This window comes from Heloderma suspectum, chromosome 3 (assembly GCF_057233095.1).
Source record: "Heloderma suspectum isolate Gila_16-S chromosome 3, 16-S_ref, whole genome shotgun sequence".
Lineage (NCBI taxonomy): Eukaryota > Metazoa > Chordata > Lepidosauria > Squamata > Helodermatidae > Heloderma > Heloderma suspectum.
Window position 1 is genome coordinate 322,721,665 of NC_139460.1, and position 123,972 is coordinate 322,845,636.

A 123,972-nucleotide genomic window follows, 5' to 3' on the forward strand; every position below is an offset into this window, starting at 1 on the left:
CAAAAAGGCTTTCTTCAACTACGTGCATAGTAAAAGACAGAAGAAAGAAATGGTGGTTCAGCGATTAAATAAGGATGGCAAAATGATAAGAGGTGACAAAGAAAAGGCAGAGGTGCTCAATTCCTACTTTGGCTCAGTCTTCTCCCAAAAGAGGATCTATGACCCCCCTGGCAAAGACGAAGTACAGGCTGAAGGGGCAGGATTGCAGCTTGAGATTGATAGGCATATGGTCAAGGAACCTCTAATTACTTTGAATGAGTTCAAATCTCCAGGGCCAGATGAACTGCATCCTAGAGTAATAAAGGAATATGGCAGAAGAACTCTCAGAACCACTGTCTATTGTCATTGAGAAATCATGGAGGAGGGTGAAGTGCCAGATGACTGGAGGAGGGCTAATATTGTCCCTATCTTCAAAAAGGGCAAAAAGGTGGAACCTGGGAACTACAGACCTGGAGCAGATGATAAAGCAATCCATCTGTAAGCATCTTGAAAACAATGCAGTGATTACTCGAAGCCAACATGGATTTATCAAGAACAAATCCTGCCAGATGAATCTGATCTCATTTTTTCATGAGGTCACCTCCTTTGTGGACTGTGGGAATGCTGTGGACATAATATACCTCGACTTCAGCTAAGCTTTTGACAAAGTGCCTCATGATATCCTGATTACCAAACTAGCTCAAAGTGGGCTATTTGTCCAAGGAGGACAAATCAGTCCATCCTAAAGGAAATCAACCCTGACTGCTCATTGGAAGGACAGATACTGAAGCTGAAGCTCAAATATTTTGGCCACCTAATGCGAAGAGAAAACTCCCTGGAAAAGGCCCTGACGCTGGGAATGGTTGAAGGCAAAAGGAGAAGGGGATGGCAGAGGATGAGATGACTAGACAGCATCACCAATGCAATGAATATGAACTTGAGCACACTTTGGGAGAGAGCGGAGGACAGGAAGGCCTGGCGTGCTATGGTCCGTGGGGTCACGAAGAGTTGGACACAACATAACGACTGAACAACAACAACATGGTAATAGATAAAGGGTTGGCCTAGGACTTATGTGTATAAAAGAAAATTTTACTTGATGGTTGAGGTTCCTGCCTTCTATCTCAACTCTAAAAGAACTTCTTCTTTATAACACTACACTGAGAGCCAGCGTGGTGTAGTGGTTAGAGTGTTGGACCGGGAGTTGGGAGATCTGGGTTCTAGACCCCGCTCGGCTATGGAAGCTCACTGGGTGACTTTCAGCCAGTCACAGACTCTCAGTCCAACCTACCTCACAGGGTTGTTGTTGTGAAGCTAAAATGGAGAGGAAGAGGATTATGCATGCCACCTTAGGTTGCTTGGAGGAAAAAAAGGCGGGATATAAATATAATAAAAAAATAATTAAAAACTACTGTATTTCACTCTAACTGGTTGTATGTGTAAATATATTTGTACATGAATCTCAGCGCTTTATTGTTTCAATACAGTCATATCTTCTGGCTCAAGTCAAATTCTAGATGACAGAAAGTAAAATCATGTCCAATTTCTTTCAAGTCATTCCCACAGTTCCATGAATAGGATGTCTACAACAGGGAACATGCAGCATTTAATCCTGAAAGCGAAAGAACCTGCTTTTTTAACTTGTGCATTTGTGCTTTTCCATTATATCACAGTGCTACCTAGTGGTTATGTAGTGGAGAAGCAGGAAAGGGTCCGACCTCTTCATGCCGAGCTCAGAGCTCTATTCTGCAATGAAACTGAAAGATACAAGGCCAATCCTATGCATGTTTACAAAAGTCCTACAACTCCCAGCATTCCCCAGCCAGCATTCCAACTTGAAACAGCCTGTCTAGATTGGAAGCTGTGTTGTCTGTTCAACTGATTCAGGCTTTAATTTGGGTGAAAGCTGGGTTCCCCTTAAGGAGATTAATTCACTGTGCCCAAATGCAACACAGAAGCAGCAGCAGAAGTGCCGGCATGCCTGCAGCAGGAAGGAGAGGCCATGCTAATACCCAACATGGCTTGTCTGTCCTGGACTGGGGTGGGGGGAAAGCCTAAGGATACTTATTTGGAAATGAGATCCAGGTTGTGCATGGATCTACTTTGGCAGCTGAAACCTAGGCGGAATGTTCCAATTTGGCCACATCCTCAAAAACAGGCAGCAGCCAGCGCGGCTGCACTATGACATCCCAAGGGCCCCTCTTCCTTCGAGGCCTGCCTGACGAGTGAAGTTTCCTGCAATAGCATGACCAAAAACACCTATGATTTTACAAATTCCAGAAGGTAAAAAATGGTGCATAATGCCGTTGAGCAAGTGTTCAACAAAAAGCACACCAAACAAAACATTTGTGTATGTTCCCATGGAAAAGAAGTGATGGAAAACGTGGGTGGCTGCTGCAAGAAGAGAAAGGTTTCTCAGTGAGAAATCTGTGTTGTTTGTGTGTCAAGAGGACCATTTCCATGTTAGTACAAATAAGATATACAATGATTATCCTCCAATATTGTTATTTTATGCATATCTTTATTTTATTATCATTGGGCCTGGAAATAGCTGAGAAGGGCTGGTGAAATCAAATTTGCTGATAAAACTCAAAGCCAGCATTTTCACATCAAAGCATCCTTTTGAAGTATTTTTGTTAGGGAGGTACGAAAGTGACTTACCTGTTCACAGATTATGTTGATGGGGGGGTAGGCGTTCTGTCCCTCCCCCCGGAATCCTCACTGGGGGGGGAGGCGCTCCGTTCCTCCCCCCGGAATCCTCGAATGGCAGGCTGTGCTCTGCGGCAGCTCCGCAGAGCAGCTGGCCAGGCCTGGTCAGAGCCGTCCGCAGCCGGATTTCCGGCCGCGGAGGGCTCTGGGTTAAAAAAAAACAACAACCGCGTACGCAAATGGCGGCGGCTATGGCCACCGCCATTTGCGTTCCTTCTTTTTGGCCGTCTTAATCTACGTAAATATTTACGTAGACTACGACAGCGAAAATAAAGGGGAATGCAAATAGCGTAGCGGGCGCTATTTGCGTCCCTTTTTCATTCACCGTTTTAGCCTACGTAAATCTTTACGTAGGCTAAAACGGCGAATCAAAAGGGGACGCAAATCACGCCCGCTACGCTATTTGCGTTCCCCTTTATTTTTGCTGTCATAGTCTACGTAAATATTTATGTAGATTAAGACGGTAAAAGGAAGGAACGCAAATGGCGGCGGCCGTAGCCGCCGCCATTTGCGTACATGGTGTGTGTTTTTTTTAAAACCACCCAACCATGATAGGCTACATAAAGATTTACGTAGCCTATCACGTCGTTTTTTGGGGGTTTTTTTTAACGTAGCCATGATAGGCTACGTAAATCTTTATGCAGCCTATCACGTCTTTTTTTTTTTACACAAGCCTGGAAATGGTGGCGGCGATGGCAGCCAGTCGGAAGACCGGCTGCCGCCACAGCCGAAGCCGCTGCCGAAGCCGCTGCCGGAGCTGCCGCCACCCAAAAGATCCGCCCCAGGTGAGTCTCATCCCGGGGGGGATCCGCGGGGGGGCGGGGGGGCAGGCATTCAGCCTCACCAAGATCCGTGGCAGAATTCTCTGACATCCCTAATTTTTGTCAAAGTATGTGACTGGGAAACTGGTCAGGACTGAGGGCCAGATGGATGGAGCGAAATACAGGGCAATTCTACAGGAAAACCTGTTTCAGTCTACAAGGGCACTGAGACTGGGGCGGAGGTTCACCCTCCAGCAGGACAATGACCCTAAACACACAGCCAAAGTCACACTGGAGTGGTTTAAAAACAAGAACCGGTATATCTTAGAGTGACCCAGTCAAAGCCCAGATTTCAATCCGATTGAGAATCTGTGGCAAGACTTGAACTTTGCTGTTCACCAATGGTCCCCATCCAACCAGACAGAGCTTGAGCACTTTTGCCAAGAAGAATGGGCAAAATTTGCAGGATCCAGATACGCAAAGCTGGAGGAGACTTACCCCCAAAGACTCACAGCTGTAATTGCTGCCACAGGTGCTTCTACCAAGAGTTTTATTTTTTTATTTCATTTCTATACCGCCCCAAAGCGGAAGTTCTCTGAAGTGTTGATTCAAGGGGGTGAGTACTTATGCAACCAACAAATGCCAGTTTGTTTTTGTTTAATTAACTTTGGTGCCACAATAAAAATATTTTGCACCTTCGAAGTCTTAAGTATGTTGTGTAAATCAAATGGTAAAAATGCCAATTAAATCAATTTTAATTCCACCACAAAATGTGGAAAAGTCAAAGGGGGGTGAATACTTATGCAAGGCACTCTAAGTCTCATAGTTATTTTCGTTATCGCTGGAAATAATAATGGGCACAACCGCAAAACTGAGCAGTTAAACTTATTTCTTGTGATTTGAATAATAACAATAACAAGGGGACGCGATCTGTAGTATTTATTTTATTATTTTTTATTTTTATTTTATTTATTTCATTTCTATACCGCCCAATAGCCGAAGCTCTCTGGGCGGTTCACAAAAACTAAAACCAAACAACACACAATAAAATAATTTAAAATATATAGAACATTAAAACCACAATATAACAATACAACCACAATAAAACCTAGCAGCAGTACAGGAGTTTAAAATACAGATTTAAAACAGCAAAGATAAAAATTTAGAAAGCTAAAATGCCTGGGAAAATAAAAAGGTCTTCACCTGGCGCCGAAAGGAGTACAATGTAGGTGCCAGGCGAACCTCACTAGGGAGCTCATTCCAGAGCCGGGGTGCCACAACAGAAAAAGCCCTCCTCCTAGTAGCCACCCGCCTCACTTCCTTTGGCAGGGGCTCATGGAGAAGGGCCGCTGAGGATGATCTTAAGGTCCGGGCAGGCACATATGGGAGGAGGCGATCCTTCAGGTAACCTGGCCCCAAGCCGTTAAGGGCTTTGAATGTTAACACCAGCACTTTGAATCGGGGCCGGAAATGGACTGGCAGCCAGTGCAGCTGGAAAAGTACTGGCGTAATATGAGCTTGCAGGCCAGTCCCTGTTAACAATCTTGCTGCCCTATTTTGGACCAGCTGAAGTTTCCGGACCGTTTTCAAAGGCAGCCCCACGTATAACGCATTGCAGTAATCCAGACGAGAAGTTATCAGAGCATGGATAACTGTAGCTAGGCTATCTCTGTCCAGATAAGGGCGTAGTTGGTATACCAGCCTAAGCTGATAAAAAGTGCTCCGTGCCTCTGAGTTCACCTGTGCCTCAAGTGACAGTTCTGGATCCAAGAGCACCCCCAAACTACGAACCTGATCCTTTAGGGGGAGTGCAACCCCCTCCAGAACAGGTTGATTATCACCTAGCCGGGCAGACGAACCACCCACTAACAGTACCTCCGTCTTGTCTGGATTGAGTTTCAGTTTATTAGCCCTCATCCAGTCCATTACCGAGCCCAGGCACTGGTTCAGAACAGCCACTGCCTCACCTGGTTTTGATGAGAAAGAGAGGTAGAGCTGGGTGTCATCCGCATATTGATGGCACCTCAGCCCACACCTCCGGATAACCTCCCCCAGCGGTTTCATGTAGATGTTAAACAGCATGGGGGATAGAATAGAGCCCTGTGGAACCCCATGGCACAATTGCCATGGCACAGAGCAATAATCCCCCAGCACCACCTTCTGGAATCGGCCATCCAAGTAGGAGCGGAACCACTGTAGTGCAGTGCCTCCAACTCCCAACCCAGACAACCTATCCAGAAGGATACCATGGTCGATGGTATCGAAAGCCGCTGAGAGGTCCAGGAGAATCAACAGGGTCGCACTCCCCCTGTCCCTCTCCCGGCAGAGGTCATCCCACAGGGCGACCAAGGCAGTTTCCGTTCCAAAACCAGGCCTGAAGCCCGATTGAAATGGATCTAGATAATCCGTTTCATTCAAGAGTGCCTGGAGCTGTCCTACAACCACCCGCTCAAGCACCTTGCCCAGGAAGGGGATGTTGGCCACTGGCCTATAATTGTTAACATCCTCTGGGTAGTTTCAAAACTCAAGCTACATGTAAATGTGTGTTACTCTCCTAAGTTTCTTCCCTCAATAAATAATAAAAAGGATTTAAACAATCTACAAGCACAGTACCAGTGATTTGCTCCTGAAAGAAACCTGCTGCTATGTCTACTTGAATACAAGAGACCTCAACAATCCATTGTCAAGCTGCAACCCTGGAGAATACAGTGATATCCTTTCAACTGATTTTGTTGACTTGCAGGAAGTTCAAGTAAATAGTCAACAGCTTCTTTAGGGTCCCAAGTCTTTTCCACAGAGGAGTCTGGAGAGAAGGTATTGCATACCCAGCTGGTGGACATCGTGAAGGAGATCTTTGCTGACCTCATTAACTTGCTTCAGCTTTAAAGACTCTCTCCAGGTCTGGATGGATGGATTCCACCATTCAGGAGACCAGACATGGGACTTTAATATCAGCTACCTAAATACACCCCTTCATGGATCACTGCCTTGTTGTGGCGAAGGGGCTTGCGTAACTCAGTGAAGCCATAAGCTATGCCGTGCAGGGACACCCAAGACGGACAGGTCATGGCAGAGAGTTCTGACAAAATGTGGTCCACTGGAGAAGGAAATGGCAACCCACTCCAGTATTCTTGCCAAGAAAACCCCATGGAACGTATCACAAGGCTAAAAGGGATGACGCCGGAAGATGAGCCCCTCAGGTCGGAAGGTGTCCAATATGCTACTGGGGAAGAGCAGAGGGTATTTCCAAGTAGTGCCAGAAAGAGTGAAGCGGCTGGGCCAAACCCGAAAGGACACTCAGCTGTGGATGTGTCTGGCGGTGAAAAGAAAATCCGATGCTGTAAAGAACAATATTGTTTAGGAACCTGGAATGTCAGATCAATGAATCAAGGTAAGCTGGAGGTGGTCAAACATGAGATGGCAAGATTGAACATGGACATCTTGGGAATCAGCGAACTCAAATGGACAGGCATGGGCGAATTTAATTCAGGTGACCATCATATCTACTATTGTGGGCAAGGATCCCTTAGAAGAAATGGAGTAGCACTCATAGTCAACAAAAGGGTAGGAAAAGCAGTACTGGGGTACAATCTTAAAAATGATAGAATGATCTCAGTACGAATCCAAGGCAAACCATTCAACATCACAGTAATTCAAGTCTATGCCCCAACCACTGAGGCCGAAGAAGCTGAGGTTGATCGGTTCTATGAAGACCTACAACACCTTCTAGAACTAACACCAAAAAAAGATGTCCTCTTCATCATAGGGGATTGGAATGCTAAAGTAGGAAGTCAAGAAATCACCGGGATAACAGGCAGGCATGGCCTTGGTGTACAAAATGAAGCAGGACAAAAGCTAATAGAGTTTTGCCAAGAGAACATGCTGATCATAGCAAACACTCTTTTCCAACAGCACAAGAGGCGACTCTACACATGGACCTCACCAGATGGTCAGTATCGAAATCAGATTGATTATGTCCTTTGCAGCCAAAGATGGAGACGCTCTATACAGTCAGTCAAAACAAGACCTGGAGCTGACTGTGGCTCAGATCATGAGCTGCTTCTTGCAAAATTTCAGCTTAAATTGAAGAACGTCGGGAAAACCACTAAACCGTTCAGGTATGACCTAAATCATATCCCTGATGAATATACAGTGGAGGTGAGGAATAGATTTCAGGGATTAGACCTGATAGACAGAGTGCCTGAGGAACTATGGACGGAGGTCCGTAACATTGTTCAGGAGGCAGCAACGAAATCCGTCCCAAAGAAAAAGAAATGCAAGAAAGCCAAGTGGCTGTCTGATGAGGCTTTACAAGTAGCTGAGGAAATCAACCCTAAACCCTAAAGGAAATCAACCCTGAGTGCTCATTGGAAGGACAGATAATGAAGCTGAAGCTCCAATATTTTGGCCACCTAATGCGAAGAGAAAACTCTCTGGAAAAGACCCTGATGCTGGGAAAGACTGAAGGCAAAAGGAGAAGGGGACGGCAGAGGATGAGATGGCTAGATAGCATCACGGATGCAATGAATATGAACTTGAGCACGCTCCGGGAGAGAGCGCAGGACAGGAAGGCCTGGCGTGCTATGGTCCATGGGGTCACGAAGAGTCGGACACGACTGAACGACTGAACAACAACAACAACCTAAATACAGGTACCTAGCACCAGGAGAACAGCCATGGGATTTTAATACCAGGTACCTGTATACCAGATACCTTCTAGAAGGATTGGATTATTATTTCATAATTTTTATCTTTATAAATTTTAAATCTACCTCACAAGGTAAGAATATTTTGTCCTCCTTTGTTTTGATCGTTGACAGAATTGTGTTACGCTGCCATCTAGTGATGTTCGTTGGAAGATATACCAGACAGAACTTAGAAAATTTAGCTGTTTACAAAGTTATTTCTTTGGGGAATATTGCAACGTCATCTGCAAGTTACAGGAAGGGTGCAGTGTTGCGGTTAGCTAGTTAATGCATGGGAATTTTCAGCATAACTAGCCTTAGGATCTCTATTGCCTCCAGTGTGTGGTTTCCTCCTTCTTTCTCCCCCTGCCCCGCCCTGCCCCATCTCTGCCTTCCTCCATTGCTGGAGCCTGGGACACATGGCTTGCTTCCTCACTCCTGCCTGTGTAAACAAACACAAAATGGATTGAACAAAATCCTTTTGAAACTCTACACTGTACCTGCATCTTTATGCAATAATACTTGTGAGTAAAACAGTTTTGTTTCCTTCACTAAAGAAAGATGACTATTTTTAGCCTTTGGGGATCTCTACACCTCAAGTTTATTGCGTGTTCATGGTTGCTCACTCACTGAATTGTGCGGGTCCATTACATGACGTTGTCGTTGTCCAGTCATTATTCCACTATTTCCTCCCACCTATCCTGTGTTTTCCTCAAACGGAAAAAAATGGGTATTTTTTCCAGCCCACGGAACAGGAGCGGCATAACCTTCATGTGAAATCCTTCCGTAGCGGAAGAAACCGCTCTGTCTGCCTCCTGTGGGTGTTTGTTTTCGGTTGTTGGGGGTGCGGTCAGGATGAGAAAGGAAGGCACAAGGGCAAGAATCGCCTGCCGATTGGGGCTTACTCGAGGGTTGCAGACTTACAGGGCAATCTTATGTCTACTCAGAAGTAAGTCCCATTGAGTTCAATGTGGCTTACTCCCAAGTAAGTGCCCAGGATTGGGGCTGAGAGAAAATAGTTCAGCTACAAAAACAAGATTCCCCCCCCCTTTGCACACATGCCAGGGAGGGAGGGAGGCGCTCCCTCAGTTCAAACCACGCGGCTGCCCTGTAAAGAAGCTTTTCCTTATCCTGCAAAGAAACCAAAAGCGGGGGGGGGGGGCATGTGTAAAGGTAGGCAGTCGTGATCCTGCCTTTAAAACGGAAGCAGAAAGCCCTGTTTTAAATGCAGGATTTTAGGCTGGTGTAGAGATGCCCTTTGTGTGCATGCAGGATTGCTAAACACTCATTCTGTTCTCCCTTTTGTTTTTCTCTCCTAGCTGCCTTCTTTAATGGGAGGTAGCAATACCAAATAATCCCATCAGGTTTTGGCCCCAGACACACAGAGCAGGTTTTACCAGACTGTCTATTTTTCCCCCCTTCACGCACATAGAGAAGGCGGGTTCTTAGATTATTATTTTTTGGGCTGCTGAGCATTTAGAAGAATGGCCTCCAGCACTAATGGAGGCTTCTTTGGAAGATTACCAACACTGAGTAGCCAGAACTTTAGGCAATGGAAAACAATTCTAAAATTCTTGTTTTACAAGCAAATAAGGTGTCAGAGAACATTACAAAAGATAAACCAGGAGATACAGGAGATGTACAAAGAGAGAGATGCAGTAGCGAGGCTGGAGAGAGATGCAGTAGTGAGACTTTTTATTTATGATGCATTAGATGATGATCAGCTAATTCATGTAAAAGACTCTAAAATATGCAAAGAAATATTAGACGGCCTCCAGGCTGCAATTGGATTTACAAGTTCTAAGAGTTCTAAGAACGCCAAGCTTCAAAGGAAGAGTACAGGCAGGGAATTGCAGGGATGGCGTCAGGAAGGCTAAAGCTGAGAACGAGCTGAGGTTAGCGAGGGATGCTAAAAGCAACAAAAAGGCTCTCTTCAGAGTCTTCTCCCAAAAGAGGGTCTATGACCCCCCTGGCAAAGGCGAAGTACAGGCTGAAGGGGCAGGATTGCAGCTTGAGATCGATAGGCATATGGTCAAGGAACACCTAATTACTTTGAATGAGTTCAACTCTCCAGGGTCAGATGAACTGCATCCTAGAGTAATAAAGGAACAGGCAGAAGAACTCTCGGAACCACTGTCTATTATCTTTGAGAAATCATGGAGGACAGGGGAAGTGCCAGATGACTGGAGGAGGGCTAATGTTGTCCCTATCTTCAAAAAGGGCAAAAAGGAGGAACTACAGACCAGTCAGCCTGAGACATCAATCCCTGGGACAATTCTGGAGCAGATGATAAAGCAATCCATCTGTAAGCACCTTGAAAACAATGCAGTGATTATTCAAAGCCAACATGGATTTGTCAAGAACAAATCCTGCCAGGCAAATCTGATCTCATTTTTGGATCAAGTAACCTCCCTTGTGGACTGTGGGAATGCTGTGGACATCATATACCTCAACTTCAGCAAAGTTTACGACAAAGTGCCCCTTGATATCCTGATTAGCAAACTGGCTAAAAGTGGGCTAAATTAAAACAACTATTGGGTGGATCCACCGTTGGCTACAGAATCGGACTCAAAGAGAGCTTATCAATGGGACCTTCTCAAACTGGGGAGAGGTAACGAGCGGGGTATGCAGGGCTCAGTCCTGGGCCCAGTGCTCTTCAACATTTTTATTAATGACTTGGAGGGGGAGGTGCAGGGAATGCTGATCAGATTTGCAGATGACACAAAAGACAAAATTGGGTGGGATAGCTAATACTTTGGAAGACAGAAACAAAATTCAAAATTCAAAGTGATCTTGATAGACTGGAACGCTGGGCAGAAAACAACAGAATTAAATTTAATAGGGATAAATGCCAAGTCTTGTACCTAGGAAAAAGAAACCAAATGCACAGTTATAAGATGGGGGATATGTGGCTCAACAACACTACAAGCGAGAAGGATCTTGGAATAGTTGTAGATCACAAGCCAAATATGAGCCAACAATGTGATGTGGCTTCAAAAAAGGCAAATGCTATTTTGGGCTGCATTAATAGAAGCATAGCTTCCAACTCCCGGGAAGTACTAGTTCCCCTCTACTCAGCTCTGGTTAGGCCTCATCTGGAGTCCTGTGTCCAGTTTTGGGCACTGCACCTTAAGAAGGATGCAGACAAGCTGGAGAGGGTTCAGAGGAGGGCAACAAAGATGATCAGGGGACTGGAAACAAAGCCCTATGAAGAGAGACTGAAAGAACTGGGCATGTTTAGCCTGGAGAAGAGAAGACTGATCTCGATCATCCCAGAGTGCAGGACACGAAATAACAGGCTCAAGTTCCAGGAAGCCAGATTCCAGCTGAACATCAAGAAAAACGTTCTGGCTGTTAGAGCAATATGACAATGGAATCAATTACCTGGGGAGGTGGTGGGCTCTCCCACACTGGACTCATTCAAGACGAGGCTGGTCAGCCATCTGTCAGGGATGCTCTGACTTGGATTCCTGCATTGAGCAGGCGGTTGGACTCGATGGCCTTGTAGGCCCCTCCCAACCCTACTATTCTATGATTCTATTAGAAGAGCCATGTTGGATCAGACCAAGGGTCCATCTAGTCCAGCATTCTGTTGACTCAGTGACCAACCAGCTGCCTGTGGGAAACCCACAAGCAGGGCATGATTCTGGTATAAACTTCTATACCAGAGCAAAAGAGGCAGAAGTTAGATGCCAAAGCCATCAAGACAGCAACCTATCTCCAGAACCGATTGCCAAGCAAGGGCACCACACAAAGGCACCATTTCAACTATAGCACAATAGAGCCCCAAACCTGGAACACATTCGATTATTTGGCAGCAAAGCCTATGCTTATATACCAAAAGCAAAAGAGGTAGAAGTCACATGCAAAAGCTGAAGAGACTGTGTTAATTGGCTATGCTGCAGGAACCAAAGCATACAGAGTGATGAATTAAAAACAGGTGAAGGCATGTGGCCTATTTTGATGAACAAAATAGAGATGACAAGAGTGGAACAGTACAGAGCTCAAGACAGCCCAGGGAAGCTGATACAAGTCCAACACTAGCGTAGTGGAGTACAGAAATGAGACAATAGAACCCTCACTACCAGAAACACATCCTGAATCAGATATGGAGCAGGAAGATGAGATAGATGATTCAAGATGCAAACCAGAGCTCAAGGCCAATACAGGCAAAAAAGGGGATGGAAATGGATATGTCGAGACAGATGTGCTGGAAGATACTGCAACAGCAGATCAGATTCCAGAACCAGCTCTCAGAAGCTCATCACAACCCAACAAAGGCATACAGCTCGATCTTTGTCTTACCTCACATGGTAACATGTCTCACATGTCTTACCAGCCAATGAACCATCAACTTGGGAGGAAATTGAATAAATGCTGAAGGCTGAGGCCAGCTGATAGAAGGAACCAGCCTAAGAGGAAATAGAAGCCCTGCACAACAACAAGATGTGGATCCTAACGAAACAACCACCAGGCAAGAAAGCCATAGGATGCAAATGGGCCCTCAAGATAAAGCAAGGTGCAGAAGGTGAAGTGGAACACTACAAGGTTAGACTAGTGGCCAAAGGTTTTCTACAGAAGTGTAGAGAAGACTTCGATGAAACCTTCACCCTTGTTGTGAAATACAGCACTATCAGAATACTCCTGCATCGAGCAGCCGCCAGAAAGACGCAAGTAAGTCCCCTAGACATGAAGACTGCTTTTCCACATGGAGAGATAACAGAGGAACTGTATGTGGAATAACCTCCAGGTTTCACAAACCCCAGGCAAACAAATCTTGTGTGCAAACTCAATAAAGGACTTTATGGATTTAAATAGGCAGCAAGAGCCTGGAATGAGAAATTAAATAAAAAGCTCACAGAGCAAGCCTTCAAACAAGGTGAGAGAGATCCATGTCTGTATACCAGAAACAGAAAAGGACATTTAACTTTGATTCTTGCATGTGCAGATGATCTCATCATGACAACACAAAGGGATGAGGACTATGCACCTATATGCCACCTATAACAAGGAATTGGAAATAAAAGAATTAGGAAATTCAACTTACTATTTAGGCATTCAGACTGAAAGAGAAGAAGACAGTTCCTATCTTCTCAGTCAACGGCAAAAGATTACTGAACTTTTACAGACATTAGGACTCAAAGATGCCAGCACCATGGCAACACCTATGGAAACAGACTTCCTCAAGAAGGAAGATGAAAGTGAACTTTTGCCAAACATAGCAAGTACAGCAAGTACAGAAGAGCAATAGATAAACCCCTGTACTTAACCACTTCTACCAGACCATACACAGCAACTGCTATAAGCATCCTAAGCAGAAGGAGTAGCTCACCTACTGAAAGAGACTGGGTCGCTGTTAAAAGAGTGGCTAGATACTTAAAAGGGACTATGGAGTTTACACTAAAATTGCCAGTTAGTAGCAATCCAGAACTGGTAGGCTACACTAATGCAGACTGGGCTGGGGATAGTCCGACCACAAAGCCACCAGTTCATGTATGGGAATGGGCCAGTCTCTCGGGCCAGCCAAAAACAGAAAGCAGTCGCTCTGTCGTCCACAGAATCTGAGTACATAGCGGCAGCAGAAGCACGCAGAGAATTAATGTGGTTGAAACAGGTGCTGATGGACCGTAGAACAGACGAACAGAAACCGATTCAATCACACTGCTCTCACTAAAAATATTATTAATAATAATAATGTTTAAAGTTCTGAGAACAAAAGGGTATTTTATACCGTTAATAAATAAAATAAATTATTTTTAAAATATTATTTCATCTTTATCTCATCCTTCTTTAATTTCTATTTTTTGTGTAAGTTTTATAATGTACATAATATATTAGTACAGTAGTACACTTATATAATTTATAAATATATATACATATATTGGGGGTGCGTGCTCAATTTTACTGATGGGGGTGCACGATCAAAAATGTTTGGAGACCAGTGAGCTAGTTAATGCATGGGAATTTGGGGCATACCTAGCCTTAGGATCTCTCTCTATAGCTTACACTGTGTGGTTTCCTCCTTCCTGCTCCTCCTCCCTCCAACACCTTCCGACCTTCCTCCATTGCTGGGAACACATGGCTTGCTGTCTCGCTCCTGCATGTGTAAAGGAACAAAAACCTCTTTGAAATTCTGTGCTGTACCTGCATCTTTATGCAAGAATACTTGTGAGTAAAGCTGTTTTCTTTCCTTCACTAAAAAAAAGGTATGAAGCTGTTTTCTTTCCTTCACTAAAGAAAGGGAGGCAGCAATATGAAATAATCCCATCAATTCTAATGTGTTGTGTTTGAAATACTACAATGTAAAACAATAAACCAGTTGTCAAGGGGGTGTGTGACAAAGTATGAATGTAACATGTACTGTTGACAACAATTCACTGTATTTCTAGGAATATTTACTTCATTGTAGTCTTATGTCCTATTCATTTCAATGGGTTTACTTTAGGTGGGACTTATGTCAGATTTTACCTACAGGTTAGAAAAGACACTATTTTATGCACACCATGTTCTATGATGCCCTTCAGTGAAGCACTTGTGCAAAAATTCTTCTCTTATGTTAACACCATGTCTGCTTTGGATACTATATCAATAAAAATCTGAAGGCATGTCCACACTACAAAACACATTTGAAATTTATACCATTTTCATGGCTGTGGCTTCCTACAAAGACTTGTGGGAAGCAGTGTAATCTGTTGAGGGTATTGCGAATTTTCTGTTTTTGTTCCGTAGCTTCACCTCTCTCCCTATCCTACACAACTTCATTCCCCTGAGGAGAAGTAATTTCTATTAAACAAATTCAGGTCTATAGCATAGGTGTTCCTATTTCCCACAGTTCCTTCAATTAATGCCCACAGTGAGGTTTTCATTCCTGAATATTACCTGTAAGTAACATTTCTGGTTGCGCTGTCTCAAAAAAGATGCCCTCTCCTGGCACCACCTTTTTGAACACCAGGTAATGGCTTTTTATTCTCCAGGGCTTTTCAATTATGAACTTTTCAGTCCAATGAATTTTAGATTCAGTGATTTTGAAACTGACTGTTTAAGACCAGAGTTAGGGCTTTCTCCTGTTGGGTCAAGCTCCACAAAGCCAGGAAATTGGAAGAAAAGACTGATGCCTTAACTTGACGTGCCCTGTGATCACAGTGATGTTGTGCAATGTCACAAATTGGGCTTGCTCACAACATGACCTCCATGCACCCATGCTTTTCCTTGGCCTTTGACAACCAAATCCAGATGGAGAGGATGGAGCTCCTGGGACCAGCAAAGATGCCCCGTGTTGTCCTGAGGGGGATCTTCGGACAATGGAATGAGAAGCACATTGGAGTATTATCCCGATTTTCATGGAATTGGCTTTGGTCTGTCAGGGATGCACGAAGCAAGATAAGCCATATCTTCTCTTCTCTTCTCTTCTCTTCTCTTCTCTTCTCTTCTCTTCTCTTCTCTTCTCTTCTCTTCTCTTATCTACCATACTTTTAAAATCCAGTTTTCAGGGGTCACACAGCACTTGAAAAGAACATGCTTCTGGGGAGAGTGGGGGCAGTAGAACTGAACGTCGTCAAACTGGCAGGGGCTTCTTAACCAATGAGAGAGGTGAGTTTCCTGGGCCATGTCCAGGGTCCCCCCGCTTCTACATTATTATGAATAGAGAGCAACAAATTTTTCCCCATGTGTTCAGATTTCCCAGAAGAAGCTAAAATCCCCAATTATCCAGTGCAGCATCTGAAGGCTCCCTATGAGAGCATCCCACCCCCACCCCCAATTTCGCCCCATTCCAGCAAACTGTCGCATAGTTATTCCTTTCTCCTGTTTCCCAATGTGCTCACTTTTGCCTTGAGAAGCCAAAATCCCTGGTTCTTGAGTGCAGCATCTGAAGGCTCACCCTGAGAGCAGCCCCACCACCAACACATTTCGCCCCATTCAGCAAACTGTCACAAAGATATTGCTTCCACCCCCTTTCTTCTTCTCTGGGCACTTTCTCCCTGTTTGCAATGACCGGCTCCTGAGACTTCGCCAGATCGGAGAAGCAACTTCACATAATATCAAAGAAGCGACTTTACACAATATCAGAGGCGTGATTTAACACAACAATGGAGAAGCAAAGTAATGCAAACATCAGAGAAGTGCATCATCACGGAGACTAATTACTCTCACTGGCGAAATGGGAGTACAGAGCCTTACCATGGCTTTTGCTTCTGTTTTCTTCACAGTATCAGGATGGGCTCATTAGATAGCAAGCAGATGATTAGGAATTGAAAAATTCCCTTCTCAGCAATGCTCTATAGTGTTAATGAAACAGTGTCATCTAGTGGCTGCCGATATTTCAGGTTAAATTTTATTTCGTCTTATATCTGATCTTTTTAAAAGTGGGATTAAGCTCAAAAAGCGCAGGCGAAGTTCTAGAGGTTGATGACAATATGTAAAGGACCCACAAAGTTCTTTGAGTAGCCAGTCACAAATGTGCAATAAAAGCCATGTGGAGAAATGCTCTTGTAAGCTGCCCAGAGCACACTGTCTTTGGGTGGCATAAAAATGCTGTAAATAAATACATGAAGGAATAAATAATTAGGATTCAGTGATTAGGGCACCTTCCCTACAAGGAAAGGCTAAAGTGTTAAGAGTTTAGGGGCGGAAGGGGCAACTAAGGGGGTATTTAATAAAATAGGCATGATGTGGAGAAAGTGAATAGAGTGTTTGTTAGATGGGATTGGCCCATAGAGGGAGTCCAAATATAAAGCATGTCCACTGTCAAGTAACACAGACTCCATATTTTAACTGAAATGAATAAACAGGTTTGTTGATAAATAATAATCATATAGTAAATATTACCTTCACACAGAGAATAACATTATAAACTTGAAGAAAGACACAGCAACATAACTATTTAGAAAGTAATATAAATGAAATGGTTTAAGAATGGCATAGGAATTGCACTGACAAAGCAATCAAAACAATTTGAATAGGAATCCCAGACCCTCTTCTCCTTCCTAAAACCCTTTACAGCTCATGTCATGTAAGCTAGCTTAGTTATGTATTTTAGACTATTCTGCAATGATAGACAAAGTTTATATCTATAAATCCAGTGCAGCAGGCCATGCATCCTTACATCTCCATCAGAGCTGGAACGAAAGGAAAGGAGGAAGGAAGCACAGACTCCAACTAAAAATCACCCTGAATACCATTTTTATATTGCTAGAGATGGGACCATATCATTTCTCATCATTTAAGTCAATTTGATAATGGAACACATAGCTGGACATGTGGGTCATTCCCCCTTACATGGCCCATAACCTTTCTAGGGGCAAAGTCATCAATACTTCTTTCATTGGCTTGGATTGTCTTTCTATTGCTTGGTACACACATTCCATATCCACAGCTTGTCCCCAAACACGCCATGTATTTCATTCCTGCAGTGATGCCTGTTGCTGCTCCTTTGGCATCTTGGTAGGTACTATGTTTTCTTTGTTGCTATCAGCCAAGACACAAAGGTTTCACATTGGCTGTCACTGTGATTCAGCAACTCCTTCATGGATCACTGCCTTGTTGTGGCGAAGGGGCTTGCGTAACTCAGTGAAGCCATAAGCTATGCCATGCAGGGACACCCAAGACGGACAGGTCATGGTGGAGAGTTCTGACAAAATGTGGTCCACTGGAGAAGGAAATGGCAACCCACGCCAGTATTCTTGCCAAGAAAACCCCATGGAACGTATCACAAGGCTAAAAGAGATGGCGCCGGAAGATGAGCCCCTCAGGTCGGAAGGTGTCTAATATACTACTGGGGAACAGCAGAGGGAATTTCCAAGTAGTGCCAGAAAGAGTGAAGCAGCTGGGCCAAAGCCGAAAAGACACCCAGCTGTGGATTTGTCTGGTGGTGAAAAGAAAGTCCGATGCTGTAAAGAACAATATTGTTTAGGAACCTGGAATGTCAGATCAATGAATCAAGGTAAGCTGCAGGTGGTCAAGCATGAGATGGCAAGATTGAACATCGACATCTTGGGAATCAGCGAACTCAAATGGACAAACATGGGTGAATTTAATTCAGGTGACGATCATATCTACTACTGTGGGCAAGAATCCCTTAGAAGAAATGGAGTAGCACTCATAGTCAACAAAAGGGTGGGAAAAGCAGTACTAGGGTACAATCTCAAAAACAATAGAATGATCTCAGTACGAATCCAAGGCAAACCATTCAACATCACAGTAATTCAAGTCTATGCCCCAACCACTGAGGCCGAAGAAGCTGAGGTTGATCGGTTCGATGAAGACCTACAACACCTTCTAGAACTAACACCAAAAAAAGATGTCCTCTTCATCATAGGGGATTGGAATGCTAAAGTAGGCAAGCATGGCCTTGGTGTACAAAATGAAGCAGGACAAAGGCTAATAGAGTTTTGCCAAGAGAACACGCTGATCATAGCAAACACTCTTTTCCAACAGCACAAGAGGCGACTCTACACATGGACATCACCAGATGGTCAATATCGAAATCAGATTGATTATGTCCTTTGCAGCCAAAGATGGAGAAGCTCCATACAGTCAGTAAAAACAAGACCTGGAGCTGACTGTGGCTCAGATCATGAGCTGCTTGTTGCAAAATTTCGGCTTAAATTGAAGAACGTAGGGAAAACCACGAAACCATTCAGGAATGACCTAAATCATATCCCTTATGAATATACAGTGGAGGTGAGGAATAGATTTCAGGGATTAGACCTGATAGACAGAGTGCCTGAGGAACTATGGACAGAGGTCTGTAACATTGTTCAGGAGGCAGCAACTCAATCCATCCCAAAGAAAAAGAAATGCAAGAAAGCCAAGGGGCTATCTGATGAGGCTTTACAAGTAGCTGAAGAAAGAAGGGAAGCGAAAAGCAAGGGAGAAAGCGGAAGATATATCCAACTGAATGCAGAGTTCCAGAGAATAGCAAGGAGAGACCAGAAGGCCTTCTTAAATGAACAATGCAAAGAAATCGAAGAAAACAATAGAATGGGAAAGACTAGAGTTCTCTTCAAGAAAATCGGAGATCTCAAGGGAACGTTTTGTGCAAAGACGGGCATGATAAGGGACAAAGAAGGCAGGGACCTAACAGAAGCAGATGAGATTAAGAAGAGGTGGAAAGAATACACAGAAGAACTATACAGGAAAGATCTTAATGTCCCTGATAGCCATGATAGTGCGGTCACTGAACTTGAGCTGGACATCCTCGAGAGTGAAGTCAAGTGGGCCTTAGGAAGCATTACTAACAACAAAGCTAGCAGAGATGACAGTATTCCAGCTGAGCTATTTAAGATCCTAAAAGATGATGCTGTTAAAGTGCTGCATTCAATATGCCAACAAATTTGGAACACTCAACAATGGCCACAAGACTGGAAAAGGTCAGTTTACATTCCAATTCCAAAGAAGGGCAAGGCCAAAGAGTGTTCAAACTACCGTACAATTGTGCTCATTTCACATGCCAGCAAGGTTATGCTCAAAATCCTACAAGCTAGGCTTCAGCAGTATGTGAACCAAGAACTACCAGAAGTACAAGCTGGGTTTTGAAGAGGCAGAGGAATTAGAGATCAAATCGCCAACATTTGCTGGATCATGGAGAAAGCAAGAGAATTCCAGAAAAACGTCTACTGCTGTTTCATTGTCTATGCCAGTGGTTCTCAACCTTCCTAATGCCGCGACCCTTTAATACAGTTCCTCATGTTGTGGTGACCCCCAACCATAAAATTATTTTCATTGCTACTTCATAACTGTAATTTTGCTACTGTTATGAATCGTAATGTAAATATCTGATATGCAGGATGTATTTTCATTGTTACAAATTGAACATAATTAAAGCATAGTGATTAATCACAAAAACAATATGTAATTATATATTGTGAAATATTTCTAATTACAAATAAATGAAATTTTGTCTTGAAGCATGGTGTAGCATGGGTAACAGTCTTAATATAACAACGGCTGATAGAACTTCACAACAAATAACACATTGCGGTTTCTCAATTCCTGCTGTAATTATTGAGGTAAAACCATACTGTAAAAAATCCTCACTATATTTTCTTTTCTTAACGTTCTTCTCTACACGATCCATTGTCATGGGATGATTTGCTAATGAAAATAATATATAACAATAGCTTTAATAATACAAAAGATGATACATGGCATAGTTCAGTCAATACAGTTCATTAAAGTTTCCTATGATTTACCATTCTCTGTGTTGTTGTTTTTACATACCTGTTACTATCACAAGGGGGCAGTATTCACATCAACCACAGCTGAATATAAAAAGACCCATCAGCATCCAGATTAAGTTCCCATGGTACAGATTTATTTATTTTTTTGCAGTAGTTGATGATTTTACAGTACATGATTTTACATTTATCCAGTAATTATAATTCATGAAGTATCATTTTACCTCCAATACTGCTGCTTTCAACACAGTAGCTGCTTTTAACAGAGTAGCTGCTTTCAACACAGCAGCTGCTTTCTACACAGCAGCTGCTCTCTACACATGTGTGACTGGTCCGCATAAGTACATTATGGCGCCAAACCTGTCACATACACCTGTATTTGTACGGGGTGTATGTGATGGGGTTGGCGCGATAATGTCATCACACCAGGTACTCATATGTGGGCGTATCTGCACGTGGGCGGACCCGCCTGGAGACGGATAGAGGAGCAGTGTCTCGGTTCCTAAGACCATCGGAAATATGTGTTTTCCGATGGTCTTAGGAGACCCCTGTGAAAGGGTCGTTCGACCCCCAAAGGTGTCACGACCCACAGGTTGAGAACTGGTCTAGCTGGTCTATGCTAAAGCCTTTGATTGTGTAGATCACAACAAACTCTGGAAAATTCTTAAAGAGATTGGAGTACCAGACCACCTTACCTGTCTCCTGAGAAACCTGTACGAGAGTCAAGAAGCAACAGTAAGAACCGGACATGGAACAACCGATTTGTTCGAAATTGGGAAAGGAGTACGACAAGGCTGCATATTGTCACCCTACTTATTTAACTTATATGCAGAGTACATCATGAGAAACGCCGGGTTGGATGTATCACAGGTCGGAATTAAGATTGCCGGGAGAATTATCAACAACCTCAGATACGCAGACGATACCACCCTAATAGCAGAAAGTGAAGAGGATCTAAAGAGCCTCTTGTTGAGGGTGAAAGAGGAGAGTGCAAAAGCTGGTTTGAAACTCAACATTAAAAAAACTAAGATCATGGTATCTGGCCCCATCACGTCCTGGCATATAGAAGGGGAAGAAATGGAAGCAGTGATAGATTTTATTTTCTTGGGCTCCAAGATCACCGCAGACGGTGACTGTAGCCATGAAATTAAAAGACGCTTGCTCCTTGGGAGGAAAGCTATGGCAAACCTAGACAGCATAGTAAGAAGCAGAGACATCACCTTGCCGACAAAGGTCCATCTAATCAAAGCTATGGTTTTCCCAGTAGCAACGTATGGCTGTGAGAGCTGAACTATAAGGAAGGCTGAGCGCCGAAGAATCGATGCTTTCAAACTGTGGTGCTGGAGAAGACTCTTACGAGTCCCCTGGACTGCAAGGAGGTCAAATCAGTCCATCCTAAAGGAAATCAACCCTGAGCGCTCATTGGAAGGACAGATACTGAAGCTGAAGCTCCAATATTTTGGCCACCTAATGCGAAGAAAAAACTCCCTGGAAAAGCCCCTGATGCTGGGAAAGATTGAAGGCAAAAGGAGAAGGGGACGGCAGAGGATGAGATGGCTAGATAGCATCACCGATGTAATGACTATGAACTTGAGCACACTCCGGGAGACAGCGGAGGACAGGAAGGCCTGGCGTGCTATGGTCTATGGGGTCACGAAGAGTCGGACACGACTGAACGACTGAACGACTGAACAACAACAACATGATTCAGCAAAATACCTAGGCAGAGCTGCCCAGAGCTGAACTTTGCCACAATTGTGGCAATTTAACATGTTCGAGACCTGAGTGCTGCATGACGGAGTGAGCTCCTGTCTTCAGTCCCAGCTCCTGCCAACCTAGCAGTTTGAAAGCAAGAAATTGCAAGTAGATAAATAGGTACCACTTCGGCGGGAAAGGTAACAGCGTTCCGTGCACCTCAGTGTACAGTCATGCCGGCCACATGACCACGGAAGCGTCTTTGGACAGCGCTGGCTCTTCGGCTTAGAAATGGAGATGAGCACCACACCCTAGAGTCGGACACGACTGGTTGGGGACACCTTTACCTTTTTTAAACAATAGTACAATTCCAGCTTCTTGAGTACCTCTCCAAGAGGGCACACTGCACACAAACAAGCAGGATGTGAGTGTGTAAGCAACCAGAGCAACAAAGAAAGAGGGGGGGAAATCCCAGAAGTTGCTTTAAGAGTTCTCCGTCATCCATTTTAGTCCATCATGGCTGCTCCAGAGCTTCCAGGACTGGGTGGTTCTATGGGCCTAGCAGGAGCAGGCTGACACAGAGAAGAGTTTTTCTTCTCATCTCCTAATACTAGAAGTCAGGGTCATCCAATGAAGTTGATTGGTAGTAGATTCAAGATGGACTAAAGGAAAGAGCTTCTTTACACAATACATACTTAATTTATGGCGGCCTTCCCCAACCTAGTGCCCTTCCAGTGTTTTGGACCTCAGTGTCCATCAGCTCCAGCCAGCATGGCCAATGGTCAGGAATGCTGGGAGTTGTAGTCTAAAAGATCTGGAGGGCACCAGGTTGGGGATGACTGCTTTATGGCATCCACTGGCACAAGATGTGGTAGTAATAGCCGTTAGCTTTGAAATTCCTGAAAGAGGACCCGTCTATCAACAGCTAATAGTCATAATGACTATATGAAACCTTCTAGTTCAGAGGCAGTATACCTCTGAATACAAGATGGCTGGGGAGGAACAGCAGGAGAGAGCTATTGCGGCCTGGATTACCCCCTTATAGGCGTCTGGCACAATCCAGATAATGCAGGAGTCAGTAAGTGATGCATTTAAAGCATGGAGATAAGTATTCTTGCCTAGTCCTCCCTGTAAATCAAGCTGCTCTTAAAGGCCTAGGAAAATAACCAAAGCATTAGCACTTGCGTCTGGAGCGTTTATTAGGTGGCTGTGCCCAGAAGGGTAACCATTAACCACACAAAGACAGTGTTGGGTTATAAATTTGGCCACAACTTTATTGATTACAATGCAGAGTTTGGGGCTGGATCCCCTCATCAGCCAGCCTGCCTGTTGACCAATTCACATCCCAGTCTGAGTGCTGGGTGGCCCCAAAGGTGCCCTTCACATGTTTCCCTCATGCTCGCTGGGAGTAGTACCAGCATGCCAGCCCCCAAGCTGTGCTGGAACCCTGGAGCCCCACCCGCAGGTGTAACCCTGCTAACTGGCTAACACAAGTCACAGATTCGTTCAAATATTTTACCCTGCGTGGCTCTAAAATCAAAAAGTTGCTTCAAGGAAAACAAAACCAAACAGATCAAATATTTAAACGGATATTTTATCACAAATTTGTAAAACAAGTTAACTTGCAACATGTTGCAAGTTAACTTGTTTTACAATAGTACAATTCCAGCTTCTTGAGTACCTCTCCAAGAGGGCACACTGCACACAAACAAGAAGGATGTGAGTGTGTAAGCAACCAGGGCAACAAAGAAAGGGGGGGGGGACCCCAGAAGTTGCTTTAAGAGTTCTCCGTCCAATATAAGTCCTCTTCTTCCGCAAAGACACCGAAGAGAGATCCTCTTCCTGGTATTGCAGCTTCGGCCAGTAAAAGTATTTATTGACAATTCTCAGTAAATGAATCCCAGGCCACAGGCCTTGTCCTCTGTGTGGACTTTCTCCTGCTGCTGGCTGGGCTGACTGAAGTATTTTATTGTTACACAATAAAACAATACATACATCACACCCATTTAACAATATTTTAAATAAAAGATAAATGTAGGCCTGCAGGCTTCAGCACAGTAATTAATTTACACTTTTACAGCAAAGTACTTATCCCCTTCTTCCTGCAACATAAACTAGTAATAGCTCCTGTCAAGGAGATAACTGATTTGGGACCCCACACACACCTGTAGAATTAGGGACAATTCTTGGTAAATAAATCCCAGGCTACAAGCCTTCTCCTCTGTGTGGAGGTCCTCCTGCTGGGCTGACTGAGATATTTTGCCCACCCCTCCATAGGTGATGATATGGAAAAAGCTTCAGCAGAGTTATAAAAGGACCCCCACCCCCATTCCTCTGGGGAGTGGCATGTCAACCCCCTTTCCCCTTGACTTAGATCCAGTCCAATGCCATCCACACTAAAGTTGTGATGAAGAATACTCAGGAATGAACCTTTCAACCAATTTACATTGCTATGAGGAAGGCGAAAATCCTGTGAAACAAGCCAAATGTCCTCCCAGGTAAAATTCCTTCCCAGGCCCGTTAACTGGCAGCTGACAGCAGTTCATCGCAAAAGCCCCATACAAGGGGGGAGGCCCCTTGATCTAGACGTGGAGCGCAAACTGGGATCCCCTGGTGAGTAGAGGACCCAGGCATTTATTCAAAGGCTAGTTAATATTTGAAGAGCCCATGAAAGAGCTTGCGCGGTAGTGCACGTTAAAGGGCAGCCTGTCAGCTAAAGCCAAACAGAAAGAAGCAAACAAGCCACAGGCAACGGAGCTCAGGCAGAGGGATTTGAGGAGGAAGATGTTCCCTGTAATTCCAATTTGTGTGGGGCTCCTCGTCTTTTTCTTTCTCAGACATCTCCTGAACATCCAACGGGCCCGACAGAAACTTCCTGCTGGACCGGTGCCACTTCCTATCATTGGCAACCTGGGAATGCTCGGCTTTCAAATCCACCATGAAACTTTGCTAAAGGTACATTGTCTCCCTAGCATGAGGCTGCCCAAAACAGCCTGTCTGGACTGGAAGCTGTGTTGCCTGTCGAACTGATTCAGGCTCCACACCGCTATTGGTAACGTAGCAGGTTGGTTAAACAGAGTTATATGCATCTCCTGGGTGAGGTGCTAAAGATGGGTGTGAAGCAAGGTTTCTCTTAATTCCGGTAAAGCTGGATTTCCCTTAAAGAGATGAATTCCCAGTGCCCGAATACAACACAGAAGCAGCAGCAGAAGTGCTGGCATGCCTGCAGCGGGAAGGAGAGGCCATGCTAATACCCAGCATGGCTTGTCTGTCCTGGACTGGGGTGGGGGAAAACCCTAAGGATACTTATTTGGAAATGAGATCCAGGTTGTGCATGGATCTACTTTGGCAAACAGATGTAGTGTTACACTCGGCACATGAATGCAGTTGAGCTTTGCCTAATGAAAATTCTGAAGGTTCTTCAATAACGGTCTAAGAAAGCCAAAGGGGATTATTGTCAAATGTACAAGGAAGGAGGAACTGATAGTTAATCACACTTATTTCTATTGCATATCATTAAACTGTATTGAACAGCCTATTAATTTGATTAAACATTCTGATTAACATGCTTTTTTTTTTTTAAAGGAAATTCTTAAAGACAGGTTGTACAGCAAAAACAATGAAGAGTCTTGTGTCATCTGAAAGCCAAACAGGTTTATTGTAGCTTAACTTTTCATGAACCAGAGACCACATTGGTTCTATTCTTTTCTCAATGTACAGAGAAAAGAAATATAAATAATGGGATGGGGGACCCCAATAAATGAAAGGACTGAAGTGAGTCTGTGACAATTCTATGGAGAACCAAAATGTATTCAGGTTTTTAAGAAACCAAAGTGATCCATAAAGCACAGCACTGCTTTTCTTGGTATTCTGTGCTCATTTAGCATCTGTGGTGAGAAAGGAAGGGGTTAGGCTTGCTGCTTACTGAAACTGGGAGTGGATTAGTGCCTGCAGTTGGGTCTCTAAACAGATTTGTTTTCTGCTTCATTGCCTCAGGTAGAAAAAGTAGGCATCTTACCAGAGGCAAGTAGCCACAGGTCAAGAGCCAAAGGCCTCTAAAAGGGAGGCTTTTGAATGGAAGCAGACCTGAGTTAATTTGCTGGATTCCTCATTTATTCTTATTTTTATGGTGTTTTTTTAAAGTGCTTTTTTAACTAAAGGCAGTGAGAGAAGAGCCAATCATTTATGTTTATTTACTTATTTAAAATTATTTTAAAGCCGCCTTTAAAGGTAGAACCCGCTCAAGGCAGCGATCATCTTCAGGTGTGAGATCTGATTGTTTGTTCCTCCATCTGAGAAATTATAAGAGTTATACAAATTTGTGGGTTTGTAAAATGTAGGTGATTGTTATGGGCAATAAAAAGCATACTTCACAAGATATTGGAATTTCCCTCTTTTCTAAACAAAGCAAAATCTATATTTTTTAAAGTTCACCAGCAATGCAAGGCAATTTTAATGTTGTTTTAGTTGCTACTTCTCATAGATATGTTTGTTTCGAAACAGATGTTAATAATTATGTAGAAAATTTTCTTCTATATTGTCTTCTTTCAATGAAGGTGATAGTAATATTCATCCTGAGCATGGTTTAGCGGATAATGAATTTTTTAATGCATATTTTTATTGAATGTCACCTGTGAATAGGTGGTTGGTGGAATGTCCTATACACGAATTGTCCAGCAATTGCTTGATCAAGCCAGTGGAGACAGATCTTCTTAACTCTTTTCGTGTTCTCCCAGCAGAAGAACAAAAATCCCACTTCGAAAACTCCTTTTGAGCAAAATAAACTTGTGAATCATTGTGCCAACAATATCTGCATCTTTAAGAATACAAAAGGATTTAAACAAGATAAATCATATCAATAGGGAATTCTTTTTAAAAAGAAAAAAAGTCATTGTTCAATTCCCTCCAGAAAGCAATCATAATTTACTTGGTATTCTTTATTTTCCGGGGGGGGGGGGGGTTTGATGAAATCTGCTCAAACACAGCTGAAATAAAGGCTGAAATGTCTAATTTGACCCTGAGGGGCTGTGCTGTGACATCACAGGGGCCTCTCTTCCTTTGAGGCCTGCTGGGTGTGGAGGAAAGTTTTCAGACCTTCCCAAGGAACACAGCTGGCTGGGGGTCTTCTGACACTATACGCCTTTATTAAGCAGAGCATGCTAGCATGGGAGAATCGCACACATGGGAGGTCCACACCCTGGTACAGATAAGCAGAAACGTCTAAAGTTGGCAATTTCTTGCTGCGCCACAGCGCTCAGCCAATCAGATACCAACATGCTGGTGGGAGCTACTACAGTTGAATCACGTACATGTAGGGAACAAAACCTGCCAGCACAGTTTTCTTATCTACTTGCAACATTCCAGCTTTACAACATCCCAGCACATACTCTTTATCTGCTTACAGTGCATTTCTACTTTTCCCACCAATGACAACATTCAAAACACTCAAAGGGAGGCCTATCTGTTCAGCTGCAGCCTGAACAGAACTACAGTTTTTCCCTCTCACGGGTGCACAGGCAGAGTGAAGTTTCCTGTAATAGTATGACCAAGAGCAGCCATGATTTTACAAAACCGAGCGGTACAAATGGTGCATAGTGCCATTGTGCAACAGCAGAAATACAAGCACACTGGTCAAACTATTTCTATACATTCCGATGGAAAAGAAGTGACGGAAGGCATGAGTAGATGATGTGAAACAGAAAAGGTGGCTCAGTGAGAAATCCGTGCTGTCTTTGTGTCAGGAGGACCATTTCAGGGTTAGGACAAATAACATATACAATGTTTATTATCCTCCAATATTGTCATTCTTATGAGTATTTTATTCTATTTATCTCCACCTTTTAAAAAAGTGACTGCATGGAGAAGGGAGGCAGAGTGACTGGTCAGCACTTCTATTTAGTTATCATGCCTCGCGGCCAGCGATAAGGACCTTTTTGTCTTTAGCCCTGGAAAGAGCTGAGAGGGGCTTCTGTCAAAGGCCGGTGAAGGGAAGGAGAAAAGTGAAAATAAAGGGCAACCCTTGTACTTGGACGGTCTAGCTCAGGGGTCTGAGGCAGCCCCAGCCCAAGGTATCTCGCCAACTGAGGCGAGAAACTGCACTGCTGTGCACCGCTGCCACCATGCCTGACAGGTCACGCGGCTCTTGCATGCCCCGCTGAACTCTCGCAAGAGTAAGGGGAAGCGGGGGATGCACAATGGGAGGGCCGGCGGCGGCAGTAGCTTGGCAGAGGCAGGCAGGGGGACGAGGCAACGGGGTGGGGGGTGCTCTGTCCACTGCTCCCCACAGTCTGCTGCCTGAGCACAGGTTTCCTCCACCCCACCCCCGGAAGGAGAAATGTCTTCAAAATGAAGGGCAACCGTTATACTTGAATGGTGTGATTTATGTGTGTCTGAGGGAGATTAGGCCTGGTCCCTGCGCAGGCCTCATCTTTTAGTGAGGGCAGGCCTAATCCCTGAGACAATTTACTTTCAAGACGTTTCACCTTCCTGTTGCAGTGACTGGGAGAAGACTGCATCCGTTTTTTCTTTATTCCTGTTAATTGCTGAAAGGGATTTGTCAGGGCTGGTGAAATCTCCCCCCGGACCCCAGAGAAATGTCTTCAAAGTAAAGGGCAATCATTGTACTTGAATGGTGTAACTTGTGTCTGAGGGAGATTCGACCTGGTCCCTGCGTAGGCCTCGTCTTTTAGTGAGGGCAGGCCTAATCCCCCGAGACACTTTACGTTCAAGACATTTCTCTGTAGTAGTTCCCTGCCACCAGGCACTTGGAACATTATTATCTAGCCTATATAGGGATGTTAGAGAATTCTGCCACGGATCCCAGGGAGGCCGTATTCCAGTGAATTCACCCCCGCAGAATCCGTGGCGGAACGGAGCAGCCCGCCCCACCACCCCGCGAAAGTCCTGCGAAACGGAGCCTACCTGGCGGCGGCTCCGGCAGTTCCGGCGGCTCCAGCCGCTGCCGGGCTGCGGCCACAAATGGCGGCCACTACGCCGGCCGCCATTTGCGTCCCTGGCAAGCCATGATAGGCTACGTAAGTATCTACGTAGCCTATCACGGCTCAGAGCAGGGACGCAAATGGCGTAGCAGCCACCATTTGCATCCCCGCTTTTGCTGTGATAGGCTACGTAAATATTCACGTAGCCTATCACGGCTCAGCGAAGGGACGCAAATGGCGTCCGCTACGCCGGCCGCCATTTGCGTCCGCAGACCTGCTGTGCGGATGCACCCGGCTGGCGGCTCCGCAGAGTTGCTGCGGAGCGGAGCCGGCCGGGGTAGGATTTTGGGGGGAGGTATGGAGCGTCTGTCCCCCACCGCGAATGTCACCTTTCGAAAAGGTAAGTGACTTTCGTACATCCCTAAGCCTGTATGGCTTTAAAAAGGGATTAGATAAGGGGCAAGGCAAACCTTTTGGGCTGTGGGCACATTTGGCAATTTGAGAAACTGTCCTGAGCACCCCCACAAAACGGCTTCCATGGGAAGCATGGCAAAGGGCAAGTTGTTGTTGTTGTTCAGTCGTTCAGTCGTGTCCGACTCTTCATGACCCCACGGACCAGAGCACGCCAGGCCTTCCTGTCCTGCGCTCTCTCCCGGAGCGTGCTCAAGTTCATATTCATTGCATCCGTGATGCTATCTAGCCATCTCATCCTCTGCCGTCCCCTTCTCCTTTTGCCTTCAGTCTTTCCCAGCATCAGGGTCTTTTCCAGGGAGTTTTCTCTTCGCATTAGGTGGCCAAAATATTGGACTTTCAGCTTCAGGATCTGTCCTTCCAGTGAGCACTCAGGGTTGATTAACCTGCCCCAAAGACTGAATACTAGCTAGAGGTAGGGTCTGAGCCTCAACACGCTAAACAACAGCACCAACAGAAACTTATTTCACAGCAATTAACATGTTTAAAATTAACACATTTAATGTGTACGACACTTTGGTAGGCACAAGAAAGGTGTCCGGGAGCATGTTGATTGCCTACCCCTGTCTTACACATTCCTCAAAATTATCCTTATCGCTGGCCGCGAGGCATGATAACTAAATAGAACTGCTGTGTCCAGTATATCTCTGGAAATGCGACACAGGCTGTTGTCTTCCAGCCCTGCTGATGAACTTCTCCAAAGTCACAACCAGTGGATTATTTGGGGAAAGCAAATGCTAAGCTAAACAGGCCTTTGGTCTGATCCAGCAGGGCCGTATCCTTGTGTGTATTCAGCCCTGGTGTTCAAATGGCACAAGTTTTGACTTTGCCTGGTGAGCTGTGTGACAAAGCAAGCTTTAAACAGTGTGTCCAACCTCTATATCACCTACTGATGGGTTACAAGGCACAGGAGGACTAACAGTCCAGGGGAGTCAAGATCAGGATGGGGGTGGGCTATTAGGATCAGAGATGTGGCATTACGGGTGGGAGGTTCACACACACACACACACACACTTTCCTTGACTTCTCTGAACCTGCTATTAGCCTTAGTGGGAAAACACTAAAGGCACCTGTCTCCCCACCACCACCACCACCTCAACAGTTATGAGCAGCTTCAGGAGACGAGAAGGAAAAATGCACAGAGGAAGAATTAACCCTCCCACCTTACTCAGTGCCACTTCTCCAGTCAAATGTGCAGTCTGCTTGTATGCACACACACATGCAGGCAACACATGCTTCCAAGTAAAGAAAAGAGGACTCCCAGAGATCCAATTACAGATCTTCCACTTTTCCAGATAAGTTGGCCTGAAGTCTTACCTGGGCTGGATCTACACTTACCGCCTTTTTTCGCTTCCAATGAGGTTTCACCACCCGCCTTTCACACTACGCAGTACCCGCCTCGAATTAGAACCGGAATTTCCCACTTCCGTGCTCCCGCTTTCAATACCCTAATATCCCGGTATTTCCCCTTAACGTGCTCTGATTTTCTGCCTTCACTACCGTATCTGGTCATAGTCCCCTCCCCCGCCTGTCCGTATGCGGCGGTGTTTGTATTTCCCTCCCGTCCAATCACAGCTCTCGACGGCCCCATGTCTTCTTCCGGCTACTGATCACATAGCTTCCTCAGCAGCCCTTATTTCCTCAGCAACAAGCAAAGGGCTGGCTATGCGTGTGCTTGTCTGATCTCAGAAGCTAAGCGGGGTCGGCTCCGATCAGTAGTTGGATGGGCGACTGCCTGGGAATCAGGCTTCCTGCATTGAGCAGGGTGTTATTCTATCACTTCAAATGAGATTAAGTTTTACCCCCTCCTATCCCCCACTCCGGATGTTGGGAAGCTTCACAACTTCAAATCTTCGAAGGTCGTGCCTGAATTAGAAAAAAAAACATCGCGGAGAAGCCCCGATTCTGCAAGGATAACGCCTTAATTTAAAAAAAAACATCCGGAGCGGGGGATAGGAGGGGGTAAAACTTAGTCTCATTTGAAGGGATACAACAACCCCCTGCTCAATGCAGGAAGCCTGATTCCCAGGCAGTCGCCCATCCAACTACTGACTGGGGCCGACCCCACTTAGCATCCGAGATCAGACAAGCGCGCATAGGAAAACAGCAGGAGAAAAGCACAGCACTCGAGTGTGAACCGAGCTCGCACATTCGATGAAGCACTGCAACGGGGAAAATGAGTGAGTGTGAGTAATCACGTTTTAATGCAAGAGCGTTTAACCCGATGGGACACCGAATTCATTGCAATGGTGGGCGCAATGTAGATTGGCCCCTGGAAATACTAAAATCCACTTGCAAAAGGGTAGTTCAGGGTTTACAAGAAGCATCTAAATTTGGGGTGTTTAAATGTCCCAGTAAACATTATGTAGCTTTTGCAACTAACACTAACAGTGAAATTATGGCGTTTTGGGGGACATATACAACAACCAAAAATGCCTCTGAAGTATGCTTCCAGGACAACTAATCTGTTTCACATGCTCTTGAAAAGCCTATCCTAAACTTTATGACCTAACGGGAGAATTAGCCATTCTAATTTCTTTCTTGTTTTTTCTTCTTCTTCTTCTTTAAACTAATTAATGTGGATTAAAAGAATATGATCCTGTGAATGACATGCTTGTGCCTGTAGGAATGCAGATTACATTTTTTCTAGCTGCTGGTAAAATTGGCAGGAGAAGCATTTTTTTATTGGTTGAGTGAGAGTGTTTAGATGAATATTCAGTATGAACTCCACAACACTCTCAGCTGCTTATTTGTTTTACCCGTTTTGTATTCAGAGAAAGTTCAGTGAACGCTAGAATATTTAAAAGTAGGATCCATGCCAGCACCTACATAAGGGCCAAAGTAGATTTTTTCACACTGTTTGGTCTTGCATTGTGTTTACTTTTTCCTCAACCAATAGCCAGTGTAGGAAAGTCTGAGCAGGACTGGTGTGAGGAGAGGTGGGCTTTAAGGCTTTGCCCTCTATGTTCCCCATAGTAACAAACCCTTCCATGCCGCTGCTATTCACAATGGAGGGAAAGATCCCAGTACCAATGCAAACCTTCCATAACAGGGGAGAGGCTATTTTGATTGGGACTGTGGTAGAGTCACAGGCTTAAATCACCCCTCCCTGCAAGCCATGGCCCAAATTCGGCTGCCCCTCCCCCTGCACCAGCTACTTATAAAACAAGAGCCATGGAAGGCCAAAGGATGTGAATAACATCACATCCAGTTTGGCCCTAATCCAGCATGGTAGGCGGTACAATTACATTAGCTCTGCCTCAGCTGGCTTTTTCAACTTCTTTATCACACATATTGTTAAACTTTTTCTCAAAATACACATTTCTAAATGTTTAGGAATTGTCAAAATATGTTTTGACATGGGTTTTGAACAAAGAACTGTGTCAGAATATTTGAGAAGTGCAAAAGCTGTTGGATAACTAAGTTCCGATTCACACATTTATGTGGCAGATGCAAATTAGGCCACTCTGTACTAGGAATCACAATGATCAGATTCCTCAAGCATCTGTGTATCAGACCTTATTGGCAATAGAGCAGTTCTTGTTGATATGGTGAACCTCTGCCTGGGCTATACCACTTCAGGCTGTAGGTGGGGTCACACATAACGGAATGCTCTTCCCTACAGAAACATTTCCTCCACCCAAGAGATTCAATGCATTTTAGAAAATAGTATCAGTGTCAACACCCAGGTAAATGGCCTGCTGAACAAATTCCTTGCCCTTGCCCCAGACAGCACTCCATTTCCCTATCCCGCACATCTCCATTCTCACAGATTACTAATTAACGGAGGTTTGCACAGTGACTATGCAGGGCTGAGCAGACTAGAAAGGTGCAATTGGAGACAAGTCTCCTGTGTTTTTAACAATTGGGACAAGAGGGTATTTTTGCAAACACAGCTAGTTAAGAGGGATTGTAGGGTCACCCTTTGGCAATTCCACCTTTGACAAACCCTATTAAAATCACAAGAACCCAATCTGACACGTATCTGGCCACCCCATTGGCTGTGTATGACCAACAAAGGGAGAACTCCATGGGATAGTGAGGGATTATGGGCACTCCCACAAAAACATTTCCTGCTTTCCCATTTGCTCCCCAAGCTTTAGGTTGCTGTATGTTTAGCGTACATATAGCATGGATTAAATCCAGGCTCGCCTAAAGATGGGCTTTTCTTTGTCACACGTTTGCTCCCCCAAACAAGTTATTTGGAGGTTGCCTAGCAACTTGTACCAGTACCCTCCCTCTCCACTGGACAAAATATAGACTAATTGCTAAGCAACCAGCCAATCTTCTATATATATTAAAGTCAAAAATTGTGTGTGGGTTTGTGTGTTAGTGGCTGGCTGCAGGGCCATCTGTAACGCAGGGAATAAGGGGAAGCTTGTTGTTGTTGTTCAGTCGTTCAGTCGAGTCCGACTCTTCGTGACCCCATGGACCATAGCACGCCAGGCCTTCCTGTCCTGCGCTCTCTCCCGGAGCGTGCTCAAGTTCATATTCATTGCATCCGTGATGCTATCTAGCCATCTCATCCTCTGCCGTCCCCTTCTCCTTTTGCCTTCAGTCTTTCCCAGCATCAGGGTCTTTTCCAGGGAGTTTTCTCTTCGCATTAGGTGGCCAAAATATTGGAGCTTCAGCTTCATTATCTGTCCTTCCAAAGAGCAGTCATAGCTTTTATTAGACGGACCTTTGTCGGCAAGGTGATGTCTCTGCTTCTTACTATGCTGTCTAGGTTGGCCATAGCTTTCCTCCCAAGGAGCAAGCGTCTTTTAATTTCAGGGCTACAGTCACCGTCTGCGGTGATCTTGGAGCCCAAGAAAGTAAAATCTGTCACTGCTTCCATTTCTTCCCCTTCTATATGCCAGGAAGTGATGGGGCCAGATGCCATGATCTTAGTTTTTTTAATGTTGAGTTTCAAACCAGCTTTTGCACTCTCCTCTTTCACCCTCAACAAGAGGCTCTTGAGATCCTCTTCGCTTTCTGCCATTAGGGTGGTATCGTCTGCATATCGGAGGTTGTTGATAATTCTCCCAGCAATCTTAATTCCGACCTCTGATTCATCCAACCCGGCATTTCTCATGATGTACTCTGCATATAAGTTAAATAAGCAGGGTGACAATATGCAGCCTTGTCGTACTCCTTTCCCAATTTTGAACCAATGGTTGTTCCATGTCTGGTTCTTACTGTTGCTTCTTGACCCTCGTACAGGTTTCTCAGGAGACAGGTAAGGTGGTCTGGTACTCCCATCACTTTAAGAATTTGCCACAGTTTGTTGTGATCCACACAATCAAAGGCTTTAGCGTAGTCAATGAAGCAGAAATAGACGTTTTTCTGGAATTCTCTTGCTTTCTCCATGATGCAGCGAATGTTGGCGATTTGATCTCTAGTTCCTCTGCCTCTTCGAAACCCAGCTTGTACTTCCGGTAGTTCTTGGTTCGCATACTGCTGAAGCCTAGCTTGTAGGATTTTGAGCATCACCTTGCTGGCATGTGAAATGAGCACAATTGTGCGGTAGTTTGAACACTCTTTGGCGTTGCCCTTCTTTGGAATTGGAATGTAAACTGACCTTTTCCAGTCTTGTGGCCACTGTTGAGTGTTCCAGATTTGTTGGCATATTGAATGCAGCACTTTAACGGCATCATCTTTTAGGATTTTAAATAGCTCAGCTGGAATACTGTCATCTCCACTAGCTTTGTTGTTAGTAATGCTTCCTAAGGCCCACTTGACTTCACTCTCTAGGATGTCCGGCTCAAGTTCAGTGACCGCACTATCATGGCTATCAGGGACATTCAGATCTTTCCTGTATAGTTCTTCTGTGTATTCTTGCCACCTCTTCTTAATCTCATCTGCTTCTGTTAGGTCCCTGCCTTCTTTGTCCTTTATCATGCCCGTCTTTGCACAAAACGTTCCCTTGAGATCTCCAATTTTCTTGAAGAGATCTCTAGTCTTTCCCATTCTGTTGTTTTCCTCCATTTCTTTGCATTGTTCATTTAAGAAGGCCTTCTTGTCTCTCCTTGCTATTCTCTGGAACTCTGCATTCAGTTGGGTATATCTTCCCCTTTCTCCCTTGCTTTTCGCTTCCCTTCTTTCCTCAGCTACTTGTAAAGCCTCCTCAGACAGCCACTTGGCTTTCTTGCATTTCTTTTTCTTTGGGACGGATTTCGTTGCTGCCTCTTGAACAATGTTACGGACCTCCGTCCATAGTTCCTCAGGCACTCTGTCTATCAGGTCTAATCCCTGAAATCTATTCCTCACCTCCACTGTATATTCATCAGGGATATGATTTAGGTCATACCTGAACGGTTTAGTGGTTTTCCCGACGTTCTTCAATTTAAGCCGAAATTTTGCAAGAAGCAGCTCATGATCTGAGCCACAGTCAGCTCCAGGTCTTGTTTTGACTGACTGTATGGAGCTTCTCCATCTTTGGCTGCAAAGGACATAATCAATCTGATTTCGATATTGACCATCTGGTGACGTCCATGTGTAGAGTCGCCTCTTGTGCTGTTGGAAAAGAGTGTTTGCTATGATCAGCATGTTCTCTTGGCAAAACTCTATTAGCTTTTGTCCTGCTTCATTTTGTACACCAAGGCCATGCCTGCCTGTTATCCCGGTGATTTCTTGACTTCCTACTTTAGCATTCCAATCCCCTATGATGAAGAGGACATCTTTTTTTGGTGTTAGTTCTAGAAGGTGTTGTAGGTCTTCATAGAACCGATCAACCTCAGCTTCTTCGGCCTCAGTGGTTGGGGCATAGACTTGAATTACTGTGATGTTGAATGGTTTGCCTTGGATTCGTACTGAGATCATTCTATCATTTTTAAGATTGTACCCCAATACTGCTTTTCCCACCCTTTTGTTGACTATGAGTGCTACTCCATTTCTTCTAAGGGATTCTTGCCCACAATAGTAGATATGATGGTCACCTGAATTAAATTCGCCCATGCCTGTCCATTTTAGTTCGCTGATTCCCAAGATGTCGATGTTCAATCTTGCCATCTCATGTTTGACCACCTCCAGCTTACCTTGATTCATTGATCTGACATTCCAGGTTCCTAAACAATATTGTTCTTTACAGCATCGGATTTTCTTTTCACCACCAGACACATCCACAGCTGAGTGTCCTTTCGGGTTTGGCCCAGCCGCTTCACTCTTTCTGGCGCTACTTGGAAATATCCTCTGCTCTTCCCCAGTAGCATATTGGACACCTTCCGACCTGAGGGGCTCATCTTCCGGCGTCATCCCTTTTAGCCTTGTGATACGTTCCATGGGGTTTTCTTGGCAGGAATACTGGAGTGGGTTGCCATTTCCTTCTCCAGTGGAAGGGGAAGCTGCCCTGGGCCTAATCACACTGCAGGGGCCACTGAGCCTGCAATTTGGGCCCTGGAGTTCCTGCCCCTTTTACTTCACATTCTCACTCGCCAGAGTGTATGACAGGAGGCACTGGTTTACATTATTACTTTGTTTATACTTTCCCTTACTAACAAGTACCCCCTCTCAATCATGGTACAGGCCAGGTTTCTGATTTCAGCTATGAGTCATCCTACTGGCCATCTTTCATCCTATTGGCCTCTCTCCCATTCACTCTTGACTTCCTTCACCTTGGATTGGCTGGCCGCTGTTTGTTCCCTCCCCTTTACTCATGGTTTCTTTTCTGACTGTGCAGAGGATTTAGTTTCTCGCCCCTGTTCCTGCAATATCCAGCGAGCAAGCAAGTTAGTGTTAAATATCTTTACCCCTTTCAATGCCAGTTATATCTGTTAGTAAGTAGTGTGTGAGTAACACTAATGTGAAATGTGGTGCGGTGTGTGCTCGCCTGTCTGCGGGGCTGGGATGACACGGTGGAGCGGAGACTTAGGGCTTTATTCAAAGAGTGAACTGGGGGGAATTGAGAAGGCAATTGCAAAATGAAGGGCAAAATAGCAGAGTTCTACATGTAGCTGAATTGAAGAGTTTTGGGTTTGTGTGTTTGTGGCTGGCTGCAGGGCCGTCTGTAAGACAGGGCATAAGGGGGAGCTGCCCTGGGCCTAATCACACTGCAGGGGCCACTGAGCCTGCCATTTGGGCCCTAGAGTTCCTGCCCCTTTTACTTCACATTCTCACTTGCCAGAGTGTATGACAGGAGTCAGGGGGTCACATTATTACTTTGTTTATACTTTCCCTTACTAACAAGTTCCCTCTTGAATCATGGTACAGGTCAGGTTTCTGATTTCAGCTACCAGTCAGCCTATCGGCCATCTTTCATTCTATTGGTCTCTCTCCCATTCACTCTTGACTTCCTTCACCTTGGATTGGCTGGCTGCCATTTCCCCCCCCCCCTTTACTCATGGTTTCTTTTCTGACTGTGGAGAGCATTTAGTCTGTCTCCCCTGTTCCTGCAATATCCAGCAAGGAAGGCTCTGTTGAACATTTTAATAGTGGTATGAGATTCAGTGTGGATTATATTGTAGTAGTGCTTACAGATTCAGTCTCTTGCATTTTTAGTAGTGTTTTTTATTCAATCTGCTCATTATAATTGTTGTGCTTTTTTAATCAAGTCTGGTGGATTCAGCTTTTCACCTTTCTTATGGGGCGTTTCCGAGAAGCATAAACCTACCTTAATGTGTTTCTAACAAATAGTGCCTATGACAAAATTGCATCCTGGACAACGCCGGGTATATCAGCTAGTATTTTATTGTTGTTGTTGTTGTTGTTTATTCGGTCAGTCGCTTCTGACTGTTCGTGACTTTATGGGCCAGCCCGCACCAGAGCTTCCTGTCGGCCGTCGCCACCCCCAGCTCCCCCAAGGTCGAGTCCGTCACCTCCAGAATATCATCCATCCATCTTGCCCTTGGTCAGCCCCTTTTCCTTTTGCCTTCCACTTTGCCTAGCATCAGCATCTTCTCCAGGGTGTCCTGTCTTCTCATTATGTGGCCAAAGCACTTCAGTTTTGCCTTTAATATCATTCTCTCAAGTGAGCAGTCTGGCTTTATTTTATACACTAGTAAAATGATTTTGAAAGAGGCATTACATAATCTGCCTGACCATCCACCTTCAATGCAGTGCATGTTGTGTAAGGGGTGGGATGGGGTGTTGTCCCTCATTAGAGAACAAGAGTGGGATTGGCTCCCCGAAGACTGACCAGCTCTGGAGCTTCTGTCCTGGGGACATGCCCTGAATGGGAAGATGGTTCTTTTCAGGGATGGATTTTGGACATTTTCATTTGGAACGGTACTCATTAAATCTGGGGTAGGCAATTGGTGGCCTTCCAGATGTTTTGGCCTACAACTTCCATTAGCCCTAGCCAGATTAGCCAATGGTGAAGAATCATGGGAGAATAAAGACTAAACAATAGACTGAGATAGAACCCAGAAATTAAAATCATAGAAGACTAAACTGAAGGCACTGCACAACACAAAGGCATTGGCAGCATATTGAGATGGTCAATAAAGAGAGTCAATCAAGCCTCCTGGGGTTGGGAATTGCCCATTCTGAAAAGGTCCTTTCCACCCATCCCGGCCAATCTGACTTCTGACACCAAAAGGATGCTCAGCAGGACATCTCATGATGCTCGCAGTGGCTGGGCAGCCTTACGTGGGAGAAGGAGGCCCTTCAACTCTCTTGGTCCCCCACCATTTTGGTGGGGGGGTAATATCATTTTGTGTTATTGGAATTCTGCTTGGAATTCAAGCACTTTGAATTCTGCTTGGAAAGGAATTGGTAACCTATGCAATTTGATCAATATCAGAGTTATATGCCTTGGAAGGCAGGCCCGGCTGCTGCATTTTGTACCAGCTGAAGTTTCCAAACCTTTTTGAAGGCAGCCCACCTAGAGTTGGTTGCAGTAATCTAATCTGGAATGTATAAGGCATGAAGGACAGTGGCCAGATCTGCCTTTTCCAGGACAGGGTCCAGGTGGCACACAAGCCAAAGGTGTGTGAAAGCACAGATAAAGGCATCTATGATATGCATGCTTGTCTTTCAGATGGTCTCAACATACGGAAATGTCTACACCCTCTGGCTGGGACACACCCCTGTTATTGTGCTGAATGGGTTCAAGGCAGTGAAGGAGATCCTGATCGACCGTTCTGAAGACTTTGCAGACCGGCCTGTCCCACAGCACCTGAAGGATGTAGCGGGCAATAAACATGGTATTTGTCATTACTGATGCGTAATGAGGGAACCCCATTTGTAAAAAAATGAAAGTAGTTGGGGAACAGGAAAATGCAGTGGCAGCATTTAACTCTTGGTGTGACGAAAGGTCATTAATTTCCCAGCCAAAGTGTGGCTGCACTTCAGGGTGGGGAAACCCCTCGTGCAGTAAATTCCGTCCCCAACCAAGGCATCACGTGGAGGAGCACACCTCCACCTGCCCCCTTGGTCAGGGTGGCTTCACCTGCCCTGTTCCTTCTTCTACCGGAGGATGAAGCACCTAATGTATCACATCCCTGCCAATTGTGCAGGGGAATCACCGCTGCTATCACTGATCGGAGATTAGGGATGTAGAGATCTTGTGTTATCCGTTCCATGTGTGTTTTGCGGACTGTCAGTCATCTTTCAGTCCGTCGTCTGCTCATTGATGGAATCGGATTGTTTTTCCTCCATTTGGTAAAGTATGTAAAGAGTCCACAGCAATTTACATAACTTTCGTTGGCACGCAACATTTTGCACATATTTCTCAGTGTACAATAAATGAGCAGAGTGCATAAAAAAAGAGTGCTACACAGAGTGCTACACAGTGGAGGCTGAAGAGAAATCAGACGTATAAAATGTTATTTTCTTTAAAAGAATGGCATATATAATGGGATATTTTCTAGTGACTTTCGTATTTTTGTATGACTAATTTTGCATACAATTTTTGGAAAGTAAAAAAAGGTCCACAAGTCAGCGGAATCCATGCAGCTTGGAGGATGCTGGTGCGCTGTGGAATCCGCAGGTCGAATTCAGAGAAGTCCAAAGTCATTTGAATCCGTTTCAGATTTCCCCGACATCCCTATCAGAAATAACAGCGGGGATTATCTCACTAGCCTTCAGGGGGTGGAGCTTCAGGGAGGGGAGGAGCTTTTGGGAAGGGTTTCACCTGCAGTCCTGGGGAAAATTCTTCATTCCTGCACTGCAGCGTGTTCAAAATTAACCAGACGAGTAGCCTAGTGGTGCTTCCCTGGGAAGACTTTTCCGTAACTGGATGTCAGGGGTGTTTCTGAGTGCAGGGAGTAGGATAGCAGCTCAGATTCTGAAGGAGAACCGCCAGACATGGGGGAGGTGTTTTCCCAGGCTAGTCCAGATATGAGGAGGCCGGCTTCTCTGGTTACAAACGTACAGATGGCTGAGTTTGAGGGTCCCTCCTCCCCACCACCCCGTGAGAGGCAGCAAACAGGAGTTTGACAGGCGCAGGCACAGAGCAAAGAGAGAGAAGGCAGGGGCGGAACTCAAACGGTCTACCCGATTGGCCTTGCATGAGAAGCTGCGCTTAGAGGCCTCATGAGAAGAGAAGGACCTCCCCCCGCTTAAGTTAGGCTAGCGAGACCGCTTCCCTCTTCAAACGGCAGGCAACTCTCATAAATTCCATTTGGATCCCCTGAAGGCATTCCTTGTAGACAGAGAGTTTCTCTGAGAATTTGCATCTGTATGACCCTGTGAAGTAATGGATTAAAAGCTGCAGACAGAAGTCTCTCGTCTGTGTATGTTTGAGCATTGAAGTAAAGTGGGGGGCTAAAGGAATCCTGACACTCGGGTACAATCATTAAAATGGCCATACCAACTGACTCATGATCAGTCCCACTGAACTTACTGGGACTTACTTGTTCCATGTAGGCTGCGTGTCTCCTGGGTGATTAGCAAGCTTCCATATAGATACAGCTTTGAACTGAAATATCCGGGAGTTGGAAATGAAATATTTTTCACGCTAAAGGACAAAGTTGTCCTGTAGCGATTACGGTCCTCAAGTCCACATGAGGCTCTCGGACAAATACATATGGGAAACCTGCAGTCTGCACAAGCCCTTGGCTGCTCTCTGTGTGGCCCACAGAGCCCTGGGGTACCCTACCCACTTCCCCCGCAGCCCAGCTGATCAGCCATCAGCTTGGGGGCAGAGGACAGATTGCTGGGGACAGAAGAGGCTTTAAGCGTGTCCCACTCCCAGTCATCCCATGCAGAGATTAGCAGCGAGGAAAAATCTGCGTGGATGAGGTTTGCTGGGAGGAGGACAGAGGTTGTAAACTCCCCTCCCCCAGTAATCCCCTCCCCTGATCTCAGTGGGTAGAGAGTGGAGGTTTAAACCTCCTATCCCTGAGCACTGAGATGTAGGGGACGGGGAGATAGTGTGCGTGTACAACCCCCAACCTGCTACCTGGCACTGCATGTGGCCCCCAAGGCCAAAAAGGTGGCCTGCCATTATAGGAAAGAATGATTTCTGGCAGGCTACCTGGAAAAAAGGAAATGGATGTCCTGTGAAAATCCCACTGCCACCTCCCTCCCCTGATTGCGTGAATCACCCTTAAACCCTTGCTTGAGAAACCTCATTCCAGCCTCTTATTATCTCTGCCATGCCAGGTATCCTTTTTTCCAACGGCCACGAATGGAAGCAGCGGAGGCGGTTTAGCCTGATGATCCTTCGGAATTTGGGCCTGGGCAAGAGCAGTCTGGAGGACTGTATTCAGCAAGAGGCCAGTAGTTTGGTCCAGGTCTTCACGCAGGAGAGAGGTACAACGCCCATGTGGTGAAAGGCCTTGTGTGTCATGGGCAATTTGTAAGACCTGGCTGGCTGGATTAGATCCGGGTCCAGCATTATGTCCCCAACAACGGCCAAGCAGATGCTTCGGAGCTCTCGCAAGCACTCTGCGTTTCCCCAGCACTTGGTACTCAGCGATATGCTGCTTCTGAAGAATGGCTAATAGCTGTCGATGGGTCTATCTTCAAAGCCACAAGGGCTGGTGGCCATTGCCGTGACTCACCGTAGCAAATGCCTGAAGTTATTGCAGATCTTCTCCTCTCTGGTCTTCCACTGTTCTGTCTTGGTCCTCTCACAGCCGTCCAGCCCTCTGCTGCCAAAATCATCCATCGCTCTGATCACACAACCACCCTCCGTAAATCCCTACAGTGGCTTCCTGTGTACTCCCAGCTCCAGCATGAGTCCTCGCCCTTACTTTCAAAGGCTTCCATGGCCTTGCCCCCAGCCACATCTCACTGCCCTTATATCCCAACATCCCCGCCTGGGACCTTTGCTCCTCCAGCTCCATCCCCTTTGGTCATCTGCCAGTCTCCTGCTCCCTCAGCGGCTCTGCCACTTCTCCCTTGCTGCCTCATCTGCAATACGACCATGGAACCAGTGACCTAGAGAGGTGGTGGGCTCTCCCACACTGGAGGCATTCAAGACGAGGCTGGACAGCCACTTGTCAGGGATACTCTGACTGGGATTCCTGCACGGAGCAGGGGGCTGGACTCGACAGTCTTATAGGCCCCTCCAACCCTACTATTCTATGATATGCTTAGAACTGCCTCCCAGAACACCTCTATGCTGCAGCCTCCCTTCCTTCAGATTCCTCCTCAAAACCCGCCTTTTCTGTGAAGCCTTTAGCATAACCCGCTAGCCCAGTGCCTTACTGGAGGGGCGAGGAACTAAATTAGGCTTGGTATCCAGATGACCCCCCCAGCCCTCTGCAGGCCACATGACACCAGGTGGCAGGGCCACGCCCCTCGGCACGATTTGCTTCCCAGCCTGTGGACTGGGTGGGTGATCCATCTGGCACACCAGCAGGGCCCAGGCTTCGCTGCATTGTGGTTCTTCCCCTTTGGGGGAAAGCTTGTGCGCAGCAAAGCCACCCGAACAGAGTCGGAAGCTGGAGCATTCCAGGCACTGCCTCCATCAGGAATGCGTTGCTGCTTCGCCATGTGGCAAGCTCCCCAGTGGGGAGGCTCCGGGTGGCTCACAGCACACAAACAAAGCCAGCTGGCATTGGGAGGAGCAGCTGTGACCTGTGATTGGAGATAACACTACGGATTTCTCTGGGAGGGGGGCTCTGAGGTCAAGCCCTGCCCCCTGGAGGAATCCACAGAGGCTCCACGGGCTGGAGGTTCCCATTCCCTGCCCTGCTGTAACTGAGCCCATCCCCAGACCTAAGCACCTGTCTCCTGCCTCCACTTCCCTCCCTCTCCTCTGTTTCCCCTGTGTTGCATTTTAGATCGCCAGCTCATAGGAGCAGGGACCTGTAAACCTCCATACACATTGGTGGTGCTGTATAAATAAATCTCATAATCATGTGGTTTCTTTCACCCATTGGCTTCACCCTATGGGTGCAAGTCATCACTCTGCACCCTGTGGCTCATGCCATATGATGCAGGTTTGCAGAAATGTGTTAAATCTGGGTTTACACTCATGCTAAACTGACTGAAAATGAGAGCTGCATGGTGTGTATCATACAATATGGACCGAAAGTAAAAAGCAGCCAACCATGCCTGGAGTGCTTGCATCAGGTCCTGCACTCTCATTTCAGTGGTGGCCCCCAAATTGTGGAATGATCTCTCCAATGAGGCCCAGTTGGTGCCAACATTATCTTTTGTTATCTTTTCGGCCCCAGGTTAAGACAATTCTCTTCTCCCAGGCATTCGGCAGCATATGATAAGTTTTAATTGATCCTGGAATGTCTTATGGTTATGGTTGTTTGCTTTTGACATTGTTTGTTTGAAGTTGTTTTAGATATGTTTCTTTTGTGTATATTGTCTGTTTATGTTTTTATGTAAATTGTTTTTAATCTCTGTATATTGTATTTTTAATGTTTTTAATTTTTGTAAACTGCCCAGAGAGCTTCAGCTATTGGATGGTATAGAAATGTTAATAATAATAGTAGTAGTAGTAGTTGTTGTTGTTGTTATTTACAAGAGCACCACAAACCTGATGAAACTGACCACACTAAATGTGGGACGAGTCGCAAACTGGCTGCATGTAGGGATGTAGGAAACACTTACCTTGCTCCGTTCTGGGGCATCCGCAGTGCGGGGGAGGCGCTCCGTCCCTCCCCCCAGAATCCTCCCCGGCCAGCTCCGCTCTGCAGCGCTGCCAGCCGGGGCTGGCCGCAGCCAGAATTCCGGCTGCTGCTGGGCTGCTGCCGCCGCAAATGGCAGCCACCAAGCTGGCCGCCATTTGCGTGGCTGCCAAGCCGTGATAGGCTATGTAATTATTTACGTCGCCTATCACAACAAAGGCAGCTACGAAAATGGCTGCAACGCCATTTGCACCCCTGCTCTTTGCCATAATAGGCTACGTAAGTATTTACATAGCCTATCACGAACAAAGGCAGCCACACAAATGGCGGCAGCTACGACGGCCACCATTTGCGGCCGCAGCAGCCCGGCAGCGGCCAGGAGACCAGCTGGAGCTGCCGCCGCATCCACCACCAGGTACGCTCCGTCCTGGGGAGTTTCCACGGGGTGGCGGCGGGGGGGAGGCCATTCTGCCACGGATTCCGGATTCTTTAGAATCCGGCCTCACTGGAATCCGTGACGGAATTCTCTGACATCCCTAGCTGCATGTAGCTGTCGGGAGATCTATTAACCTCTGCATAGACTTACATCTACCCATTTGGTCAAATGGAGCCTTGCTGAAGGGATCTGAAATAGCTAACAGTGAAAAATAACAAAGTAAATGTCCTCATTATGTCCTTATCCCTATGATGCAAAAACAATATGTCTTGCAGGTCTGTGCATGTTTTTTTTAATGAAGTAATGTTTGCTTTTTGAGGTTTAAAATACAAAGTTAAAAAATATGTTAAAAAATGAAGCAGAGCTAGGGTGGCCAGGTGTCCTACTTTATACAGTATACAGTCCTCTATCTGAAGTCTGTCAGAGGACAGTCCTCTATTTGTGTATGCCAGGTTAGCCTCTTTGGGGAGGGCATTCCAAAGTCAGATAAAGAGCCTTAAGAAAGGAGAGCAGTAGGTGCCTTGAAGTGGCCCATCAGCAGTTAGCACCTGGACAGAAAAACTGAGCAGGGACACAGGTTACTTGGTCACTTTAGTCTTCCCCACTAGGGTCAGATGTATTGTATTACTATTTAAATTATAGCAATTATTTCTAAGTGTACATCTATACATTAAATTAGCATGCACAATTTCTGTGCAATGCTGCATCCTCTTTTGTCCTCTTTTTTGGTAACTGACCACCTTAAGCCTCAGTCTCATGGCAGAGAGATTGGCAATAGCCCAACAAAGTCCTGAGAGAATAAATAGGTCATCTCTTGGTGCCAAAAAGACATCAAAGAGGATGCCAGGTTAGCCTCTTTTGGGCGCCACCACCAAAAAGGCCCTGTCCGCCAGCACACTTCTCTTGGGGGGCTGGGGGACACGGACAAGAGCCTCTAACAAACATCTCAAAATCTGGGTAGCTGTTGTCTGTGGGCCCATTGGACGCTGGAAATTTTCCCCTCTGAAGGCAAAGACAGAGGTATGGCCTCAGAGGAAGTAATCTGGCTTGGATTCCTCCTCCCCCCGATCCCCCCTCCTCCCCCCGATCCCCCCCCCTCCCAAATGCTATGAAAAGTCCCACGGCAGCTTCCTCTCCCAAGACTAGTGTTGCAGCCTCAGGATGGGGAGGGAAGAAAGGGGGTGTGCCAGTGGGCAGGGCGGGGAAGGGAGAACAGAGGACAAGGATCTGCTGGCGCTACAAGCCTCTCCATTTCTGTTCCTGCCCCCAGGAAGATAAACAAGCTAGAGGGGCTCTTGCCACCAGGGCTTAGGATAGACAGAGGAAGATCAGAGCCTTCCATAGTGGGCACCTGTCCTGTTGAATTGCACTTTTAGGCTTCCATCCTATTCACACTTACTTGAGAGTAAGTCCCATTGAAGCTAATAGGACTTACTCCTGTGTAGACATATATAGGATTGTGCAGATAGCCTCCGATGTTTGTCTCCATGCTTATTCTCTTTTGCAAACCTCAGTATTACAGCATTATCATCAGACTGTATGTTTGAGTATATTGTTTTCTTCATTATCCCCCGTCTTATCAAAACATATCTATTCTTGAGTAGCTGTCGTGAGATATAGAATGAAAGTACAGTCTCTTCATTTATGATTAAAATACATCCAGATACCAATTAAAAATAAGGCTTCCATATTCACCAAAACAAATGTTGGGGAACGTATTAGAGGGTTTTTTTCCCCTCTTTTCTTAGATCTATCCATTGATGGATCTATAATGCCACTCATGTTACCTGCAATTATGACTTCACCTTCTGCAATCTGTACTAGCTTTCTTTAAAAAATGGCTTCACGGTATTTGCTTTGAGATACATTAAGAGCATATACAGCACCCACAGTTAGCTCTCTTAATTCAGTATTTAATAATAGTACAATATAACAACGTTCTGGACCTATTCCTCATTTCTTTACTAACCGTTCTTGATCTTCAATATAAACAGCTACTCCTTCAGATTATTTTGTCACTGCATGCTAAATATACCTTCATTGATAAGGAAAAAGTCATTATACCATTCAGTATATATAACTGAGGGCACAATCCTATGCATGTTTAGACAAAAAGTCTACAGCTCCGAGCATTCCCCAGCCAGCATGGCTGGCTGGGGAATGCTGGGAGTTGTAGGACCTTTTTTCTGTCTAGACGTTCATAGGATTGTGCCCTAACAGTATTATTTCTTATTTACATATTTTTCTTATTCTGCAGTTATTATACAATGACACTGGCCCAAACTACATGGAAACGGAATGAGAAGCACTTTCTGGTTATCTCTGCATTTTCATGAAATCACTTTAGTCCGTCAGCAGCACAAGAAGCAGAGCATTTTGTTTGTTAGCCACCCTTAGAACCTTATTAATGGCAAGAATATAAATGTTTGAAATAAGTATTAAATAGCTGTGTTCCCTTCTCTTCATAGGAACGCCTGTTGATCCCTACAGTCCCATTCTGCTATCCGTTAACAATGTGATTTCTGCTATGCTTTTGGGGCACTGTTTTTCCACGAATGATGATGCTTTCCACCAGCTGATCAAAGGCTCCAAGGCTATACAGGCATTTGGTGGCAGCTTTTGGGCACGCGTAAGGAGTGATTGATTTTTAATTGTTACATTTTTATCCTGCCTTTCCTCCAAGGAGCTCAAGGTGGCATACATGATGCTTCTCCTTTCCATTTTAGCCTCATGACAATCTTGTGAAGTAGGTGAGGCTGAGAATCAGTGACTGGCCCAAAGTCGCCCAGTGAGCTTCATAGCTGAGTGGGGACTAGAACCCGGGTCTCCCAAGTTCCAGTCCAACACTCTTACCATTACACCACACTGCCTCTCATATTGCACTTCATATTGCAATTATGCTTCTTTTGTCTTGTACAAAACTGCTGTCCTAACCATGCAGACTTAATTCCTGTTGTGTTTGGAGTTTCTTGTTACCAAGCGGCTCAGCCTTGCTGCCATTTCAAGTATGCCTCTAACACATTGACTCTAGAAAATCCACTTTGTCTGGGAAAGGTAACCAAAGGGAAAAGCTTAGGCATACAAAGTAACAAACCAGATATACTTTGGCTGCCTTCCTTTAGTACAGATAACAGGAAGAGTTTCTGCCCTCTGCACAATAGGCATGAGTTCTCTAGAAATATGCAAATGCTTAATTCTCTGCCAGGTTCCTAATGTGACTAAGGGTAGAATCCTATGCATGTTTAGACAGAAAAAAGCCCTACAACTCCCAGCATTCCCCAGCCATACATGTAGGGCTTTTCTCTGTCTAAACATGCATAGGATTGCGCCTTCAGTTATCTAAGACACACCTGTCTGAATTGGCCACCCTAGCGAGGAAAGCTTTATGCCAGGGCATTGCTACTACTAATAAACACATTAACAGTTATTAGCAACCATTAAGGTTAGAGACCTACACCCAAGGTATGCACTCAGAACCCCTCTTGCACACTGCTCACTTTTGCACTCATCGCTACAAAAGCTTAGGACTAGCTAGCCCCAAACAGTTCAGTTTGTGCTCACCCTGCTACCTGCAGCCAGCCTGGTTCCTCCTCCTGGGGTGTGTTTCCACACTATCGCCTTCACTTCCTTTTCCAACTTTGTTGCGCTGTTTCCCCAAGCGCATTTTCTCTCTCATGTGTTTCCATGTCCCAAAAAGACTCCATCTATCATTGTTGTACCCTGGTAGGCTGTGCTGTTTCCACAGAGCCCTAATCGCATTATTCTCTTGATGGCTGGGTGGAGCCTTTTTGGAGTGGGTTGAGTCTGCTTGCCCTGTCTGTTTTCCCGCCTCCTCCTGTTTCCAGTTCCCCCCTCCTTCGCTCCCTCTGCCCCGCTGAAGTTTCCCGGTCTGACCAATCTCCTCCTTGCCTTCCCAGCCCTTTTGTTTTGCTTTAGAGAAGGAGCGAAAAATCAGAGCATTGTGTCTGGAGCATCCCCCCTCCCTTTAAACTTTTTTCTTGCCCCTAAAATGGGTGCTTATGTGTGCATCTTTTCATCTCTGCCTGACTTCTCCCTCCAGGATCATCTCCCCTTCTCCTTCACACAACTTCAGTGTTCCCGCCTCCTTGGCCATGTTTCCAGGACAACAGAAGGAGAAGTTAATGGAGGAGTATGGGATTTTTAAAAAGGCTTTCCCCTTCTCCCCCCACACGCCCTTTCTCCTTTCCCCTGAAAGTCCAGATGCACCTGCATTTCAGGAGCAAGCCTCATTGAGCACAATGGGAGTTACTTCTGAGTAGACACACATACGCTTTTACTGGGAAAGGGGGGGATAAGACAAAGAGGGAAAGTAGCCCCCATTTTAACCCAGATGACCTCATTGACCACAATGAGTCAATGGGAGTTACTTCTGACAAGACAGTAATGGGTTTGTTGTGGGAAAGAGAGCAAAACCAGCCCCAATTTTAATTCACGGGATCTCTATTAGGAAGCTGTGAAGGAGTTACGTCCTAAGGCAATGGACCAAAGCCTCGGGATCTCATCTCACTTAATCGCATTTAAGGAACTGGGCTTAAAAGTGTGCCATTTCAATTGAGGGGGAATCTCTGTAAGTTCTGATGTTCTGAAGTTCCATTCAAAGGCAAGCCTTATTCAGCACAATGGGAGTTAGGAGGAGGCAGGAAAACAGATGGGTAAGCAGACCCAACCCACTCCAAAAAGGCTCCATCATCCAGCCATCAAGAGAATAATGTGATTAGGGCTCTGTGGAAACAGCACAGCCTGCCAGGATACAACAGTGATAGACCGGGTCCCTTTGGGACATGGAAACACGCAAGAGAGAAAATGCGCTTGGAGAAACAGCTCCACAAAGTTGGAAAAGAAGTGAAGGCAATAGTGTGGAAACACACCCCACATTTGTACATAGGTCTAGGAGATCACATTTAGTAACCCCCATGTGTTGGGACTGGGCTAAGACCCTGGGATTTTTGGGTTCAGCCAAGGGCATTCTATGTTGTCAAGCATATCCATGAACATTTGGCTTTCCAAAAACATGTTCATAAATCTTAATATCCTTGGGCCTTTGTGCTTCCATGCAGCTCTATGAAGCCTTTCCTGGGCTGATGAAACCCCTACAACCTGTTCTGAACAGATCGTTGCAAGCGCTGGTTCACATGGAGGAGGTAAAAAGGTTCATAGAGGAGGAGATTGAGTGCCATAAAAGGAGCTTGTCACCTGAAGAGCCTCAAGACTTCATTGACTACTACCTTGCTCAGCTGGAGAAAAAAAGCACTAAGAAAACGGTACTGGCTTACATTACTAATGGGTTTTTGCCCACCAAGAAATGGAGCACAGGCAACAACACTTTGGCTCATGGATGTAACCTGGCATCTTTGTTTTAAGGGGACTCTTGGGGGATCATAAAGGTCATTCCAATTCCAAATTCTAGGGGGACATGCCAAGGCATTATTCATCTTTGGAGTTAGGGGGATAGACAAAGGCATGATCTAGGCCAGGCCTACACAACCTGTGACCCACGAAGCAGAATGCAGCGTGCCAGCTATATGCCGTGGTCTGCCAAGCGCTGGACCATCCCCCTAATGTGCCCTTCCAAGGCAGGAAGCAAAAATGGGGTCTACAGAGGCCTTGACTGGCCAATATCGCAAATTATGCAGGCCTGTCTTAGAACAACCCCATAAGGTAGGCCTAGTGGCTTACCTAAGGCCCTTTGAAGCAGGGACATCCCAGCCCACCCTTGTGGCTACTATTCTACTTCATCAAAGAATGCATATAGTTAAAAATCTAGGGGTCTTCTGCAGAAACGTTGCAAATGGGCACTCATGAACTAAGCCATTCACAACCTGAGAGATTGCAGGTGGCTTTGGCTTATATTATGATCTCCATTTTGCAGATGGTGGAGGAGGGAAGACTGGGAGTCAAGGTCAACAAGGGTGCAATCCCATGCATGTTTAGACAGAAAAAAGTCCCACAACTCCCAGAATTCCCAAGCCAGCCACTTTTCTCTGGTTCCATTCTCGTATTGCTCTAACAGTCAGGAAGTTTTTCCTGATGTTCAGCTGAAATCTGGCTTCCTGTAACTTGAGCCCATTACTCCATGTCTTGCACTCTGGGATGATCAAGAAGAGATCCTGGCCTTTGTGACAACCTTTCAAACACTTGAAGAGCGTTATCCTATCTCCCCTCCGTCTTCTCTTCTCAAGGCTAAACATGCGCCGTTCTTTCAGTCTCTCCTCATAGGGCTTTGTTTCCAGTCCCTTGATCGTCTTTGTTGCCCTCCTCCGAACCCTCTCCAGCTTGTCTGTATCCTTCTTAAAATGTGGTGCCCAGAACTGGACACAGTACTCCAGATGAGGCCTAACCAGTGCTGAGTTTGAATTTTGTTTCTGTCTTCCAAGGTATTAGCTATCCCACCCAATTTTGTGTCATCTGCAGATTTGATCAGCATTCCCTGCACCTCCTCCTCCAAGTCATTCATAAAAATGTTGAAGAGCACTGGGCCCAGGACTGAGCCCTGCAGTACCCTGCTCGTTACCTCTCCCCAGTGAGAAGATCCCATTGATAAGCACCCTTTGAGTCCAATTCTGTAGCCAACTGTGGATCCACCTGATAGTTGCTTCATCTAGCCCACTTTCAGCTAGTTTGCTCATCAGGATATCATGGGCACTTTGTCGAAAGCTTTGCTGAAGTCGAGGTACATTATGTCCACAGCATTCCTACAGTCCACAAAGGAGGTGACCTCATGAAAAAATGAGATCAGATTCATCTGGCAGGACTTGTTCTTGACAAATCCATGTTTGCTTCGAGTAATCACTGCCTTGTTTTAAAGGTGCTTACAGATAGATTGCTTTATAATCTGCTCCAGAATTTTCCCAGGGATTGAAGTCAGACTGACTAGTCTAGTTCCCAGGTTCCTCCTTTTTGCCCTTTTTGAAGATAACATAAGCCCTCCTCCAGTCATCTGGCACTTCACCTGTCCTCCATGATTTCTCCAAGATAATAGACAGTGGTTCTGAGAGTTCTTCTGCCAGTTCCTTTATTCCTCTAGGATGCAGTTCATCTGGCCCTGGAGATTTGAACTCATTCAAAGTAATTAGGCGTTCCTTGACCATATGCCTATCGATCTCAAGCTGCAATCCTGCCCCTTTAGCCTGTACTTCGCCTTTGCCAGGGGGGTCATAGACCCTCTTTTGGGAGAAGATTGAGCCAAAGTAGGAATTGAGCACTTCTGCCTTTTCTTTGTCATCTGTTACCATTTTGCCATCTTTATTTAATAGCTGAACCACCATTTCTTTCCTCTGTCTTTTACTATGCATGTATCTGAAGAAAGCCTTTTTGTTGCTTTTAACATCCCTCGCTAACCTCAGCTCATTCTCAGCTTTAGCCTTCCTGACGCCATCCCTGCAATTCTGTGCTACCTTCCTGTACTCTTCCTTTGTTGCTTGGCCTTCTTTCCACTTCCTATATGTGTCCTTTTTTGTTTTCAGGTCATCTCTTAAGCTTTTTGTGAAGCCACATTGGCTTCTTCTGTTGTCTTCCACCTTTTCTTCTTGTTGGAATTGTTTGTAATTGTGCCTTGAGAATTTCCTTTTTTAAAAGCTCCCACCCATCTTGGACTCCTTTTCTTGTTAGAGTCGCTTACCATGGGACCTTACTTATCATTGTTCTGAGTTTATTAAAATCAGCTTTCCTAAAATCCAGGGTACGCATTTCTCTGAACTCGGCTTTTGCTTCCTTTAGAACCATGAACTCAAGTATAACATGGTCGCTTTCCCCCAGAGTTCCCATACTTTATCCACTAAGTCATCTCTGTTGGTTAGGATCAAGTCAAGGATCGCCGATCCTTTAGTTCCTTCCTCTGCTTTCTGTAGGAGACAGTTATCCGCAACAAAACTCAGGAATTTTGGGGGGGGGGGACGTTTTGCAGAATTTGTCTCCCAACAAATATTGGGGAAATTGAAGTCCCCCACTACTACTACATCATGCTTCCTTGAAACATTGACAATTTGCTTTTCAAAAGTTTCATCCTCGTCTTCTCCTTGATTGGGTGGCCAGTAGTAGACTCTGACCACCATGTTCCTTTTATTCTTTGCTCCATTTATTTTAACCCAGATGCTTCTGAAGGGGCTACCAAGCTCATCCTCCTGTATTTCTGTGCAGATATATGTATTTTTCACATATAGTGCAACTCTACCTCCCTTTCTGTTCCTTTTGTTCTTTTTGAACAAGTTATATCCTCCAGTTGCTGTTTTCCAGTCATGGGAGTCATCCCACCAAGTCTCAGTTACACCTATCAAGTCATAATTTTCCTCCTGTATTAAGAGTTCATTAAGTTTGTTCTGTTTGTTTCCCATACTCTGGGCATTAGTATATAGACATCGAAGACCATGTGCTTCATGGTCTGGCTTTCTTCCTACATGTTTTATTGGGCACTGTTAGAGCTGTTCTCTCCGTTGCAGTGCATGAGCCTTCGTCCACTGTTACCCCCAACTTTACGTCTCCCTCTCCGTAGGATTCAGTTTAAAGCCCTCCTGATAAAGTTCTTCATGCTGTGGCCAAACACATTCTTCCCAGCCTTTGTGAGGTGCAACCCATCCTTTGCCAACAGTCCATCTTCCAGGAAGTGTAGCCCGTGGTCCCAGAATCCAAATCTCTCACGTTGGCACCACCTTCATAGCCAGTCATTCACGCGGAACTATCTGGGCCCCAAAGTTCTTGAGTTTCCTTCCCAAAGCTTCAAAGTCTGATGTGATTTCTTCATAGCTCTGCTTGGTGGTATCATTTGTTCCCACGTCGATGAGAAGAAAGGGATACCTGTCAGTGGGCTTTATGAGTGCAGGCAACCCTTCAGTCATGTCGCTAATCCATCCTCCCGGGAGACAGCATACCTGGCAAGTCCATGGGTCTTCGCGACATACTTGGGTTTCGATCCCACGCAGCAAGGAGTCTCCCACTACTACTACTCTTCTTGTTCTTGTAGGCCTGGGTTTCATTGCCTCTGCTTGACTGACCTAGGGAGGTGGTGGGCTCTCCCACACTGGAGGCATTCAATATGAGGCTGGACAGCCATCTGCCAGGGATGCTCTGACTTGGATTCCTGCATTGAGAGGGGGGTTGGACTCGATGGTCTTATAGGCCTCTTCCAACCCTACTATTCTATGATTCTATGATTCTTTCCAAACATGCAAGGCTTGCACCCTAGCGACTTTAAGGCTGAGAAGCTTAGACCATGGACTTTCTGAGTCATTGCTCAGTGAGCATTCTTCCCTCATAATACCTAAGAGCCTTGTTGCTCTTTTATCTCTGTAGATGATGGAAGATATTCATTAATCCACCAGAGCCAGTGTGGAGTAGTGGCGAGAGTGTTGGACTGGGAGCCGGGAGATCCGGGTTCTCATCCCCACTCAGCCATGGAAGCTCACTGGGAGACTTTGGGCCAGTCACAGACTCTCAGCTCAGCCTACCTCACAGGGTTGTTGTGAGGATAAAATGGAGAGGAGGAGAATTCTGTACGCTGGCTTGGCTTCCCTTAAGGAGGAAAAAAGGCAGGATATAAATATAATAAAGAAATATATTTTAAGGTAGATCTGGTCCCTCACAGTAGCTGGGGTGTGGGGCCTGCGGAAGAGAGAAACAGATTTTCCCAGCAACAATATATTGTTGTGAGCTATCCCATGTACACATATATAATATATACCCACACAACTGTATCGATATATAGATATGGATCAACACAGCTACTTGCATTTTGGACTCCCCTTGGGGCTATGGGGATTGTCATGATGAACACCTGCAAAATGTACCACTACATGATTGCTTGTACTACTCTTGCATATTGCAGTGCTCCAGTTGTGGGTGGGCAGGGTGTGCAATATATCTCTGTGTATTCTACCTTTGTGTATTCTGCAGTGACCTTTTTCATATGTTTCTTCCTTATGGAGATTAAACACCACATGTAAAGCCCAGATAGATTCTTATTCTACTTTCCCATCTGCAGAGCAAAGAGGATCCCATCTCAGTATTTACAGAACACAACTTGCTCCAAGTAATCTCAGAGCTCTTCATTGCAGGCTCAGACACATCCACCGTTGCTTTGTGCTGGGCACTTCTCTACATGGTGATGTATCCAGAGATACAAGGTTCGAAAATTCCATCCTCGTGCAATTTTGGGGGGGCGGTATTTACCTTCCCGGGTTAATAGTACTATTAATGTTATAAAACTGTTGCAATAAATCAGGGTATCTTAAGTCCTAGTATAGCCACCACCAGCACAAGTGTAGGATCAGGCAGCTATCAAGGCCCCGTGGATGTTTTGAAGAGCCTCAAGATAATGCTTAGAGCTGCCACTCCCTGCCCCACCATTCTCCCCACCTGTGGGAAAGCAGCAGGGCAGAAGGATTATGGATTGTGGAAGTAGTGGCACGCTGTCAGAGAGGGAGGGTGCGCTGCCAGGATGCAATGTTCCACTGCACCCAGGAAGCAGGCACGTCCTCCTGTGAGAGTGTGCCACTCACATCACTCCCTTTCTGGCACTCTCCCTAGTCTGTGCACCCTGCAGCTCTCCTGGTGCACGGAGAGGAGGTGGAATAACAGTAGCTGCTGTACTACTACTACTAATCATAATCATAATAATTGTAATAAACAAACACTATATTTAAAGGGGACTCAAAGTACAATCTTCAGTGAACTGCTGGCCAGTCTACAGTTGAATGGATAGATAAGCATACAAGCAGATCAAACGTATGTGCAATTTGTCAGTCTCCCTCACTGCTGCCTTCTTCATTCTCCTCCTCCTCTATCTGGGTGAAACTAACAAAATGCATTGCAGCCAAATGCCTGAGATAGACAGTTGCCTGTCTCACAGCCCGCCAAGTGGATGGCAATTTGTTAAATTTTCATGCGTCAGAACAGAAGAAGCCACGGTTAGCAGATCCGGCTTTTGTGTGTAGGGCTGCTTGAAGTATTTGAATATAAGAAGAGCCATGCTGGATCAGACCAAAGGTCTATCTAGTCCAGCATTCCGTTCACACAGTGGCCAACCAGCTGTCAACCAGGAAACCACAAGCAGGACATGAGCACAACAGCACCTCCCGCCCATGTTCCTCAGCAACTGGTGTACACAGGCTCACTGCCTCTGGTACTAGAGGTAGCACATAGCCATCAAGACTAGTAACCATTGATAGCCTTTTCCTCCAGGAATTTGTCCAACCCCCCTTTAAAGCCATCCAAATTGGAGGCCATCACTACATTCTGTGGTAGCAAATCCCATATTTTAACTGTGCTCTGTGTGAATAAGTCCTTCCTTTTATCTGTCCTGAAGCTCCCACCAATCAGCTTCATGGGATGACTCCATGGGTTCTATCATCATGACAGAAGGAGGAAAATGCCTCTCTGTCCGCTCTCTGCACACCATGCCCCTGCCCATTTGACTGTCACATATTGCTCTATGACTGCCTCCCCCCCACCCCCAACCTGGAGCCCTCCAGATGAGTTGGACTTCACAGGAACATCGGAAGCTGCCTCATACTGAGTGAGATCCTTGGTCCATCTAGCTTGGTTTTGTCGACACTGACAGGCAGCGACAGCTCTCCAGTGTTTTCCAGCCCTACCGGGAGATGCCGGGAATTGAACCTGGAACCTTCTGCATGTCAAGCAGGGGCTCTGCTACTGAGCCAGAGCCCCTCCATGGCCCATGCTGACAGGGCATGGGGGGATTTGTAGTCCAGCACATCTGAAGGGCGCCAGGTTGGAGAAGGCTGCTCTGCTAAACATCCTAATCTGCACCTCCCAATCTAACGTGCAGATCAGAACCTGGCTATCCTCCAATGTCACGCTTCTCCAAATGCTATAACATCGCTCTCTGTTTTTTACACATGATCAAAATGTGGATGTAAAGATGTGTGTCATGAGAGAACAACTGGTCCCTAGAGCCTGAAAAATCCACCTTGAGAGGGTCTTTGCTTAGCTCTATGTCAACTGCAATTGGTATCCAAGCCTGGACTCAAATTACGCTCCATTTAAAACTGCCTTATGCAATCTTATTTTTTCATTCCAAGCTGTAGAATCACTTAAAGTGATATAAAGCTGGATTCATATTGCTTCCGAACATTACTAGCTAGAAAAATATGGTTTTCTGGACCAGGTAATTATAGGTTCCAGCAACATCACTAATCCAGATGTCACAAGTAAAGAGGTAACACAAGGCTTGCATTAAAGAGTCTCTTTGGTGTCCACATTCTGGTCCTTCTCTCCTGCAGAGCGAGTGCAAGAGGAACTGGACACTGTGCTGGGCTCATCCCATATCATCCGCTATGAGGACCGGAAAATCCTGCCCTTCACCAATGCAGTGCTGCATGAAACTCAGAGATACAGCAGCATGAACGCAGCGGGGGTTATACACATGTGTGCCCGGAATACGAGCATACAAGGCTTCCCTGTTAGCAAGGTGAGAGCTTGGGCCCTAGCTCCTTACCATGCAAGTGATGAAGGCTGTGTCCAAACATCTACTTGGGGAGACTGCTCCTTGTCATCTTACGCCTTGGTCAGCAACTAGGATACAGGAGAGCCATTCTGATATGGCCAATGGAGAGGGGCCAGTCCCACAAAGAGGGACAGCTGTGCCTAGACCCATAGGGATGCAATGCTCCATGGCCCCAGATCTATTCTCCAGAGCCCCCTGCAACTGCCCCCCACTCCGCATGGCAATGAAACTTATTTTAAAAATCCTCCAGGCTGCCTTTACATTAAAGAAAAAACCTACAGTCCTCCTGTTGTGGAGCCTTTCTGTGTTTACAGCGGCTCCCAGATGCTGACCACATGAGTGCTGAAAGGGGAAGCATTTAATTTTCAAAGTTCCATAGAAATCAGTGAAACTGCGCCATCTAGTGGCTGTTTTAATTGTGTACCATTCCAGCTTTAAAACTTAGTTCATTCATTCTGGATCTTTTTGAGATGGAATACCAGGAAATACCTCTGCATGCATGAAAACGAACCACAAACTTCCGTGAGTGAGCAATCTCAACATCAGGATAAAACTCTGTGTGAAGGAGCCCCCAGTGGTGTCAAGGAGCCTTTTTCTGAGCTTAATTAGCATGCCAAAGGGGATTTCCAGGGCCATCCTGGTTAGGAAGGGTAAGCCTCCCCCACAATTCCCACCTGCATGACAATCAACCTCAGGGGGAACTGTGGATTGGTCCCAATGGAAGCTTTTCGTCTAAGCTTCATTGCATGGGGTGGGGGCAATTGTATGCAGATTTGTATCCTATGGGCCTGGTTCCCAAATCTTTTAAGTGCTGGTGATACCCCTGCCCATCAGTCCTTTCACATGCATCTCTCTTGCCTTTTGAAACAGGAAACATAACAGGCAACCAGTTACCCTCGGGGTCTGAATTTGGCCCTATGATCTCCACTTACAGATCCCTCTTATAGACCCCGTTTGATCAGGGAGTTCCACAAGGAAGGTTGCAGTCATCAGGCATCCTATCAGAGTGATAGGATAAGCCAAGGAGGATCCTGGCATCACTTGCTTTATCTCTTGCACCAAAGATCCCGACTCTGCAGTCTCAGCCTCACCTAATACCATTTCTTTGTAGGGCACCATCGTTTTCCCAAACATGTTCTCTGTCCATTATGACCCTGAGGAGTGGGAGACCCCACGCAAGTTCAACCCAGGCCACTTCCTCAACAAGGACGGGCATTTCATCAACAAAGAAGCTTTCTTACCCTTCTCAGCAGGTAACACACAGCTTAATACTTCATTCCTATTCAGTGCCTGAGACAGAGGTCTTAAAAACATATAAGCCAACTGAGCAGGGAAAGAGTTTGCTGGGCTCTGGGGCTAGCACCCAAAGATGATGCACGAAAGGATGGAGGGAAGAGGGTTAACTGGGGTCCCCCATCAGTAGCGGGACAGAATATTAGTATTCAGCATTTATTGCAAAATCCTTGCTCCCCCTAATAATGGCCTTCACAGTCCCAAGCTAGTTTTTCTCAAGTTGCCTCTGGCTTTCTCCCATGTGTGCTGTCGCATGATACTAATCCTCATCTTCATCTTGCAGGAGTCCGGGTGTGTTTGGGGGAGAAGATGGCAAGAACCACCCTCTTCGTCCTCTTCACCAGCCTCCTGCAGACATTCAGATTTCAGTTGCCAGCAGGGGTGAAGGAAATCAATTGTGAGCCCATTCTAGGGTCCCTTTTGCAACCCCACCCATTCAAGATATGTGCTATTCCTCGCTAGACTACATTATGCCCAGCAGTCCAGGAACCTGGAATAAAAGTGCCTTAGGGGAGGGCCAGCTCTTGTGTTGTTGTTGCTTGTTTACTTAGCAATGTGTTATTTTTTGGCATATCCACACTAGAAACTCCTATCATCCTTGTACCATTTTAACTGTCACGGCTTCCCCAAAAGAATAACATGAAGTATAATTTGTTGAAGATGCTGAGAACTCCTGAACCCCAACTGTGCCCATCCTCTGTAATGGCCTCAGGCCTGTAACCAAGTCACCAGTAGTTTTAGAGGGGCCCAGAGATCCATAATGCTCTCTGCTTTGGTTCATTATTAGTGCAATTCTCTTGCAAGGTGGGCCTCTTGGCTGGTAAGATGAGTCAATATCAATACGGTCAATATCGCTGCCTCAGCACATTCTATGCTAAGCTCTGGTATCTTCTCAGAGTCTTGGATGTGCTTAGGAAGTGAAGCTCTGTTTGTCTTAAACCTACAGGTGTCTGTGTTGGGAATGTTCTGATTGTTTTCCTTCTGAACAAGCGCTGTTAGTCTATGCTGGGAAAGTTGCAGATGAATGCTAATTAACACATGCTTCTGTCATGCTGCCTCACTGCTTACATGTATGGTATAAAACCCGTCTTACCCCATGGCTCTGGGTTCAGAGAAGCTGTCTGATCCAACCATTGGCCTGTGCGCTGTAAGTACTCGATAAAGTCTCCCTGTAAGCAAACCTGGATCTAGCTTATCATTGTCTCAGCACCTCTAAATTCTGGAAGCCCACTGCAGGGGCATACATCCTCCCCACTGTCATCCCCACAGAATTGCAGTTCCCTGGGGAGAGGAAATGACTCCTACACCAACTCCAATCTGTACCACAGACATTCCTACACTTCTATGAATAGGACATCTACAAAGTGGCTTTCTTCCTGTGTATTAACTTAACGTAACAGTTACAGCTTAGGTTAGCCTTCCCCAGCCTAGTGCCCTCCAGATGTGCTAGACTACAACTCCCATCATACCCAGCATGGCCAATGATGGGAATGGGGTCTGACCCATCTGGAGCGTACCAGGTTGGGGAAGGCTGGGCTAGATGACTATATCCTCCATCCACAGCCTGCAAGAAGGGAAGCTGCCAGCAACCATTCCATAAAGGGCGTTATCAGTTACAGAAACCAAACAGCTGGTTATCCCATCAATCCATCACCTTGGCCATTGATTTATACTGTTCCTGCTTAACATGCTCTCCAAGCATTTCCAGCTCCTTCTGCTGGTGGTTTTGGAAATAAAGGCTGATTGAGTACATCTTAACACTTGTTCAGAATTGATTGCATTCTGTCCCCGAATCTCGTCCACATTAAAGCGTTGACTGTAGAGCAGGAGTGTTTCCGGATGAAGCTTTTATCACTCCATCATCCTGCCTCATTCACAGAATTTTACAGGGGGTCCAGACATCCAATCATAGGTCTCCTGTATCTGTAGACTCCCAGCGCCACAATGCCTTCTGAGTGGTAGTGCTAGCAGCCCTCCGTCTGGAAGTGCACGGAATGAGGCCTATGATGTCTTCTAGGTATCTACAAAAGATTATGCCAAAATAAAGTGTTTAAGGGTGCAATCTTTGATCACCCAATGCAGGGTGGGAGAAGCAGCGGAGGCAATCTTCACGTCTCCATCCTCCTGCCCTGCATTTTTCACTAGACCAGCTTTTTTTTGCCCATCCAGCTGTGGCACTTTGGAGAGGGAGGGAAGGGGGCCGGAAAGGCCTCAGAATAACTCATATCCCGGCCTCTCCAGTCTTCTCCCCTCCCTGCTCACCAGAACGCTTCCTTTGAGGTTGAGTTCCCAGCAGCTTTGAGGTTGAGTTCCCTTTTGTAGGTCAGGATAGATAAAAGAAAGCTGTTCTTCACACACCACTAGGGATGTACGAAAGTCACTTACTTTTTCGAAGGGTGACATTCGCGGTGGGGGGGAGGCGCTCTGTCCCACCCCCCGAAATTCTCTCCAGCCAGCTCCGCTCCGCGGAGATTCCACAGAACCGCCGGCCGGAGCTGCCCGCAGCCGGACATCCAGCCGCTGGGCAGCCACCGCCATTTGCGTCCCTGTATTTTGCCGTGGTAGGCTACGTAAATATTTACATAGGCTAAAACAGCAAAAAAAAAAAAGTGAACGCAAATGGCAACCACTACACCATTTGCGTTCCCTTTTTTCTTTTTGCAATAATAGCCTACGTAAATATTTACGTAGGCTAAAACGGCAAAAAAAGGGCGATGCAAAAGGTGGCCGCCGTAGCCGCCGCCATTTGTGTCTGCTGTTTTTTTTTGGGGGGGGGGGGGGGTTGCCATGATAGGCTACGTAAATACTTATGCAAATTGCGTCCCTGCGTTAGCCGTGATAGGCTACATAATTATTTACGTAGCCTATCATGGCCATAATGAGGAAACGAATGGTGGCCGCAGATGTGGGGGGGGGGGCTTTGTTCCGCCACGGATTTCGGGGGACCGAATGCACTGGCATTCGGCCTCACCAAGATCCGTGGCGGAATTCTCTGACATCCCTACACATCACATAGTTAAACTATGGCGTTCAGCAGCACAAGATGTAGCAATGGCCACCAACTTAGATGGCTTTTAAAAGGTATTAGACAAATGCAGCCATCAATAGCTATTGTTTTTTGATGGCTATACTACCTCCAGGATCAGAAGCAGCAGTTCCTGGAGAATAACAGCAGGAGAAACCTATTGCCCAAATGCCCTGGTTGGGGTTTTCTACATGAGGCATTTATCATGCACTCATCATTCCCTACTCACAGTTGTTTACGGGGGTTTTAGATGATTTTGTGACCCTCCAGTTTCGCTTCTGTGTCCAACCAGCATTTTTGGTGAGGTTTTTTTTTTAGAGCAGGCAAAATAGGGCATTTAATTGTGAAAGTGAAAGAAAATGTGATTTTCTCTTGTGTATTTGTGCTATTCTGCTATACCACAGTGCCACCTAGAGGTTATGTAGTGGAAAACAACACTACACGCAAGAGGGATCTTGGAATTGTTGTAGATCACAAGCTGAATATGAGCCAACAATGTGATGTGGCTGCAAAAAAGGCAAATGCTATTTTGAACTGCATTAATAGAAACACAGCTTCCAAATCCCGGGAAGTACTAGTCCCCCTCTACTCAGCACTGGTTAGGCCTCATCTGGAGTACTGTGTCCAGTTCTGGGCACCACACTTTCAGAAGGATGCTGGAGAGGGTTCAGAGGAGGGCAATGAAGATGATCAGGGGACTGGAAACAAAGCCCCATGAAGAGAGACTGAAAGAACTGGGCATGTTTAGCCTTGAGAAGAGAAGACTGAGGGGAGATAGGATAGTGCTCTTCAAGTACTTGAAAGGTTGTCACAGAGAAGAAGGCCAGGATCTCTTCTCCATCATCCCAGAATGCAGGACAAGGAATAATGGGCTCAAAATACAGGAGGCCAGATTCTGCCTGAACATCAGGAAAAACTTCCTGACTGTTAGAGCAATATGACAAGGGAACCCATTACCAAGGGAGGTGGTGGGCTCTCCCTCACTGGAGGCATTCAAGATGAGGCTGGACAACCAACTGCCAGGGATGCACTAAGCAGGGGGTTGGACTCGATGGTCTTATAGGCCCCTTCCAACCCTACAATTCTATGAAAAGCAGGAAAGGAAATGCTCTTCATGTAGTGCTGGGATATCAATTCTACAACGAAATATACTGGGATCGTCCGTTAATGTGTTGTGGGTGCAATCCTATGCATGTTTAGACAGAAAAAAGTCCTACAACTCCCAGCATGCCCCAGCCAATATGGCTGGCTGGGGAATGCTGGGAATTGTAGGACTTCTTTCTGTCTAAACATGCATAGGATTGTGTCTACAGCGGATTAACTACCAATTAACAGCCTCATGTAGAAAAGCGTGTTGTGAGCTTTCCACAGCTATCTGGCTGGCTACTGTGGAAGACAGGATGCTAGACTGAAATAGGCCTTATTTTTTCCTTTCTGGGAATGGAAATAAGAGCTCCTCATGGAAATCAATGGAGAAAATTAGGACTTTACTGTAGCTGTTGGATAGCTTTACTGTTGGATCCCAGTGAGTCCACTCAAAAACAAAAGGTAGTAACAAAGGGAATCAGTCAGTCATGTATTTGTTGAAAACCCATCAGTCAGCAAAACACACACATAAAAGATACAATTACCAATACAAAATATCAGCAAAGATGACAAATCAATATAAAATTACTTAAGGTGACTGCTCCAACATGATATAGTACATGTCTGTTGAGAATTTCTTCAGCAGCTTCTACAAAAAGTGATGTAAGACACAACAGCCAACAAAGAAAAGGTAGGGAGCAGCAACTTGAGTCTTACGTCATCTGAATGCTTTAAAACCAGTTTTAGTGTTTTGACATTTAAAAGTGCAACCCATGTGAGCCAATGGAGTATGAGTCTTCTGCATGCAACTGAGCAGCACTGGATTTGCCTTGGGCGAGGGTCTCAGGGGTCACACTCCCGCAACCTTAGTGGTGTTTTGTATGGGGGAGTTTTGGCTGAGGAGCCAAACCAACCTCAACTCTGTTCTGCAATATTAATAATGCACTACATCGCAAGGCTGTCATAACCTTCTCTCTCTCAGCACAGCCTCTCAGACTTCAATAGTACTATAACAAGAAGACTTCATTGCAGGGTTGTGGTATGCTGCTTTCTCAGCCTGATCCCCATCTGGCAAAGTGAAGGTAACAGCACCGGACAACACTACAGAGTTGTCTTAAGCTATGCTCTCACACTCAGCTGACCCTCAACCTGTAATGGGGGTATAATACCCCTGGGCTACATGCAGGGTTGTTGTACAACACTCAGTCTCAGCCTGACTCCTAACCTGCAATATTAACAATAGGGTATGTGGCAGAGCCCTTGTAAGCCACTCTCTTCCCACTGTAGAGCCCTCAACCAACCGGCAATAGTGTGCGCAGGCGTATGGGAAGCAAGACCCAATTTATTTGGGGGTTGGACTCGATGGCCTTGTAGGCCCCTTCCAACCCTACTATTCTATGACTTGTTGTTCAGTTGTTCAGTCATGTCCGACTCTTTGCGGTCCCATGGACCATAGCACGCCAGGCCTTCCTGTCCTGCGTTCTCTCCCGGAGCGTGCTCAAGTCCATATTCATTGCATCAGTGATGCTATCTAGCCATCTCATCCTCTGCCTTCCCCTTCTCCTTTTGCCTTCAGTCTTTCCCAGCATCAGGGTCTTTTCCAGAGAGCTTTCTCTTCGCATCAGGTGGCCAAAATATTTGAGCTTCAGCTCCAGTATCTGTCCTTCCAATGAGCACTCAGGGTTGATTTCCTTTAAGATGGACTGATTGGCCCTCCTTGCAGTCCAGGGGACTCGTAAGAGTCTTCTCCAGCACCACAGTTTGAAAGCATCAATTCTTCGGCGCTCAGCCTTCCTTATAGTCCAGCTCACACAGCCATACGTTACTACTGGGAAAACCATAGCTTTGATTAGACGGACCTTTGTCGGCAAGGTGATGTCTCTGCTTCTTACTATGCTGTCTAGGTTTGCCATAGCTTTCCTCCCAAGGAGCAAGCGTCTTTTAATTTCATGGCTACAGTCACCGTCTGCAGTGATCTTAGAGCCCAAGAAAGTAAAATCTGTCACTGCTTCCATTTCTTCCCCTTCCATATGCCAGGAAGTGATGGGGCCAGATGCCATGATCTTAGTTTTTTTAATGTTGAGTTTCAAACCAGCTTTTGTCCTCTCCTCTTTCACCCTCAACAAGAGGCTCTTTAGATCCTCTTTGCTTTCTGCCATTAGGGTGGTATCGTCTGCGTATCTGAGGTTGTTGATAATTCTCCTGGCAATCTTAATTCCGACCTGTGATTCATCCAACCCAGCGTTTCTCATGATGTACTCTGCATATAAGTTAAATAAGCAGGGTGACAATATGCAGCCTTGTCATACTCCTTTCCCAATTTTGAACCAATGGTTGTTCCATGTCCAGTTCTTACTGTTGCTTCTTGACCCTGGTACAGGTTTCTCAGGAGACAGGTAAGGTGGTCTAGTACCCCCATCTCTTTCAGAATTTGCAACAGTTTGTTGTGATCCACACAATCAAAGGCTTTAGCATAGTCAATGAAGCAGAAATAGACGTTTTTCTGGAATTCTCTTGCTTTCTCCATGATGCAGCGAATGTTGGCGATTTGATCTCTAGTTCCTCTGCCTCTTCAAAACCCAGCTTGTACTTCTGGTAGTTCTTGGTTCACATACTGCTGAAGCCTAGCTTGTAGGATTTTGAGCATCACCTTGCTGCCATGTGAAATGAGCACAATTGTACGGTAGTTTGAACACTCTTTGGCGTTGCCCTTCTTTGGAATTGGAATGTAAACTGACCTTTTCCAGTCTTGTGGCCACTGTTGAGTGTTCCAAATTTGTTGGCATATTGAGTGCAGCACCTTAACAGCATCATCTTTTAGGATTTTAAATAGCTCAGCTGGAATGCTGTCATCTCCGCTAGCTTTGTTGTTACTAATGCTTCCTAAGGCTGACTTGACTTCACTCTCGAGGATGTCTGGCTCAGGTTCAGTGACCGCACTATCATGGCTATCAGGGACATTAATATCTTTCCGGTATAGTTCTTCTGTGTATTCTTTCCACCTCTTCTTAATCTCATCTGCTTCTGTTAGGTCCCTGCCTTCTTTGTCCCTTATCATGCCCGTCTTTGCACAAAACGTTCCCTTGAGATCTCCAATTTTCTTGAAGAGATCTCTAGTCTTTCCCATTCTGTTGTTTTCCTTGATTTCTTTGCATTGTTCATTTAAGAAGGCCTTCTGGTCTCTCCTTGCTATTCTCTGGAACTCTGCATTCAGTTGGATATATCTTCCCCTTTCTCCCTTGCTTTTCGTGTCCCTTCTTTCCTCAGCTACTTGTAAAGCCTCCTCAGACAGCCACTTGGCTTTCTTGCATTTCTTTTCCTTTGGGATGGATTGAGTTGCTGCCTCCTGAACAATGTTACGGACCTCCATCCATAGTTCCTCAGGCACTCTGTCTATCAGGTCTAATCCCTGAAATCTATTCGTCACCTCCACCGTATATTCATAAGGGATATGACTGAGGTCATACCTGAATGGTTTAGTGGTATTCCCTACGTTCTTCAATTTAAGCCGAAATTTTGCAACAAGAAGCTCATGATCTGAGCCACAGTCAGCTCCAGGTCTTGTTTTTACTGAGTGAATAGAGCTTCTCCATCTTTGGCTGCAAAGGACATAATCAATCAGATTTCGATATTGACCATCTGGTGATGTCCATGTGCAGAGTCGCCTCTTGTGCTGTTGGAAAAGAGTGTTTGCTATGAGCAGTGTGTTCTCTTGGCAAAACTCTATTAGCCTTTGTCCTGCTTCATTTTGTACACCAAGGCCATGCTTACCTGTTATCCCGGTGATTTCTTGACTTCCTACTTTAGCATTCCAATCCCCTATGATGAAGAGGACATCTTTTTTTGGTGTTAGTTCTAGAAGGTGTTGTAGGTCTTCATAGAACCGATCAACCTCAGCTTCTTCGGCATCAGTGGTTGGGGCATAGACTTGAATTACTGTGATGTTGAATGATTTGCCTTGGATTCGTACTGAGATCATTCTATCGTTTTTGAGACTGTACCCCAGTACTGCTTTTCCCACCCTTTTGTTGACTATGAGTGCTGCTCCATTTCTTCTAAGGGATTCTTGCCCACAGTAGTAGATATAATGGTCACCTGAATTAAATTCGCCCATTCTTTGTCCATTTTAGTTCGCTGATTCCCAAGATGTCGACGTTCAATCTTGCCATCTCATGTTTGACCACCTCCAGCTTACCTTGATTCATTGATCTGACATGCCAGGTTCCTAGACAATATTGTTCTTTACAGCATCGGATTTTCTTTTCACCACCAGACACATCCACAGCTGAGTGTCCTTTCGGCTTTGGCCCAGCCGCTTCACTCTTTCTGGCGCTACTTGGAATTCTATAACTACTGTTCTATGATTCTATTTCCAAAATGAACTCCTCCCTTTGCTTCTTTGCTGCTACGTTTACGGGGATAAAAGGCACGCTGATGTCCCTTCCCATCACAGCTTCGCTAAAATCATAGAATCATAGAACAGTAGGGTTGGAAGGGGCCTACAAGGCCATCCAGTCCAATCCCCTGCTCAATGCAGGAATCCAAGTCAGAGCAAAATCTTGAATGTGTCCATTGATTTCTATGGGCGACTCTCACATCGGTCCCTGGGGACGTTTAAAGAGGGCTTCTCAACGGGAAGCAGGAAATACCCTGTCCAGACAAGGGAGATGTCTTCCCCTCCCTCTCTCTCCCTCCCTTTCCGCTATCTCTGCATTCAAAGTCTATGGTTGCTTTTTCACCACAGAGGTGACACGGCATAGAGCGGCACCCCTCTCCTCCCATAGAAACCCCTAGCAACGACGCACGGCCGAGCGTAGCGCGCCAGCCTCGTCGAGCCGGTCGGAAACCGCCGCGGAGGAGGAAGGTTCCGCCGCGCCGGAAGCGAGGGGCGTTTGCGGCGGGGCGCGGCGCGGCGCGGCGCGGCGCAGGGAAGCGTCGGCGCGGGCTGAGGGGAGGCGGCGCGGCGGCGAGCGAGCGGGCGAGCGAAGAGGATGAACAACAAATTCGACGCGTGAGTCGCGGGCGCCGCGGCCTTCTCGGCAGGGCCCTCGCTTTGAACGGCTCCGCCCGCCCCCAGCGGCCGCTCTGCGGCGGTGTGGGAGCCCCGCGCGCCGGGAAGGAGCGAGGGGAGCAGGGAGCCCGCCCAGAGCAGGCGCCTGCGGGCCCTGGCAGAGCCGCCCGGGGGCCCCGGCGCGCGGCTTGTCGCCTGCGGGGGTGGGGAGAAGCTGCGACTGCCCCCCAGCTCTTACAGGCGGGGGCCCCGGCCTCCTCCTCGGCCGCCGCGCGCTGAGCGTAGTGCGGAGTTGTCCGTGGGGCGGCCGCGAAGGCGCCTGGCCGCGCAGGGGGCCACCGGCCCAGCGTCGCCTCCGCAGGCTGGCAGCGGCTCTCCGGGGTTTCAGGCCTTGCCGGGTCTTTGCTAGCTCCACCTGGAGATGCTGGGGATTGAACCGGGGACCTCCGGGGCGTAGCACGCTGCACGGACGACCCTGCCCGGCAGCGGCGGCTCTCCAGGGTTTCGGGCAGGAATATTTCCAACCCTACCTGGAGGTGCCAAAGGTCAGAATGGGGACCTTCTGCACCCACGGCGGGTGGTGTGCCTGTTCTTTGCAGCCGGGGCGGGGGCGGGGGCGTTCGTGGAGAAAAAATAGTGTTGGCTGTTATCCTGAAGCACTGGCGGGTTACAGGCACGTAGGGTAGACAGGAGAGCCTTGTGGCACCCGAAGGACTGGCGGGTGTGTTATGGCACGCACTTCCTCGTGCGTCTGATGCACGTAGGCGCCACGTTACGAAGGCAAGCCCGTGCAGCAACAAAAGTGCCATGAGACTCTGTTGTGTTTGGAGAGGGACTGTACCTCAGTGGTGGGGCACAAGCTAGGCATGCGGGAGGTATCAGGTTGAATCCCCTGCATCTGCAAGGATCAGGTAGCAGCTGATGGGCAAAGTCTCTCTCTGGCTGAGACCCTGGAGGACAGCTCCAATCAGCGTAGACTGGCCTTCGTCAACATAGCACCCACCAGATGTTTTGGAGTACAGCTCCCATCAGCCCAGATCATTGGCCGTGCTATTTGGGGCTGATGGTAGTCGTAGTCCAAAACATATAGAGCGCACCATGCTGAGCCAGGCTGGAGCAGACAATACTGGCCTAGATGGAACTATCTAGCAGCTTCCAACGTTCCTATGCTTTTGGTGCAACAAAGGAACAGCAGCTGCTTCTTTGGATGTGGTTAAAATATAGGATGTAATTCCAAAAGGTTTAGGGGGAGCAGATGCCAAGGAGGACAGCAAGGTTCCTCTACTTTTAATAGTCATTAGTATTAAATAATTAATTTAATACTCAGTAGTATTAAAGGCAAAACTGAAGTACTTTGGCCACATAATGAGGAGACAGGATACCCTGGAGAAGATGCTGATGCTAAGGAAAGTGGAAGGCAAAAGGAAGAGGGGCCAGCCAAGGGCAAGGTGGATGGATGATATTCTGGAGGTGACAGACTTGACCTTGGGGGAGCTGGGGGTGGCAACGGCCAACAGGAAGTTCTGGCGTGGGCTGGTCCATGAAGTCACGAAGGGTCGGAAGCGACTGACCAAATAAACAACAGAAGAAGAGATTTTAGCAGGTGCAGCTTCTCACATGGGTGACAAGTCACTCCTGTCAAAATACCTTCTGCTACACAACAATTAATGGCATGCTGTTTGCATTGAGCCACCCGGCTTATTTCTAAACACATATGTTAATTTGGATGGTATAGAAAGCAAAGGGTTTGGGGAAGAAGATCTTAAGTGACTTTTCTCCATTCAGCAGTGTCAGTAGCATGTATTTTGTATTGCCTGATATTGGGAAATAATCCTGTCTGAAACCCTGGAGATCTGCTACCAGTCAGTGTTGGCAACACTGAGCTAGATTGACCAATTGCCTGACTCAGTATAAAGCAACCTCTTATGTTCCTAATAATGTGCAAGGCACTGTACAAAGGCAGAAATGGGGCATAGGAAGAAGTAACATGAAGGATGCAGGGTACATTGAAGTAGTAGCAGTAAGTAATGAATGTGTTGTGGTCCAGGCACGATGGTGCACAATCACATTTTGAAAAGAACTCTGAAGGAAAAAGTTGTGCATGGATGAATGCTGGATTGGAGGTTGCTTATGGCAAAGGAACAATATTTCATTTATTTATACTCTGCCATCAATGTGCATGGTGCCTTGTTTTTTGGTTATTGAGCTAAGTAGGGATACCGTGTATAGGTGTTCTTATGCAAGTCCTAGAATTCTCCAAGCCAAAATGGGAGAATTGGGGTGCTTGATTTTAAAGGAAAACCCAGATATAGTGGGCAGTACATAAACCTGGTAGAGTGGAGAGAACCAGTGGGATACGGTCATCTCTGGATATAAACTCTATAGGAAGGACAGGGAAGGGCATACGGGGGGGGGGGGTTGCCCTGTACGTCAAAGAGGGCATAGTGTCAAGCAGACTAGAAGACCTAAAGGGATAGGCTTTTCCACAGAAGAGCTTTGGGTGACAATACCAGGCTCCAAAACCAATTTAGGGCTAGGAACATGCTATCAACCCCCAGACCAGAATGCTCAGAGTGACCTTGAGATGGAAACGAAATCAGGGAGGTCTCCAAACAAGGAAAGGTTGTAATAATGAGTGACTTCAATTACCCCCACATTGATTGGATACATGCATGTTCCAACCCTGACAAAGAGGTTAAATTTTTCGATGCCCTAAACGGTTGTGCCCTAGAACAGTTGGTCATGGAACCGACCAGAGGGGAGGCGACCTTGGGTTTAATCCTAAGTGGTGTCACCCAGGTCCTAGTATGAGATGTTGTTGAACCACTTGGAAACAGTGAATTTCTGAATGCTATCATATTTAATATATAATTGAGTGGAAAATTGCCCAGGAAGTCCAATGCAGTCACATTTGACTTCAAAAGAGGAAACCTCTAAAATGAGGGAACTGGTGAAAAGGAAGTTAAAAGGGGGAGTCAAGAGGATTAAAACCCTTCAGAATGCTTGGAGATTTCGCAAAACCACAATAATAGAAGCCCAGCTAAAATGTATACCACAGGTTAGGAAAGGTAGCACCAAGTCCAAGAGGTCTTCAGCATGGTTAATGAGCAGTGTTAAGGGAGCTAGTAAAGAAAAGAGAGCTTCCTTCAGAAAATGGAGGTCTTGCCCAAGTGAGGAAAACAAAAGGGAGCACAAGCTTGCACAAAGGCAATGCAAGCAGACAATGTTGTTGTTTATTCGTTCAGTCTCTTCCAACTCTTTGTGACTTCATGGACCAGCCCACGCCAGAGCTTCCTGTCGGCCGTTGCCACCTCTAGCTCCCCCAAGGTCGAGCCCGTCACTTCCAGAATATCATCCATCCATCTTGCCCTTGGTCAGCCCCTCTTCCTTTTGCCTTCCACTTTCCCTAGCATCAGCACCTTCTCCAGGGTATCCTGTCTTCTCATTATGTGGCCAAAGTACTTCAGTTTTGCCTTTAAGATGCAAAAAAGCATTTTGAAGAGCATATCGCTAACAACATCAAGGCCAACAATAAAGAATTCTTTGAATGTATCAGAAGCAGAAAACCAGCTAGGGAGGCAGTTGAACCATTGGATGATAATGGAGTTAACCGAGAACTGAAGGAGGACAAGGAGATTGCAGAGAAGCTGAATTAATTCGTTTCATCTGTCTTCACTGCACAAGATATAGGACGGATACCTGTGCCTGAACTGATGTTTTCAGGAAGGGAGTCTGAGGAACTGAGGCAAATAGCAGTGACAAAAGTTGAAGTTCTCAACCTTATTGATAAATTGAAAGCAAATAAATCACCAAGCCCAGACAGTATCCATCCTAGAGTTCTCAAAGAACTGAAATATGAAATTGCTGATCTTCTAACCAAAATATGCAACATGTCCCTAAGATCAGCCTCTATACCAGAGGACTGGAAGATGGCCAATGTAACACCAATTTTCAAAAAGGGATCCGGGGGATTGCGGAAATTATGGGCCCATTAGCTTAACATCTGTTCTGGGTAAATTGGTTGAAGGCATTATTAAAGATAAAATTAGTACGCATATAGAAGGACAAGCCCTGCTGAAAAAGAATCAACACGGCTTCTGCAAAGGTAAGTCCTGTCTCACTAACCTTTGAGAGTGTCAGTAAACATGTAGATGGGGTGATCCAGTAGATATTCTTTACTTGGACTTCCAAAAGGCTTTTGACCAAGTCCCTCACCAAAGACTCCTGAGCAAACCTAGCCGTCATGGAATAAGAGGACAGGTCCTCTTATGGATCAGTAACTGGTTAAAGAACAGAGAGCAGGAATAAGTGGTAAATTCTCCCAATGGAGGGAAGTAAATAGTGGGGTCCCACAGGGATCCGTATTAGGACCAGTGCTTTTCAACCTGTTCATAAATGATCTGGAATGAGGAGTGAGCAGTGAAGTGGCCAAGTTTGCAGATGATACCTAATTATTTAGGGAGGTTAAAACAGAAAGGGATTGTGAGAAGCTCCAAATGGATCTCCAAACTGGGAGAATGGGCATCTAAATGGCAAATGTGGTTCAATGTAAGCAAATGTGAAGTGATGCACGTTGGGTCAAAAAATCCCAACTTCAAGTATAGCTGAAGGGATCTGAGTTAGTGGTGACTGACCAGGAAAGAGATCTTGGGGTTGTGGTGGACAGCTCAATGAAGATGTCAACCCATTGTGCGGCTGCTGTAAAAAAGGGTAACTCCGTGTTAGGCATAATTAGAAAAGGAACTGAGAATAAAGCTGCCAATATTGTACTGCCCCTATACAAATCTATGGTGCGGCCACACTTGGAATACTGTGTCCAGTTCTGGTCACCACACCTAAAAAAAGATATTGTAGAGCTGGAAAAAGTGCAAAAAGGGAAACTAAAATGATCAAAGGGCTGGAACGTCTCCCCTATGAGAGAGGGTTACAACAGCTGGGATTGTTTAGCTTGGAAAAAAGGAGGGTCAGGGGAGACATGATAGAGGTCTACAGAATTATGCATGGTTTGGAGAATGTGGAGAGGGAGACATTTTTCTCCCTCTCTCAAAATACTAAAACCCTAGAGTCATCCTATGAATAACCCTTGAGTTGCAACCCTTGGAACTTAATAGTGTGCTCTGAAACAACAGAGGACGTTGCTTCTGAGCTTGATTGGGTGGAGGATCAGATGTGTCTCCCTTCATGGTAGGGAGGTACGGGGTAAAACATGGGTTGTTGTTGTTCAGTCGTTAAGTCGTGTCCGACTCTTCGTGACCCAATGGACCATAGCACCCCAGGCCTTCCTGTCCTCCGCTCTTTCCCGGAGTGTGCTCAAGTTCATAAAACAAGGGTACATAAAATCAAAAAAGGGATCCTCATACTTTCATATGATTTTTAAAGGGGAGACCCACAAAACCAGTATCCAGTCACAGAGCACATCTCCCTCCACTGACTGAAGTAAAAAATATACATCTGCCACCAGCCTACAATCCTGCATTTAAAATGGGGTTTTCTGCTTCTGTTTTAAATGCAGGATCACAACTGCCTTTACACACGCTCCCTTACCAACCTCCCCTTCCCCCCTTCCTTCTCCCTGTAGCTTAGCTTCTGCTGTAGGGTTTTTTTTTTCTCGCAGCCCCAATCCTGGGCACTTACTTACTTGGGAGTAAGCCACATTGAACTCAGTGGCGCTTACTTCTGATTACTTCTGAGTAGACATAAGATCACCCTGTAAGTCTGCAACCCTCGAGTTGCAACCCTTGGCACTTTATAGGGTGCTCTGAAACAACAGAGGACGTTGCTTCTGAGCTTGGTTGGGTGGAGGATCAGATGTGTCTCCCTTCATTGCAGGGAGGCATTTTACCCTCTTCTCCCTCCGATTGAGAAATGCAGAGGCAGGAGACACAATCGGCAGGCATTTGTCCCAGTGATAGGCTAATGGCACCTGCCATTAGTGTATCACCTTCAGCTCCGCACAAAATCCTCCAGAGCTGGAGGTAAGTGATGCCATTCTGCTGCGGAATCCAGAGGTCAGATTCTCTGGAATCTGGCCTCATTTGAGTCCACAGCAGAATTCTCTGACATCCCCAGTATGGTATAAAACCCATTGTAGCCCTTGGCTCTGTGTTCAGAGAAGCTGTTTGATCCAACCATTGGGTACGCCTATGTGCTGTAAGTCCTCAATAAAGTCTCCTTGCAAGCAAACCTGGATCTGGCTTATTATCTTGGCACCTCCAAACTTTAGCAGCCCGTGGCCAGGGTAATACACCTATATACACCAGTTGCTGGGGAACATGGCTGGGAAGGTGCTGTTGTGCTCATACTCTCCTTGTGGGTTCCTGGTCGACAGCTGGTTGCCATTGTGTGAACAGAATGCTGGACTAGGTGGACCCTTGCTCTGAACCAGCATGGCTCTTCCTATGTTCTTAAGTTAACAGGCCCTTGGCCTCAAGGCATTTATAATTTTATATTAACCAAAGGGCAGATGACAGTAGCAAGGGACGAACGAGAACAAATGGAGCTGCGCAGGCTTAAGCTGTTGTTATAGCCCATTTTATGGATTAAGGGGTTAAGCCAAAGGCCTCATAGAAACCCTAGAGGGAGAACTATGTACATGCCCAAGGAAGAAGTTCCAGGAATAAGGAGCAGCAGGAGGGAATGGGCAAAGTTTTTCATGAGAACAGGAGAACTTCAGGGGCCTGAAGGTAGTAGAGCTGCCGGAGCAGAGGTGATGGGCAGCAGGATAGAAGGCACAAATTGCAGGTGGATGACGGGAACAAGGAAGAGGTGCAGTTAGGGGCAGCCTTAAATGTAAGAACTGTGAGTATGAAGTTGATGGTGGGGGGAAAGTAACAGACCCTGAAGAGGAGAGACCTCTGGAATCCCTTTTTACTTTTGGTTTGGAAAGTAATTAAACCAACTATTAGTAAGATAAGGTAGATATCTTTAAAAAGGCTCCCACTGTTTGAAAGCTATCATTACTTCCAAATTGAGACTACTGTGAGAATCTAAGGGTAACAGTCCAGCAGGTGTTACTGCTGTATGACTGTGCAGATGTTTGAGTGATTGGGACTTTAATAATTCAGCCAAATATTTTGGCCATGTAAGTAGAGCTTGTGCTGGCTGAAATTCTGCTACGTATTAGCCCACACCATCAGAAAATTGTGACATCTTTAAAACGGATTTTTTTAAAAAAAACTTGCTCCAAAGGAAAAGAGAGAAATGGGGAAAACTTCTGCTAAAAGTACCAACTTAGTTTTGGATAAAAAGACTGAAAAAGCATATTGTGTGGGTAAGGATCCAGGGCCCACCTAAAAGCAGCACTTTCAGATTTGTGGAGGTGGTAGTGTTCAAATATACTTGTGTACATAGATACTACTTGCTTCTAGTTCATCTCCAGGTTCAATTCAAAGTGCTGGTTTTGACCTTTAAAGCCTTAAGTGGCCTGAGGCTGGGATATCTAAAAGACCACCTTCTCCTGCAGGAGCCTGCCCATCCATTAATATCTTCATTGCAAACCCTTTTCCACTTGTCTCCGTCTTAGGTGGTGGCAACGACTGGAAATAAGGCCTTCTCAGTGATGGCATCCAGATTATGGAAAGTCTGCCATAGTCATGGCTGCCTAGCATGTTCATTACTACCTTCGTATAATACCCGTTTCCCAGGGTCCTATCATGTAGTGTGTGATGCAGAAACAAATATCTAGGTGGAATTATTGGTCCCATTATGTTCTGTGAGACAAACCAAGTAGGCTGCAATCTTGGACACAACTGAGAAGAGGCAAAACCTGAGCTTTACTCCAGACACCAAGATAACTGGGAGCAGGTTTAGCCCCCACCTCAAAATGGTGTCCCTTAGCTTAACCCTTTTCTCATATAATGACTGCCATTTACTTATTATTGTCATCATCTTTTCTTAAGGAGCTCAGGACAACATACATAGTTCCCCTTTTTTATCCTCACAGCAGTCCTGCAGGGTAGGTTAAGCTAAGAGAGAGTGACCAGTCCAAGGTCATTTAGTAAGCTTTGTTGCTAAGCAGAAATTTGAACCAGGTTCTCCCCAGTCCACGTTGGATGCCAACCATCATTCTATGCTGTTGGGGGTGGGAATCTGACTTTTGGGACACTGTGGTGGTGGGAGTAAAACCTGCCCTTAGCAATGAGTGGCATGTTTTGTACTGGAAGGGAGCCCATAGAGCGTACGCAGGAGTCCCTGCGCTTTGAGTCTTCTCTCCATGGGCACCCCACCTTTCAGTGATGGGCATTTTGCAAGTTGTGAAGGAAAGAGGAATCCCTTAAAAAGCAAAGAAAGATGGCGAGGAAAGGGCAGGCTCCTGCCAAGAAGGAACAAGAGGGCTCTAATGAAAGGATAGTGTTATTCCCGTGTGGATTTTATATTTATATAACAGCCTCCGATGTGAGACTGTCAGTTCCTTTTTAAATCCTTTTCCCCAATAGCCTGTCTGATGTGTGGACACTTAAGTTTTCTCTCGAAACTGAAGACGGCGGCAGCCATGTGCTTTCAAACTGATTCTTTTCTTTCCTTCGTTGCTAGTCTGAAGGATGATGACAGTGGAGATCATGACCAGAATGAAGAGAACAGCACACAGAAAGATGGTGAGAAGGAAAAAAATGATAGAGACAAACCCCAAAGTAGCAGCAAGAGGAAGGTATGTTCCTGCTCTTTATTGTAGACCAGATTGTAATGTGTAGTGGAGGATTCTGAGTGTGAATTGTTAGCCTATAGCTACAGGGTCAGGAGAACATCTGTGGATAATTCTGATTAAGATCCTCCTGGCTTCCATGCCATTCTCCTCCTCGTTAAAAATGCAAAATGAATTATTTTGAATTAATTATGCAGGTCATGTGCAATACCATTATTCCATCTTCACAAATCTGACAGATGAAGAGTTGATCCAGTTTATAATCTGTAGTTCCAACATTTTTATGTCACACTTTAGTGTGAACAAGAAACAGGACGCAGGGATAGGCATGATTTTTAAAGGCTGGGGTCACCGGGACAGGGAACAGAATCAGTCCCCCAACTCCAGTGGTTTTCCCTAAGGGCACCCCTTTATATTCTCCACACATCAGTAAATGACTGTCATTTATTCCTATGGGGAGAACTAAGCTCTGTGCATGAAGAAACTTGTCAGGGGAGCAAACATGCTCATCATGCCTGATGCTGTCGGAGGTCTGCAGGGGTCCCAGGCCTCACTGACATGGGACTGTATCTTGTCCCTGCCAAGGTCCCTTGCAATATACAAGCCCCCTTTCTGCATGCATGTACTATCTGTCATAATGAAAGGCATTTTGCTAGCACTGGATAAAGTTGAAATTAGACCTGTTAAAATGCCCTGTTGCTCTATAGTGAGCTCCTTGACCCCACCTGGCACAGGGCACACCAGCTTCCAGTGCGGCCTCTGTAGCCCGTCTTCTCTTAGTGTCTCTTAGTGAACTCACTCCTTGCACCATGACCCAGGACTGCTGCCTCTCAGGTCCACCCTCCTGCGCATCGCCTGTGATTTTTTGGCTCTCTGCACCACAGTGAGACCAAGATTGTTCCTAGCTTTGAGTTACACCTCACCATACCTGGGTTAGATGCTTTTCTTTTGTTACAGACCCATCAGAGCTGGAGCTCCTGCTCCATTTGAAAGGGACACATGGTTGTCTTTTCAGACAGATAGTCTGGGACCTTTTGCATTTGGTCTGTGCCATTCTGTAAAGTATGTGCTTCTCAAGGTCCTTTCACTTACTTAAATGTAATCCAGTCAACGCCCCCCTTTCTGGCACTCCAAGGCAATTCCTTCGAAGGGCTTGTGAATTCTTTACTTATATGTATAGCACCATCTAAGTACACGGCACTTTGCACAGGTCGGGTCCCTGCCCCAAGGGGCTTGCACTCTAAAGTTTATGTGGCATTTAGCCCAGGATAGTTAGCATCCTGTCCTCCCACATGCACAAAGAGGGGCTTCAATTGAAGCCTTGACTAACACCTGTTGGGAATGGGCTGTATCCATCCTGCAGGCTTCCAGTTACTGAGGTAAATTAGCTGTGACCCCCTTGGCAGAACCACCATGCACTTGAGACATAATGCGTGTGCAGGCCCGAGAGAAGAGAATAGCTTTCTCCTTTAGAAAAATAATCTCTTTCTGCATACAAGCTACGTATTCAAGACTGCATCACACTCTGACATGACCAAGAACTGGAACCAAAGGAGGCTATGTAGAGGAAGGGCCAAGGCTCTGCAGAGAGGATCCGGCTTGCGTTTCCATGGATCCTGTTAAGTTCTGTGAGGCAAAGGAAATAGGCTGGAATTGGGAAGGAAAAAAATGTTGATGAGCACTCAGCAAAGCAGAACACATCCAGATTTGTTCCTCTACCTCCCTGAAACATGCAGGCTCTCTTCCTCCCCCATCTCAGAATAACAGGTATTTTGCTAGTTGTATATAAAGGCCAGCAACCCAGATTTCATCACACTCGAGTGTACCCAAGAAGCTAAACCCAGGCTGGGGCTAAATAGGAGCAAGCTTGGCTCTCTGTGTCTGGGATCACCCGGGGTTAGCTCCTATCAAGTGCATTCTTTCAGTTTTCTACATAGGAGTGGTAGAAGCCATTCACCAGAGCAACCAGAGTGCTCCATCTGGGGAGACAGTTGGTAGTAAGAGAGAACCAGTCCTCTGGACCCAGTGAAAGGGGTCCCATCTGGGCAGTGAGGGAGGGGACACTCCAGGAGCAGAAGAATTGCCCACAGAGACCCACTGAATTCCTTCTGGGCTTCTTTCAATATACAGTCCCATCCCCTACATACACCCTGATCGTCACAGTGGTAGATATTTTGCAAGTATTGGAGGGGCTGCAAACTCCAGCACTGCCCGTATTAAAAGCCTGTGATTAGGGTGGGAGGGAGGGGTCTTTTGTGCCTAGAGTCATTTCCTTGCAGCTGTTTCTGGGGAGGAAGAGGGTAAAAACCAGATTCTCTTGGTTTTCCCTTGGTTTATTGGGAGCTGAGTATGCTGCTGTTTTGACCTGGCAATGCTAGAAGGTGAACACCATTGTTACAATGTTGTACAAATTGCCGACATTTGGTTTTGTTTATTCGCTTTAAAACCTTGTGTAGGGTTCTTTGACTCACCTTGCTTCCATCTGTTTTCCTTGCTCAGAGGAGGAATAGATTTTCCGTTGCTTCACAGGGTCTTGTGTTTTTTCTTTTCTTTTAAGATCCATTATCCTACAGTTGGAGACATGTAAAGGCATGTAGGCAGAGTTCATGAACTGGCCCTTGTCTGATGAGTTGCTTTTAAGAAACGCAAAATGTCCCTCATGGGGCTCATCCTCTTCCAGCTCGGAGAAACTCAAGCACACTGAGGACCGCTAATCTCTTACTTGAAGTATAGTCAATTCCTGCCGACTAATGGTCTGTTTCAGGCTATTAACAGAGATGGAATTTCACGAGGAAAATGAGGCTAAACTTCTTTCACGCTCTGTGATGGCAGGAACGGGACAGGCTTTGAATGCTGCAAATGTCTCTTTCAGTCTTCTCTTTAGAGAAATGCATAAGGATAAATGAGTGTTTCAATTCCACACACAGGCTGTGGTTCCAGGGCTGGCTGAGCACCCCCTGCAGTATAATTACACCTTCTGGTACTCCAGACGGACACCCGGGAGGCCCACCAGCTCTCAGAGTTACGAACAGAACATCAAGCAAATTGGCACCTTCGCCTCCGTGAGTGCATTTCTGTTGTGTCGCTTGTTTAACAGGATTCAATGTAGCTTGGGTGCGTGCATGTGTATGTGTGATCTTCACGTGGAGAGATATGGGGAAGAGCCATAGCTCAGCCATAGGGCAAATTCTTTGCAGGCGTAAGATCCCGGGTTCAATTCTTGGCATCCCTTCTCTGCAAGAGACCATGAAGAGCCATTACTGGTCAAAGCAGACGGTACTGGGGTAGATGGATCAAGGGTGGATTCAGAATTGTTATGTTCTTGTGTGTGGGTGTGTTTGGGGGGAAGGGTGTACCATCACGTTTAGAGGCAAGATGGGGAGATTTGGCGTTCTGAGTGCTGATGGGTCCCCTTGCATCTTATAGCAAGGGAGCCTCTATTTGGCAAGTGCATCAAACTATGAGTGGTGGGGAGACAATGGGTGGAAGATAGTTTTTTCTCCCCCTCTCATAACAGTGCCAGAACTCGGGGTCACCCTGTGAAACTGGCAGGATAGGCAAAAGAAAGTCCTTCATCACACAGCCCATAATTCACTTATGGAACTCACTGCCACAAAAAGTGGTGATGGCCATTAGTTTTTTTTAAAGGACTAGACAAATTCATGGAAGACAAGTCTCTTAATAGTCATTCGCCATGACAGCTAAATGGAACCTCCATATGCAGAGACCACGGATAGCTCCGGACACCCAGTGCCAGGGGGCAGACAGCAGGGAGGGCTTTGCCCTCATACCCTAGTTACATGCTTCAAAGAGGCATCCAGCTGACAGGCTACCGTTAGAAACAGGATGGCTGACTTGGGGGCTTTGGGGTCTGATCTAGCAGGGTTGGCTCCAAGGTTCCATTACACTTAAGACTTACCAACGTCTCCAAGTACACCCAGCCTGACCTAAATGCTGTCTCTCCTCCCAGCCCCCAACAGGTAGCAGAGATTTCTAAAAGTCTCCTTTTCCTCCAAAGCAGTGGTAGGGCACTGGTGGCCTTCTAGGTGGTATTCAACTCCCATAAGCTCCAGCCATCATAGCCAAAGGTGAGGAATTATGGGAGTTGTAAACCAAAACATCTGGAGGGCCACACGTTGCCCACCCCTGGTCTAAGCGGAAGATTGGCCTGGATTGGTCGGTCTTCTGTTGTATGTTTTTGTGCAGCTCACCTCAAACTTCCCCCGGCGATGTCAGGTTGGAAATCTTGGTGTTTGAATAGCCCTGGAAAAAGCTTGCTAAACAGGTTTGGTGCACCGAAACTCCACAGATGGCAGGCAGCACAGATGTCTAAATTGCAACATAGCCAAAGAAGGTGTGGTAGGGAGAGAATTCAGTACCAGTACAGGTACCCCCTTCTCCAGCTCCCATACTTCGGTATTCAGTTTTCTTCTTTAACCAGCTGAATGGCCCCCTGGCCCCCTTTCCAGCAGCTTAGTGAAAGATCTAACCTAAAAAAGTGGTTAGTAGTTAGAATGACTGAGGTGTATGAAGGAGTAGGTACAAGCAGGACCTGCAACAAGAAGTTGCAATGTGGAGTGCTCCTGTTCAGTGTCATGCCTTCTTTCAGGACAGTCCATTCCATTCCACTTCCTCTCCCCCACAAAACTAGGGTTCTGTGGACACTGAGCATGCTTAATCCCTGTTGGACTGTTTGCGGGGGAGTGGTGGGTTGCCCTCTTAAGGTTTTTTCCTCAGGTTTTTTCTCTCCTTTTGCAAACCTTAGGATTCCCCGAAGCTTGATGATGCCTCCCTGTTGTTTCTCAGTAGCCCCAGTTTGGCCTCAACCCAACTCAGCACCGTGTTCATTATTAGTATATACAACTGGGGCCCGTAACAAAATGTTGCAGTGTATCCCTGGTGTGCCTGTGGCTGATGGAGCTGTGAAGGCTAAAGTTAGCATCTGAGGCAGGAGACCCTGCTCTAACTTGGGTCTTAGTTCATGTGCAAAATATATTTATTGAATTAGTTTTTTAACATTTAAAAGTGCAGCCAGTCTGCATTCAAATCAGTGGGGAACAAGGCTTCTAGATGCAACTGAGTGCTTGATTTGGCCTAGGAGGAGGACTGAGGAGCTACTTCAGATAGATTGACCATTGCTACAGCCTGAGAGGTGTGGGGGATTTTTGACTGGGAATCCAAAGCAGCCTCATTCTCAGCTCTGACCTTCGGCGTTAACAGTGGACTATAATTCAGGGCCGCTGTAAGCTACTCTGTCTCGGCATAGCCTTCCAATCTGCAGTAAGGGTATAATAGGGTGCTACACAGCTGGGTTGTTGTTTACTGTTCTTTCAGCCCAATAAGCAACGCTGGGATAAAAGTATCAGCAGGTCCCCATCCTGAGGAGCTTGCAGTCTCCTTTTTTTACAGAGGAGAGCAGAGGGTGGGCGGAGACTATGTGATGCATAAGAGCAGATGTGCTCGTTTTGTATATGTTCTCGATTTGTGTGGAGCAGCGATGGGAACGTGTGGCCCTCCAGGTGTTCTTGGACTGCAGCTCCCAGCATCCTTCACCTTTGGCTATGCTGGCTAGGACTGAAGGGAGTTGTAGTCTAAGAACATCTGGAGGGCCACATGTTCCTCATCCATGGTGTAGATAAAGAGGACTGAAGGGTTTAAACAAACGGCTTCAAGGAAAATGTGAATTTTGAGGAGGGGCTTGACAGAAGATGAAGAGGAAGGCGGGGTAACATGTAGATCAGGGGAGGGCAGCATGCAGCCCACCAGGGCGAGTTTTGTGTCCCCCCAATGAACCTCCCCCCCCCCCAAACTCCACAGTGACCTACACCTGCTTTAAGGGCTAAGTACAGCTGCTTGGCAGGCTGGGGGGGAGCCCAATCTGTATAGAAGCGGGGAGCACGCTCCTTTCCCAGCAGAATTGCTGGGAATCCTGCAGCAGCGGGGGCTGCACTGTGGACCCCCCTGGAACCCTTCGTGGGGGGCACACCCCTCCACCTCCACTGCCAGAAACGGAAGTGGCCGCTCAGCTGCATTCCCAGTTATTCTGCGGGGAAACGAGGCATGTGTGTGTTTTGTTTTTAAGGCTGTGGTTCTATGCACACTTAACTGGAAATAAGCCCCATTGAAGACTATGGGACTTCCTTTTGAGTAGGCAGACTTGTATATGAGTGCATTGTAAGAAGTAACTTTGGGAGAGGTGAATTTAGAGAGCAGGAGGAGTGGGAGAGATGCTTAACCTTTTGAACACTTACTGTTACTCTACTCCAAATCCTCCGCCCTGGTGGATTTTGCTCCCCCCCCCCCCCCCCGGGATTACAAACATAAGTGAGATGTGTGAGAACCCCATGGGAGAAAAGCTGCTTTGGTGGTAACAAATCAAATTTGCAGATGTCACAAAATTGGGCAGGATACCTAATACCCTGGAAGACAGAAACAGAATTCAAAGTGATCTGGATAGACTGGGGCACTGGGCAGAAAACAACAGAATGACATTTAATGGGATAGATGCCAAGTTCTGCACCTAGGAAGAAGAAACCAAATGCACAGTTACAATATGGGGGATACTTGGCTCAATCACACGACAAGCGAGAAGGATCTTGGAATTGTTGATCACAACCTGTATATGAGCCAACAATGTGATGTGGCCTCAAAAAAGGCAAATGCTCTTTTGGGCTGCATTAATAGAAGCATAGCTTCCAAATCCTGGGAAGTCCTAGTTCCCCTCTACTCAGTAGTGGTTAGGGCTCATCTGGAGTCCTGTGTCCAGTTCTGGGCACCACACTTTAAGAAGGATGCAGACAAACTGGAGAGGGTCCAGAGGAGGGCAACAAAGATGATCAGGGGACTGGAAACAAAGCCCTATGAGGAGAGCCTGAAAGAACTGGGCATGTTTAGCCTTGAGAAGAGAAGACTGAGGGGAGATACGATAGCCCTCCAAGCGCTCGAAAGGCTGTCCCGGAGAGGAAGGCCAGGATCTCTTCTCGATCATCCCAGAGTGCAGGACACGGAATAATGGGCTCAAGGTACAGGAAGCCAGATTCCAGCTGAACATCAGGAAAAGCATCCTGACTGTTAGAGCAATACGATAATGGAACCAATTACCTAGGTGCGCTCTCCCACACTGGCATTCAAGACGAGGCTGGACAGCCACTTGTCAGGGATGCTCTGATTTAGATTCCTGCACTGAAGAATCAAGTCCGGCTTGGACTTGATGGCCTTGTAGGTCCCTTCCAACCCTTGTTGTTCAGTCGTTCAGTCGTGTCCGACTCTTCGTGACCCCATGGACCATAGCACGCCAGGCCTTCCTGTCCTCCGCTCTCTCCCGGAGTGTGCTCAAGGCTCGTAAGAGTCTTCTCCAGCACCACAGTTCGAAAGCATCAATTCTTCGGCGCTCAGCCTTCCTTATAGTCCAGCTCTCACAGCCAGACATTACTACTGGGAAAACCATAGCTTTGATTAGACGGACCTTTGTCGGCAAGGTGATGTCTCTGCTTCTTACTATGCTGTCTAGGTTTGCCATAGCTTTCCTCCCAAGGAGCAAGCGTCTTTTAATTTCATGGCTACAGTCACCGTCTGCGGTGATCTTGGAGCCCAAGAAAGTAAAATCTGTCACTGCTTCCATTTCTTCCCCTTCTATATGCCAGGAAGTGATGGGGCCGGATGCCATGATCTTCGTTTTGTTAATGTTGAGTTTCAAACCAGCTTTTGCACTCTCCTCTTTCACCCTCAACAAGAGGCTCTTGAGAACCTCTTCGCTTTCTGCCATTAGGGTGGTATCGTCTGCATATCGGAGGTTGTTGATAATTCTCCCAGCAATCTTAATTCCGACCTCTGATTCATCCAACCCGGCATTTCTCATGATGTACTCTGCATATAAGTTAAATAAGCAGGGTGACAATATGCAGCCTTGTCGTACTCCTTTCCCAATTTCGAACCAATCAGTTGTTCCATATCTGGTTCTTACTGTTGCTTCTTGACCCTCGTACAGGTTTCTCAGGAGACAGGTAAGGTGGTCTGGTACTCCCATCACTTTAAGAATTTGCCACAGTTTGTTGTGATCCACACAATCAAAGGCTTTAGCGTAGTCAATGAAGCAGAAATAGACGTTTTCTGGAATTCTCTTGCTTTCTCCATGATCCAGCGAATGTTGGCGATTTGATCTCTAGTTCCTCTGCCTCTTCGAAACCCAGCTTGTACTTCCGGTAGTTCTTGGTTCGCATACTGCTGAAGCCTAGCTTGTAGGATTTTGAGCATCACCTTGCTGGCATGTGAAATGAGCGCAATTGTGCGGTAGTTTGAACACTCTTTGGCGTTGCCCTTCTTTGGAATTGGAATGTAAACTGATCTTTTCCAGTCTTGCGGCCATTGTTGAGTGTTCCAGATTTGTTGGCATATTGAGTGCAGCACTTTAACAGCATCATCTTTTAGGATTTTAAATAGCTCAGCTGGAATACTGTCATCTCCACTAGCTTTGTTGTTACTAATGCTTCCTAAGGCCCACTTGACTTCACTCTCGAGGATGTCCGGCTCAAGTTCAGTGACCGCACTATCATGGCTATCAGGGACATTCAGATCTTTCCTGTATAGTTCTTCTGTGTATTCTTTCCACCTCTTCTTAATCTCATCTGCATCTGTTAGGTCCCTGCCTTCTTTGTCCTTTATCATGCCCGTCTTTGCACAAAACGTTCCCTTGAGATCTCCGATTTTCTTGAAGAGATCTCTGGTCTTTCCCATCCTGTTGTTTTCCTCGATTTCTTTGCATTGTTCATTTAAGAAGGCCTTCTGGTCTCTCCTTGCTATTCTCTGGAACTCTGCATTCAGTTGGATATATCTTCCCCTTTCTCCCTTGCTTTTCGCTTCCCTTCTTTCCTCAGCTACTTGTAAAGCCTCCTCAGACAGCCACTTGGCTTTCTTGCATTTCTTTTTCTTTGGGATGGATTTCGTTGCTGCCTCCTGAACCATGTTACGGACCTCCGTCCATAGTTCCTCAGGCACTCTGTCTATCAGGTCTAATCCCTGAAATCTATTCCTCACCTCCACTGTATATTCATAAGGGATATGATTTAGGTCATACCTGAATGGTTTAGTGGTTTTCCCTACATTCTTCAATTTAAGCTGAAATTTTGCAAGAAGCAGCTCATGATCTGAGCCACAGTCAGCTCCAGGTCTTGTTTTGACTGACTGTGTAGAGCTTCTCCATCTTTGGCTGCAAAGGACATAATCAATCTGATTTCGATATTGACCATCTGGTGATGTCCATGTGTAGAGTCGTCTCTTGTGCTGTTGGAAAAGAGTGTTTGCTATGATCAGCGTGTTCTCTTGGCAAAACTCTATTAGCCTTTGTCCTGCTTCATTTTGTACACCAAGGCCATGCCTGCCTGTTATCCCAGTGATTTCTTGACTTCCTACTTTAGCATTCCAATCCCCTATGATGAAAAGGACATCTTTTTTTGGTGTTAGTTCTAGAAGGTGTTGTAGGTCTTCATAGAACCGATCAACCTCAGCTTCTTCGGCATCAGTGGTTGGGGCATAGACTTGAATTACTGTGATGTTGAATGGTTTGCCTTGGATTCGTACTGAGATCATTCTATCATTTTTAAGATTGTACCCCAGTACTGCTTTTCCCACCCTTTTGTTGACTATGAGTGCTACTCCATTTCTTCTAAAGGATTCTTGCCCACAATAGTAGATATGATGGTCACCTGAATTAAATTCGCCCATGCCTGTCCATTTTAGTTCACTGATTCCCAAGATGTCGATGTTCAATCTTGCCATCTCATGTTTGACCACCTCCAGCTTACCCTGTTTCATTGATCTGACATTCCAGGTTCCTAAACAATATTGTTCTTTACAGCATCGGATTTTCTTTTCACCGCCAGACACATCCACAGCTGAGTGTCCTTTCAGCTTTGGCCCAGCCGCTTCACTCTTTCTGGCGCTACTTGGAAATACCCTCTGCTCTTCCCCAGTAGTATATTGGACACCTCCCGACCTGAGGCACTCATCTTCCGGCGTCATCTCTTTTAGCCTTGTGATACGTTCCATGGGGTTTTCTTGGCAAGAATACTGGAGTGGGTTGCCATTTCCTTCTCCAGTGGACCACATTTTGTCAGAACTGTCCGCCATGACCTGTCCGTCTTGGGTGGCCCTGCACGGCATAGCTTATGGCTTCACTGAGTTACGCAAGCCCCTTCGCCACAACAAGGCAGTGATCCAACCCTGCTATTCTATGATTCTATGTGGTTGCTGCTTGAAGCAGAGCAACATGGCTGGGTGGGCAAAGGGGCACACAGACCTGCTTCTCTGCTTTAAATTCACTCGGCCAAAACTGCTGCTGCTGACAGGCAGTGTCGGGGCTCTCACAAAATATGGTTGGTCCCATAGGTTCAGTTGACACTTCACAGCAGAGGCCAGTTTGTTTTAACTCAGCTGCCCCCAACTGAGTCCGATTTTCAAAGAGGGGTGATGCAGAGGAGGGGAGCTGAGCCTTTCCTGTACCTGTCATTTACTGCTTTCTCTCAGCCTCTCCCTTCAAGAACTTTCTCCCCGTGGAGTTTGTTTCTAGTGTCGGACTTCAGCTGAGGGGGGGAAGCGCCAGGCTGGGGGGCGGGGGGAGAGAGATTATGGATAAGTAAGTCACACACACCCACACACCCCTTTTGTTCTAAAAATCAGTCTCTGTGCCCATACAGTGCTTTATAACTGATTGGGGTGGGCCTAGCTTTATACCGATGGTTCTGTCGAGATCGCTTGTAGTCTGAGCTTTAGGCAGCAGTCCACTGGGCACACTTACTTGGGAGTAAGCCCCATTGAAATTGGTGGGGCTTACTTCTGAGTCAACATGCAGAGGATGGTGCTGGAAGCCCAGTAAGTTCTGCTGAACTGCACAAATGTTCAGTTATTTGCGCTTCGGCCCCTGGAGGGCAGCAGTGCTCTTCAGAACTGACAGCGTGCAGTTACGAGATGTACTGAGCTCCAAGGCCAGTCCTTTCCTAATGTGTGTAACAAGATGTTATCTAGTTCCTAAAAGCGCCAAAGTCAGAATCCCTTTTCGCAAGTGAAGCTAAGTGTGTTATATAGCACTGCAAAAAGCATGTAGGTATGGATGTTAAGGGAGATGACTTAACACATCAGCAATTCGGGTGATTGCTGCAGCTTCAAACGTGCCTTTGAGGGTCTGAGATGCAGCGCAGCTGCAGAACAGAGTGTGAGACTGCCCCCTTCCTCAGTTTCTTGGGCACCATTAAGTGCCTGTGGGGAGAAGCAGGAGGCACAGTGGAAGGCCATTAGCCATCTGGCTGAGGACTGCGGGAGTTATAGTTGAGCACATCTGGAGGGCACTGGGTTGCGGAAAGCTGGATTAGTGAGTGACACCTGTGGGATTATTGACCTCTGGGCTCACCTTCCCCCATTTTGCCAGGAGCACTGCTCCCATTTTGCCCACGTTTGTACACACCCCACTACTAGGGTCGGGATGGTGGCCAGCCGACCATTCCAAGTATTGCCAGTTGACTGCCTGTAGTTCGACTATAGTCAAATACCATGTGATGTCTTATGGTCAAGCGCATCCTGTTGTAAATGGCAGCTTCCCTTTTTATTGCACTGTGATGCATTCCAGTACTATGGCAGGAGTGAGAGCTCCTTGCTCTCCAGACCTGTAGGCCATAGGATCACACACGCACACGTGGCTCTCATTCAAGAGCAGGCACCCCTTCCCTAGCAACGTCTGCCCTCTTCGCTCCCAGTTAAGCCACATGCCTGTTGTCATGGCAGGCATCTCCGAGCAAAGGAGCAGGAGAGAAGCAGGCGGAAGTAAGTGCCCGAGCAGTCACCACAGCGGCACAGGTCACTGCAGTCATCAGAGGTCCATAAGGTGGAAACTGCAGGGGTTAGATAGCAAACCACCCAATGCCCTTGTGATACCTAAATCTGAGTTCAAAGAAAGACTCATGGGTCAGTTGTGCCATGGAGTAGGTGAAGCAGGTCGCTGCTCTTCAGAAATGTGGAACACCTAAAGAAATGTTAAAAGGCTGAGGGACCTTTAGTTGGGGTGGGAATTAAAATAAGACAAGGATCCTTCCTGTTCTTTCTTTATTTCATTAAGTTTTTGGGGGGCGGGGGAAGCATCCCTGAACTTTTAAAGTATTATGAGAGATGCTGCTGTCATGGCCTCTGCCTCAGCTATCTTACAGCCACCTGCAGCCAGTCTCTGAGAGGAAATTTGGTCTTGGGAGATGTGTCTGACTTAGACGGTGCTGTGTTTGTTACAGGTGGAGCAATTCTGGAGGTTTTACAGTCACATGGTCCGTCCTGGGGACCTGACAGGCCACAGTGACTTCCATCTTTTCAAAGAAGGCATTAAACCCATGTGGGAGGTAAGTCCGACATCTGCTTAAGGCTGCGTGTAATGCATAATTGCAGTGCCTGCTTGAATTGGGTCAATGTGGGTTAGTCTTCTAGTATGGAATCAAGTTGGATTTGGACCCGAGTTTAAATTGCTGAGGCTCGCATGGTTCCTTGTGTAAGCCAGTATTAATTAACCTCAGTTTTCCATCTGTTGAACAAGAACTATGGTCTTCAGGGCAGTTTGTGTGGGACAAAGAGACGTGTAAAAATTTGCAACATTTCAGTACCTTGGTGCAGAATTCTCATGTTTATATGTATATTCATAATTTAACAAAATAAGCAAAATATGTATGGATTGGCATTCAGGAAATACGTTCGCACCTACTTCCGGAGATGGACCTAACCAATGGAAGTGCCCCCATCTTTCAGGTGTCACTTTGCAAGCATGGGGATAGTCAAGAGGACGCTTCTTTTAGAAAAATGACCTGGTTCTGCCCCCAGCATCTCACTGATCCAGCATTTATTCTCTGCAGCATAAACCAGAAAAACATGATGGGTAGCTAATTCATTTTCTTCCTTACCCTCTTCCCAGGATGATGCCAACAAGAATGGTGGCAAATGGATTATCCGTCTCCGAAAGGGCTTAGCTTCTCGGTGCTGGGAGAACCTTATTCTAGCAATGCTGGGAGAACAGTTCATGGTGGGGGAAGAAATCTGTGGGGCAGTTGTCTCAGTTCGCTTCCAGGTAAGTCATCTTAGGGGCTTTGGGACAGGCCTGCTGGCTAAGGTGTGGAAACCACCCTATTTACTCACCTCCCGACGGTCACCCTGCAGGAGGATATCATCTCCATATGGAACAAGACAGCTAGTGACCAAGCGACCACTGCCCGGATAAGGGACACGTTACGGAGAGTGCTTAACCTTCCCCCCAACACCATTATGGAGTATAAAACGCACACGGACAGCATCAAGTACGTACGGGGATGGGAGAGTGGGCGAGTACTGGCTGCAGTGTACTTGTCTCTGCCAAGTTGATGCGGTGTGCAGCTTGGAAAAGAAGTGGAGCTTTATATGTGTGTTAAGTCTGCAGAGCTCTGATTACTATCTGTGTGGCTAACAAAGACCACGTCAGGGCATTTCCAGCTTTTGCTTTGGTCCATTTCACTTTTAGCATTTCTGCCCCCTCCTTCTTGTCTGCTGTTACTGGCCTCGTTCAGTGGTTTGCAAGCTCTGTACCTTCAAGGAGCCCCTTCCCATATCTTTGGGCTTGCTGAGGAGTCTCTGCGCTTCTGCCCATGGGGCCCTGGCATGCTCCAGGGGGTTCTGGCAAAGTTCTCAGATTCTGACTTGCTTTGTGCAGGGTCCTTGCGGGGTCTCTTGGAACTTATTATTGTTGCAAGAACTGAGAGCTCATCTTAGAACGAATCCAATGTTCCCCTGCGCGGGAAGTTCTCTGGTGGTGCACAGAATGGCTTTGAGGGAAGTTAGTCTGCCATGACTGATCTTCTCATTGAGGACCTCACCAATAAGGTTCTCTGAAACATACTGTGCAAACTACTGGCCCAGCCTGATCTTCCAATGGCTGCTTGGTAAACTTGGGTGGGATTGTGTTTTTGCCCTGTTCCAAACCAAGGTGGCAGGAGGGGAATGCATTATTTGAGAGCACTGCATTCCTGGAGAAATAAAATACGGACGCTAACAGGGATTTATACACCCATTAAATTTATAAATGTTCTCAGGAAGGCGCTATGTAAATTTACTGTGCTGTACAAATGATTTCTAATCATAATAAATGCTGTATATTAAATCCTCCCAGTCCCCCAGTGACAGAGGCTCTTTAACAAGAACAGAGGATTGTAGTACATGGAGAGGACAGCTGTATTTTAAATAAGACCATAATAGTTTACCATGCCAGGCCATTCAAGATGACTTTTATTTTCCTGCAAAGTGATGAAGGATCACTGCATATTGAAGGGCTTTCAGACTGGGATGAAGAATGTGAAAAAACCTTTTCACTTAAGTGCACCATAAGCAAAGATGCAGGTTGGGTCACATCGGTTAACACTGAAAGCTTAACATAACTGAAAATGATGAATAAAATAAAATCACAGAATCATAGGTTTGGAAGGGGCCTACAAGACCATCGAGTCCAACCCTTCTCAGTGCAGGAAGCCTGATTCCCAGGCAGTCTCGCATCCAAGTACTAACCAGGGCTGACTCTGCTTAGCTTCCAAGATCGGGCGTATCCAGCCCTTTGAGAAGCAGAACTTGTTAGTAGAGAATTTTCCTGGCCAGTTGGTGAGTGGGGATGTGGTGTGGACCTGTCCTGTCCCCCACCCCACCCCCACTAGTAGTTTGCAGTGGCTCTCTACAGAGGGAAGCAAGACCCCCCCCCCCCCAAGGAGGCACAGAACAGATCTAAGAATGGCCCTGCTGGATTAGACAATGGTCTATTAAATTCAGTGCTCTGTTTCCCGCAGTGGCCAGCCAGATGCCTCTGGAAATTTCATAACCAGGACATGATGGAGACAGTCATCTCTTCTGTCATGGCCCCAGCTTCTGATTATCAGAGGTATGCTGCACCTAAGCAGTAAGGATCCATTTTGGGCCTTGATGGTCAACCCCCACTAATAGATCTATCCTTCAGGAAGTTGGCGGGTTTTGTTTAAAAGTTCCTAAATGATACTGTTCTTATTTTGTTTGTTTTTCTCCTTCCTTTTCTGTTGTGAATCCCAAATAGAATCATAGAATGGTAGGGTTGGAAGGGGCCTACAAGGCCATCGAGTCCAACCCCCTGCTCAATGCAGGAATCCAAGTCAGAGCATCCCTGACAGATGGCTGTCCAGCCTCGTCTTGAACGCCTCCAGTGTGGGAGAGCCCACTACCTCCCTAGGTAATTGGTTCCATTGTCGTATTGCTCTAACAGTCAGGAAGTTTCTCCTGATGTTCAGCCGGAATCTGGCTTCCTGTAACTTGAGCCCATTATTCCGTGTCCTGCACTCTGGGATGATTGAGAAGAGATCCTGGCCTTCCTCCCTGTGACAGCCTTTCGAGCACTTGAAGAGCGCTATCATATCTCCCCTCAGTCTTCTCTTCTCAAGGCTAAACATGCCCAGTTCTTTCAGTCTCTCCTCACAGGGCTTTGTTTCCAGTCCCCTGGTCATCTTTACTGCCCTCCTCTGAACCCTCTCCGGTTTGTCTGCATCCTTCTGAAAGTGTGGTGCCCAGAACTGGACACAGGACTCCAGATGAGGCCTAACCAGTGCTGAGTAGAGGGGAACTAGTACTTCCCGGGATTTGGAAGCTATGCTTCTATTAATGCAGAAAAAACGAGCATTTGCCTTTTTTGAGGCCACATCACATTGTTGGCTCATATTCAGCTTGTGATGTACAACAATTCCAAGATCCTTCTTGCTTGTCGTGTTGTTGAGCCACATATCCCCCATCTTGTAACTGTGCATTTGGTTTCTTTTCCCTAGGTGCAGAACTGGGCATTTATCCCTATTCAATGTCATTCTGTTGTTTTCTGCCCAGCCCTCCAGTCTATCAAGATCACTTTGAATTTTGTTTCTGTCTTCCAAAGTATTAGCTATCCTGCCCAATTGTGTGTCATCTGCAAATTTGATCAGCATTCCCTGCACCTCCTCCTCTAAGTCATTAATAAAACTGTTGAAGAGCACTGGGCCCAGGACTGAACCCCGCGGTAGCCCGCTCGTTACCTCTTCCCATTTTGAGAAGGTCCAGTTGATAAGCACTCTTTGAGTCCAGTTCTGTAGCCAACTGTGGATCCACCCAATTGTTGTTTCATCTAGCCCACTTTGAGCTAGTTTGGTCACCAGGATATCATGGGGCACTTTGTCGAAAGCTTTGCTGAAGTCGAGGTATATGATGTCTACAGCATTCCCACGGTCCACAAGGGAGGTGACTTGATCAAAAAATGAGATCAGATTCATCTGGCAGGATTTGTTCTTGACAAATCCATGTTGGCTTCAAGTAATCACGGCATTGTTTTCAAGGTGCTTGCAGATGGATTGCTTTATCATCTGCTCCAGAATTTTCCCAGGGATTGATGTCAGACTGACTGGTCCGTAGTTTCCAGGTTCCTCCTTTTTACCCTTTTTGAAGATAGGGACAACATTAGCCCTCCTCCAGTCATCTGGCACTTCACCCATCCTCCATGATTTCTCAAAGAGAATAGACAGCGGTTCTGAGAGTTCTTCTGCCAGTTCCTTTATTACTCTAGGATGCAATTCATCTGGCCCTGGAGATTTGAACCCATTCAAAGTAATTCAGTGTTCCTTGACCATATGCCTATCGATCTCAAGCTGCAATCCTGCCCCTTCAGCCTGTACTTCGCCTTTGCCAGGGGGGTCATAGACCCTCTTTTGGGAGAAGACTGAGCCAAAATAGGAATTGAGCACCTCTGCCTTTTTTTTGTCATAAATAATTAGTGACCACATTGGATGGCCCAATTCTTGGCATGGAGCAGAAGCACAGTGACTCTAGATCTGAATGGTCTTACTGACATAACATGCTGTCCTCTGTCCCCTGAAGTATGACCATAACCCAGCATGTAAACCTTCAGAGCTCTCCATGTGTGTGTGTGTGGGGGGGGGGGGTTGCAGCCACAGCTGTCTGTGAAATCATTAGAAATGCCTGTTCACTGTAAGCGTGTGACTTCTAGGTTCATTCATGCTCATTTAGGTCTGTGCATGGTAGTCAAGGCTTGCCCTGTGTGGCCTGCTTCATGCTGTGGCTACTGTTGCCGGTCTTTCACAAAGAGTCCCTGTTGCCCACAGTGGTTCTTCCTGGACACACTTCTGGGAATTGCATGGGTCTTTGTGTGTGTGTGTGGGGGGGGGGGGTATCTGGCAGTGTTCTGCCCCTCACCCTAGCTCTAGATCACCACTGCATTAGATCACCACTGGTCAATAGGGCGGGGCGGGGGGAACACTTCTATTTGTAAAGCACCTAAATCTGCTAGATGGTTAATAATAATTAGCAGATAATAGGAGCCTAGCCTGCAGGCTTGTGATCAGCTAAAGATGGGGCTTGTTTAGGGAGAATCGAACATCCCCTGCTTTATAAAAACAGAACGTTGGACTTAACTGAAGTGCAAGGCAATGGCAACTCGAAAAGCAAATGCAATCCACCACACACAAATGTATACAGTACGCTATAAAATTCTTAGACCAAATACAATTAAATAAATAACCAGTGCTAATACAATACATTCAATGAATCATAGCTCTAAAGTAAAATTGGATTGGATTTTTCCTTTCAGTCAGTACAAATGAAGCTGTACAACTGCAAATCCCCAAGTCTTTGTCATTTAAAAAAAAGAAGTGATATAATTTTGGCTAGGGTAGACATGGAACAGTTTGGCTGAAAACAGAAGACAGTTGAGTAAAGAGAGCAGCAGAAAAGGTTAGGTAAATCCTCTAATATCTCCTGCACTTTAATAGCCTTCACTGTTTACATGAACTAGACCAGTCCTTGGTAACCTGATGCCTTCCAGATGTGTTGGACTGCAACTCCCATCATCCCTAGCCAGCATGGCCATGCTGGCTGGAACTGATTGAGGTTGTAGTCCAACACATCTGGAGGGCACTAAGGCTGATCTAGACCTTGATTCTGCATCAAGCAAGGCAACGGTGAGCCCTGTTGGTCTTTGGTTTAGTGGAGCCTTCGCTGCCTGCTTCGCGCTACCTTTGCTCAGCTGGGCGCATCCTGTTTCCATCACTTCATAATTCATTCCTTTGCGAGGGCAGCTTGGAGAAGGGAATCCATAGATGTTTACATGCAGCCGACCATTCTGTTTTGGTCATAACAGCTTCCAAGGCGTTTCACAATAAATCCAAATTAAAACAATTCTAATCTAGAAACGAATAAGTAAACCAGGGCAAGTGTTCACCGGGGCCTTCCCTTTGTGTGGTCATGTTGCCAGGTACTTGGATTGGCCCTATTCATATAATTCCGTTCGTGGTGAGAGCAATGCTCCTCCTGTGGTGAGATCCCACGGTACTGCCGTATGCATACAAACTCTGAAGCCCCCACACAGGCCAGTCGCAGGGGTCATTCCAACCCAGTCGGCACCAGCCTTTGGTGACTGCATTTTTTGTTCCCTGCTAGAGCCACTAAGGATGCAATGTTATGCATGTTTGGACAGAAAAAAGTCCTACAATGCCCAGCATGCCCAGCCAGCTAGAAAGTAGGGCTTTTTTCTGTCCAGACATGCATAAGATTTCACCCTTAGAAATGCTTCTCCAGCCCGCAGGCTGCCCGTGGTAGCCCATTGCAGAACTTATCGGACTGGGGCTAAGAGTTCTCTACTAAATCTTCCATCTCTTTTCTCTCCTCCCACAATCCTGCAAGTGGTTTTCAGTTGTATTTGCTGGAGAAGGAAGGGATGTGCTCAACCCAGGAATCAGACATTTAAATTCTGGAATCTCCTGAGTTCATGGTCTGAGGTGTGGCAGATCCTTGCAAATCCTTCTTTGTCTACAGGGCTTGAAGCCAAAGAGCTGGTTTCAGCTGCTCTTGAGTGATGCGGTGGGGTGGAGGATTTTGCTTCTTCACCCAAATAATCCCTTGGGGATATGGGATTGATCTCTTGCCCATCCACATTAAGAGGAGCAGAGAAAGGAGCTCCCGAGCTCCCAGAGAAGGGGAAGAAGCGGACTGACTAAAAGTGTGCCAGCTTGAGTCAATGTGTTCCTTAGTTATACCCCATTGCACCAGGAATTAATTGGCTCCCTTGATAACCTCTGCAGAAAGGCCAGTAGCTAAATGGGACACAGAGAATGAATGGCCCTTTTTCCCCCACCCCAGCCCCAGAAATATTTTTCTCCCATCTTGCACCCTAAAGCACTTGATGGTGTCCAGGTGGTATGTTTACTGAGAACCTGCACAGCCTTCACTCATCCTGTATGGATGGGCCTTCAGAGGATGGGCTGGTAGTTTTGGTAGAACTGAATCCCACCTTGAGCCACGTGGCAAGTCAAGATAAGACACTGAGCACTGATCTGGGGCTTTTCCTTCGCCAAAATATTTCAGATTCTCTAGCTAAATCTCAAGTCAATGGAACTAAAATTTGTGATTGAGATAACTCATCTGAGCTAGAAAGATTTTGCTTAAATTTACTTGAGTATTTGTTTTGGGCAATAAAATATGAACAGCTTTAAAAAAAAAAAAACTATGGATTTTGTTGTAAGGAAGTTGGTGATTTTGGCAGTGGGATCACTGGGAATTGTGGGGCAGCAAGTATGTGGGGATATGGGATTTGGGGGAAAGCCATAATTTGGCTAGAAGCTGAACCCAGCACTCTCGCTGCTGTCTGAGCACAGTAGGTTTTCTGTATAAGCTTGGACACCACTTGATTTTTATACGGTAAAGTCCTGCTCATTTCTGGTTAATCCTTTTTTCCCACATTGGCTACCCATATCCTCTGGGAAATCCATGCTCAAGGCAAGGCAGTACCCTTTTCTGTTGCTTGTCCACCAGTGTCTATCACCTCTGACCCTGAGGTTCTAGTTAGTTATTGTAGCCAATATCCATCGATAGACCTCTCCTGCTCTAATTACCCAGTCTTGCAAACTAGGTAAAGATGTTAGATGGGCAGGGAGAGGCCCCTCCTTGCATTTGCCTCTCCCTTTCCCCCCTCCCCTTCGTTGCAATGCCCTGCTCCCCTTCTTGCCCTTCCAATGCCAGGCCTGGAGCATTCAGAGGTGGGACCCTTGGCGCATTCCCTGCTGGTTGGAGCAGTCTGACCCTTCCCCCAGCTGCGCTGACCTTGAAGTACTTCTGAGGCTGATAAGCATAGGGAGAAGGAACCTCTGGCTCAGTCCAGACTCTGTTTTGCACCGGGGGGGGGGGGGGGAGGTTACTCGAATACCCTCCCTTGTTGAAAAAATCTGTGAGGAGGTCACAAGGGCATGTTGTGTAGCACTCCCCCCCATCTCTCCCCAGCCTCATCCAGGAGCTACATGAAGAGGCCGTCGGCTCGTATAGATCGCCTCCACCTACAGGTGTGGAAGAGCTCCGTGCATGTACATCTGTACACACATGGCTCCCCTTCACACAGGCAGCGGGGCTCCCGAGCAACCCCACAACCTGTTCGTTCAGTGTGTGAGGAGGCTCAGGTGAACCCAACCCCCCTCGTGCACTGGCATGATCCAGCTCAGCAAGAGATTTTGCAGGTGCAGGTACCATGGCTCCTTGACCCATATCAAAACATCAGGTGTCTTCTCCACCATACCGTTGGTGGGGATTTTGGCAAAGGAAGCCCCTTTGGAACAAGCAGGAGCTCGGTGAGAGCACAGCTGTTCTCTCAAGCGATTCTCATTGGGGCTTGAAAAGGAGAAGATCCAGCTGGGCTCTTGCCCTTTATGTTCCTCAAATGCTACCACAGTTGGGGGGCGGGAGTTGACCCATGGGTCCTCCTGTTTAGTCTGGGCTACATAAGACGGACAGGATTCAGAACGTTCCCTCTTGTGCTGTCCTACCATCGTAGGATTGCTGGCACAGAGCTGCCAGAGAAGCGTGTTGCAAGGGGGAGCCGTGGGTCATGTGCGTTCCATGCAGAAGGTCTCAGTTTAAAAGATCTCAGGGAGCCGATCTGGGAAACAGCCTCTGCTCGGGACTTGGAGAGACACTGCAAGGGTACATGTGCCAGCCTGCCCCAACCTGGTGCCGTCCAGTTGTGTTGGACTGCAATTCCCATCAGTCCCAGCCAGCATGGAGGGCGCCGGGTTGGGGAAGGTGGACATACGCAGCTGCCTTGGGCTAAGTCAGAGCATTGGTCCATCTAGTCCAGTATTGTACTTTACCCCAACTGGCAGCGACTCTCTGAAACCAAATCCAGGATCCTTTTCACTGGAGACACCAGCGCTTGAACCCAAGACCAGTTTCTGCACATGCTCTGACCACCGAGTTGTATTCCCAGAAGGCTAGATAGGCCAAGACCACGTCATATGTTTGTTTGTATATTCATTACATTTATATCCTGCCTTTTTTCCTCTTGCAAGGAACCCAAGGCAGCTTACGTGGTCCTCCTCCTCTCCATGTTATCCCCACAACAGCCCTGTGAGGTAGGTTAGGCTGAAAGTCAGTGACTGGCCCATAGTCACCCAGTGAGCTTCATGGCCAGGTGGGGACTAGAACCCAGATCTCCCGAGTCCCAGTCCAATACCGTAACCACTGCGCCACACTGGCTATGTTGATCTGAGTGAGCTTGTATCGCAATCTGAAACCGGTTCTGAAGGCTGAAACCTTCCCCGTTCCAGTGGCTGCCTCCTCCCAATTCCAGCTTTGGAAGAATTAAAGAGCAGAGCTTCCTCAGTAGCAGAAAGCCCCAGGCCTTGTGTGTATCTCATCACAGTGGATAATCACTAGGTTCCTGTGAGCCATCGTCTCTCTGAGTAGTCTCCATTTGTCTGACTCTGCAAAGTAGGCAGGTTTTGTCCCTTATTACTTGCTTTCCCCATCAGTGAGAAAAATAGCACCGATGGAAGCAACATTAAGCCCATTCCCTGAGATTTATCTGAAAGCACTTTTGCTGCAGATAGTGGTAGCATTTTTATGTTTATTGTGAGTGTCATTAGCAAAGCAGATTTAAGACGGGACGTGACTAGCAACAATCGGCTTCCCCTTTCCAATCAAAAAATGGCTCTATTAACGGGCTCGTGCATGGCCTGCAAAGTGATGCATTGCCCAGAGTTCTTCCAAGCCCTGAGTGAGGAGGGGGAGTTGATGGCTTGTAAGCTCTTTGTGTTTTCTTCTTGTTGTTTGTTTTTTAAAGCAATGAAGTGAGGTGTTGAAATTCTTAGAATCTCGGTCTCTAGTTGCAAGGCTGGGAAACATCTCTGCCTTAGGATCTGGACAGCTGGATTTGGGACCTGCTGCAGTCAGCATGGACAGAGCTGGGCTAGACGTGCCGTTGCTCTAAGTCAACAAAACGTGGCTCTTCATTCATCCAGAAATATGGGGTGGTGGGGTAGAGAAGCTATTAAAAATAAGGCAAGGGTGATGCTGCCTGTATTTGGTAGAAAGGGGGCATCACTCGGTGGAAGAGCACTTGCTTTGCATGGACGGGGTTTTAGGTTCAGTCTGTGGTATCTCCAGTTAAGAGACTCCACATAGCTGGACAGTAGATAATTCTGGGCCAGGTGGATCGGTGGTCTGGCTCAGTATAAAGTGGCATGTGTTGTATAGGTTGTGAGGATCAACTATAGCTCAGGCAGAGAATGCTGGGAGCTGTAGGAATTTTTTTCCATCTGAACAGGCATAGGACTGCACCTTTAATACAGCCACAGTGCCCCTAGCAGCCAGCCACATTTCTCCGAGTCTGTCAGTACAATTCATGTTCATACAGTGCCATCAGTGTACATGGAACTCTACTGCGTAACAGCAGTGAAAAGAAGATGGGACGTTGTCTACAGACCTTCCAATCTAACTTCCAGTAGGGGAGACAGCCAACCAGGGCAGCAGGCAGAGAGCAACTGTCAACAGAGGAAGGGGAGGAGAGGGTGAGCCATGGTAACAAGGGATGAATGTGAGGAAATGCTGTTGCACCTACTCAGGCTTCATTTTTGGGTGGGGACCAAAGCTTCCAAGCCGCCTTTTCCTGCCTGGAACGTCAGGGCTGCAATTTCAAGGCTGTTTCTGCCTTGTCAGAACCATCTTGCAAATATTGCTTTGCACCCTCCAGAGAAACGCTTTAAAACTGCATGTGATTGTCTTTGCTCTTGTTCAGAGTTAAGCCTTTGGTTTGAAGTGCTCGTTTTTTTCTTTGTGTGTGTGTTTTTTTTCTTCTCTTCCCCCCTCCCTCCCCCTTCCCTCCCCTCCCCAACCCTGTTTTGTTTTTTTCCCCCTCTGGCTTGCCAGGGCCTGGGAGGAGTTTCATGGCCTGGTGAACAGCGGCGGTCGCTGAATGAACGCTGTCCCTCCCTCTCTCACACACCCAGGGTAGGGCCTCATCTTTCTTCTTACATGATTGTGTGACGCACCTCTCAGCCAGAGCCTCCCTCCAAGCAGAGACATGCACACACTGTCACACTCGGTTTGGGGCAGCTCCTCTGTCCCACCGCTTGGCCATCCTGCCAACCCCTTAGCTTTGGCACCCATCCTGCTTCTCTTCTGACTAACTTCCTTCATTTATTTATTTAAAATGTTTTTAACCTTCCTCCTTGCGGATACCAACCCAGTAACCCAGCCTTCTCCATCCTGGTGCCATCCAGATGTGTTGGACTACAATTTCCATCACCCTGGGATTGTGGGCAGTTGCAGTCCAACACACCTGGAGGACGCCAGGTTGGGGAAGGCTGCTATAGTCTGCTGTAATCAAACTTCACTGTGAGCCTCAATGCTGCTCTAAAGCAACCTTACAAATAAGTCCACAAAAGCCCCTCCGCCCCCAACCCTAGCCTTGACTAATGTATGGTAGGAAGGAAAGGAAGAGAAAAATGAAGTCAGCTTTCATAAACTTGCCAGTAGATTGGCTTTCTCCATGTGAGAGGGGCTTTTTGTGAGCCTGCACTAAATTTTCTGTGGAAATCAGCTCCTTGGGCGATGTGGTATCTGCACCATTTATGACCATATATTTGCCTGTTTGCAAGGCCACTGCATCACAAGGGGAAGTCTTGCGAGGCTGAGAGGTCTGTCTTCAGGTTGCATGTGTTGTGTGGAGTGGATGTTGGTTGTTAGAGTGGAAATGTAGCCAGCCCCCCAGCCCCCAGACCTTATAAACTCATCACACGCTCTAAACCAGCACAACATGTGACCCAGAAATCCAAGTGCAGCCTGTCTGCTATGTATCTGTTTTTGTTGCCTGTCTAAGTTTGCAAAAACAGTGTGCATGTTTTAGGGGGAAGGGGGTGTCAAGCTCCTGGCAGGCTCAATATATGGCTGGTGGCCTGTGTTCAGCTTGGGTGGACTACAGGCTGCACAGTCTGGGCTTGGTCACTTGAAACTGGCCCGTGTCTGCAAAATTGGACTTAGGAAAAGCTATGGGAGAGAAGAAACTGGGTTGTGCCAAAGGCTTGAAGAGGAGATACCCTTCTAGCACACACGGAGGGATCAGTCACATCCTATGCTGGTTGGTTTAATGGAACTGCCCGCAGAAAAAGCGGGGATGGTACAGTTGTGAGTCTTGTGTTCGTAGCCTTCGCCACATCTAATGTAAGGGAGATCGTGCTTAGAAGGTTGTTCCATAATAGAAAAGCTGGGGGCAAGTCCCTTGGCTGCTACAGGGCCCCCTTCCTCTCATTTTCTGTGAATGCATAGCCCGTTTTCAAGGTGCTTGCGTTGCAGATAGGATCTTGTGAGGCTGAGCATTGGCCGCAAGGGGGCCTCTGCAGCTTCCCAAGCCTCCCCCCCCCCCCCCGGTCTGCATCTGTGGCTGTCATGGTCACCTCCAGCATTTGCACATCTTGGCCTTCAAGTAACATTGTTCGATATGCTCAGTCTACCTCCAGGGCAAAGGCTGGGACAGTTTATTGGCCCTTGCTTCTCCGAAGCTGGTGTGCGTTTGTTTTTTAATGCTGGGCCAATTTTAATAGGATGGAGATGACTGAAGCGCTGCCCGTAAGTTGTGTTTATCATTGAAAAGGCTTTGCAATGACCTTCCTGAACGCAAAGCCACCGCTGTTTGCCAAATTCCTCCCTCCAAAAGACAGCCAAGTCCCCCTTGGACTAGAGCAAAAACTTTAGGTTACTTTAACCAAAAAGCAAGCAACTACTGAAACACCAAACCCAATAACAGGGGCAACAAAGAGTCAAGACAATAAAATACAAAGCCCCAGTGAAGCCAGGAGGAGCCCGGCTCTGTAGGTGCCAAGGCGATTTGGGGGCAGAGGTTTTATCCCTTTCGCAGATGTGAGCTTGCTGTACTGACAGTAAGGAACAGCTGTGCTGTGGCCAGGCTACCCTGGTTCCTGAGGGGAGATGTGAATTCCTTCCCGTTCTTCAGGGCAGCCCAGAGTGAAATGTCTCCACCTTCACAATGCGGGCTTGGGCATGAAGGGCCCAGCCTGGTAAATTACATTTTTTTCAGGTCCCCCTGAATGTTCAGTGTTCTCAAGCTGTGGTGCCCTTGATGGCACCAAATTTGTTTTGCACTCCAGTCCAGGCTGCTTCTGTTTTCTTCCAGCACGGTTCCCCAGTAGTTGTGCTGGCCCCCAGTTAGGTAGGCTTGCCCATTGGAGAATGCTCCCCTGGGCATCCGTCAAGTCCATTCTGGGCTTTTTGCAGCATGATGCTTGGCTGCTGATTGGTAAATCTTTTCAGTACCCTTTTTTCTGGGTCCTTTTTCCCTCCCCCTCCCCCCCCCCCAGTTAGCAAAGATGCAGAGGAAAAGGCCGCTTTGCATGCCAGTTGTCAGGCTTTCCCTTTTCAAAGACACACACAGCCATGTTTTCCAGAGACACCCATAACCACACACGGCAAGGGGGAGCTGTGATCTGAATGCATCAGGCCAGCTCAGTGGGTGAAGTTCTGAGCACAGCCACTACCCAGAAAGGGCCTGTCTGGGTGAAAGAAAAGGTGATATAGCTGGAAGGATGGTGCATTTTTCATTAGGGGATCAAATCATAGAAGACATATAATGCTGGCCAATGGTATTGGCTGTTGGATTAGATGGCAAGGAAAGGGCTGAACAGAATCCCCCCCCCTTTTTTTTTTTTGCTTTCTATTCTGCAGTGGAACTCATTAGAGGGTTGCAAATGAACACTGAGACTTAAAGGGCAGTCTGGTAGATGATCTACCTCCCTGCATGTTTGACAGCATTATAGATTACTAGCTGCATTTTTTGTTGGATTTTTGCACACATAGGAGTCACTCCCTCATCAGCATACCTGGAAAAAGGATAATTACTCCGCAGCATAGAACCCACTTGCTTGGAAGTCATTTTTGGAATTCTGAATTTCAGGAGTGTTTGTTTCCTCTGCAAAAACCCAAACCAAACCAGTTTGACTCATGCATTGCGCCTGTGCTTCATGCATCAGACACAGCTGCTTTGTCTTAGTACATGTCCTTCCTAACCCTCTTTCTTCCTTTATCTTTCAGGGATAACTCAAGCTTCCGAAATACCAAGATCACGCTGTGAGGAGGAGGTGGGAGTACCACACTCAGCTCCTCCTCAATCTGGTCCAGAAAAGGGGGGAAGGGGCTCCCTGTGTGCCCTACGGCCGCTGCCTGCTGAGAAGGCGTGCAGGATTGCCCGGGCCCTTGACCCCCTGAGGATGGCTTTTACACCTGCATCAAGGACTGACCTTATGGCACCCAAACATCTTGGCTGGCCGAGCAGGTGGCTGTACTTTGCATTCCTGAGGAGCTCAGGTGCCTCCCACCTTGCTTCAACACAGCAGGGTCCTCCTGCCAAGGGCCACTTTCTGCCCAGAGGTTTCCAGTATTATGAACGTCTCTGCTGCAGAGGCAGCCTGATGATTGGCAAGTGCTCTTCACCTCTGCCAATAAATGATTAGGCCTGTATTCCCTCCTCTGTGTTACTGTGTCTGTTTATAAAAACCTGAGAGGGTGACCTGCTTGGAAAGACCTTACAGGGGGAGAATCAAGAGCCCTTCTTGACTTCTGGGCTTCGTTGCAGTTACAGACAGTGGCTTTCAGCAGGTTTGAACACACACGTGTGCATGCACTTGAATGGCGCAAGTTCTCTGCAGGCTGTGCTGACTGCACCAGTGATGCATACATTATTTGAGCTAATAAATGGGTCAAATGTGATAGATGTTCAACATCTCTTAACTTTGGTGGTACAATAGAAGAGGAAGAGGAGTTTGCAGAATATTAAGAAAATTAAGACAAGAGAAAACTGGGGCAAACATCCGGTCTTTTACTCTTGGCAAGGCCTCTGCAATTTCCTTTGCAGCCTGAAAGCTGGGCTACATATTACTTGCATCATAGAAATGCTACGGGAAACAGCATCCCTTTGGTGCGTTCCCATCCTCCACGCACAAGCACCCCACTGTAGGTTTAAGAGTACTCATCGCATTGACAGAGCATCGTGTGTGTTTCCATCCATTGCCTGAGAAAGAGCAGGGCAATGCATAACAGGATTTGGAAGCAAAGGTGCAACTCGCATTGAACTCAGTGGGGATTACTTCTGGGTGGGAATATCTAGGATTGCATTGCTAGTGTTTAAAAAAACTAATCTGGCTGTGCAGAAAGAGGGAGGCTCAGCTACCATACTGCCAAGTATGGGACTCTGAATGTAATCTGGGAACAAAGAGACAAGAGCTACTGCTTTGCCACCTGTTAAATGGAAGCCTCCAAGTCGGAGGCTTCTGAAAACCCTGTGTCCTCCCGGGCTGTTGCCACAAAAGCAGGACGATAACAGAGAAGATTTCACCTCCCATTCCTCCAGAATTTTTTTTAAATATGGGCTAGACAGGCTCATTTGTCGATGGTGGGCAGAGTCACTGAAGGCCAAATGTATCCCTCTGGGGAGCTAGTTCCATAATCGGCACTGTGAGCCAAAAGGCCCCGTCAACTCTTTCCACCAGCCAATTATCTGTCACTAGTGGGCCCACAGGAAAGGCCGCAGAAGCTGAGTTAATTTCCCAAATGGATTCATAGAATTAAAAAGTTGGAAGGGGCCTTACAGATCATCTAGTCCAGGTACGGGAGGGCCCATAGCTCAGTGTTAGAGCACCTGCTTTGCATGCACAGGGTCCTAGGTTTGATCCCTGGAATCTCCAGGTAGGGCTAAGAAAGAGCAGTCTGAAACCCTGGGCATCTGCTGCCAGTCAGTGTCAACAATAGCGGGCTTAGATGGACCAAGAGTCTGACTCAATATAAGGCAGCTTCCTAAGTTGCTACGTAACCCCAGCTTAATGCAGGATCTGCCATGAAGAATGCAAGCACGGTAAAGCATGTGTCGAAACACTGAAGATCAGAAAGGTAGCAGGAGCGGGGAAAGACTTGCACAGCTGGGTGTGTACGATTTTCAGAAGAAGAAAATAAGTCTGCATCAGCAAGAAAAGCGCATTCTAAGATCCGAGTAAATCCTGTGAAATTTTATTTGCTTATTTGGCATAATTGGGTCACTGCAAGTCACAGGGAGGGCTGAGCAACTCACACGCACGCACACACAACCATTGGAAATCATATTCCTCCGTCTGGCACCAGCAAATTCATCAGCTGCTGCTCATGTACTTACCTGTTGTTTATGTACATCCACAACAGCTATAAAGTTGCTTTTTTTGTAACGAAAGCAGAAATTCTCATGGATGTGGATTCTGCTATAGATATTGTGCCCGTGCCGCTTCTGCGGAATAACAGTCCTTAGCTTTTGCAGCATGCTTTAGAATGCTCCAAGCACTTCACAAACATGCCAGCAGTCCCTACAACAGCCTTGCAAGGTAGGCCAGTTTTATTTATATTTCGTTGGGGGCGGGAGCTGAGGCTAAGAAAAAGTGGCTTGCCAGAAGCCAGCTGTTCAGTTTGTAACCGAGGTGAGCACTGAAGCAGGTCGCACCTCAGGCTATTAGCCCTCTCTTAAACACACACAGCCCTCTGATATACCCAGTGGTGTAGCGGCACATTTTGAAGTGCAGGCCCTCATAACGACATTCCCCATAGCCATACCCCCAATGAGAGTTCAAAAATGCAGGCAGCTGCATGCGTGTATATTGTATGTTGCTGGGAAAATCCATTCCCCACACCACCGCCACTTCCTGTGAGAATTGCAGCTACGTTCAGTCGGAACAGGGAATTCGGAGCGGGGGGGGCACACAATGTCAGCGTCCCTGCTGATCAAAAAATCCCGGCACTTCGACCCTGTGAGCCCCGCCTCCGCTACACCCCTGGATAAGCCATAAATGAAATTAGGTACATGTCCCTGACTCGCATGTGCTACAGAAGGCCCTTCCTGTTTTATTTAATCTGCAATAGCCTGTTCTGCACTACTAGGAAATTGACCATAACCATTTTCTCTTTGAAAGCGTAAGAATATTTAACAGGACGTTTATTTAATCACCCAGTGGGTCAGGTGGTACATCTTCTAGAATGGCTGCTGTGACTGCAAGTGCCTACATGTCAGCTGTTGACATCACTTCCAGTGCCTTCTAAAGCCCGTTGCCCACCAGTGCCCTCCACTGGGGCAGGGGAGATCTGTCTCTGTGTGCTGCCAGCCTTCTTTCCCCCTCTACTTGAACGCAGGCCTTGCTTTCTCTCCCTCGCTTCTAATTGCGTCCCTACGTGTACATCCTGTCCCATCTAGATGCAGTCTGTGGGTTTTCCGCTACTTACGGGATAGCATGTTGCTGCAACTGCTGTGCTTTGACATTTATTATTCAGATAAACACATGACCCCTACCGTTTCCAATATTGGTTACGGGGGGATTTGCTTTCTGTTATAATAGCACTTGGGCGCGATAAGCCAACAAAATACCCATGTAAGGGGAGCTGAAACTGCCAGCTGCAGTCTCCTACCCGCCACGTTGCATTAATTGTTTTGCAAATGATGGCACTTAAGGATTTAGTCTCGCTCCCGGTCCCAGCTGTGCACGGAACAAGTCGCGGTTGTTTAATCTACTCTCGTGCTCAGTAGACAAGCCCGTACAAAGGAAGAGACCCGCTGTTCAATCTGAAAATGCAGCCATCCCGCAGCGCCTACCTTGATAAGATGTGCTCGGAGGTGCCTCACGTCTGTGTCTCTCTCTGCTCACCCTCTGGTTTCCATTTCGATTCAGAAGGGACTTTGGCCCTTTGTTGTTTTAGTTTTTCGGGACTGAAGGATGTTTGGCAGCATTTTCCCTCATCGGTACCGAAGATGGGACGCAAGGGGCCATTGTGGCTTAGTAGAAATAACCCTAAACAACTCGCTCCGCTGGGGCGTTTGTGGAGGAGCCCAAGCCCGCTGGCAGGGCACATATTTGGCGCGCAGCAAGGCCCCTGGGTCTAGTTGTCACTGAGCTGGTCAACCTGCGCTGGGACTGTACCACATCAAACAGCTGATGGGGGCTCACATGACTGAATGCTTCCCTGTAAATAAATAAAAACCCGGCACATAAAAACAACGAGATTCTGGCCTTGTCTTTTCCCTGACATGTCAGCTTTTTCTACGTTGGGGAGTTTTTACATGGAGAAATGGGCAGTCCTAAATGCTACAGCACAGACAGGTTGACCACTTAAAACAAGGGTGTAGATGTCTGGCCCTCCGGGATTCCTCAGAAGGCCACACCCCTTTCCCTCAACTACTGATCGTTTGGTGGTTTGCCAGCCTATCTGCATTTTTCCCCATTTGAAAAGGCTGAAATTATTTATTTATTTATTTATTTATTAATGTCTTAATCGTCCATCTGGTCGGTCACCCAGCCACTCTGGGCGATGTAAAATAATACAACAGTTTAAAACAATAAAATTCCACATTAAAACATCGTATTTCTAAAAATACCCTAACCCACCCCAAATGCCTGCCTGAACAACCACGTTTTTAATGCATGACGGAAGCTAATTAAAGAGGGGGCATGGCAGAGTTCCCTAGGGAGGGAGTTCCGCAGAGTGGGGGCCACCACAGAGAAGGCCCTCTCCCTCATCCTCACCAGCCTAGCTGTCCTGGCTGATGGGACAGAGGGAAGGCCATCCAAGGCTGATCTCGTTGAGCGGCCTGTCTGGTGCTGCTGGAGGCGCCCCTTGCCTCTCCTAAGGCGTAGTCACTGGCGGGAAGAGCTTTCAGCTAAAACATGCTGCTATGTCTAGGTTTGGGCCCCGCTGTTTTTGCTTTCAGCCCCACCCACCACTGGAATCCTTGTGGTGACACCAGGTTTTATCAAAAGAATAATACTACAAAACATGCTCCCTCGTCCCCATTGTTATCTAGCACACACTGGGGGTGGGGTGGGGGGTTAAGGCTTCCTTCCCCTGCCATGATCCTGACAGAAACACAGCGCAAATAACAATCCCCCCAAAACGGCCATGGTGGCTGGAAAGCTCCTGGAGGGAGGGGGCGGCTCTTTTACTTCCTCTGCCTGGCCCTCTGAGGAATCTTGCCTCCACCGTGATAGAAACGTGGTACAAGAAGGAGTTTAGATGAGAAAACACCCTAGCTCCAAAGGGAAACAAGGTACCTCTGTGGCAGGGCTGCCAACTTTTCCCGTGTCCTGGCTTGTGTGCCTTTCACAGCCCCCCCCCCGCCCCCCACTTGAACTCCATTCTAGGGAAAGCCTCACCTGTTGAATGTCTGCAGGTTGTTATTAAAGGCACAAAGTCTTTGTGCCTTTAATAACAAAGTACAAAGTCGGTGGCCCCTTCCTAGACGAAAGTACAGTGGGTGATGGATGGGATTCTCTGTGGCATCGTGCATTGTCCTTTCCAGGGTTGATTCTCTGGGTGTAGCTGCAGGAATGAGATTATTCACAGACTGCAACGATTCCTTTCAGTCTTCTGTCTCTCTCTCTCTCTCTCTCTGTCTCTCAGTGCTTCAGCTCACTTCAAAAAACATGAAGTTCTGGGAAGCAACAAAGACACAGGTCACAATCTGTTTTCTCACTGAATGGACAGGCATGAGCTAGATTAACATAAATTAGCATATTCTCTAGGAGAGATGGCTAGCTTGGGCCCAGTTCTCAGTGAAGCGGTAGACATGTGCTTGAGTTGTACAGCTTCAGACAGCAGGTGGGAGCTTGCCTCCTCCACACACAAAAATTAAAACCCTTGCCCGTAGAGGACTAGCATGTCGCTGAGACGGTTAGGCTAGAACCAGGTTTCTCCCTGATGTCTCGGCCTTAATTTGGTCAAGATTGATCACAAGATTTAGTAGCACTGTTAATAGCTTGCAAGACACCAAACGGTGAGAATGTGGGTGAAACATGACCGTAAAGATGGGCTGTAGCCAGGAGCCTTGGCAAGAGGCACGGATGTCCTTTCCTTGCAATTCCACTTAGCAGTTGTGTTGCTAGACCTCTCCTCCTCCATATACTTGTCAAATCCTCTTTTAAAGCCATTTAACCCAGTGGGGTCCCCACATCTTGCGGGAGCAAATTTCATAATCATGCCTCTTGTGAAGAAATGCATCCATCTGTCCTTTCTTAAGCTCCCTTTATCTCTATCTGCTTTCTCCTGGAGCTGAAGTGTTGTCTTCACAAATGCCTAAGGGGGAAAAGTCAAGGGTGTGCTCTCCCATTTTACAGATGGGTGGACTGAGGCCTACAGTCATCCAGAAGGAAACTGTGGAGTGGGAAAGAGACCTCGAGCCCAAGAGAGCTAGGTCTAAGATGACCAGGTTTCACCTGACATTTCAAGGATTCCCCCCCCCAGGGGGGGGGGTCGGGTCTCCAGAGGAAGTTGCTAAATTTCAGGGTCAGGAGCCAGAAATGAGATGTTTTTAGAGGGCCTCTCCTCTCAGCCTTCTCCACCATCCTCAAGTTTAAACCACCCAAATTTTTCAGCAAGTATTTCCACTTTCAGTACTTTCCTTCTCTAAGGCGGATGAGAAAGACATCATTGAAAGCGAAAGGGTGAACAAATTGATAGCTTCACTCAAGCATTCAGCCGAATGCTTGAGGGCCCCAAGCCCTGCCTGGAGGCTACTGGAGGATTAGCGAGGAGGTGGGGGAAGGAATCTCCTTCTTATCTCCCAGCTGTGATCTGGCTGGGTAGATAGATAGATAGATTAGATAGCCCAGCAAGGGGCTATCTAATGGGGGGTGAGCAGCACCCAGGGGAATCCCCTTTTATCTCCAGAGATAAGGCTTAGGATCTCCTTTCAGACCTCTCTCTGCATTGAGAAAAGGACTCTGCTGGGGCTTACAGCAGCTGAGTTGGGCCCCTCCCTCCCGCACTTCTCCCCTCCCAATTGGGGCATCAGCGGTGTGGGAAGAGGTGGGATTTGCAGAACCGGCTCCTGCAAGCACCAGCCAAGTCTGGGGCAATCCCCATGTTATCTCAGATCAGAGGTAACAAAGTCCCGTCAGGCCACTGGCCCTCCCATTGGGCAAGTGGCATGGAGGGCCAGCCCCTTGCTGGAAATAACCTGGGGATTCCTCTCCCCCTGCTCACCCCTCCGGGGCCAGATCGGGCACTTCTGCAGGCCAGATTAGGCCTGCGGGCTGGAGGATGCCCTCCTCCGGTCCAAAGCTCCAGGCTCGACTAGCTGGTAGATATAGGAGTGATTCCTTATGAATAATGATATACTCATGAGCAAGGCTTTTAGTGAGTAGGCTATTCGGGGGGGGGGCTCATGGCCTGCAGCTGTACTCTGGGTGGGGCTTTGAAGGCTTAGGCTTAGAAGCGTTCAGCTCTAGGCACAGCCTGCTGGAACAATGTGTGTCTACCAGCATCTGCCTCTTGGTTTCCTGATAGCCTACCTCTTCTCTGAAACTCCCTATGTTTGGGTTGCCCACTGACCTTGCCTTGGGCACGGAGCTTGGCTCATTCCCTCGGGTTCTGTCCCCGCACCACCACAAGCAACCCACCCGTGCAATGCCCTGTCCTTTGCTTTAATCGCCTCATGCCGCCAGGCGCCACCCCTTCTCGAGTGGGGTGGAGCCTGTTTACCCCGAATGTGCTGGGACTCTGCCCCTGAATCTCCGTGTCTGGCCCTTCAGTGATCTAGCAGTGCGGGGTGGGGCCCAGGAAAAGGTGCTGTGGGAGACAGTGTTGCTTCCCAGCCCTGACTTGCTTCCCAGTTGCTGCTGCATCAGCTGTATTGGGTTCAGCTGGGAAGCAGGGGCAGACTGGGAAGCCCAGTCGGAAGCCGAGTTAGCCTTGGCTCACACCTCCCCGTATTTTCAAGCCAGTTTAGATGCCCTTAATCCCGATCTGTGGCCACAAAATGGAGCCAGTAGAGGGCAACATGGCACCGTCCTCAACAAAAGCAGCATAGCCCGGGGTGTCTTCCTTCAGCTGCGAGGTTAGGAATTATTAGGAAAGGGATGGAAGGGTGAGCGGGGAAACAGCCAGTATTCTGAAGCCATTAGAGCAGCCTTCCCCAACCTGGTACCCTCCAGGTGCCTTGGAATGCAACTCCTATCATTCCCAGTCAGAATGATGGGAGTTGCCGTCCCACTCACTTGGTGGGCACCAGGTTGGGGACAGCCACATAACATTGTTCCTTGGCACAGCCATGCATGGAACAGTGCCCCATCATAAAGACAGGGTCACAAAAGGAACAGAAAAGGGAAACGCGAACGATCAAGGGGCTGGAACAGCATCTTTCCCATAAGGAAAGGCTGAAGCCTTTAGGGTTTTCTAAGTTTTGAAAGAAGATGGCCAAGCAGAGACCCGGCAGCAGGGGTTTGCAACATTTATGAACTGTCAAGAGAGAGTGGATGCAGAGACTTCCTTTCTTCCAGCCTTCCTGCCATTGTCCAATGAAGTAGATTGGCAGTAGGTTCAGGACAGACAGAACAACCTTCTGCAGATTTCACACAACACGTAAATGTGCTCCCTGCTCCAAGAAGGACTAGACCAGGGGCGACAACATGCACCCGCAGACCCCCGTCTTGGTGCCTGTCGAGGTGCCCTGCCCCCCCCACTTTTTATTGTTATTAAATAGCAAACTTTCTTGCTGGCAGCTGGGATTGCTTCAAAGCAAAGGGAGGGCCTCTAGCTGCTCTCATCTTCTTTTCCCATGAATACCTCTGGGCCACATGTCGGGCTCGGGGACATCCTTAGGAAACGAAGGTGGCAGCTGCTGTAGGGCGATGCTTTCAGCAGCCCATTTAGTGGTGGTGCCCGGGACAGTTTCCCAAACGGCCAAATGTGCCCACAGGCCCCAAACGGTTGCCTGCCCCTGGATTAGACACACTCATGGAGGATCCACCAATCGACAGCGGTCAGCCTGCTAGCCAAGGCTGCAAGCCCATGGACCCCAGGGAGGGGTTCATAGGATAAGGCAGATCAGAGGCCCACACTCACAGACCTCCCCGTTGCAGGCAAAGAAGCCTTCCCAACCCTTGCCACACCACCATCAGTGCTCCAACAGCAGTAACAGCTCCCAACATGTTTCCAGCATGTCCGCCCTAGAGATGGTGCACTTATTTTCCCTCCTGACGGGACCGATGGTCCCTGGGGGCAGGAAGAGAGATTGCTGGGAAGGGATGGAAAAACACCCCTCAAACACACCCCTTCTTCCCTGTCATCTTGGATTCTTCCTCTCCCACCCCATGGAGCCTCCATATTTAGATGCAGTGTATCTCTGACTTGGGACAACAAGGGAAAGCCATTTTCTTCCTCCTATGCCTATAAGCTTCCCTGGCTGGCCACCGTTGGAAACCAAACATTGGACTAGATGGACCTTTGGTTTGACCCAGCAGGATAGTGGCTCTATGTTTATTCAGCCCTGGTGTTCGAGTGACACAGACTTTTGACTTTTCCCAGCAAGCCGCATGGCAAGCCAAACATTCCCTGTCTTACTGGCCTGTGCTCCCTGCTGTTGGGACATGAGACAGCAGTGGTCGAAGGCTCCAGGGGAGTGAACGGCAAGAACAGAATCCTGAAGGTCTTGCTGTCTTCTGGCCTACGTGGCCTTCTGGCTTACGTGGCAACTTGGATCCATGGTTTGTCCACTTACCAGGAGGAATGCTGCAGCCAGAAGGCAAGCTCGCTCCTCATTGCGCAGGTCTGCTGAAACTGCCACAGACAAGGGTGCGTGATTCACAACAGATCAGTATAATGCCACTGGAAAGACACTCTCCCTGCTTACCCACTCACCCTTTGGATAGGATTGACCCCAACATTTGTTTTCCAAAATTCTGGTACCTCAAGCTAAATAGCCTTTGAATGTGTGCACAGCGTCCACCCCGAGGGAAAAAATGCAAGACATGTCCGAGCATGCACAAAGTGCTTTTCCTTTGTGAAGGGCGTCAAGCAAGACCCAAGGTTTTCAGAGAATGAGATCGGCCTTCCTATGGAGGAATGGGCCAGTCATTGGGGCTGGGGAGCCCCCACCCAATATTTGTGCTTTAATGGGTCCAAGAGGTGGGATGCTCACCCACAGTGTGCTCCCATTTCCATACTGATCCACAATTCCAAGGAAGAGGCTGCATTTTCCCAGCGTTCCTGCCTTCTCTAAGTTTCTCCATCAGCGGCATTTTGTGGGCCCTGCCCTTCACCTTACATCTGTAGCAGAACAAGACTAAGCAGCATCTGCCATCATCTCTGACCTGATTCATACTTTGCCAGAGTGGCATGAGATCTGCCTCCCCGTGGTCTGGTCCCACAGCACTTTGCTAGTGTCCACAAACAGGCTTCCACAAACAAGCTAGCAATGGCAAGGGTGGCGCCATCCTCTGGCGAGCCTGAGCCCTGCCTGAAACACAGAGTTTTCCAGCGGTTGCACATGACCACAGCTTCTATTTGTGACCCTCCCATGTTTTCCTGCCACTTCTTTCATCTTTTTTTCTTACCAGAAAAAAAATCTGTTCAGGAGGAAAAGAGGGAGCTGCACAGTGCCTTTGAATTCTCTCTGAGCATCTGATCCTATGCCCACCTGGGAGTGAGTCCCACTGAACTCAATGAGGCTTACTTTGGAATAGACATGAATAGGACTGCACGACTGGTGGATTTTCTCCTGCTGGCTGAGTATTTATTTACTTCTCATGTGCTCTGCTTGTGTCTTTGTAAATAAAGCAAATAGTACAAAGACATGGATAGATTCTCTCACCCCAAAGAAACTAAGCCATTAGCATTGCCTTTGGAACTTCTCACTGCTCAAGAGAACTGAGGAAGACTTAACAACAGAATGTTTAATCTCCCAATTCCAGGAGGATAGCTCTGTTACTCTTTCTGTTACAGCAAAAATGGTGATGCATCTGCTGGTGGCACCTTCAAGACAAACAGACCAATGGTGGTACAAGCCTCCATAGACGAGAGAGCCCTTGTTGTCAGATGCATGAAGTGTTATCTCCAAGGGTAGCATTTGATGTAACTGATAAAATGGACTCCTCTCCCCAAACGCTCATCATGACACAATAAATCTGTTCGTCTTCTATGTGCCACCAAACTCTTCCCTGTTGTTAATCTCACAATAGATCTGGCTGTAGTAATACAGTCGCTGGAGCTCAGACACATACAGGAATGTTTACAAATCTGGGTAGGTAATTGGAAGAGGGAGGTGTTGGAAGGGAAGCATTTATGTCCCCATGCGTATGCATTTACAGGTTTGTTCGCTAGAATGCCCAGCTATTGAATGGCTGGAGACAAAATCAGAGAATCAAAGAATTTTAGAGTAAGAAGGGCTCTTGCACATCATCTAGTCTCACCCCCTGCTCAGTGCAGAAATCTTACAATGACAGCATCCTTGACAGATGGTGATCCAGCCGTGGCTTAAATGCCTGCAGTGAAGAAAAGCCTCCCAAAGCAGTCTATACTGTCAAGCAGCTCCTACCATTAGGACGTTTATCCTAAAGTTTAGCTGAAATTTAGTTTCCTGCAATTTCCACCTATTCATTCTAGTCCTGACCTCTGGAGGCAATGAAGCAGCGTCTGGACAGCCATCTGCCAGGGATGCTATAGGTAGGTGCATGTAGGTAGGTGCATCCTGCGTTGAACTTGAGCAGTGGTTGGACTAGAACAAGGCTGAAACTGGCAAATCTAGCCTGCACGTCTGCCTACTAACAACATTTGTGATCTACCAGGGACAGATTTTAGAATATCGTGACAATATCATGACAATAATGGTAAACAGGAAGTATATGTTGCAGGGGATTCTGGATGCTTTAAGCCATGGGTATTGAATCTCAGGCCCTCTGGGGTGTGGTGGTTTCCTGGGGTTTGTGCTGCCCCCCCCCCATCCTAAAAGGTTGAAATGCCTCTCCTAAGGCTTAGTTACCAGCAGAAAGCGCTTGAACTGAAATAGGAGGGTATTTTGGTCCCACCCTCCACTGGAAGGCAGCCCCAGAGAACTTCTCTGAATTTGAATTTGGCTCCAGGCTGAAAGAGGTTCAACACCTCTCCTTTAATCCCTGCCTAAAAGAGTGTGGGAATTCTCCTACCCAAGTCCACGCCAAAGGTTTCATGGTCCATGTTGCATGTTTCATTGAAACCTGGCCACTTCTTCCAGATAGTGGCCACCACGCAGCCTGTGGAGGAGACAACCTGGAAGGAGAAGCAGATAAGCCATATCATTAGCTTAACTTCCGGAACCCTGTGCACCCCCACCCCAATGACGTGTGTGCTTTAGGGGTCTTTGAATGACCACTTGCCCATCCCGAGGTTACAATGTTTGAAACGTTGCTCCATCCAGCATTTCGTTCAAGGAGCAAATCAGAGCTTGAGGCAAGTTTTAAAAGTGTTAACAGTCACAGGCTCTTGGTGAATTGAGCTGGTTCTCATTCATCTGGAGATGAATGATCATAGAAAGCCCACTGGTGGAGTAGGATGATGTACCATCAGGATGAAATCATTGGGGGAAGGGGAGGTTTCCTGCCCTCCCACTGGAGCAGCCTTCCCCAATCTGTTGCCCTCCAGATTTGTTGGACTGCAACTCGCATCATCCCCAGCCCCACCACCACCACCCTGAATTTGGCTGGAAGATTTCTACAAGGAACATTTAGCTCAGCCCAAGTATAGTGGGTGCTACCAAGTCCTTTCTCCCTTGCCTTCCTTTGCCAGCACACTGCAATGCACCCAGCCTTAGAATTCAATGGGAGGCTTATCCATGGGTCTCCTGTCAAGAACCAGAGACTCCACTCCCCCTCAGAGCAGCCTACTCAGGCTCATGGCAGGGAAAGCCTGCATGCTTGGAAAGGTGCTGGGTCTCCCATTGAAGGTAATGGCCAGGTACATTGCAGAGTGCCCCAGTACTCCACATCCCAGCCAAGGAGCAGGGAGAAGAGCCCGGTTGTGTCCTTTGGGGTCAGCTGTGCTCTCTCCTATCCTCAGAAGTGCCAGCTTAGGCATGTGGGAGGTGGATGAATCACACAAATATAACAAGAGCCCTGCTGGATCAGACCAAGGGTCCATCCAGTCCAGCATTCTGTTCACACAGTGGCCAACCAGCTTCCTGTGGGAAATCCACAAGCAGGACATGAATGCAGCAGCACCCTCCCACCCATGTTCCCCAGCAACTGGTGTACATAAGCACCAGTTGCTTCCAGTGGAGGCTGGTGGCTCCTATTTCAGTGGGTGGTGAATCCACTCTGGGTTTCAGTCAGAACCTGTCAGAACTCTAGAGCTATCCAAGGTGCTGAGCCTATTTGGGGGATAGGTTTCAGCTCCTTTAGAGTTCTGACTGGTTCTGACTGAAAGCCAGAGCAGATCCACCATCCCACTGAAATAGGAGCCACCAGCCTCCACTGACTGCTTCTGATTTCAAATAGCCATGAGGACTAGTAGCCACTAGTAGCCTTCTCCTCCATGAATTTGTCTAATCCCCTTTTAGAGCTATCCAACTTGGTGGCCATGACTACAACTTGTGGTAAATTATACCACACCTTTCTTCAACATTCCCAATTTGGAACAATGTCGGGTGCAGGAGTTTTACAAAACCAGTCAAGGGGCAAATGTATTGCATTCAGAAAGGAGATCCCTCACAATTAATAAGGTTAACAACTTAATTAACACTGATTATTTAAAAGTTAATGTTAAGAACATCTCCAAGTTAAGGACCCCTCCAAGTCCAAGTGCCAAAGTGAAATTTGAAAATGTTTCAAATTCAGAATCAGTGTAGCATAGTGGTTAAAGTGTTGGACTTTAGACTGGGAAACCCTGGGTTCAAATCCCCTCTCAGCCATGAATTGATGGGGAACATGGGTGGGAGGTGCTTGTGGGTAAACAGATTGCTGGACTACGTGGACCTTAGTCTGACCCAGCAGGGCTCTTCTGATGTTCTTATGAAGCTCTCTGGGTGACCTTGAGCGGGTCACTGTCTCTCAGCCTGACCTTGTGAGGGTTCTTGTGAGAATAAACGGCGGGGGGACTACTTACACCATCCCTTCCATAATGGAAGGGTGGGAGAAAAATGTAATGAATGAATAAATCCTGGCAATTCTGAGTTGGTTAAATTTCAGTCTAGCTGTGGCTCACTCCCCTTCCGGAGAGCCCTCTCAGCACAGCAAGGCTTACTTCCATCTTCCAAGATGGCAGCTTTGTGTTAGTTGTTGTTGCTGCTCTTGCACTTTTCTTACCTGGAACTGCTGTTCAGAAAAGCAGCGGCTGGTAACCAAATTGCCGCAGATTTTCATGGTAGCCAACCCATGGGCATCACACACTTCCAGAAGATGGGAGAAGATTCGGCACCTATAAAGATCATATGGTATATCTTGGAGGCACAGATATTTGGGGAGGGGGTGGAATAGGACAATTATCCAAGGCATGCAGGCAGAGGAAGCCCTGACACTTGGGATAAAAATTCATGCTATATTATTCACATGACATTGGTCATTCATAGAATCCTAGAATAGTAGGGCTGGAAGGGGGCGTCCAACCCCCTGCTCAATGCAGGAATCCAAGTCAGAGCATCCCTGACAGGTGGCTGTCCAGCCTCGTCTTGAAGGCCTCCAGTTTGGGAGAGCCCATCACCTCCCAAGGACACTGGTTCCATTGCCATATTGCTCTAACAGTCAGGACGCTTTTCCTGATGTTCAGACAGAACCTGGCTTCCTGTACCTTGAGCCCATTATTCCGTGTCCTGCATTCTGGGATGGTCGAGAAGAGATCCTGGCCTTCCTCTCTGTGACAGCCTTTCAGGTTCTCCCAACTGATAACCTGCTGTTGTTATCCTTACTTACATGGGGTCAAAGTTCGGACAATTTGTAACAAGGAACGGAGAAAAAATTCACTGAAATGTGAGATCATTGATTGGGAGGGCAAAGCAGCAGGCTGCACTCAGTACCCGTGCCCTGTTCCCCCTGTTGTTGTTCAGTCGTTAAGTCGTGTCCGACTCTTCGTGACCCCATGGACCATAGCACACCAGGCCTTCCTGTCCTCCGCTCAAAATAGATATTTCCAGCCTATATGTTTGTCTGTCTGTTTGCTTACTTGCTTGCTTGTTAAATTGGTATCCCGCCTTTACACCAAAGGGTGTTCAAGGCAGCTAGCAGTGCTAACTTAACTTTTTTTAAGAAGCGGAAGTACAATAACAAAACCCTAAAAAAAACAAGGCTGAGAAAACATATCAATAGACGGATAGAGACACAACAGCCAGTTGGACACACTGCATTATATTTACAGGTCAGCTTATCAGGCCAAAGGCTGGTCTGAATAAAGCCTATTTACTTGGTCCCACAAAACAGAGTAGGGGTAACTGAGAACTGAGCTCAGCCATATCCGCCTGGCCCCAGCCCTGTGTGAAAAAGTGACAAAAAAACTGGGTGCTGGATGGATAGAAAATAGATGATGATTATGATGATAGTTGCATAGATGATAGACTGAGAGAGAGAGAGAGAGAGAGAGAGAGAGAGAGAGAGGCTGCTTCTGTATTATTCCACCTGACCTAAGAGAAGCGTAGAAGCTAAGAACAATGGTGGATCCCATTGCAAATCAGCCAGCACGGCTACCTTAAAAGAAGGGTGTTGGGCTATATGACCTCCAAAATCACTTCTAATTCGATGGTTCTATTATTCTCAGGTCATGTAGCAGCCTAGAAAATTCAGGCTGCCCCCAGCCATTCCCTGCCTGCTCTTGGCCTCAATGGCTTGGGCAGCGCATTATCTCTGAACCCTCACCCCAACTTCCCAGAACTGGTAGCACCCCCACCTCTGGCGCACAGTGCCGACCAGCTGATTATCGCTGGTGAAAACCTGCATCTCCATTTGGCAGCAACCGAGACAGCCGAGGCCCATGCGGAAAGGTCTGGAGAACCATAGGATGACGTGACCTTCCTGATCCTGGAGGCAGAGGTGGCAGGAGCGGGCGGGGCCACACAAGTGGAAGCAGCAGTCGTTGTAATCTAGGAGGGAGGAGAGACATAGTTGACAGCCATGAAGCGGGCCTGGAACCTTTCCCCCTCCTGTCCAGGAGGGGGCAGTGCTCTGCAGAGGCGGGCTCTGTGAATCCGAGACTATCCCTTTTCTCTTGTTGTGCATGGAGCATTGATTGCTGTTTCATCACCTGGATCTCCTGCTACTACCAGCACTGTGCAAATGTGTAATTTTTTTCTTTTCAGTGCATGCACTTAATAAAAACCATACTCATACCATGTAATAATAGGGAGTAGAACATACTTCTTTATACTATTCTTTCTATTAAATCTAGAACTTAAAAAGTTAATATTTACACTTAGTCTTTATCCCAAAATATATCAAATTAATAATTACAAACATATGTTTGTAAACATATTAGACTTCATAGAAAGAATAGTATAAAGAAATATGTCCCACTCCCTATTATTACATGGTATGAGTATGGTATTTATTAAGTGTATGTGTTTAAAAGAAAAATAGCTCTAAATAGCTCGTTTGAGAATCAACATTTTAGAAACTGTAAATGGTAATTTCACTGTACAACAAAAATATGTATTTCATATATTTTAAACAGATTAATTGCTCCTGAAGAAGAGACTTCATCTCGAAATGAGTAGAGCAGAGCATTTTGGAGATTTGCACAATGAATAAACAATGACCATAGACCATCCTTAGTGGTGCTTTGGGATTTTTTTCCGTCCTGGTGGTTTTCAGCCCGAGGGCTGAATTCCATTTCGGAGACACTCTTGGGGGCCGCATTGCAGTGGTGGGCAGAACCAAAGGCAAAAGAGGCAGAACGAAAAATACCAGCATATTTTAACTTAAAGCCCTTACTGCCAGCAACAAAGCCTTAGAAGAGGCATTCCAACCTTTAAGAATGTGGAGAAAATGCACAAAAGCTGGGAAACCTCTAAACAATTAGTGGTTGGGGGAAAGGAACGTGGCCTTCTGTGAAACCCCAGATGGCACTAAAGGCACACCACCCCTCCCCTGGTTGCTAGAGATCTCGCCAGTCATTTCCCACATACACCAAGCCCCCCTTTGCAGCAATGAGGCCTAGAAACTTGCTCTTCTAAGAAGTGAAAGCTGAAATTCTCAGGGTAATGAATTCTGCACCTGAAATTTTTCCAGCACTTATGCACAAGAATTACAGAGTACACACAGCCTTAGTGTTAGCTTTGAAATTATAGTTATCTGAAAAGGCACACCACAAAACAAGGTTGAAGCCCACTGTAAACTAGCTCCTTGGCAGCTGAATGGGTAAAGGCCTTCCCTTTATAAATCTGGAAGCAGAATTTTGTGTTGGGAAGAATTGTCCAGTCTCAGGACATTTGATTTGCACAAATGACACATCTGTTTGTGCTTGCATTTCAGACACTTGTAATTCAAATGTACTTTCACTGAAAACTGGACCTCATCCACTTCCTATCCTTTATTACAGGAGTGGGTAACACATAGCCCAAGGGCTACATGTGGCCCCCATGGCCTCAAGTGTGGCCACCATTGCCCCTAACACAAGACAGCAGCAGCAAAAGACATGGTAATTTGCTGTCAAAATTCAGTGGCAGACCACTATGGAGACTCAGAAGTGCCAAATTTAGCTTGTTTTCAAGCGAAATCTGGTCTTTTTGAGTGTCTGTACGAATTTGGTGACAAACTACTGGGGGGGGGGGTTGACATCCCAAAATTCGGTGGTGTGACAATGGCAGGAGTGTGGTCCCCAGGGGGTCCATGGGCTGGAATCTGGCTCCCAGGTCACCCGAAGTTGCCCGCCCCTGCTACATTAAGAGCATTCAAAAACTGATGCAAGCAGTCCATCCTAGAAAATGTGGGAAACATCCTTACAACTGGAAAACATCCTTACAACTACCAAGCAAGCAGGCATAAAAATATTAGACCAGCCTTCCCTGACCTGGTGTCTCCCAGATGTTCTGACTTCAGCTCCATCAACCCCAGCCACATGGCCAGTAGTCAAGGTTATGGGAGCTGTGGTCCAAAACATCTGGGGGAACCAGATTGGGAAAGGGTTAGATCAGGGAAGGGCAACCTCTAGCCCATAGGTCTAATCCACCCTGCAGAGATTGCCCATCCACCCGATGGAGCCTTCCAGAATTCCTCTGGGGCGCCCCCTAGAGGAATCCCCACAGTTACCTCCAATCTCTTTGGTCCCCACTGTTATCCCCACTCCAATCTTCAACTCCCCAATGTTACTTCTTCCCCTGGGCAGAGGAATCCTTGCAATTATCTCTGATGATCACAGGTCAGAATAGTGGAGAATGCAGGCAGGCGGGAGAATCACCCGTGCAATGCCTACGAATTGTTAGCAGTTATCTGATACCTGAAACACAGACTACTTCATTCTCCAATTTGAGACTAGGTCTATTTAAAATGCAGGCCTTGTGGCCAGAACACCTGGCCAAATGTTTTGAAAGGTGTTTCTTCCCCTATCCCCTGGTTTTTGTACCATTTAGTCTGATGAAGAACTCTGGAGAATTCTGTGGAAGTTTGGTTGGTCCTAATAAAGGTATTGCCCAAGGGTGGTTTTCAAATTTATTATGAGTATCTTTTTTGTTTGGCTGAGCCTTCGCTCCCTCCTCCTATGAAGTAATGGAAAGGCTCTTTCGGCCACGGGAGCAGTTTTAAGGATGAGAGCTCTGGCTTACCTTCTGTCGCCACCAGGAGACCCCTCGCATTGGTGGCACCACTGATCACGTAGCCTCTCCTCTGTGAGCTGCTGAAAAGTCCTGTAGCCAGAAAGAGATACGAAAAGAAACCTTTTCACATCTCACAAGTAAGTGGACAGTTGTCCATGGCAGCTTATGTCATAACAAATTTCTTCATATTTAATGTGCCCCAAGACTCTGATGTTTTTGCTGCAGCAGACTAACACAGTGACACCCCCACACACACACACCCCACACACACACACACACTTTGGAAAAAGAAACCTGGTCTCCAATTTGTGCCACATTGCTATGGTGCTCTCGTTCTGCCTTTACAGATGCTTGAGAAATTTGATCTTTGCAAATTCCAGTGTGAACTGATTTGGCCCTCACCTCCCAGACTAATGTACTGATTGGAATATCACTATCCATCAGATTTTGCACTTCTCTGAATATTACAGCACAGTTCTCTGCACAAAAAAATGGAGCCAGTGTAGTGTAGTGGTCAGAGTGATGGACTGGGAGCTGGGAGACCCGGGTTCTCGTCCCCACTTGGCCATGGAAGTTCACTGGGTGACTTTGGGCCAGTCACAGACTCTCAACCCAACCTACCTCACAGGGTTGTTGTTGTGAGGATAAAACGGAGAGGAGGAGGATTATGTACACCGCCTTGGGTTCCTTGCAAGAGGAAAAAAGGCGGCATATAAATGCAATAAATGAATGAATGAATGAATGAATGATAGTTACAGGATGGCTGTTGATCAAAATGTCCCCACAGGATTGCTTCCAACTCTGTAGTTCTTGACTCAAAGAACGCAGCCGTAACTTTAGCTGGATTCTTCTCTTGCACACAGTTTCCACTAGCACAATATCATATGCTAACGGAATGACACACTTGGATACTTCCCTAAGATTTCTGCAAGTAGCGCTATCGCTGTCGTGCCCAGAGGCAAAAGACAGTTAATAGCTGGTAACATTCTGGTGATGTGTTTCAATGGGAGCTAGGATAGCTCAAGAAGGCTGTGGGGATGGTGGAGACATCTCATCTTTCGTCTCCCCACTAGACAAGGGGAGTCGGTGAGAGAGAGAAAACTCACTGGAAAAGACCCTGATGCTGGGAAAGATTGAAGGCAAAAGGAGAAGGGGATGGCAGAGGATGAGATGGCTGGATAGCATCACCGATGCAATGAATATGGACTTGAGCACACTCCGGGAGAGAGCGCAGGACAGGAAGGCCTGGCGTGCTATGGTCCATGGGGTCACGAAGAGTCGGACACGACTGAACGACTGAACAACAACAGGAACTGGATCTGAAAAAGATGCAGAGAGTCACCTTTGCTGCCTGCAAGAAATGCTACGGCACTGCGGGTTCCCCTAGAAGTCTGAGCGGGAACAGGAACCTGTTGCCGTGGTAATTGTCATGTTCCCCAGCCTTGACCCGTCCTCTGGCTCCGAAGAGGACTCAGAGGCAGCAGAGACTCCCGCCATTAATCCAGTCGCCACTAGGCCAGGGCCTCCCAGACCAGAGGACGCGCCTCTACCTGACTCCTCTGGTGCAGAAGACACCCCCCATTACTGCCTTCACCACCCCCACCCTGTAGGAGCCAGTGGCTACAAACCAGGCAGTAGCCCTTGAAGAAACAAACTACTTCTCTGAGGGGGTGGAGTTAACTGCAGGTCTTCAGCTGCTGGCCTTTCTAAGGCTTCTGAAAGCCTTTGACTGTTGCAAGTCCTCCTTGCTGCAATCTCCGCTAACTGGGAGCTAGCCACGGGCCCAGAAGACCTTGCCAGGCCTAACTCGCCTACTGTTCAGCACCCTTCCACTGGACTGGCCTCGCCTCGCCTTGATTGGCCAGGCATTACTCTGGCTGGCCTTGCCTTGCCTCACCTCACCTCGCCTCACCTTGACTAGACAAGACCTGACCTGACCTGACTTGCCAAGTCCTTGCCTGTATGTACCTTGCTGGTTTTAGCCCCTCTGGATGCCTTGAACCAAGCTGGACAGGACGCGAATGCTGTGAACCCGCATTTTGTGCTCAGCTTGTATATATGTGTAAATAAACCTTGAATCGGAGAATTGCCCCACCTCTCCAGTGATCTTCTCCTAGTGAAAATAAATCCTGGGTAAGTGCTGGAGCCCCTGAAATGTCTCACTATTCTGACATGGGGTGCACACACAGAATAGTAACAACGTTATACCACCCTGGAATTTGTTAATGAAGGGCAGTACATAAATGTTATTTAAGAACATGCATTGAAAAATACATCTCAAAATGTATTCTGAGATAATATACATTTAGAGATGTGTACCTTGGGATAGAATATGTTTAGGAAAGTGTATTTGAAGGGAATATATGTTCAAAACTGTATATTTAAATGCAAATTTTGACAGGCTTTTAAAAATGCTGATTAACACGGAAATGGGATGGAAAGGACTTAGGAGTAGATACTTGTAAAAGTAACACAGACTGGAAATGACGGGATCCATCCCTTCTTGTGGCTCTTCCACTCTGAGGTTTGAACAGACCATGGATTTCCTAAGAGGCTGAAAAGAATCCAGCCCCCTGAGTCATAATACAGAATGCCCTTCAGCCCGTCTAATGCTGATTAACTCTTGGAATACTAGAGCTAGTGCTGGTCCATGGTTAACAGAATGAGCTGTGTGCAGGACCTGTTGCAAATCTCTCAGCCAACCATTTAGGTACCACATTTGTATCCTCTCCTTCCTCCCAAGCAGTTCAAGAGCCTCACAACATCCTTGCAAGGTAGGT

At 46.8% G+C, this 123,972-nt stretch overlaps 2 protein-coding genes across 9 annotated transcripts; both read left to right on the forward strand.

Moving 5' to 3' along the window:
- Positions 1 to 8,553: 8,553 nt before the first annotated feature.
- Positions 8,554 to 60,934, forward strand: LOC146351728 (cytochrome P450 2J6-like). Of its 4 annotated transcripts, XM_084847695.1 has the most exons (11): positions 8,554 to 8,658; positions 14,246 to 14,302; positions 24,843 to 24,960; positions 39,370 to 39,535; positions 41,937 to 42,086; positions 47,270 to 47,430; positions 49,880 to 50,083; positions 54,796 to 54,937; positions 57,056 to 57,243; positions 58,391 to 58,532; positions 58,856 to 60,934. In XM_084847695.1, exons 2-11 carry the CDS (start codon positions 14,289 to 14,291, stop codon positions 59,032 to 59,034), a joined length of 1,464 nt encoding a protein of 487 aa, XP_084703821.1. In that variant the 5' UTR covers positions 8,554 to 8,658; positions 14,246 to 14,288; the 3' UTR covers positions 59,035 to 60,934. The 4 variants fall into 4 exon arrangements, with proteins under 4 accessions (XP_084703821.1, XP_084703819.1, XP_084703822.1 ...); XM_084847693.1 differs by lacking the exons at positions 8,554 to 8,658; positions 14,246 to 14,302 and having other exon boundaries at positions 24,731 to 24,960; XM_084847696.1 differs by lacking the exons at positions 8,554 to 8,658; positions 14,246 to 14,302; positions 24,843 to 24,960 and adding an exon at positions 37,033 to 37,120.
- A 6,621-nt stretch (positions 60,935 to 67,555) lies between these two features.
- EIF4E2 (eukaryotic translation initiation factor 4E family member 2) lies at positions 67,556 to 103,416 on the forward strand. Of its 5 annotated transcripts, XM_084847701.1 has the most exons (8): positions 67,556 to 67,694; positions 76,227 to 76,341; positions 79,263 to 79,397; positions 88,605 to 88,709; positions 89,273 to 89,425; positions 89,515 to 89,651; positions 99,565 to 99,645; positions 102,742 to 103,416. In XM_084847701.1, the coding sequence occupies exons 1-7, from the start codon at positions 67,675 to 67,677 to the stop codon at positions 99,608 to 99,610; spliced, it is 711 nt and encodes a 236-aa protein (XP_084703827.1). In that variant the 5' UTR covers positions 67,556 to 67,674; the 3' UTR covers positions 99,611 to 99,645; positions 102,742 to 103,416. The 5 variants fall into 5 exon arrangements, with proteins under 5 accessions (XP_084703827.1, XP_084703828.1, XP_084703826.1 ...); XM_084847702.1 differs by lacking the exon at positions 99,565 to 99,645; XM_084847699.1 differs by lacking the exon at positions 67,556 to 67,694 and having other exon boundaries at positions 76,041 to 76,341.
- The last annotated feature ends 20,556 nt before the right edge of the window (positions 103,417 to 123,972 follow it).

Excerpts from the sequence above, each read along its gene's own strand:
- EIF4E2 (XM_084847698.1), top strand. The coding sequence starts at position 76,138 with ATGTGTGGACACTTAAGTTTTCTCTCGAAACTGAAGACGGCGGCAGCC. Across the intron at positions 76,342-79,262 it reads AAAGTAGCAGCAAGAGGAAG|GCTGTGGTTCCAGGGCTGGC; the intron begins GTATGTTCCTGC and ends TTCCACACACAG. Across the intron at positions 89,426-89,514 it reads TTGTCTCAGTTCGCTTCCAG|GAGGATATCATCTCCATATG; the intron begins GTAAGTCATCTT and ends GTCACCCTGCAG.
- LOC146351728 (XM_084847693.1), top strand. The coding sequence starts at position 24,790 with ATGTTCCCTGTAATTCCAATTTGTGTGGGGCTCCTCGTCTTTTTCTTT. Across the intron at positions 50,084-54,795 it reads AAAAAAGCACTAAGAAAACG|AGCAAAGAGGATCCCATCTC; the intron begins GTACTGGCTTAC and ends TCCCATCTGCAG. Across the intron at positions 57,244-58,390 it reads AAGGCTTCCCTGTTAGCAAG|GGCACCATCGTTTTCCCAAA; the intron begins GTGAGAGCTTGG and ends ATTTCTTTGTAG.